Below are 144,179 nucleotides of genomic sequence, written 5' to 3' on the forward strand. Positions count from 1 at the left end.
CTGAAAATAGCTGTGCAGCGACGCTCCCCATCTAACCTGACAGACCTTGAGAGGATATGTAGAGAAGAATGGGAGAAACTCCCCAAACACAGTTGTGCCAAGCTTGTAGAATCCTATCCAAGAAGACGTGAGGCTGTAATCGCTTTCAAAGGTGTTTCAACAAAGTACTGAGTAAAGGGTCTGAATACATATGTATGTCTTAGTGTTTTATTTTTTATAAATTAGCAGAATTTTCTAAAAACCTGTTATGGGGTACTGTTATGGGGTATTAAAACCATTATGGGGTATTGTGTGTAGATGGATGTGGGAAATAAATTATTTAATTTTAAAATAAGGCTGTAACGTAACAAAATGTTGAAAAAGTCAAGGGGATGCAACCCAAAAGAGGTTGTTTTGATCCAGAGTCCTGGGCTTGGTGGTTATTAGGCCGTGACCTTTGTCTCATACTAGGAGGTAGCTTGATAAAAACAAAATAAATACGCACAGGAAAGAGAATCATTGATAATAAAGCCTCCCGAACTACCTGTCGTAATTTCTCCAAATGTGCCAGATAGTATTTTAAAGAGGAGGAAGGTGACAGATATTTCTAAGAATTTGTTTTTCATAATATTTGTTTTTTCATACAGTTGAAGTCGGAAGTTTACATACACTTAGGTTGGCGTCATTAAAACTCGTTTTTCAACCACTCCACAATTTTATTGTTAACAAACTATAGTTTTGGCAAGTCGGTTAGGACATTGATAGAGGAATTCTAAATTCCTTTATATTTTATTGCCAAAACCAATTTCACACTCGTTTCTATTCATTAATGAGGTGTAAGTTCATTAATTATACATGAAGTAGATCGAGAGCAGTCTTAAAAGCCAGGTAAGAGCGTTTAATTCCAGAGAGTACTGAAGCATACACATTTTTCCACAGGTTATAAACTGAACATGACATCATCAGTTTCCCACGATAGCCCCGTTGTTTTTTGTTTAGGTCCGGAGATGCTTTCTACTCCCCTCATAAACCAGACATTACAATCTGTATAAAAGATATACTTTTCTCCCACCAATGGAACATAACCCAAACATTCTAATCTTGTCTGAAAAGCTATATCTTCCTCTCCCCCTTAAACTTCCCAAGGTAGAGAAGTTCGTTTCTGCTTACATTTTCAGTAACAGCTTAACCAAGAACTCATAATAGTTTTAGAATAAATGGTTCTAATCAATAATGTATACATAATTGATCATTTCAAATATAATTTCCTCTATCAGACATCTACTTTGTGCATGACACAAGTAATTTTTCCAACAACTGTTTACAGATAGATTATTTAACTTAGAATTCACTGTATCACAATTCCAGTGGGTCAGAAGATTACATACACTAAGTTGACTGTGCCTTTAAACAGCTTGGACAATTCCAGAAAATTATGGCATGGCTTTAGAAGCTTCTGATAGACTAATTGACATCATTTGAGTCAATTGGAGGTGTACCTGTGGATGTATTTCAAGGCCTACCTTCAAACTCAGTGCCTCTTCGCTTGACATCATGGGAAAATCAAAATAAATCAATCAAGACCTCAGACAAAATAAATGGTCTGTTTCATCCTTGGGAGCAATTTCCAAACGCCTGAAGGTACCACGTTCATCTGTACAAACAATAGTACGCAAGTATAAACACCATGGGACCACGCAGCCGTCATACCGCTCAGGAAGGAGAGGTATGAGCTGAATGGCCGCTCAGCAAGGAAGAAGCCACTGCTCCAAAACCCCCATTAAAAAAGCCAGACTACGGTTTAAAACTGCACATGGGGACAAAGATCGTACTTTTTGGAGAAATGGCCCCTGGTCTGATGAAACAAAAACAGAACTGTTTGGCCATAATGACCATTGTTGTGTTTGGAGGAAAAGGGAGAAGCTTGCAAGCCGAAGAACACCATCCCAACCGTGAAGCACAGGAGTGGCAGCATCCTGTGGGGGTGCTTTGCTGCAGGAGGGACTGGTGCACTTCACAAAATAGATGGCGTCATGAGGATGGAACATTTTGTGGATATATTGAAGGAACATCTGAAGACATCAGTCAGGAAGTTAAAGTTTGGTCACATATGGGTCTTCCAAATGGACAATGACCCCAAGCATACTTCCAAAGTTGTGGCAAAATGGCTTAAGGACAACAAAGTCAAGGTATTGTTGTCACAAAGCCCTGACCTCAATCCTATAGAAAATGTGTGGGCAGAACTGAAAAAGCGTGTGCGAGCAAGGAGGCCTACAATCCTGACTCAGTTAGACCAGCTCTGTCAGGATATGTATGTATGTAAACTTCTGACCCACTTGGAATGTGATGAAAGAAATAAAAGCTGAAATAAATCATTATCTCTACTATTATTCTGACATTTCACATTCTTAAAATAATAATGAACTGATCCTCTCTTATCCTCTGTTTTCATCAAGGCAAAGGGTGGCTATTTGAAGAATCTCAAATATAAAATATATTTTGATTAAATTATTTTTTGGTTACTACATTATTCCATATGTATTATTTCATAGTTTTGTTGTCTTCACTATTATTCTACAATGTAGAAAATAGTAAAAATCAAGAAAAACCCTGGAATAAGTAGGTGTCCAAACCTTTGACTGGTACTGTAAATCATGAGGCTCATTTGAATTTGTCAACAACAACAGAGTGATCAAATTAAGATACTATATCTGTACACACACATCGCACAATTAACAGATCACATTGCACACATCACACTGCACATATCATACTGCACCCTGCACAGATCACATTGCACACTTCAGGTGAAGGATGGTTTTGCTTTTAAGTAAAAATGGACTTCCTCTGCTCTCTATCACACCTGTGTGTGTCAATGTGTCAGTGATGTAGAAACCAAACCAACAGCAATGATATTTAATTATTATTTGCGTTTCATTGAATAAAGGAAATAAAGGCTATTCTAAATACCAATTCAGAGATGAAAGCTACCTCAAATTGACAAGTAAAACATACAAGGCAGGTTTCCCAGACATATATCAAGCTTTGTCCTGTACTAAAAATATATTTAAATGGAGATTCTCCATTGACCTTGCTTTCTAGTCCAGGACTAGGCTTTAATCGGTGTCTGGGAAACTATCCCATGGTGATGGAGGAATAAATGTAATACTTGTAGATAAGGGTAGCTGTCTTTTCAGGTTTCTCTCTTTGAACAAAGCTGCACACTGAGGGGGGGGGGGGGGTATTGTTTTTGTAATGATAGAACTCACAAGTCATCCTTTATTTTCTCACATCCTTTATTTTCTCACATATTTCTCACATATCATATATCAGTAATATGTTTTTGTAATAATAGAACTCACAAGTCATCCTTTATTTTCTCACATATCACTCATATATCAGTTATCCTCTTCTCTTCGAAGATATGACTTTTTTTTTGCACACACAACCATCCAACCTCTGAATGGTTTGTCCTCTGGGTTTCGCCTGCTACATAAGTTCTGTTATGATTCACAGACATGATTCAAACAGTTTTAGAAACTTCAGTGTTTTCTATCCAAATCTACTAATAATATGCATATCTTTTCTTCTGGGGATGAGTAGCAAGCAATGCAGCTGTAGAAGCATGGTGGCTAGGAAAAACTCCCTAGAAAGGCCAGAACCTAGGAAGAAACCTAGAAAGGAACCAGGCTATGAGTGGTGGCCAGTCCTCTTCTGGCTGTGCTGGGTGGAGATTATAACAGAACATGGCCAAGATGTTAAAATGTTCATAGATGACCAGCAAGGTCAAATAATAATAATCACAGTGGTTGTTGAGGGTGCAACAGGTCAGCACCTCGGGAGTAAATGTCAGTTGGCTTTTCATAGCCAATCATTGAGAGTATCTCTACCGCTCCTGCTGTCTCTCGTCAAAAGAGAGATCACGATCCAGAATAACGCCGAGGTCCTTCACAGTTTTATTTGAGACGACTGACGATTGTCAGTTTCTTGGGACCTAGAACAAGCATCTCTGTTTTGTTCGAGTTTAATAATAGAACATTTGCAGCCATCCACTTCCTTATGTCTGAAACACAGGCTTCCAGCGAGGGCAATTTCGGTGTTTCACCATGTTTCATCGAAATGTACAGCTGTGTGTCATCTGCATAGCAGTGAAAGTTAACATTATGTTTCCGAATGACATCACCAAGTGGTAAAATATATAGTGAAAACAATAGTGGTCCTAAAACAGAATCTTGAGGTACACCGAAATTTAGGAGGACAAACCATCCACAGAGACAAACTGATATCTTTCCGACAGATAAGATCTAAACCAGGCCAGAACTTGTCCATGTTGACCAATTTGGGTTTTCAATCTCTCCAAAAGAATGTGGTGATCGATGGTATCAAAAGCAGCACTAATGTCTAGGAGCACGAGGACAGATGCAGAGCCTCGGTCTGACGCAATTAAAAAATAATTTACTACCTTCACAAGTGCAGTCTCAGTGCTATGATGGGGTCTAAAACCAGACAGAAGTGTTTTGTATACATTGTTTGTCTTCAGGAAGGCAGAGAGTTGCTGCGCAACAGCTTTTTCAATTTTTTTTGAGAGGAATGGGAGATTTGATATAGGCCGATAGTTTTTTATATTTTCTGGGTCAAGGTTTGACTTTTTCAAGAGAGGCTTTATTACTGCCACTTTTAGTGAGTTTGGTACACATCCGGTGTATAGATATTCATTTATTATGTTCAACATTTCATTTGATCTGATTGTCTGGTTACCATAATGTCTTAGTTACCCTGGGATACTGAATAGGTGACTTTGAAGAAAATTGCGAAAGGGACTGTATCCTGTATAATTATTGATACCTCAGGTTAGTATATTCAGAATGTTGTGTTTGAGTATTCTAATGACAAACTCACCTCCATGGATCTTAAAAATATATAGCCACAAAGACCCCAAAGACATCCGACTGATCCTCAAACGTACTGGCAGCACAAAGTGATGCTGATAGTCAGACTGACAAGTGCCTGTGATGTGGTATGCTGCGAAATACTTATTAAGACTTATAAATATCATTATGTAATTTCATTGCTTTTCTCTATTGTCATTAGTTGAAAATGCTGGTTCCAGTCATTTATGAGCCTGTATAGTGAATGCAGTATAAATGTGATTGACCCCCATCACCAACCCTTTGTTATTAATAGCCAGTTAGTCACTTAGAATATCATCAGGACTAGAGCATGCGAGACTTGACTCTTTAATAACATTTATTCATGGGAGTTTAAAAAAAATGTTGTAGTGTGAATGAGAGACATTTGTCTTCACAAAATGTAACAAACTCACATTTTTGTGAGACAGGATACAGTCCCTTTCCCGTACTCCCTGTTCACTCATGACTGCATGGCCAGGCATGACTCCAACACCATCATTAAATTTGCCGATGACAACAGTGGTAGGCCTGATCACCGACAACAACGAGACAGCCTATAGGGAGGAGGACAGAGACCTGGCCGTGTGGTGCCAGGACAACATCCTCTCCCTCAACGTGATCAAGACAAAGGAGATGATTGTGGACTACAGGAAAAAGAGGACCGAGCATACCCCCATTCTCATCGACGGGGCTGCAGTGGAGCAGGTTGAGAGCTTCAAGTTCCTTGGTGTCCACAGCACCAACAAACTAACATGGTCCAAGCACACCATGACAGTTGTGAAGCGGGCACGACAAAACCTATTCCCCCTCAGGAGACTGAAAAGATTTGGAATGGGTCCTCAGATTCTCAAAAAGGTTATACAGCTGCACCATTGAGTGCTGGTTGCATCACTGCCTGGTATGGCAACTGCTCGGCCTCCGACCACAAGAGACTACAGAGTGTAGTGCGAATGGCCCAGTACATCACTGGGGCCAAGCTTCCTGCCATCCAGGACTTCTATACCAGGTGGTGTCAGAGGTAGGCCCTTTTAATTGTCAAAGACTCCAGCCACCCTAGTCATAGACTATTCTCTCTGCTACCACACGACAAGTGGTACCGGAGCGCCAAGTCTCGGTCCAAGAGGCTTCTAAACAGCTTCTACCCCCCAAGCCATAAGACTCCTGAACATCTAGTCAAATGGCTACCCAGACTATTCACATTGCCCCTCCCCCCACCACTGCCACTCTATGTTGTCATCTACGCATACTCACTGTAATTAACTCTACCTACATGTACATACTACCTCAACTAACCGGTGCCCCCGCACATTTATTCTGTACTGGCACCCCCTGTATATATTGTTATTTTTTACTGCTCCTCTTTAATTACTTGTTACCTTTATCTCTTATTCTTATCCATATTTTTTGAAACTGCACTGTTAGGGGCTGGTAACTAAGGATTTCCTTGTAAGGTTGTTGTATTCGTTTACCTGTTGTATTCGGCGCATGTGACGAATAAAATTTGATTTGATGTGGTAGTAGATTAGGGGCCTTGGCAGCAGCTAATGGGGATCCATAATAAATAAAAAAATACACTGATGATGAATATTGCTGTAGGGACTTGTTATGCAACCTAGGAAAGATGATTTTTAAGCGCTACATGCTTTAGCACTCGGCGGTCGTGTTCTGTGAGCTTGCGTGTCCTACCACTTCGAGGCTGAGCCATTGTTACTCCTAGACTTTTCCACTTCGCAATGACAGCACTTAAAGTTGACCGGGACATCTCTAGCAGTGCAGAAATTTGAGGTGGCATCGTATGACAGTGCCATGTTGAAAGTCACTGAGCTCTTCAGTATGGCCATTGCCAATGTTTGTCTATGGAGATTGCATGACTGTGTGCTTGGTTTTATACACCTGTTAGCAATGGGCGTGGCTGAAATAGCCTCATTTGAAGGGGTGTCCACACTTTTAATTACAGTGCATTCAGAAAGTATTCAAACCCCTTAACGTTTTCTACATTTTGTGACGTTACAGCCTTATTCTAAAATGGATGAAATAGTTATTTTTCCTTCATCAATCTACACACAATACCCCATAATAACAAAGCAAAAACATGATTTTAGAAATGTTTGCAAATGTATTAAAAATACAAAAATGAAATATTACATTTACATAAGTTTTCAGAACCTTTACTCAGTACTTTGTTGAAGCACCTTTGGCAGTGATTACAGCCTTGAGTCTTCTTGGGTATGATGCTACAAGCTAGGCACACCTGTATTTGGGGAGTTTCTCCCATTCTTCTCTGCAGATCCTCTCAAGCTCTGTCAGGTTGGAATGGGAGTGCCGCTACATAGCTATTTTCAGGTCTCTTCAGAGATTTCCGATCGTGTTTAAGTCCGAGCTCTGGCTGGGCCACTCAAGGACATTCAGAGACTTGTCCCGAAGCCACTCCTGCGTCCTCCTGTGTACTTAGGGTTGTTGTCCTGTTGGAAGGTGAACTCTCACCCCAGTCTGAGGTCCTGAGTGCTCTGGAGCAGGTTTTCATCAAGGATCTCTTTACTTTGCTCCGTTCATCTTTCCCTCGATCCTGACTAGTCTCCCAGTCCCTGCCACTGAAAAACAGCATGATTCTGCCACCACCATGCTTAACCATAGGGATGGTGCCAGGTTTCATCCAGACGTGACGGTTAGCATTCAGGCCAAAAAGTTTAATCTTGGTTTCATCAGACCAGAGAATCATGTTCTATTGGTGCCTTTTGGAAAACTCCAAGAAGGTTGTTATGTGCCCTTTTACTGAGGACTGACTTCTGTCTGGCCACTGTACAATAAAGGCCTGATTTGGTGGAGTGCTGCAGAGATGGTTGTCCTTCTGGAAGGTTCTCCCATCTCCACAGAGGAACTCTGGAGCTCTGTTAGAGTGACCATTGTGTTGTTGGTCACCTCCCTGACCAAGGCCTTGCTCAGTTTGGCCAGACCGACAGCTCTAGGAAGAGTCTTGGTGGTTCCAAACTTCTTTCATTTAAGAATGATGGAGGCCACTATGTTCTTGGGGACCTTCAATGGTGCAGACCTTTATTGGTATCCTTCCTCAAATCTGTGCCTCGACACAATCCTGTCTCGGAGCTCTACGGATAATTATTTAGACCTCATGGCCTGGTTTTTGCTCTGACATGCACTGCCAACTGTGGGCCCTTGTATAGACTGGTGTGTGCTTTTCCAAATCATGTCAAATCAATTGAATTTACCACAGATGGACTCCAATTGTCACACCCTGACCATAGAGAGCCCTTGTTTCTCTATGGTGTAGTAGGTCAGGGCGTGTCTAGGGGGTATTCTAGTTTATAATTTCTGTGTTCTAGTTACATTTTTCTATGTTGGTGTTTTGTATGATTCTCAATTAGAGGCAGCTGATAATCGTTCTGCAGTATAGGAGCTACGGAAAAATACATCATTTTAGAAATGGCCACACTCTCAGTAGTGATGCAGGTCTTTAGATGTTGTACACTTCGGAATAACACAATTTCAACTTTATCCGCAACATTATATTCCATTTGATTCGACTCAAGCCATTCCCCCTACCAGCTCTGCTGAGCGGGCTACAATGAGAAGCAGCATACTGCAGAACGAGCAATGAGGAAGTCTATTGCGGGTGGTCCAAGTTTCTCAAAACCAAGTGAAATCGCTAGCATGTCTGGACCCCTCTACAGCATGCCCTTTACATCAAAACAGATTTGGTAAAGGATTGGTTCAGAAATTCTTTAAGACTGCAGCTCAATTCCAAACCCACCTCCTGCCTCTATCCCCAAGGCACCAGTGTAGGCGTAAAAGGATATGATGTAAGCAATGCGGAAAATGGCACCTAGCCAATCAGAATGCAAGGTGGCGCAAACACCACATTGCTTACCTATCCAATCCAAGTGTAGGGCCTAGGGATCGACTTGGAATTGGGCATATAGCTCTTGAAAATGCACCTCCACCTTACTACAGAACCAATCCAATGATTGTGTCAATGCTATGGTATAAACATTGAAATGTTATTGTAAAATTTGAATAAATATTGCCAGTGGTTAGAATGCCATGCTGTGATTGCTTTCAGTGGAGATAAAACAAGGATGCTGACAACCTTCACTCAAAAACAATTCCTTAAAGCACTGCTGACCTGGGATGTGCTACAATTATCCTTCATAGCACTGGTTCCCAAACATATAAATTACTGGAGGACATGGTGAAATTACATAAGACAACTCTCCCTCAGATCCTCAATATTTAGTTGAGTTACCCAGTGTCCCAAATTTGAATTGAATGCCTGTAAATGAACATCCCCTATCATAGAGACTCAGGGATATGTATCATCTTATACATGGAAACACTGCCACATACTGGAATTCAATACATTAATTGGAGCAAGTGACCCATCACAAGCAGATACATACCATGATTTCATGCCCAATATGCATCATTACCATATAGTGAGACTGATATTCAGATTAAATTATTTACTGTGCACCAGATGGGACAATACAAGAGATAAGAGGAATTAAAGCAAGGAAGAGGGGACTGAAATTCATTTGGGAACCAATATTATATATTGTCCTAATGAACTGAGCTATGCTATCACCTACTGCCCTGATCGTCTGCGATGTCAGGCCTAGTGTTAATACAACAACCATACCTTTACATCGCAGGCCTTTAAAACAGCTTAATTCAATATTCTCTTATCTACCTCCACTTGACAATGAAACAACCCTTTGAAATGGTGTGCAATCAAAGGATGAAGGTGCCTGATGTCTACCATGGTTTGTAATCTCTAAGGGAAAATGGAACAGCAAAATTCAGCCCTATATTTGCACTATGATTGTAAACTCATACATTAAATGACAAACAAAAGGATTAATTCATGTCAGACACGGTAGTATAGCTCACAACAAATGCCAAAATAAGTCATGGAAAACTGCAGCAGGTTAAAACAGAATAAACGTGAATTGTCATTGTCCATAACAAAAACAGTTAGTTAGGTGAATGCACGACATTTGAAGAGTTGGCTATTCTTTGAGCAGAAGTGGGGAACTAATTTAGTTACAGAGTCATGAATTTCAGCTTTCGGCCTTGGAAGAGAGTGTGTGTGGGGGTTGGAGGGGGCTTGATCAGTCGGCAGTCCACTTCTTCCTCTCAAGCCCTCTGTTCTGTGTGTATGCGTGGCAATTTCTGATGATGCATACACGTGAGCATGTGTACTTTCATGCATTCTATAAGTATTTGTATTTTACCAGTGTTCCAGTGAGTAAGTAAGAGTGTGTGTGTGTCCAGTAGATCACTGTGGTGTCGTATCTCCATTGATCTCTATGCCGTGCTGTTGTAGCTGAGCTCGAAGCAATGCATTGTCATTCTTCATCTCCTCAATCTATAACATGACAGAACGTCGCAATTAAACAATCTTAACAACCAAATGCCAACACTACCAAATGTGAGAAGACTCTTCAATGTAGGCCTTTTATAAGACCTTCATACATAGGCATGAAAAATGACCAAACAAATGCAAACAAGCTGAAACAGGGAGGGACTAAAATAAATGTAAGCAATTATCTTTTTGTTGCAACATTTTTCTGTTGTAAAATGTTTTGCTACAATGTGAACCAATGAATACACCCGACGTGTTGACGAAACAGACAGCATAGTGGAATGTGCGAGTTACACATATAAGTGTGTACCTGTTGTTTGAGTAGCTCGTTGTCTGCCTGAACTCTCAACACTTCTTTGAAGCTGTCCTGCAATCTCTGGTTATTCTGTCTCAGCTCCCGGATGTAGTCACACGCTTTCGACAGGATCCCTCCTTTACTCTGGAGAGAAGAGGTTGCACATTACTTCTATTATAAGAAACCGTGATTTTGAACAATCTGCCATTGCGGATCAGATTCTCAGACACAGATCAAGCCTAGTTTTGGACTAAAAACCTATTTCAATGGAGAGTTTCCATTGAGCATGTTTTCTAGTCCAGGACTAGGCTTAATCTGTGTCCTGATAAAGTTGGTTCTATGGGACTTAATCTCTATAGGCAAATTGACCACACTCACTGCTCCAGTCTTGGTACTGTCTATGTTGCAGTCTGGGATGATCTTTGAGAGGGTGACAATCCAGTTGTTGATCTTGTCTCTTCTCCGTCTTTCCACTGCAAACATAATAATCCCATATTTTAGTTGTCAAAGCTACAGCATGAGCCATACTCCTGTGGTGGTAGAATTTGGGGTGAGCTGTTGTAACTTCAAGGGATACAGTGCATTCAGAAAGTATTCAGACCCCTTGACTTTTTCCATATTTTGTCATGTTACAGGCTTATTCTAGACTCTTCCTAGAGCTGACTGCCCGGCCAAACTGAGCAATCGGGGGAGATTGGCCTTGGTCAGGGAGGTGAACAAGAACTCATTCTGACAGAGCTCCAGAGTTCCTCTGTGGAGATGGGAGAACCTTCCGGAAGGACAACCATTTCTGCAGCACTCCACCATTCAGGCATTTATGGTAGTGGACAGATGGAAGCCACTCCTCAGTAAAAGGCACATGACAGCCTGCTCGGAGTTTGACAAAAGGCACCTAAAGGACTCTCAGACCATGAGAAACATTATTCTCTGGTCTGATGAAACCCAGATTTAATTATTTGGCCTGAATGCCAAGCGTCACGTCTGGAAGAAAAATGGCACCATCCCTGCGGTGAAGCATGGTGGTGGCAGCATCATGCTGTGGGGATGTTTTTCAGCGGCTAGGAGACTAGATGAACCTGCTCCAGAGCGCTCAGGACAACAACCCTAAAGCACACAGCCAAGACAATGCAGGAGTGGCTTCGGGACAAGTCTCTGAATGTCCTTGAGTGGCCCAGCCAGAGCCTGGACACGATCAAATATTTCTGGAGAGATTTGAAAATAGCTGTGCAGTGACACTCCCCACCCAACCTGACAGAGCTTGAGAGGATTTGCAGAGAAGAATGTGAGAAACTCCCCAAATACAGGTGTGCCAAGCTTGTACCCAAGAAGACTCGAGGCTGTAATCGCTGTCACTGAGTTAAGTAAGTGCTGAGTAAAGTGAGTAAAGGGTCTGAAAACTTATGTAAAATGTCAATTTCCATTTTTGTGTGGAAGATTGACGAAGGGGAAAAAACAATGTAATCCATTTAAGAATGGCTGTAACATAACAAAATTTTGAAAAAGTCGAGGGGTCTGAATAGTTCCCGAATGCACTGTAAGTGAGAAGGTTGAGGTAATTACAGGAAGTTAACGAATTATTAGATTGGTAATAAGTGAAAAGTTAGTTGTGATACTGTATGTATTAGCAGGAATCAGATAGCCTACATTGAATACACATAATTTAGACTACTTTACAGCAGGAATCTGTTGGACTACATTGAAGGTACGGTTAATGAAGTTGGTAGAATTGTGTCGGTTGAGAGGTGGTTGGATAAAGAGAGATGAAATTGTATGCGTGTATAATTGGTTACTAGAGATTTTATAAAGTAAAAAACGAAACAAAAAAACCCAGGAGAAAACAATACAACAATATACACTTGTGCACCCACACCTAGACGTACGTAGGTGGTGTAAAAAGTATTTGGAGAAATGTTCAGTGGCCCCTTTACGGATCATTTGATAATGATAAGCTTAAAGCACTGTATGACAGTCTAAAGGGTCTGTGAAATAAAGTCATAAACAAAGGTTGGAGCATGTTCTATGCTTTTTAAACAGCTTCCAATGACAATTGGAATTAAAGAAATACCACCCTGGTAATACATTCTGAAACAAAACCCATGCCCTGTTCAATAGGACCATTGAATGTTGAACATGATTTTCTGTATTCACCCACGTAACCTTTTAACTTGATAGGTAGACTTGTTTAACTTATGGCTACAATTTATTGATATCCCCAGCAATGAAGTTCTATACCAATCTGCGAGTAGGCTAAATTGAACCACTCCACAAGACGGAGTGGGAAACTGGCTCGGTCTCTCAGTCGATTCTGTCTCAGGTACCAGAAACCTAATGGACAGAGCACTTCTTTGACAGTGGACTGTTAGGCAGTGCTTGCCCAGTTATAATAAATGTTGATCCCAGATAGAAACTCAAGTCTCAAGAGTTACCTTAAATGATGTCTCTCCATTTCTGAATTGGCCGATGTATTTTATAATTTCGGTCATATTAAATCTCAAAATAATAGACAGTTAATGAGTGTGAGGCAGAAAGTGAATATCCAACAGAAATTGGTAATAAATATATAGAGTAACATTGCTAAGGTAGACTAAAATGTAAAAGGGGGACAATGGCATCATCCCCCATCCATTAAACCTTACAATAGGGGTAAAAGCAAAACATTGTTCGAGAATGATCCGTAGTGATCGACAGGGTTTTTCTATCGGGAAGAGTATAAGGATCCTAGTTGAAGGAAATAGATATGGAGACTACCGAAACTAACAAAGACAGTGATAAAATTGAAAGATTGATGGTACTCGTGGTTTATCAGTTGATGCTAAATGTAATGAGTGTTGACAGTATGTGAATGATGTTATTAGTGGCTTTCAGATAGCACTCTAATAATGCCATATCTTAATCATTTGAAGGCGCTAAGGTTCCAATACAAGATCACATAACGAACAGAGGGATTAAGCCTCGGGTCAACACCATTTACACAATATACTCAACTGAACAAAAATATAAAAAACGCAACATGCAACAATTTCAAAGATTTTACTGAGTTACAGTTCATAAGGAAATCAGTCAATTCAAATACATTCATTAGGCCCTAATCTATAGATTTCACATGACTGGGAAAACAGATATGCATCCGTTGGTCACAGATTATAAAAAAATTAAAAAAGACGGGCATGAAAAAGAGGGGCATGATCAGAAAACCAGTAAGTATCTGGTTTGACCACCATCTTCTTCGCATAGAGTTGGTCCGGCTGTTGATTGTGGCCTGAAAATTTTTGCCCCACTCCTTTTCATTGGCTGTGCGAAGTTGCTGGATATTAGCCGGAACTGGAACACGCCATTGTACACGTCAATCTAGAGCATGCCAAACAGGCTCAATTGGGTGACATGTCTGGTGATTATGCAGGCCATGAAACAACTGGGACAATTTCAGCTTCCAGGAATTGTGTACAGATTCTTGTTACATGGGACTGTGCATTATAATGCTGAAACATGAGGTGATGGCGGCATAAGAATGGCACAATTGTCCTCAGGATCTCGTCATGGCATCTCTCTGTGCATTAAAATTGCAATCGATAAAATGCAATTGTGTTTGTTGTCCGTAGCTTATGCCTGCCCACACCATAACCGCACAGCCACCATGGGGCACTCTGTTCACAACGTTGATATCAGAAAACCGCTCGCCCACACGACGCCATACAGGGGGGTCTGCCATCTGCCCAGTACAGTTGAAACCCGGGATTCATCCGTGAAGAGCACACTTCTCTAGCTTGCCAGTGGCCGTCAAAAGAGAGCATTTGCCCACTGAAGTCTGTTATGATGCTGAACTGCAGTCAGATCAAGACCCTGGTGAGGATGACGAGCACGCAGATGAACTTTCCCCGAGGCGGTTTCTGACAGTTGTGCATAAATTCTTCAGAAACCCACAATTTTACCAGCTGTCGAGGTGGCTGGTCTCAGACAATCCTGCAGGTTAAGAAGCTGGATGTAGAAGTCCTGGGCTGGCGTGGTTACACGTGGTCTGCAGTTGTGAGGCCGGTTGAATGTACTGATAAACTCTCTAAAACGATGTTGGAGGCGGTTTGTGGTAGAAATTAACACTCAATTATCTGGCAACAGCACTGGTGGACATTCCTGCAGTCAGCATGCCAATTGCAAGCGCCCTCAAAACTTGAGCCATCTGTGGTATTTTTTTTGTGTGAGAAAGCTGCACATTTTAGAGTGGCCTTTTATTGTACCCAGCACAAAGCGCACCTGTGTAATGATCATGTTGTTTAATCAGTTTCTTGATCAGCCACACAGGGATGTAAAGGAATTTGTGCACATTTTAGAGAAATACGCTTTTTGTGCGCATGGAACATTTCTAGGGCCTTTTATTTCAGCTCATGAAACATGGGACCAAAACTTTACATGTTGCATTTATAATTTTGTTCAGTGTTATTATACAAAAAAAAAGAATTCTTAATGCTCCTCCTTTTTCTCTCTATGCCCATGGTAAATCTGAACTTTTACTTTCAAGTTTCCATTTGCCAGATAAATACTTTCTGTAATCAGTTTACCTTCATTGTGTTGTGCTCTCCTTCTCTCATCCCTAGGTGCCCGTGGACCATCCATCTTCCTGCAAAGAGACAAAGACAAATAAATGATAACATTATGTCCCCATTAAGCACTGTAAAATACACACTCATAAAAACAAAACAAATTGACTGTATTCATATACATTACGCAAATGTAATAATTTAGTCAATCATTTAGCAGACGCTCTTATCCAGAGCGACTTACAGTAGTGAGTGCATACATTGTCATACTTTTTTTGTACTGGCCCCCTATGGGAATTGAACCAACAACTCTAGCAGTTGCTCTAGCAACTGAGCCAATCGGGACCTGCATGAATCCATCATACTATCAACAAATTATCTATTGATAAGCAACTGCTTGTTAATGTTAGGGCTATGGTTAAAGTAAGGCTTAAGTTTAGGGTTAGGATAAGGGCTAGGGTTAGTAGATTGTGATCTGAAATGTTACTGACTGCAGAGTATCTATGGATGGACTATCCAAATAGAGAGACGTTTCCTCGCCCCATTGAAGAGGACTCCTTCGGTGAACCTATAACCCAAAGCTATATACACACACACACACACACTATACATCACGTTCCCCTGACAGGTACACTAAGAGATATGATTCATCACGACTTGTGGATTCACCACACATCTGCCAAGGATGGGAGGAGAGGGGGTTAGTTTTAGAGGATGCGAGCGAAAGTTGTCCTCACCAGTTTGAACTGCCATGCTGTAGTATCTCATTTTCACCGTGGTCTCTGGGGATGGCAGGCAAGTGGGACAGTTTTTGTTTTCTCACGTTTTGATTTCTTTTGAATGTTTTCTCATGATACACACAATCACAAACCAATCTTGCCAAAATTGGCAGGTAAATACTGAAGGTTTAGCTAGGGAAAGTCCATTCCAATGTGGAGTTGGGAGGGAGAAGTGAGATGAACCACATAGATGGAAGAGCCTTGGGGTGTGATGAATGTGTATGGAACACTAAACTGTGTGGCAAGTGAAGCCGTACTCACGTGGTGTAGGTTTGTGTGCGAGGGGCAATGGTCCTTGGCGTGCCAGCTTGCAACACATCAGGTGGACTCATCATCACATAGAACTGACCTAGTGTCAGAGGTAATACAAATCAGGGATTTATAGGATTCCCAAGAAAGACTATTGTGACTTAATGTCTCTGGCCCTATTGAGATAAAGGCAATAGTCAAAACTATATTCAATCAAATCAATCAACAGTTAGACACGCGAGAGAGTGAAGGGAGGACCACCCTGTGAACTCCGTGTGCTAGCAAGACGGCTATTTCATTGTTTTAGCTATTGCTTTAAAAAGCTGTTGTAATGCGGTAAACCAAAGTGATGAACTCTTAGCTAGTCCCGCATCCCAGACCACCGTGAGGACAGCATTGGATTTGTTTTTGGTTCAACTATCATTGGATGATTTCTGCTTTTTCTCTCCGCTCAGAGGCTCGACAGACAGATGCTGTGAGAGACTGAGCTCTGGGTGATTTTAGTAATGTTATCTACTGGTTGTGGTAAAACAAGAGATGAACTGTAGCTATATAATTAGCTACATTGGGATCAGTCTCCATTATTCGAGGAGTACTGTGTTTTTATCCTTTTCAGAAGAGGGACTTTTTATCTACTGTGTTTGAATGGGACAGCCATTGGCCCGTTCGCTTCTCATCAGTCACGATCTGGATTTAGGGCTGTGAGTATCAGGTCCTTACTAATTAAGTGTACATAGATGTAATTAAAATTATGTTGATCATTTTTGGTTAATAACTTGATTCAAGCTTGAGTTTTGGATTGAAACTGAATTGATACGTCTTGACTTTAATAATAAAGAATGACTACATCTTGTTTGTTGTGATCATTCTTTATCATAGTTCAAGGGGATATATATATTTGTGCTTTTTTCCTCTGTAAATATATATCTTTAGGGTTACATTACTTATTAGGTGGAGGCACTGCACTACATTATTTATGGTTATACACACATTAACCTTCACATTATGACTACAGACCACATACCCCAACACCAAGATACTAGGTTAAAAATGACTGGAACTCAGAAGCTCAGAAGAGAGGGTTACAAATTAATTTGTAATTTTTTAATATGTATACAGTATATCTTTGTTCAATACCATAACATTAAGTGAGCTGCACTAGTGAATGGGTACACTATATGTGGGTTTCATACTAGGATTGGTGGATACTCACCTCCGGCCTGTGTGAGTGTTGGGTCAGCCTGCACCGACACTGCTGTGGCTGCCCCATCACTGACACTGACTGTGGCAGCAGGGAAATAGGCAAAACGCGTTTCCCCACCCACTGTCTCCCCCGCTGGACTACCCCCATTAATGAAGGGGTTCTGAATGACAGCCTAGAGAGAGAGAGCGAGAGAAAAAGCAAATTAGACAGCACTACTCCCCTAAGATGATAGGGTATGCCATGCCAACACACACACCTGTGCCACTGCTTGCTGTACTCCAGTAAATGCAGCAGTGGAAACCACACTGACTGCCCCAGTCCCGTCGCCTGCTGCCTCTAGCTGGTCATCTGTCACTTGGACCACACGATAGGTCACCTGGAGTGAAGAAAGTCAAGGGGAGAGGTCCGGACAGGAGTATGGCAAATATTTCAGATATATGGTTTATTCTGATTCTTCGCCAAGTACATTTGACATGTACCGGGAATTTGACCTGGAGAAATGGTGCTGACAACAATAAACAGAATATACAGACAAAATAATTTACACAATCTACAGATTCTTCTTGTCATTTGTTCATCCAGACAAGGGGGATTTTGTGTTACTGTGGTAGTAAGAACTGTGTGTGTTCAAAATGAGCTAGGTCATTGATTGAGCTCACCTGTCCTCCACTGTTCTCTGTGCGGAACTGGTATTGAACATTATGATCCGCAAAAGCTGCGGCCTGCTGTACACTCTCTATGGTAGCTGCAGTTTGCTCCTCCGTCCCCACACCTTTTGAGAAAAACACACTAGCACGTTAGAACTCACACTTAAGCTCTCACACACACACACACACACACAAATTCCATAATTATCCGTTTGAACTGAGTAAATTTCACACACCCCGATACCTACCTTCCAGTTGGAGAATCTCCTCTGTTTCCTGTTTCTCGTGACTGACGGAAAGAGAAGGGATTTTTTTGTTATAACACTCATATTCAATTGATCAGCTGTGTGCAAAAGGCTAATTAATAATAGTCCAGCAGATAAGAACGTAATATACCAAGATCGTTCCACTTTATGATACAAGTATCAAACTTGGTACACTAATACTAAATACCTTAACGAACATTTTAAAGATTGGAGGCAGTCTGGGAAGCATGTCAGTCAACCAGTGCGGCCATTTTAATAAATGGCTGCCAATCGGATTTCCTGTTAAAAGAGAATAGGGTAAAATCACTCCAAACAATGTTTTTATCTGCCCACTATATAAACCCCACAGATAATAAAGACAATAATTCTGATCATAAAATATCTTTAAGACCTTCATGGGGGTCATATTAAGGTTATTTTGATCATAGTCCAGTGTCTACGGGAAAAATTGTGGACTTTGTGATACAGCCACTAAAATACACACACAGCTGGGAAGTATTTTTGGCTAGAGCCATCATATATTTTGTCCATTACCCCCTGGCGACCAAAGGCCACCAGGACATAATACATTGCCATGGGATTTTACATAAAGAGTAACGTGTACAGGGAAGGTTTGCTGTAGTTTTTCTTAAAATTTACACAAAACATAATATTATATTTTAGTGCCTTCAGAAAGTACTCATACCCCTTGACTTATTACAGATTTTATTGTTGCTTAACTCCATTCGGTTTATTTTTTATCCTGAAAAACTCCAATCCTTAACGTTTCCGAGAATACAAATTATGATTGAAAATATGGAGTGGTAGTCACTAATGTGTTGTATTGGATTTGACACAAACATAACACTTTGAATTGAGGACAGAAAGTGAATTGCTTTGCCACATTTTTTACAGTATTACTACTTTAGTGCCTGCATGTTTTGGAATATTTATTTTATTCTGTAGTCTTCCTTCTTTTCACTCTGTCAAATTAGGTTAGTATTGTGAAGTAACTACACTACCGGTCAAAAGTTTTAGAACACCTACTCATTCAAGGGTTTTCTTTATTTTTACTATTTTTCTACATTGTCGAATAATAATGAAGACATCACAATTATGAAATAACACATATGGATTCATGTAGTAACCAAAAAAGTGTTAAACACGTCAAAATCTATTTTATATTTGAGATTCTTCAAAATAGCCACCCTTTGTCTCAATGGCAGCTTTGCACACACAGCTTTGCATTCTCTCAACCAGCTTCACCTGGAATGCTTTTCCAACAGTCTTAATGGAGTTCCCACATGTGCCGAGCACTTGTTGGCTGCATTTCCTTCACTCTGCGGTCCGACTCATCCCAAACCATCTCAATTCGGTTGAGGTCGGGGGATTGTGGAGGCCAGGTCATCTGATGTAGCACTCCATCACTCTCCTTCTTGGTCAAATAGCCCTTACACAGCATGGAGGTGTGTTAGGTCATTGTCCTGTTAAAAAACAAATGATAGTCTCACTAAGCCCAAACCAGATGGGATGGCGTATCGCTGCAGAACGCTGTGGTAGCCATACTGGTTAAGTGTGCCTTGAATTCTAAATAAATCAGACAGTGTCACCAGCAAAGCACCCCCACACCATAACACCTCCTCCTCCATGCTTCACTGTGGGAAATACACATACGGAGATCATCTGTTCACACACACCGCGTCTCACAACGACACGGCGGTTGGAACCAAAAATCTCACATTTGGACTCATCAGACCAAAGGAGAAATTTCCACCAGTCTAATGTCCATTGCTTGTGTTTCTTGGCCCAAGCAAGTCTCTTCTTATTATTTGTGTCCTTTAGTAGTGGTTTCTTTGCAGCAATTCAACCATGAAGAACTGATTCACACGGTCTCCTTTGAACAGTTCATGTTGAGAGGTGTCGGTTACTTGAACTTTGTGAAGAAATTATTTGGGCTGCAATTTCTGAGGCTGGTAACTCTAATGCACTTATCCTCTGCCGCAGAGGTAACTCTGGGTCTTCCATTCCTGTGGCGATCTTCATGAGAGCCAGTTTCATCATAGTGCTTGATGGGTTTTGCAACTACACTTGAAGAAACTTTCAAAGTTCTTGACATTTTCTGTATTCACTGATAAAGTAATAAAAGTAATGACGGACTGTCGTTTCTCTTTGCTTATTTGAGCTGTTCTTGCCATAATATGGACTATCTTCTGTGTATACCCCCCCCCCAGTTGGAAAGAAGGAAAGAAATTCCACAAATTAACTTAAGAAAACACACATGTTAATTGAAATGCATTCCAGGTGACTACCCCGTGAAGCTGGTTGAGAGAATGCCAGAGTAGCTATTAGAAGAATCTCGAATATAAAATATATTTATACACTTTTTTGGTTACTACATGATTCCATATGTGTTATTTCATAGTTTGATATCTTCACTATTATTCTACAATGAAGAAAACAGTAACAAATAAAGAAAAACCCTTGAATGAGTAGTTGTTAAAAAACTTATGACCGGTAGTGTACAATTTTACTGACCCATCCTGGGTTGTTTTCTCCAATCACAGCCATTACAATCTAACTGTTGGCCTCATGGTGAAATCCCTGAGTGGCTTCCTTCCTCTCCGGCAACTAAATTAGGAAGGACCACTGTATCTTTGCAGAGACTGGGTGCATTCGTACACCATCCAAAGTGTAATTAATACACATCCTCAAAGGGATATTCAATGTCTGCTTCTATTATTTTTACCCATCTACCAATAGGTGCCCTTATTTGCGAGGCATTGGAAACCTCCCTGCTCTTTGAGGTTGAATCTGCGTTTGAAATTAACTGCTCGACTGAGGGACCTTACAGATAATCTTATGTGTGGACTACAGCGATGAGGTAGTCATTCAAAAATCATGTATAGCACTATTATTGCACAGAGTCCATGCAACTTATTATGTGACTGGTTAAGCAAATTTTTACTCCTGAACTTATTTAGGCTTGCCATAACAAAGGGGTTGAATACTTGTTGACTCAAGGCCTTTCAGCTTCACATTTTTTATTAAACATACAAAAAAATCTCAATGTAATCCATTTTAAATTCAGACTGTAACACAGCAAAATGTCAAAGGTTGTAAATACATTCTAAAGGAACTGTATATAGTTGAAGTCGGAAGTTTACATACACTTAGGTTGAAGTCATTAAAACTAATTTTTCAACCACTCCACAAATTTCTTGTTAACAAACTATAGTTTTGGCAAGTCTGATAGGAAATCTACTTTGTGCATGACACAATTGTTTACAGTCCAATTATTTCACTTATAAAACTCACTGTATCACAATTCCAGTGAGTTGACTGTGCCTTTAAACAGCTTGGAAAAATCCAGAAAATTATGTCATGGCTTTAGAAGCTTCTGATAGGCTAATTTACATAATTTGAGGCCATTAGAGGTGTACCTGTGGATGTATTTCAAGGCCTACCTTAAAACTCAGTGCCTCTTCGCTTGACATGGGAAAATCAAAAGAAATCAGCCAAGACCTCAGAAAAAAATGTAGACCTCCACAAGTCTGGTTCATCCTTGGGAACAATTTCCAAACGCCTGAAGGTACCACGTTCATCTGTACAAACAATGGTACGTAACACCATGGGACCACGCAGCCTTCCTACCGCTCAGGAAGGAGACCCGTTCTGTCTCCTAGAGATGAACATAATTTGGTGCCAAAAGTGCAAATTAATCCCAGAACAACAGCAAAGGACCTTGTGAAGACGCTGGAGGAAACAGGTACAAAATTATCTGTATCCACAGTAAGACAAGTCCTATATTGACATAACCTGAAAAGGCCGCTCAGCAAGGAAAAAGCCATTGCTCCAAAACTGCCATAAAGAAGCCAGACTATGGTTTGCAACTGCACAGGGGGACAAAGATCGTACTTTTTGTCCTCTGGTTTGATGAAACAAAAGTAGAACTGTTTGGCCATTAATGACCATCATTATGTTAGGAGTAAAAAGGGGGATGCTTGCAAGCTTAAGACCATCCCAACCGTCAAGCACAGGGGATGCAGCATCATGTTGTGAGGGTGCTTTGCTGCAGGAGGGACTGGTGCACTTCACAAAATAGATGGCATCATGATAGAGGAAAATTATGTGGATATAATGAAGCAACATCTCAAGACAGAAAGTTAAAGCTTGGTCACAAATGGGTCTTCCAAATGGACAATGACCCCAAGCATACTTCCAAAGTTGTGGCAAAATGTCTTAAGGACAACAAAGGTATTGGAGTGGCCATCACAAAGCTCTGACTTCTATCGCATAGAAAATTTGTGAGCAATGAGGGAACAAAACCTGACTCGGTTACACCAGCTCGGTCAGGAGGAATGGGCCAAAATTCACCCAACTTATTGTGGGAGGCTACCCGTAACGTTTGACCCAAGTTAAACAATTTAAAGGCAATGCTACCAAACACTAATTGAGTGTATGTAAACTTCTGATCCACTGGGAATGTGATGAAAGAAATAAAAGCTGAATTATATAATTCTCTCTACTATTATTCTGACATTTCACATTCTTAATTAAAAGTGGTGATCCTAACTGACCTAAGACAGGGAATATTTACTTGATTTAAATGTCAGGAATTGTGGAAAAACTGAGTTTAAATGTATTTGGCTAAGGTATTTGTAAACTTCCGACTTCAACTGTAACATTGCAATCAATAAGTTTCAGCGAACACCCATATTACTTTTTAAAAAGTGTTTACATGTCAACTACTACAACTAGCCAATTTGTTTTGCACACATTTTCACCACTTTTCTACAAAAAAAATGTAAGGATATGTATATATGGCATCTTATTTTGTTTTCCAGACCCCCTCAAACATTTTAAGCCATCATTGGGCTGTATATACCAATTATTTTAGGAGATGTAAATTGTGATTGGAGCAGCTTGAAATGTACTTGATCAGCCAAGTTGATTTCACCTGTTGACTCTCTCTCAATGCCACACACTTGTCACATTATAAGGCCTGCCCTGATAACCCCCCCCCAAAAAAAGTTAGGAGCCCAAGTCATAACATTATGATGTCATAATTTCCTTATTTGAGATACGGTGCATTCGGAAAGTATTCAGACCTCTTGATTTTGTCAGGTTGGATGGGGAGCGTCGCTGCACAACTATTTTCAGGTCTCTCCAGAGATGGTTGATCAGTTAAGTCCGGACTCTGCCTGGGACACTCAAGGACATTCAGAGACTTGTTCCAAAGCCACTCCTACGTTGTCTTGGCTGTGTGCTCAGTGCGTTGTCCTTTTGGAAGGTGAACCTTTTCTCCAGTCGGAGGTCCTGAGCGCTCTGGAGCAGGTTTTCATCAAGGATCTCTCTGTGTGCCTTTCCAAATCATATCCAATCAATTGCATTTGGTCTTCATTATGGGGTATTGCGTATAGATCGATGACGGAATTTAAAAAAATATATTTTAGAATAAGGCTGTAACGTAACAAAATTTGGAAAAAGTCAAGGCATGGTTCCTTTGGTTTAATAGATTCGTCCTTATCACCTTTACATTATGTAATGCAACCTGCTTATAATGTCTCCTTTGTTGCAGAACCACAAACAAATCCAACTTCACCATGTCCAACCAAATGTCCTTAATACATATTGGAACATTGGTGTCTGCTTGCTCCCTGACATTATCAGAGTATCCCTGGTGAAATCTATCCAAAAAGTTCCCCCATCTTGGGTGTCTTTGCCTATTTTTCAGCGGCCACATTGGAAATGACCGCCAGGGGGGGGGGGTAAAGGACAAAATCTGTGATGGCACTTTAGCCCAAAATACTTATTTAGACATGCCCTAGGTGTGTGTGAAATTTGGTGGCTCTATATAACCGCTGGTCTATGGTCAAAACGAACTTGATGTGACCTCCATGAAGGCCTTAAGAGTACTTTATGATGATAATTATTGTCTATATTACCTTACCGGTTTATATAGTAGGTAGATTACATTACAAATAAATTTTTATATTGTTTGGAATGACTACCCTATTTTTCTTTGAACAGGACATCCAAATTAACTGACAAGCTTCCCATACTGCCTCCAATCTTAAAAAATGTTCCTTAATGTATCTAGTAGTAATGTACCAAGTCTGATACTTTTATCATACAATTGAACAATTATTTCACCTATTCGTTGGACTATAAGTGACTCTGTGTACTAGTGGTGCATATGAGTCAGCCATTTGTTCACCTGCCCGCAGTTGCTAATAAGCCATCCGCATATATGAAAAAGTGAAAATCGGCAGCCCACACCCGACCCTAACCCGTTAATATAGAAAATGCACTGTAGGAAAGGCAGAACTATTTTTTTGACGGGGGTGAAGGATTTGTTGTGACTGATTTTGATATGTTTCTGCATATAATTTCAACCAATTTAGTAGGCTATTTGTTACTCTCGTCATTATATAATTTTTTTACACCCCTTTTTCTCCCCAATTTAAATCTTGTCTCATCGCTGCAACTCCCCAACGAGCTCGGAAGGCAAAGGTTTCATCATGCATCCTCCGAAACATGACCCGCAAAACCGCGCTTCTTAACACCCGCCCGCTTAACCCGGAAGCCAGTCGCACCAATGTGTCAGAGGAAACACAGTTCAACTGACGTCAGGCTCCAGGCGCCCAGCCCACCAGAAGAACTCGCTAGAGCGCAATGATCCAAGTAAAGCCCCCCTGGCCAAACCCGGACGACGCTGGGCCAATTGTGCGCCGCCCTATGGGACTCCCGATTACGGACGGTTGTGAAACAGCCCAGGATCGAACCCAGGTCTGTAGTGACACCTCTAGCACTGCGATGCAGTGCCTTAGATTGCTGCGTCACTTGGGAGGCCCCATTTCTGTCATTACGTTGCCCTAGATAACTAAATAAACCCTTGCTCACCAGAATAATGTCATAAATGATTTAAGCATTCAATCTATCTAGTTGACATCGGTAAAGTTACATCATTTCTGGTTCTTTCGTGGAGCAAAGATGCTTTGGGACTGGGATGAAAATTCTTGTAATATGAGGTTACATAATTGGCCAGGCCAATGTACACAGTCACCAACAACTGTTCGGGGATGGGGAAGAGAAAAAAAATAATGTTTGTACACTTGTTTACATAGATATGCTTCTTAATAAAACCTATTTGAAACAAGCCAATACACTTTGAATTATCATGGCGTTTCATTATTCAGGTTATTACTTATTAAAATCAACAAATTAAAGAAGTGCCAGGTTGGAGAGAATCTGCACATTTTCAGATTGATAACATTAACAGAGTCAAAACAAAGACATATCAAATCAAATTTATTTGTCACAAACACATGGTTAGCAGATGTTATTGCGAGTGTAGCGAAATGCTTGTGCTTTTAGTTCCGACCATGCAGTAATATCTAACAAGTAATATAACCTAACAATTTCACAACAACTACCTTATACACACACACAAGTATAAAGGAATGAACACGAATATGTACATAAAAATATATGAATGAGCGATGGCCGAACGGCATAGGCAAGATGCAGTAGATGGTATAGAGTACAGTACAGTGGGGCAAAAAAGTATTTAGTCAGCCACCAATTGTGCAAGTTCTCCCACTTGAAAAGATGAGGACTGTAAATTTTCATCATAGGTTGGCTTTTCTGTATATAAAAAAAATAAATGCAGATCCTATTTCGACGCACAAAACCATTCAAACAAATTCTGATGGGCTTCCTCCCACTTTTCCCGAAATATTCACATAGTCACAAACCCTGTTGCTGTCATTCGATGGCATTGGCAAATGTTCTTCAAAGAGAGGACACCGTAATCAGAGAAATAATGTAGCCTAAGCTCCTAAAAATTGGTATTCAACAATATTAAATCAGGACAGGAGCATTTACTTTTTAATAAAGAGATGGTGTCCAGACAAGATACTTAAGAAAACTTTCTAAATGGACATATAGGCCTATAGAGAGTCAGCAAACTCACACACCCACCCCTGTAAAAGCACACGTCAATCAAAGCCACCAACGCATGTCAGACTCTAGAGCAAATATTTTGCCTTTCCTTAAATGTATTAAAAAACCTAGGTCTACCAAAAGTAGGCTAGAAGATAATGAATTGACAAGGAAAGTATGAAGGGGACAGCTATGCTATAGCATGAAGATGACATTGACAATCATTAAAAGAAACAAATACATGCAACAGCATATTTATCAGCGATACTGATTATCAAAGGGGAGAGTGTTGGAAAGAATGCATGTAAAATATAAATATTATTATAATACTTCTACGGAATTCATTGTCTTACTGTGTGAGGTGAAGAAAATTTTAAAAAATGACAGAAGCCCAACTGGGCACTTTCCTACATTTGACATTTACGTTAAGCAGGCCAGATACTTTTATGTGTGCTCAGGACTTGTGTGCCATCAACACTAACAGGATAGAGAAACCAGACACATGCTCATTGCTCTCACATGGAGCGTGTAAATTATGGTATGAAATAAACCAAAACTTGTTTCTCACAAGTGTTGCAGGTTGTGAGCTCTGCAAACAACATTTCCACTCTGACAATGAGATGGGTATATTACTGTAATTAATACATTGCATTAACAGAAATGTATGTAACCAAATGACAGGGATTAACGGTAATCTACTTTGTGGGGATATGTGGGTGGCATTTTCTTTTGTCTCGTCTAGGGTGGTATATCGGCCAGTCTATCAATTAAGAAAATATTCTGTATCAAATAATACCATGCCAGGTTGGAGAGGATGGCACGTGTCCACTTGACACAAAATTTGAGCATTTTAAGCCAGAACAATTCTGTCGACTGCTGTTGAATAATTAATGAAGTTAAAAGAAAAATATTTAAAAACAAGTTTGTCTAAAGGCCGATTTATTTACTAGCAAGCAATGAAAATGTGCATTGAATAAAAGAAAGTTTTGTTTTTGCCTATAGTGCTCTTACACCCCGCACATCTAGGGATGAGCTGCTCAAGCATCAAAGGAAAGTTGGAAAGAGGAGACATAGTACGTTTAATAGCCAGACTAAGTTAGCAAAACAATTGCTTTTGTCATAAGTCAACACTCCCGCTATTAGGTCATGTTTATCTACATGAAAATGAAGTTGACATAAAATAAATCCTCAAATGCATGTAGACCTATTTAAACAGTTTTGACGGTTATTTTCATGGCGGGCTTCATCCATAACCGTCAGATACACGGTTATTCAATTACTGTCACATCCCTAATGAAAATGCAACAACCCCCCCCCCACAGAGAAATCTGTGCAAATGACCAAAAATGTATGTTTGGCTTGGATGAATAGGCCTATTTTATGTGTTTGGAATACTATCACTTCTTGCAATCTCTGATAAACATAGCACCTTCACAGACGGTATAACTGTGCATTCACATTCTTTCAAGATGCTAAAATAAATATGGTTGAAGTTGGAAGTTTACATACACCTTAGCCAAATACTTTTAAACTCAGTTTTTCACAATGCCTGACATTTAATCCTAGGAAAAATTCCCTATCTTAGGTCAGTTAGGATCACCACTTTATTTTAAGAATGTGAAGTGTCAGAATAATAGAGAGTGATTTATTTCAGCTTTTATTTAATTCATTACATTCCCAGTGGGTCAGAAGTTCACAAATCTCATGTGAGTGCATTCCATCTATTGGCACAATGGACAGTTTTTAACATCTCGTCCCGTGTTTTATGATTCTGATTATCTGGACCAGTCTAGTGACTGCTGTGAAAGGACAGCTGACAACATAGGAAAGTCTGTGTGACAGCTTGGAGAGACAGCTGAGCGGAGGGAATAGACCCCACTGGGGCTGTCATGGGCTAGCTACCCATGTTGGCATTCCCCGATGCTGCTTCAGTATGTTGGAAACACCTGCTAAGTGCTACTGAAAGTCAACAAAGGAACATACCCCTAGAGCCTCGAGAGCTGGGGCGCAAGATGGCTCAATGACTGATCACACAGTTACGGACCCAGGAACGGAAACGACTACGAGTAGGAACACAGACATGAGACAACCATAACAGCAGCAGGACACACACTTCAGGTGTGCAGCTGTGGTTGGGAGAGAGTAACATCGGCAAGGGGGTTAAGGATCCATCAAGGGAGGAAAAGGTGCTTGGGAGAGCAGAGACAGGGACCTCGCATTGACCAGTACTTCTTACAAAGCAGCCAGTCAAATCATTCGAATGAAGCACAGTGACGGGACGCAAACCAAAGTTCGCAGAGCATCAGCACCCTTGTAACGGAGGAGGATAACACAAGCACAGAAATGCCGGTGGATGAACTCACCCAACCACAGAGACCTCTAAAAGAGGAAAAGATCAAAGGGCACAGACCGAGTGTGAAGTGGCCCAAAGCTGTTGAAAAGAGAGAGTGGGAAACAATCAACAACGACCTGACAAAAATCTTGGAACAACAGGTAGGAACAGCAGAGAAAAAGCTTGAAAGGATGGGAGACATCTACCACTACGGAGAAGAGCGCTTTGGAGTAAACGAAAGGAGAAGAGGCAAGACACCACCCGTGCCAGCCAAATCTAGGAGGCAGCAAGAGATTGAGATACTTGTCAGAGAGAGAAGGCAGCTGAGAAAGCAGTGGAAGAAGGCCTCTGATGCAGAGAGAGAAGGTCTCATGCTACTCCAAGCAGACATTAAAATGTCGGTTGGCAACCTTGCAAAGAGCAGAAAACTTAAGGAAACTTCGTAGGAAGAAGGAACACGGTTCTATAAAAAAAACTTTAAGTGTGTCAAAGACCTCTTCGCAAAGGAAAAGTGCGGAATCCTTAAAACTCCAAAGCCAGAACTGGAAAAACATCTGGAAAAGGTCCACCAGGACATGAAAAGGCATGAGCAGATAATCATCCCACATGACATCCCACCAATTAAACCACCAGAATTCAATCTGGACACTGACCCTCCAAAATGGAAGGAAGTAGAGAACGTTGTCCGAAGAGCAAGAGCGGCCTCGGCTCCTGGGCCTAATGGAGTACCATACAAGCTCTACAAGAACGCCCAGGATGTTCTACGCTTTCTTTGGAGGCTCATGAGGATAGTGTGGCAGAAGGAAATAATACCGAAGGCATGGCGAAGGGCTGGTGGTGTGCTAATCCCGAAAGAGAAGGATGCGGCAGACATCAGTCAATTCCGACCAATCTCCCTTCCCAACATCGAAGGGAAGATCTTTTTCAGTATAACAGCACAGAGGCTGTCCACTTATCTGGAAAGGAACAAGTACATTGATACATCTGTACAGAAAGCGGCATTCCTGGTTTCTCTGGTTGCCTGGAACATACTAGTATGATTTGTCACCAGATCCAAACAGCTAAGAAGGACAAGAGAGACCTCTATGTCATCTTCCTCGACCAATGCCTTTGGCTCAGTTCCCCATGAACTCCTCTGGGAATCCTTCAACATTTTCCACGTACCAGAACCCATCACTACACTGGTAAAGGCCTATTTCCAAGACCTGACTTCACAACAACATGGCAGCGCTTGGAAGTAGGCATAATGGCAGGCTGTACAATTTCACCTCTGGCCTTCACTATGGCCATGGAAGTCATCATCAGGGCATCGAGATGGGTGGTCGGCGGTAGAGAACTAAGGAAGGGCTCCGTCTCCCACCTATCCGAGCATACATGGATGACATGACTACACTGACCACCACTGCAGCATGCACCAGGCGGCTACTTGCAAAACTGCAGGATAACATCAAGTGGGCCCAGATGAAAATCAAGCCAAGCAAATCTCGAAGCATCTCCATAGTCAAGGAACAGCTTAAAGATGTGAGTTTCTGCATTGGAGATTACCCGATACCAACGGTGTCTGAGCAACCCATCAAGAGCCTGGGTTTGATGGTACAACGAAAGCCTCCGGGATAAAGATCAAGTGCAGCAAGTAAGGCAGGACATCACCGACGGTCTTGAGAACATCAACAAGACCCAACTGCCTGGAAAGCTCAAGCTTTGGTGCCTACAGTTTGGACTTCTCCCCCGGGTAATATGGCCACTCACCGTCTATGAGGTCCCAATATCAACAGGGAAGAAGATGGAGAGAACAATTACCTCATACGTGAAGAAATGGCTGGGTGTCCCACGATGCTTCAGTAACATCGGCCTCTATGGCAAACGGGTCCTTGAACTACCTCTTACAAGTCTAACGGAGGAGTACAAGTGCTCTAAAGTAAGACTTCAGATGACATTGAAGGACTCCAAAGACCAGACCATTAGCAAGGCTGCACCTCCTCTACAAACTGGACAGAAATGGACATCATCCAAGGCTGTGCAGCAAGCAACATCAACCCTGAGACACCAAGACATTGTGGGGAATATCCAGCATGGAAGAGGAGGCTTTGGCCTGGCAGCAAGCAAACCAACGTTCCATAAGGCAACAACATCTGAACGCAGGAAGCTGGTGGTCGAGGAGGTGCGCAGACAGGAGTAGACTGCAAGAAGTGCAAAGGCTGTCTCTCTTGCTAAACAAGGGCAATGGAGGGAAGGCCTGGAGAGGAGAAAGATCCACTGGAGTGAGCTTTGGCAAATGGAGGCAAGCAACATCAACTTCATCATAAGAGTTGTTTATGATGTGCTTCCATCACCAAAAAACCTACAACAATGGTATGGCGAGGACTCGACCTGCCACCTCTGCCCAGCTCCAGCGACTCTCAGGCATATAATGACAGGTTGCAAGACCAGCCTCTCACAAGGCTGCTACACCTGGAGGCACAATCAGGTCCTCAAGAGCCAGGCTGCAGCACTTGAGACCAAGAGGAGTACAACCAATTCATTACCTCCAAAAACAAGCAATCCCATCAAAACAACAATATTCATCTGGGAGGGACAGAAAAGGCCCAAGCATCCTCCTACAAAGCCAGAAACCTAGCCATGGCCGGGACTGGGAGATGCTTGTCGATATTGGCCAGCAACTCATTTTTCCACCTGAGATTGCTTCTACCAACCTTAGGCCAGACATGGTACTCTGGTCCCCTTCACGAAAGGCTGTGTACATCATAGAGCTCACAGTCCCGTGGGAAAACTCTGTTGAAGAGGCCTAGGAGCATAAGAAACTGCATTACACAGAGTTGGCAGAATACGCAACTCAGCGTAGCTGGAATGCAAAAGTCTGGCCAGTTGAAGTGGGATGCAGAGGATTCGTTGGCTTCTTCCACCATCAGGTTGCTGAAAGAACTTGGAATCCATATACAGGCTCTGCGGCAGACCGTCAGAGCAGTTTCTCAAGCAGCTGAAAGAGGCAGCCAGTGGATCTGGATCAAACGGAAGGACCCTTGCTGGGCTATAACTTCATGACCCCCCACCCCCACATGAGAACCCAATTCAGATCCCTACAACTTGAGGAGGGCATATGAGGTATGCGGTCAGCTGTAGGGCTGGCTCAGGGAAGAGGACGCCCCTGCCTTGCATAGCCCCGTGGGACATCTTAATTGGACATGGGACACAAACTAAGGCTTGATCACCCTTTAGCTGGCCACCTTTGATGAGGGTGTTTAGTGATTAAAGGCCGAAACACCCACTGATTCGAAGGCACACTACTGAGGATGTGTCCCAAAATTAACATCTTAACCCAGTCTAAGAAAAAAACCTCCCATGCCACTCTGTCAACATCACGGCAAATCTCATGTGAGTGCATTCCATCTATTGGCACAATGGACAGTTAACATCTCGTCCCGTGTTTTATGATTCACACACTCAATTAGTATTTGGTAGTATTGCCTTTAAATTGTTTAACTTGGGTCAAACGTTACAGGTAGCCTTCCACAAGCTTCCCACAATAAGTTGGGTGAATTTTGGCCCATTCCTCCTGACAGACCTGATGTAACTGAGTCAGGTGTTTAAGTCTCCTTGTTCGCACACACTTTTTCTGTTCTTCCCACAAATTTTCTATAGGATTGAGCTCAGGGCTTTGTGATGGCCACTCCAATACCTTGACTCCTTAAGCCATTGTCACAACTTTGGAAGTATGCCTGGCCTCATTGTCCATTTGGAAAACCCATTTGCGACCAAGCTTTAACTGATGTCTTGAGATGTTGCCTAAATATATCCATATAATTTTCCTTCCTTGTGAAGCCATCTATTTTGTGAAGTGCACCAGTCACTACCGGAAGCAAAGCACCCCCACAACATGATGCTGCCACCCCCGTGCTTCATGGTTGGGATTGTGTTCTTCGGCTTGCAAGCTTCCCCCTTTTTCCTCCAAACATAACAATGGTCATTATGGCCAAACAGTTCTATTTTTGTTTCATCAGACGAGAGGACATTTCTCAAGAAAGTACGATCTCTGTCCCCATGTGCAGTTGCAAACCGTAGTCTGGCTTTTTTTTTGGCAGTTTTGGAGCAGTGGCTTCTTACTTGCTGAGCAGCCTTTCAGGTTATGTCTATATAGGACTTGTTTAATTGTGGATATAGATACTTTTGCACCTGTTTCCTCCAGCATCTTTACAAGGTCCTTTACTGTTGTTCTGGGATTTATTTGCACTTTCCACACTAAAGTACGTTCATCTCTAGGAGCGGAATGACGGCTGCGTGGTCCCATGTTGTTTATACTTGCGTACCATTGTTTGTACAGATGAACGTGGTACCTTCAAGCATTTGGGATTTGCTCCCAAGGATGAACCAGACTTGTGGAGGTCTACCATTTTTTTCTCCTGAGGTCTTGGCTGATTTCTTTTAATTTCCTCATGACGTCAAGCGAAGAGGCACTGAGTTTGAAGGTAGGCCTTGAAATACATCCACAGATACACATCCAATTGACTCAAATTATGTCAATTAGCCTATCAGAAGCTTCTCAAGCCATGACATAATTTTCTGGAATTTTTTTAACTGTTTAAAGGCAGTCAACTTGGTGTATGTAAACTTCTGACCCACTGAAATTGTGATACAGTGAATTGTAAGTGAAATAATCTGTCTGTAAACAATTGTTGGAAAAATTACTTGTGTCATGCACAAAGTAGATGTCCTAACCGACTTGCCAAAACTATAGTTTGTTAACAAGAAATGTGTGGAGTGGTTGAAAAGTTTTAATGACTTCAACCTAAGTATGCAAACTTCCGACTTCAACTGTACATTAATTATTCATTTTGGTTGCCTATCCTGACGTGAAGTTTGTTCTATAGATAGTATTTGACTCTGATGTGTGCCACAGAAGGTATCTGACTCTAGCCACAAAATTAAGGAAATTATTAGGGGGAGATTTCGGTAGGCAAGAAAATTGCCTTTCTAATTTCCTTAATTTTGTGACTAGAGTCAAATACTTTCTGTTTGACACATCATAGTCAAATATTTTCTATAGAACAAACTTCACGTCAGGATAGGCAAACGAAATGTATAATTTATATATGTGTGTTATATTAAACATAGAGGAGGGAGTAAAATGTAGGCAAGCAATAAACATTTCAGAACAACTACTAGTTGAATAAGACATGGGAGAGATGGCAAATTTTGTCAAAGATATTTATTTATAGACTCATACACTTGAAACAAATAGCCAAACCAAAAACTGCAGACATTACTAGTGCCTCCCCCGCGATCAAACCGACATAAAAAAAATCTAATGAAACGCAGGCTAACGTGATTAGAAATCTCAACTAGCAAAGAAGTCGCAGCAATGAAGTGAGTGCGCAAAGAGGGGGGGGGGTTCTGGCATGGGGGAGACTTGGCACAACACCGGCAATGGTATCATCCTCTTTAACCACTTCAACAAATATTTCCCAAACATTACTTTTCTTGCCCTCCAGTCTCTTATTTTCCACTCTACATTTTGCAGCTTTTTAATATTGAATTAAACTCCGACATTCTGCTTTTTGCCTCCAAAAATCAGCATTACCTTTTTCTGCCCGTTCCCAAAAGTATTTGGGGATTGGCGTGTTGGGTATTTAGCATGCGTAGTTAGGCCCTAAAGTTTAGGCTTACGCACCAATAGCCAAACATAATTAAAGAAAAACCCCAAGGTAGCCTATAGATATAAATAGCATAATATTATACCTTTATGGACTTTTTTTATGTATCGTTTTCTCTTTATTCAACCCGCCTGCCCTTCATCCACACAACATTTAGCCTAACGACCCTAAAACAGTCAGCCCTGCGGATATAACAGGAGACTGCGGGTTAGGAGTCAATCCGTGCATTACTGTGTACTTTTATACCCTGACTATACCGCTCGCGTTGCAAAATAAATGTAGGAATATTTGTTATTCAATTATTGCACCCACACTGCTTGTCTCTGTCTGCTTTGCCAAGGGCTAAAATAGAAGTAATTCCTATTTCTGAAGCAGATTGCCCTGCAAGTCCTGCCTCTCCCATCTCCTCATTGGTTTATAGAAGCAGGTACCGACATGCCATTTCCTCATTGGTTATACCCACGTGGGTGATTGAAAGATGAACTGCTTTGCCGGTTGTCATGGTAATACTATGAAAGTGTAGATGCCAATCACCATATAAGTTCAAAGATGAAAAAGCTTGGAAGGGGGAGAGATGACTAGAAACTATTCGGTTGACCGTTTGATGTGTGGATTAATTGTCGGAGTAGAAGACCTTGTGCATTTCAGGTAAAATAGCAACTCAATGTTTATATCCCAGGACAAATTAGCTAGCAACAGCAACCTACCTAAATAGGACAAATTAGCTCGCAAGTGCAAGCTAACTAGCCATACATGTTTAATGCTTTTCGACCTGTCCCCAAATTAATGTTCAGAGTTTGTTTTGATATTTTAACCTGCGTGTCGTGATCGCGTTTGGTGTAGGGGGGCAAAATAAATGTATACACGTTAGCGCACGCGCGCAGCCGGTTTGTGTTCCGTGTTACTGTGCACTGATATAAGCAGCAAGAGTGCCCCTGGCGTTGTGTTAGCGGAAAAAGGTGACATTCGAAAATTGGACTCATCACCATACTAGACTGCTAAAGTTGAATTAGTCAAATTGACGCATATTGGCTGACAGTTTTTTGTAATCAGATTTGCACGCATCAGAAGGTCAACACTAGACTTTCCCTCCACTTCGAAAACGTTGACAAATTGGTAACTGACACTTTTAATCCTTCGAACTGAAGGCACAGCTCAAGACCGTGCTGTTCAGAAAAGCTTTCTAAGGATGCGCCTTGGGTGTGAGAACGCGCTTTACAAATTAGATAAATTATTATTAAACCAATAGTGGCATATTGCACAATAATATAATGGAATCATTGAAACAAATGCATTATTCAAATATAGCCAGTTTCATGTAACCCATAATGATATTATCATTGCTGTTCATCATGGGTTGCAAACAAACAAATCACAGGAGGATAATGTACATTTGTCTACTGACGTAACACTGAGAAGTATATAAGTTGTGTATATAAATCGTGCATTATTATGAATCTTATTTTGATGCATTTCTCAAAACAAAAAAAGCGACATCATACACTTTCTAATCACATCACTGACATTAAAACGGTTGTAATAATTTGACAGTTACAGCTACACAATTGACCTACACGACTGTCGCTGGTCTCGGTTGACTGAGTCGAGTAAATAAACATAGCAATAATAACTGAATGCAAAGCACGACATATTAGACAAACACGTTAAAAGATATTGGTCTTATGCATTGGATTTACAAAACGAAATATATTGCAGGAAATAAAACATTTGTTCATATAGCTAGCGCTAATGTGTTGCAAAGATGGTGCCTAGGCCTGTGAAGCTATCGTGAGCGGTGAGCGTAGAATGCGTTTTCTTACCCTGTAGAGCTGTCCAAAATCTGTTCATTCATATCCATGAAGTTTACAGTTTAAAATGTGATATTCAGCGACACTGAAAAACTGAGTTGGAAGTACTGATCACGGGGACAAACAAGGGTCATGTGAGAAAGACCGTCCAGAACACGTGAGGTACCGACTGGGCAAACAGTTAAAATGGAGACTGCTGCAAAGCTGGAAGGGTGGTTTCGTTCTGTGTGTTCTTTAGACTCTATCACGTCTCCCTCTTCTTGGAAAATGCGAGATTCGGGTGTCAGAATTGGCTACTATAAAAGCTTCAAACGACATTTACCGTCGGATTTATAGATGGGAATTTGGTAGATATTTCCGTGATTAACTGGTTTATTTCTATAAATGTTTTATTTATTGTTCCCTGGTTGGGCTATTTGCACTCGTAGTGGTGTTAAAAATGTATCCATCCGCAAGGCTGCGTCTAAAGTTGCCTTGTCGTTGTGGATAATAAAGTATGGAGTGGAGTCTATTCTAAACACGGGTTGAATCTTGATTCCGCTGAACTTGTGAAATTAAAGTATTGTATCTGAATAGTTCTAGCTCAGCCTTGAACAAAAGTTTGTGTAGTCAGTGCTGGAATGACTGAAATAGGTTCCGGTATTCATGTTGGGTCTATGTACTGTTTATATTTAGGTGCAGGAGCTCCACAATAATTTTGAGCTAATATTCTATAAGAGAAACAGAAGCTCAAGGAGTATAACATTTGGGGTGCTGGTACTCAGCTCCTGTGAGCTCATGGCAGAGTCAAGCACAGTGTCTAGTGCAATTGAAGTCAGCAGCCTAACTTTACTAATGTGCACATGCACTGGGACCCCTGAGCTCCACAGCCCCACATTACCAAAAAAGTTTCTGTCAAAGAAATATCATACCTCGTCTAAAATACGTTTTTTTTACTGCAGTAATTTTGCTGTGTAACTGCAGTCAGAGTGCAGTATAATTACAGAACGCTGCAGTTATTCCACAATTACTCTGTCCACAATACCACAGTCGACTGTAGTTACTGCACTTTTATTGCAGTTTTAAAACTGCTATATTTTTTTGTAAGAGCCAACAGACATTGTTTTGGGGGGTTGTTGGTCCCCTGGAGGTCGTGGGCCTGTCATGCCAAATAATGGCCCCCAGCCAAAAAGTGTCCCACCGTCACTTTCATTGCCGTATCAATGGTATGATGATCTAATGATTTGAATTTTGGAGATCATTACAGTCTAAATTATGTTATTTTCGTCCCTGCTATGCAAATAAGGCTGATTTCCGCAAAAATGTAGCTGTTTAAACAAGTTGTATTCAGCTAATAAAATGAAAACATTACTTCTAACTACTTTTGGGCATCTTGTTAACATTACAACAACATAACATCCATGTCTTAAACTTTACTACATTTCGGAAATAGCTAAGAAAATGTAATCTGCTTGACACATTAATGTTACTTACCTTACAGATTACAAAGTCAGTATTTGCCCTATTATTACACTGAAATAATATAATTTCTTGCATTGCTCATTAGTACACCCTTGATGTTGAATATATATGTATCTATTGTAGGTCCTAGGATATTTATTTATTTATAAAAAATAAAAATAAAACTTTATTTAACTAGGCAAGTCAGTTAAGAACAAATTCTTATTTTCAATGATTGGCATAGGAACTGCCTTGTTCAGGGGCAGAATGACAGATTGTTAGCTTGGGGATTCGATCTTGCAACCTTTCAGTTACTAGTCCAACACTCTAACCCCTAGGCTGCTGGAACTAATAAATACCCTCAAAGGAAACCTTACAACTTACAAAAATGAACACCTTGTGAAACAGCTGTGAAAACCAACCTGGTAGTATTTAAGATTTTTATATATAAACGTTGATATGTTTTGGGTACAGTTGTGCCATTTTTTTGGCAATCATAGACTAAAATACTCAATTCTGGTGCGTGGGATATAGAGGAGGTTGCTGTGTGGGTGGGAGGTTATGCCTGTCACTTGTTTTCAACAGGCAGCCAGTCTTGGAAGGGGGACTTGAAGAGAGAGGCTGAAAAGTCCAGGGCCTGCTGCTCTCTTTGTTCTAAGTGTTTGCAGTACTAGTGTTATCTCACATAGTGTGCCCAGTATGATAGAGCAAGGCCACTTTCTTGGCATATAATAACATGACAATAAGAGTATCTGTAGATGATGTAATGAAAAGTTGGAGGGTGGTTGGTAATGGAGGACATCAGGTGGATCCAGGCCTGGGTGTTGGGCAGAACCCCTAGGTCCTGGAGAACAGGAGCAGTTTTGTTCTTCTTTTTTTTCACCTTTATTTAACCAGGCTAGTTGAGAACAAGTTCTCATTTGCAACTGAGACCTGGCCAAGATAAAGCATAGCAGTTTGACACATACAACATCACAGAGTTACACATGGAATGAACAAAACATACAGTCAATAATACAGTAGAAAAAAAGAAAACAAAGTCTATATACAGTGAGTGGAAATTAGGTCAAATAAGGGAGTTAAGGCAATAAATAGGCCATGGTGGCGAAGTAATTACAATATGACAATTAAACACTGGAATGGTAAATGTGCAAAAGATGGATGTGCAAGTAGAGATACTGTGGTGCAAAAGGAGCTAAATAAATAAATACAGTATGGGGATGAGGTAGATAGATGGGCTGAATATAGATGGGCTATGAACTGGTGCAATGATCTATGAGCTGTACTGACAGCTGGTTCTTAAAGCTAGTGAGGGAGATGGGAATCTCTAGCTTCAGTAATTTTTGCAGTTCATTCCAGTCAGTGGCAGCAGAGAACTGGAAGGAAAGGCGACCAAAGCAGGAATTGGCTTTGGGGGTGACCAGTGAGATATAACTGCTGGAGCGCGTGCTACGAGTGGGTGCTGCTATGGTGACCAACGAGCTAAGATAGGGCGGGGCTTTACCTAGCAGAGACTTGTAGATAACCTGTAGCCAGTGGGTTTGGTGACGAGTATGAAGCGAGGGCCAACCAACGAGATCGTATAGGTCGCAGTGGTGAGTAGTGTATGGGGCTTTGGTGGCAAAATGGATGGCACTGTGATAGACAACATCCAGTTTGCTGAGTAGAGTGTTGGAGGCTATTTTATAGATGACATAGCCGAAGTCAAGGATCGGTAGGATGGTCAGTTTTACGAGGGTATGTTTGGGAGCATGAGTGAAGGAAGCTTTGTTGAGAAATAGGAAGCCGATTCTAGATTTCATTTTTGATTGGAGATGCTTAATGTGAGTCTGGAAGGAGAGTTTACAATCTAGCCAAGGTATTTGTAGTTATCCACGTATTCTAAGTCGATTTGACACACGGAGCTCTATCAGAGAAGTAGTTGGTGAACCAGGCAAGGCAATCATTTGAGAAACCAAGGCTGTTGAGTCTGCCAATAAGAATGTGGTGATTGACAGAGTCGAAAGCCTTGGCCAGGTCGATCAATAAAGCTGCACAGTAATGTCTCTTATCGATGGCGGTTATGATATCGTTAAGGACCTGGGTCTAGAGACGTAAACAAGCAAACACACAGGTTAAACTTTACTGTGAGACATTTTTATGAATTAGTGCAGGGTTGTAAATTTGATTTGCACTTTTCAACAGTTTTGGAAGGTATAGCCTACCGTAAGCTGGTCCCCAGGTCTTGCCATAATTTCTTCCTTCTTCCAAACCAAGTAATTTGCCCGGATGTCGAAGCACTTGGTCTCATTGATTCTCCTCCGGTAGCTCTCCTTCTGTTTCTCCTTTGCCTTTTCGATGTTCAGTCTCACCCTGATTGATAACAGGAATATATGCAATTATATTTCATATTACAAATACATTTCTTACATATCTCTTGGAGGGCCAGAAAATAAATAAAAAAATTTACCTGGTCAAAAACCTCCACATCCTTCTTAGTCCGTGCTTGAATGTGGTCCTCAAAGGTGTTCTGATCTGGTTCAACAACAGTGATCTGAAAGTACATTATAGTCAATCACAAATTTCAAAGTCTACAGTATATGCAATCATTGTTTATACAATTGCATTGTTTACCTCAGTCAACAGCTGCGGCTCCTGTCCGTACTCGGTGAGGCCGGGATGCTGTTGTTGTGTGCAAAGAGAATTACCTTCAGGTTGTTCTCCCACCGTTCCTGGTATCGTTCGCCGTCAGACACTAGCTGTTGCCATTGCTGGATTTTGTGAATGGTCGGATGAGGTCCACCCCAAACATTTAAAGTGTTAGAGAGAATATTACTTTATTCTTACCCATATCTGTGTCTTACAGTATGCAGATTTTCATATTTGTAAGGATACTGACACACACACACACATTCTATAATATTGAACTCTGCTGTGGTCAACCATTACAAAACAATTTACAGTGGGGCAAAAAAGTATTTAGTCAGCCACCAATTGTGCAAGTTCTCCCACTTAAAAAGATGAGAGGGGCCTGTAATTTTCATCAAAGGTACACTTCAACTATGACAGACAAAATTAGAAAAAAAATCCAGAAAATCACATTGTAGGATTTTTAATGAATTTATTTGCAAATTATGGTGGAAAATAAGTATTTGGTCACCTACAAACAAGCAAGATTTCTGGCTCTCACAGACCTGTATGTCACGCCCTGGCCTTAGTATTTTGTGTTTTCTTTATTATTTTGGTCAGGCCAGAGTGTGACATGGGTGATTTATGTGTCTTGTCTTGTCTAGGGGTTTATTAGATTTATGGGGTTGTGTTTAGTAGAGTTGTCTAGGAAAGTCTATGGTTGCCTAGAGTGGTTCTCAATCAGAGGCAGGTGTTTATCGTTGTCTCTGATTGGGAACCATATTTAGGCAGCCATATTGTTTGGGTATTTCGTGGGTGATTGTTCCTGTCTCTGTGTTTTGCACCAGTTAGGACTGTTTTCGGTTTTCCACGTTTTCTTGTTTTGTATAAGTATATTGTTCACGTTATCATCTTTATTAAAGATGTTTATAAATAACCACGCTGCGTTTTGGTCCGCCTCTCTTTCACCAGAAGAAAACCGTAACACTGTAACTTCTTCTTTAAGAGGCTCCTCTGTCCTCCACTCGTTACCTGTATTAATGGCACCTGTTTGAACCTGTTATCAGTATAAAAAACACCTGTCCACAACCTCAAACAGTCACACTCCAAACTCCACTATGGCCAAGACCAAAGATCTGTCAAAGGACACCAGAAACAAAATTGTAGACCTGCACCAGGCTGGGAAGACTGAATCTGCAATAGTTAAGCAGCTTGGTTTGAAGAAATCAACTGTGGGAGCAATTATTAGGAAATGGAAGACATACAAGACCACTGATAATCTCCCTCGATCTGGGGCTCCACGCAAGATCTCACCCCGTGGGGTCAAAATGATCACAAGAACGGTGAGCAAAAATCCCAGAACCACACGGGGGGACGTAGTGAATGACCTGCAGAGAGCTGGGACCAAAGTAACAAAGCCTACCATCAGTAACACACTACTCCGTCAGGGACTCAAATTCTTCTTCACCACGCCGTCTGTGTGTGTGGACCATTTCAGTTTGTCCGTGATGTGTACGCCGAGGAACTTAACTTTCCACCTTCTTCTCTTCTGTCCCGTCGATGTGGATGGGGGGCTGCTCCCTCTGCTGTTTCATGAAGTCCACGATCATCTCCTTTGTTTTGTTGACATTGAGTGTGAGGTTATTTTCCTGACACCAGACTCCGAGGGCCCTCACCTCCTCCCTGTAGGTCGTCTCGTCGTTGTTGGTTATCAAGCCTAGCACTGTAGTGTCGTCTGCAATCTTGATGATTGAGTTGGAGGCGTGCATGGCCACGCAGCCGTGGGTGAACAGGGAGTACAGGAGAGGGCTGAGAACACATCCTTGTGGGAACCCATTGATGAGGATCAGCTGAATTGAGATGTTGTTACCTACCCTCACCACCTGGGGGCGGCACGTCAGGAAGTCCAGGACCCAGTTGCACAGGGCGGGGTCGAGACCCAGGGTCTCGAGCTTGATGACGAGTTTGGAGGGTACTATGGTGTTAAATGCTGAGCTGTAGTCGATGAACAGCATTCTTACATTGGTATTCCTCTTGTCCAGATGGGTTAGGGCAGTGTGATTGCGATTGCGTCATCTGTGGACCTATTGGGGCGGTAAGCAAATTAGAATGGGTCTAGGGTGTCAGGTAGGGTGGAGGTGACATGGTCCTTGACTAGTCTCAAAGCACTTCATGATGACGGAAGTGAGTGTCATTTAGCTCTGTCACCTTCACTTTCTTGGGAACAGGAACAACGGTGGCCCTCTTGAAGCATGTGGGAACAGCAGACTGGGATAAGGATTGATTGAATATGTCCGTAAACACACCAGCCAGCTGGTCTGTGCATCCTCTAACTTCCGGCATCGACAGAGATGCTCGCTTCGCGTTCCTAGGAAACTATGCAGTATTTGTTTTAAATGTATTATTTCTGACATTCTTACCCCAGGAAATATTAGCTTATATTACATACAGTCGGGAGGAACTATTGGATATAAGAGCAATGTCAACTCACCAACATTACGACCAGGAATACGACTTTCCCGAAGCGGCTCCTCTGTTTGGTCCACCACCCAGGACAATGGATCGGCGACCCAAAACAACGGCGCCGCAGAAGGGGCAGACGGAGCGGTCAGGCTCTGGTCAGGCTCTGTAGACGGGCAAATCACGCACCGCTCCGAGCATACTACTCGCCAATGTCCAGTCTCTTGACAACAAGGTAGACAATCTGAGCAAGGGTTGCCTTCCAGAGAGACATCAGAGATTGTAACGTTCTTTGTTTCACGGAAACATGGCTAACTCGGGATACGTCATCAGAGTAGGTACAGCCACCCGGCTTCTTCATGCATCGCGCTGACAGAAACAAACATCTCTCTGGTAAGAAGAAGGGCGGGGGTGTTTGCCTTATGATTAACGAGACATGGTGTGATCATAACAACATACAGGAACTCAAGTCCTTTTTTTCACCTGACCTAGAATACCAATCAAATGCCGACCGCATTATCTAGAATAATTATCTTCGATCATAATCACAGTCGTGTATATCCCTCCCCAATCAAACACATTGATGGCCCTGAAAGAACTTCATTCGACTCTATGTAAACTGGAAACCACATATCCTGAGGCTGCATTTATTGTAGCTGGGGATTTTAACAAGGCTAATCTGAAAACAAGGCTCCCTAAATTTGATCAGCATATCGAATGTGCGACCCGGGCTGGCAAAACCCTGGATCATTGTTATTCTAATTTCCACTACGCATATAAAGCCATCCTCCATTCGGAAAATCTGACTACGACTCCATTTCGTTGCTTCCAGCCTATAGACAGAAACTAAAACAGGTAGCGCCCATGCTCAGTCTGTTCAACGCTGGTCCGAACAATCGGATTCCATGCTTCAAGATTGCTTAGATCACGTGGACATATTCCGCATAGCGTCGGACAATAACATTGATGAATATGCTGATTTGGTGAGCGAGTTAATTAGCAAGTGCATGGGTGATGTTGTACCCACAGCGTCTATCAAAATATTCCCTAACCAGAAACCATGGATTGATGGCAGCATTCGCCGAAAACTGAAAGCGCAAACCACTGCTTTTAATCAGGGCAAGGTGACCGGAAACATGACCGAATACAAACAGTGTAGCTATTCCCTCCGCAAGGCAATCAAACAAGCTAAGCGTCAGTATAGAGACAAAGTAGAGTCGCAATTCAACGGCTCAGACACGATAGGTATGTGGCAGGGTCTACAGTCAATCACGGATTACAAAAGGAAAACCAGCCCCGTCACGGACCACGATGTCTTGCTCCCAGACAGACTAAACAACTTCTTTGCTTGCTTTGAGGACAACACGGCCTGCTACCAAAACCTGCGGGCTCTCCTTCACTGCAGCCAACGTGAGTAAAACATTTAAACGTGTTAACCCTCACAAGGCTGCCGGCCCAGCCGCGTCCTCAGGAAGGGTCCATTGTAAAATCACAATCTGGGTAAGGTGGGCATCATTTGAAAGATTGTTCTATTACCAACATGACTAGTGAAGTTATAAAATACGATATTGGTGTTAGGCTTTCACAATACATTTCAGGGAAACGGATCACAATTTTGGTGCTACTAGAAGGAGTCATTATGAGTGCATTCAGGTGTGTGTGCCATGGTGAATTTTCTTCACAATAGACAAACACGCTGATTCTGTTCAGAATAACCCAGGGTATGGTGCCATGTCATCTTGTAACTGTACATCAAACATAGTGATCATAAACGTTGAGACTGTATATGACGAGTTTTATGAAATGGAAATGTGCACATTTGGACTCACAGGTGTTTTGCTTTCTTGTATGACATCAGTGGTATTTATAATGTCATCTTTCAAAACATAAATGTTCAGCATATCCCTCACTCAGACAACAAAACATTAGCAAAAGTTGCTGGGTACGATTGTACAGGGCTACATAACAATATCCTGTATTTTATTGCAGCAATGCCTTCAGGAACGTCTGGGATCCGAATGAATGGAGCCAGGCTCAGACGGATTCTGACAACTGGAGTCTTTGTTTGCTCCGGAAGCCATCGCTCTATTTAAATACGCAGCCTGTGCTCCAGGTTCTGAACCAAGGGTCTGAATGAAGATGTTCAACTCAATCATATTGTTGCTTATGTAGATGGCAGAACTCACGGCCTTGTGGTGGAGACACGGGATCTCGATGAGTCAGCATTGTGGCATCTTTGTTGATACCATGCTGCGTCTCTGGCAGAGTATGTGGTGACGACGATGACATATGACAGGTATGTAATTGAAGTCCACCTCGTACTTGATGCATAATTTTGCTATTGGAATACAACATTTGATCAATAAAAAATGACCTTTATTACTTGGAATTTTCCAGAACACTTGCTCTCCACCGCCACTTCGGCGTTGATGCCCTCACTGACAAAGACATTGAGACAATTTTCTTGTCTGAAAAAATTTGTCTTGATGAGTCCCTAAACTACAATTTGCATGACTAACAGTACCCTTTCACTTAACTATTATATTGCATACCGAGAGCTTTCCCTACGGCACAGTCACAAATGACCGGATGAGCAAGTGGCTGGATCCTTCAGGATGAGACAAGAAGGGTCCAAGTTTGCTCATCCTGCAATCTCCCTCATAAGGAAGATATACAGAGTCATCGCATGGCAAGGACTTTGACGCAGGCACCTACTACTTCATCTCAACAGTTATGTTCTGTGAGGTAATGAAATGTGCTATTGGATGTTTCTGTGTGTTATAAGTGTACATTTTGCAGCCAATGCACCATCTCTGTGTGCATTATCTTACAGGTCCCAGTATGGATTCTGCAGAAGGGGTTCAGTTGGGCAAAGCACATATTGCCACCCCATAACCTTTGAACATTTTATTTCACTATTTTGTTGCATCTGCATGTTCATTTGAGAGGCAGAATCTAAGGGGTTAAGTGGGCCATAACGGAGCTAGCCAAAGTTCCCTGCCTCAACAGATGTACATTGTGTTCAACTGTAATCATCCTTAGTGTGGTTAGGTAGGTTTACCCTAAAAAGTATCGTTCCTGTATTGTATCGAAGCCCGATATACCCGATATATGTATCGATGTAACACCAGCACATTGTTCTTACAGTATGTCTCGCTCATGTCAAACCAATCTCGTCAATGTGTTATAGTTGCACATAGGTTTTCCTCACTTTTTTGTTTTTTGAAGATATCCTATATTTATTATTGTCCTATTACTGTTTAGGGGTCTGCTTCTTGTTACTTTGTTAGCACTTATTCTTAGCTCAAAGTCGGCTACTGCTTTTTTAACTCCTGTAATCAGACACGCACTGTACAGTATACTCTAGTCATTTAATGCACTAATTTGATTTGCTTTTAAGTGTCAAACACCTGATATAAGACAGCATATCGCTGAGATGTGATAAAACCTGCATATATTTATGATTATCCGATTATGAATTATCTAATGATTTAGGTCTGATATCTGCCAGGGGGAGGATGATGGTTTTCTTTTGGATAGCCTGTAATGTCTCTTCCCCTTATACCCTGAAATAAGATGTTCACTCAAATATTTCTGTCAATTTCTGTTATCAACTTACGAATTAAGCATTTGGCCATACATGACAAAGGACTTCTCCTTGTTCTCGCAAAACAGTCAAGTCTTCAGTTCCACATTATGACAATAGAGGCCACTCAAGTGACAAAAGACAGCAAAAAGATATTAATTGGAGAAATTAGAGTACCTTGGGTTAGTTATATAAATATTTGGTAGTAGTGTTACTTGATTTACCTTCACCACAAATTAGCATTGCATTTATTTGCAGTGCTGCCATTTACTTTTCACTCAGGGATTGCTCCAGCTGAGCCTACAGTACCACTGTACTGTTGGCTTTGGGTAATGTGAGAGGCAGTGGATAAAGCTTTTTTTTTGTGTTTTGTTGATAAATTTATAAGCTAACTAGTTGTGGACACAAGCTAGTTGTGCTAGTGCAGCCTATTATGTAATGCCCAGAATGGCAGATCGCTAGCTCAATACATTTGTTTATCAAAAGTAACAAGAGGATTTGTGAAACAGTTGTTTATACTTTTGCTCAAATCTAGCTTCGGAAAGTATTGAGACCCCTTGACTTTTTCTAAATGTTAAGTTACAGCCTTATTCTAAAATTGATTAAATATCCCCCCCCTCATCATTATGTTCTGTAATGGTGTAGCAAACAAAACCACATAATAACAAAGAAAACAGGTTTTATAATTTTTTGCAAATTTCCTGTTGGAAGGTGAACCTTCACCCCAGTCTGAGGTCCTGAGCGCTATGGAGCAGGTTTTCATCAAGGATCTCTGTACTTTGCTCCATTCATCGATCCTGACAAGTCTCCCAGTCCCTGCCGCTGAAAAACATCCCCACAGAATGATGCTGCCACCACCATGCTTCACAGTAGGGATGGTGCCAGGTTTCCTCCAGATGTGACGCTTGGAATTTAGGCCAAAGAGTTCAATCTTGGTTTCATCAGACCAGAGAATCTTGTTTCTCATGGTCTGAGAGTCTTTACGTGCCTTTTGGCAAACTCCAAGCAGGCCATAATGTGCCTTTTACTGAGGAGTTGCCCTGTCTGGCCACTCTACCATGAAGGCCTGATTGGTGGAGTGCTGCATGAGATTGCATATGACTCAGTTTCCCTACCAGAAAACATTCGATACTGTAAAGTGTTGTCTATTCGCATACGCAAATTCAGGTGGAAACTGAAGAGCCGATGGCTTGAGTGTCGGCTGACATGATCGAATTTTATGACTGCACTAGGTTTTGGAGAAAACCACACGAGTACATGCATCCATCAAGCCGCATGTCAACATTGCAGGCTGGTTGTGGTGGTGTGATGATGATGTTCTGTAGTCCCGTAATACAGACAGCTCTTGGTGTTCAGTCTGCGTAAACGTTCATCTGGAGACAATCGAGCCCTTCCCAGTAGCTTGGGCTCTGGAGGAGGCGGGTTGACCGCCCTTTGCAATTCTCGTGAGCACTTGGGTGACGTCAGAGTTTCTCAGGAACTGCCTTCTGGGTTTTCTGGGAGTCCGGGAGTCGAGGTGGGAATCGAGTGTGAGTGAAAGCAACGCAAGATTTCCTCTCCCTCCTACGTTCTCGTAGCCGCCCATCGATCCAGATGGCCAAGGCTATGGGGGAGTTGAGGTCCATGGGCAACTCCCAGGCTGTGAGCTCATCTTTGATCACCTCCGATAATCTGTGAAGCACATGTCGAACAATGCTTCCGGGTTCCAGGCACTCTCAGCCGACAACGTGTGACAATCCACCGTCTAGTCTGCCACACTATGGGAGTCTTGTGCTGGAGCAGTTTATGAGCAGCCTCTCTCCCAGACAACGGAGACTTGAACACCTTCCATACTTCTGCCACAAACTCCTACAGACAGAGGCAGACGGCAGACTGTTGCTTCCACACCGCCGTAGCCCAGGCAAGTGCCCTCCCGGACATCAGCGTTATGATGCACGCTATCATCGAGCGGTCCGAGGGGAACAAAGAAGGCTGCAGCTCCCCGTTGCCAGGGAGCACTGGGAGAGAAAGGCCCGGCAGGTTCCAGAATCTCCAGCGTAATGCTCCAGATGATGTAAGCAGGGATCTCGGGACACTGGAGTAGGCTTGTGGCGGGCCTGCTGAAAGTCTGGAGAAATAATGGTGTGGCTTGCTGCCTTGTAGAGAATCCGCTGAATTTCTCCATAAATGTATCGAACACCTGGTCATGGCATTCCGCCAGGGTCAGGAATCCCACTATAAGGCATTGCAGTAACTCCTCGTGTCTTCCATTGGTGGCTCCTTTCTGGGAGACAACATTGTGGAGCGGGTCTACCTGCTGAGTCTTATCATGGCCAGTTCGTACTATCAGAACTCAGGATAAGACCCAGATGCAGATAGTTAGAATCACATATGTTTATTGGCCCAAACAGGGGGCAGGCAAAAGACAGGTCAAGGTCAGGAATAGGTCCGTCAATAATGTACAGAACAACAGGCAGGCTCTGGGTCAGGGCAGGCAGAGGTTCGTAATTGGGTCAGAGTCAGGCAGGTACAGAATGACAGGCAGACTAAAGGTCAGGGCAGGAAGAATGGTCAGAACCGGGGAAACTAGGAAACATAAACTTGAGAAAGCAGGAAGACGTGAAACACACTGTTATTAAGACATGCCTCTTATTAAGACAAGATGAACTGGCAACAGACAAACAGAGAACACAAGTATAAATGCACAGGCGATAATGGGGGAGATGGGCGACACCTGGATGGGGTTGGAGACGAGCACAAAGACCGGTAAAACCGATCAGGGTGTGACAGTTTGGATAATGTGCTATTCATTTTTTTGCTAATCTGCTGCTGCGCATATGTATTTTGTGGAGTTGTATTAGTATGACATTGGGGATGTTTTTGTCATTTCCCGGTTCTTGGCATTAGTTTTTTTCAGGAAATGTTAAGTTTTCCCAGGACAGTCCCAGGATCCTAGTTATCCATGTTAATCCCTAGTGTCCTGCCCAGTCACTAGATCTCATTCCAATTGAGCATCTGTGGGAGGAAATTGAACAAGCTATTTGAAGTAGAGATCCACTACCAGCCAACTTGGAGTCAACATGGGCTAGCATACCTGTGGAACGCATTTGACATCTTGCCCTGACGAATTGAGGCTGTTCTGAGGTTAAAAGGGGGGGGTAACTCAATATTAGGAGGGTGTTAGGTGTGCCTAATGTTTTGTACACTCAGTGTATGTCTATGATTCTGTAAGATCATAGTACACCAAGCCTACGTCCTCCATTTACTAGAACACAAATTAGTCTACAATATAGGCCTAGAATTCTGAAACAATCTGAAACAAAAATGGTTCAAAGATGGCGTAGCAGTCGGATGTGTGTCTTGTCCTGTCCCATGCAAATATCGTTTTCCTCGTTTTTTTTGTATATATTTCGTATATATTTTAATCTCACTTTCCATCTACACACTGAATATACACTCCTGCAACCCTTCTCACCCAATGTGGTACGGATCTGCTATTTTTATACTTTAGAACCGGAACCCCCATCAGAAGCTAGCCAGCTAACTAGCTACTAGCTAGTAGTCAGTTAGCCACTGCTAGCGGTCTTCACCGTTAACTCGGACACCAGCCAGTCTCAGCTCGGTCAATACCTGCCAGTCTGCACAGCGCGATATCAACCCAGAGCATATTGGACTGTTTTTTCTCTACCACATCCCCGGATTCCTACCGCAAGCTCTGAACCTTTACACTGGATCATCGCAGCTAGCTAGCTGCAATCCGAGTGGCTACTCCTGGCTAACATCTCTGTCCCGAAGCAAGCACCAGTTAGCCTTGATCTAGCCTTGAGCTAAGCCCATCTCCTGACTAGCCGAAGAGGTCCACCAGCCAATTCTTGGGCTACAATACCTCTTTTGCCAATTGGCCTGGACCCTTTACTACCGACACGGAGCCCTGCAGATCCATCACGACTGGTCTGCCGACGTAATCGTCCGAGGTGGTCTCAACAGACTCTTCCGTTACGACATCGCCGAAGGCCAATCTGCTAGGCCCGGCCCGCTAGTTGTCTGAATCGCCGTGTCTCCAGCTTGCCTGGTGTAGTAACTACTGAATCGGCTCCCTGACTCACCTATTGCTACTCATTGGATTATGATCACTCTGCTTCACATGCCTCTCCCTAATGTCAATATGCCATGTCTATTGCTGTTTTGATTAGTGATTATTGTCTTATTTCAATGTAGAGCCCCCAGCCCTGCCCAATATGCCTTAGATAGCCCTTTTGTCCCACCCCTCACACATGCGGCAATCTCACCTGGTTTAACTGGTGCCTCTAGAGACAAAACCTCTCATCGTCACTCAATGCCTAGGTTTACCTCCACTGTACTCACATGCTACCATACTCTTGTCTGTACATTATGCCTTGAATCTACTCTTCCACGCCCAGAAATCTGCTCCTTTTACTCTCTGTTCCGAACGCACTAGACGACCAGTTCTTATAGCTTTTAGCCGTACCCTTATCCTACTCATCCTCTGTTCCTCTGGTTGTGTAGAGGTTAACCCAGGTCCTGCAGCCCCCAGCACCACTCCCATTCCCCAGGAGCTCTCATTTGTTGATTTCTGTAACTGTAAAAGCCTTGGTTTCATGCATGTTAACATCAGAAGCCTCCTCCCTAAATGTGTTTTATTCACTGCCTTAGCACACTCCGCCAACCCTGATGTCCTAGCCATGTCTGAATTCTGGCTTAGGAAGGCCACCAAAAATCCTGAAATTTCCATACCCAACTACATCATTTTCCAACAAGATAGAACTGCCAAAGGTGGCAGAGTTGCAATCTACTGCAGAGAGAGCCTGCAGAGTTTCTTCATACTATCCAGGTCTGTGCCCAAACAATTTGAGCTTCTACTTTTAAAAATCCACCTTTCCAGAAACAAGTATGTCACCGTTGCCGCTTGTTATAGACCCCCCTCAGCCCCAGCTGTGCCCTGGACACCATAAGTGAATTGATTGCCCTCCATCTATCTTCAGAGTTCGTACTGTTAGGTGACCTAAACTGGGATATGCTTAACACCCCGGCCATCCTACAATCTAAGATAGATGCCCTCAATCTCACACAAATGATCAAGGAACCTACCAGGTACAACCCCAAATCCATAACCATGGGCACCCTCTTAGAAATCATCCTGACCGACTCGCCCTCTAAATACACCTCTGCTGTCTTCAATCAGGATCTCAGCAATCACTGCCTCATTGCCTGCATCCGTAATGGGTCCGTGGTCAAACGACCACCCCTCATCACTGTCAAATGCACTCTAAAACACTAACAGCGAGCAGGCCTTTCTAATCGACCTGGCCTGGGTATCCTGGAAGGATATTGACCTCATCCGGTCAGTAGAGGATGCCTGGTTGCTCTTTAAAAGTGCATTCCTCACCATCTTAAATAAGCATGCCCCATTCAAAAAATGTAGAACTAAGAACAGATATAGCCCTTGGTTCACCCCAGACTTGACTGCCCTTCACCAGCACAAAAACATCCTGTGGCGTTCTGCATTAGCATCGAATAGCCCCCACGATATGCAACTTTTCAGGCAAGTCAGGAACCAATATACACAGTCAGTGTCACGACTTCCGCCGATGTTGACTAACCCTGCCTGTTCGGGCGGTGCTCGGCAGTCGTCGTCACCGTCCTACTAGCCACTACCGATCCCTTTTTCGTTTGTCTGTTGGTTTTGTCTAATTAGCGTCCTTATATATAGTAGGTTGTCCCGCCCTTGTTTTGTGCGGGATTGTTTTTTGTTACTCTGTTGTATGGTGGTTTTTCGTGTGTTTATTCTCCGGACTATTTTGGTCCTGTGTTTGGGCTGGTCAATTGTATGCGCCCTGTGTGTTGGCGTGACCGTTTTTGTGTGCCGGAGAATAAATTGACAATCTACTGAACCCTACTCTCTGCGCCTGATTCCACCCACCACTCCTAGTAAATCGTGACAGAATCCCGCACCCGGCAAAGGAGCAGCCGCCTCTCCTCTCCCATCGATGGAGGAGAGGGTCCTCCATCACACCAACGTGCTTCACCGGATTGGTTCGGCCATGGACCAAATGATGGAGAGGATGGATCAATGGGAGAGGAGTGGCCTTCCCACCTCATCTCCAGCACCCCCTCTTTCAGCACCTCCTGCAACCACATCTGGCTCCGGGGCTCTTCGGCTGACGCTCCCACGGGAGTATGACGGAACGGCGGTTGGGTGCCAGGGTTTCCTTCTCCAACTGGACCTATACCTGCGTCCTGCTCCCTCCGGAGAGGAGAGCGTGAGCGCCCTCGTCTCCTGCTTGACTGGGCGAGCCCTCGAGTGGGCCAACGCAGTGTGGATCGGTTTTCTAAGTCCTGTCGTCTCATCCCGTTGCCCTGCAGACTGCGGAGGCCTTGTTTACCCATGTCTTCCGGCACTATGGGGTGCCTGAGGACATTGTTTCTGATCGGGGTCCCCAATTCACGTCCAGAGTGTGGAGGGCGTTTATGGAGAGACTGGGGGTCTCGGTCAGCTTAACCTCAGGTTTTCACCCCGAGAGTAATGGGCAGGTGGAGCGCGTAAACCAGGATGTTGGCAGGTTTCTGCGGTCCTATTGCCGGGACCGGCCTGGTGAGTGGGCACGGTATGTTCCTTGGGCTGAACTCGCTCAGAACTCCCTACACCACTCCTCAACTAACTTGTCCCCTTTTGAGTGTGTGTTAGGTTACCAGCCGGTTCTGGCCCCATGGCATCAGAGCCAGACCGAGGCTCCTGCGGTGGAGGAATGGGTACAGCGCTCCAAGGACACCTGGAAAGCCGTTCAGGATTCACTAAGGTTATAGCGGGAGAACGGCAGAAGAGGAGCGCTGACCAGTACCGCAGTGAGGCCCCCGTGTTTGCACCGGGGGACAGGGTCTGGCTCTCGACCCGAAACCTGCCCCTCCGCCTGCCCTGTCGGAAGCTGGGGCCGCAGTATGTGGGGCCGTTCAAAGTCCTGAGGAGAATAAACGAGGTGTGTTACAGGTTACAACTTCCTAGGTATTACCGTATTAACCCCTCGTTTCATGTGTCTCTCCTCAGGCCGGTGGTGGCTGGTCCCCTGCAAGAAGGTGAGGTGCCTGAGGTCCCTCCGCCCCCTCTGGACATCGAGGGGTCCCCGGCGTACACGGTTCGGGGCATTCTGGATTCGAGACACTGGGTGGGGGGCCTACAGTACCTCGTGGACTGGGAGGGGTACGGTCCGGAGGAGAGATGCTGGGTTCCGGTGGGGGACATTTTGGACCCTTCTCTCCTGAGAGATTTCCACCGCCTCCACCCGGATCGCCCGACACCTCGTCCTCCGGGTCGTCCTCGAGGCCGGTGGCGGTGCGCTGCGGGGGCCGCGCGTCAGGTAGGGGGGGGGTACTGTCACGACTTCCGCCGAAGTTGGCTCCCTGTTCGGGCGGTGCTCGGCGGTTGTCGTCACCATCCTACTAGCCACTACCGATCCCTTTTTCATTTGTCTGTTGGTTTTGTCTTATTAGTTTCACCTGTGTGTATTTTAGTTTAATTATAGCGTCCTTATATATAGTAGGTTGTCCCGCCCTTGTTTTGTGCGGGATTGTTTTTTGTTACTCTGTTGTATGGTGGTTTTTCGTGTTTATTCTCCAGACTATTTTGGTCCTGTGTTTGGGCTGGTCAATTGTATGCGCCCTGTGTGTTGGCGTGACCGTTTTTGTGCGCCGGAGAATAAATTGACAATCTACTGAACCCTGCTCTCTGCGCCTGATTCCACCCACCACTCCTAGTAAATCGTGACAGTCAGTTAGGAAAGCTAAGGCTTGCTTTTTCAAACAGAAATTTGCATCCTGTAGCATTCATTCCAAAAAGTTTTGGGACGTTGGAGAATAAGAGCACCTCCTCCCAGCTGCCCACTGCTTCTCCTTCACCCAAATCCAGACAGCTGATGTTCTGAAAAATCTGGATCTCTACAAATCAGCTGGGCTCAAAACAATCTGGACCATCTCTTCCTAAAATTATCCGCCAAAATTGTTGCAACCCCTATTACTAGTCTGTTCAACCTCTCTTTCGTATCGTCTGACATCCCCAAAGATTGGAAAGCTGCCACGGTCATCCCCCTCTTCAAAGGGGGAGACACTCTAGACCCAAACTGTTAGAGACCTATATTCACCCTGCCATGCCCTTCTAAAGTCTTCGAAAGCCAAGTTAACAAACAGATCACCAACCATTTCGAATCCCACCGTACCTTCTCCACTATGCAATCTGGTTTCCGAGCTGGTCATGGGTGCACCTCAGTCACGCTCAAGGTCCTAAACGATATAAAAAACGCCATCGATAAAAGACAGTACTGTGCAGCCATCTTCATCGACCTGGCCAAGGCTTTCAAACTCTGTCAATCATCGCATTCTTATTGGCAGACGCAACAGCCTTGCTTTCTCAAATGACTGCTTCGCCTGGTTCACCAACTACCTCTCAGATAGAGTTCAGTGTGTCAAATCGGAGGGCCTGTTGTCCGGACCTCTGACAGTCTCTATGGGGGTGCCACAAGGTTAAATTCTCGTGCAAATACTTTTCTCTGTATATATATCAATGATGTCGCTCTTGCTGCTGGTTATCCACCTCTACGCAGACGTCACCATTCTGTACACATCTGGCCCTTCTTTGGACACTATGTTTACAAACCCCCAACGATCTTCAATGCCAAACAACACTCCTTCCGTGGCCTCCAACTGATTTTAAATGCTAGTAAAACTAAATGCATGCTCTTCAACCGATTGCTGCCCGCACCCGCCCGCCCGACTAGCATCACTACTCTGGACAGTTCTGACTTGTGGACAACTACAAATACCTAGGTGTCTGGTTAGACTGTAAACTCTCCTTCCAGACTCACATTAAGCATCTCCAATCCAAAAGTAAATCAAGAATCGGCTTCCTATTTCGCAACAAAGCCTCCTTCACTCATGCTGCCAAACATACCCTCGTAAAACTGACTATCCTACCGATCCTTGACTTCGGCGATGTCATTTACAAAATAGCCTCCGACACTTTACTCAGCAAACTGGATGTAGTCTATCACAGTGCCATCCGTTTTGTCACCAAAGCCCTATATACTACCCACCACTGCGACCTGTATGCTCTCGTTGGCTGGCCCTCGCTACATATTCGTCGCCAAACCCACTGGCTCCAGGTCACCTATAAGTCTATGCTAGGTAAAGCCCCGCCTTATCTCAGCTCACTGGACACCATAGCAACACCCACCAGTAGCACTCCAGCAGGAATATTTCACTGGTCATCCCCAAAGCCAACACTTCATTTGGCTGCCTTTCCTTCCAGTTCTCTGCTGCCAATGACTGGAACGAATTGCAAAAATCACTGAAGCTGGAGACTTATATCTCCCTCACTAACTTTAAGCATCAGCTGTCAGAGCAGCTTACCGATCACTGTACCTGTACACAGCCAATCTGTAAATAGCACACCCAACTACCTCAGCCCCATATTGTTATTTATGTTCTTGTGCTTTTGCACCCCAGTATCTCTACTTGCACATCATAATCTGCACATCTATCACCCAGTGTTATTGCTAAATTGTAATTATTTCGCCTATATGGCCTATTTATTGCCTTACCTTCCTACACTTCTACAATTGCACACAATGTACATAAATGTTTCTATTGTGTTATTGACTGTACATTTGTTTATGTGTAACTCTGTGTTGTTTTTGTCACACTGCCTTGCTTTATCTCGGCCAGGTCGCAGTTGTAAATGAGAACTTGCTCTCAACTGCCCTACCTGGTTAAATGAAGGTGAAATAAAATAAACATTCAGTGTGCAATCTTTCTCACGATTTGATTACATACACTAGTTTATTAAAACACATATCTTTATTGGTTTCCAAGTGATTGCTTTGCTTCCCTTGCTTGTTGCACTAGGGAGGACTAGGCTACTTCTTTCCTCTTGTCTATGAGTCATAGCTACAGTTGCTCTCCACCACAGTCTGCAGAATTCCATTGCCTAGTTATTATGGCTTTACTGGAACTAAATATTGTCTTGAAATAATCATCAATGTAAATACCCATTTGTGTTTTTAATCACATTGTTTGTGAGGGATTATTTTGGGTTTATATTGAAGTGTTCAGCTGCCACGAATAGGGATGACTACTGACTGCATAGCCTACCATCAAATATTAAATGTTTTCTATAACCTCATAGTTGATATACTCATGTAGAGGCAAAAGCTGTACACAAATGAAATAAAAGAAGCATGGAATTTAATGCTGACAAATCATGTTTACATTAGCCCTTTTAGTGTTGAGCAATTGTTTTGCAATTTAAATGTAGCATCATGAATTTACTTGGGCAATTCAACATTCATCCCTAAAGTTCACATACACCCAGTGAATGAAGAGAGGGGAAGATAGGCGGAGCATTGAGGAAATCTCTCTCTCTTTCTCTCTCTCTCTCTCTGTGGTCAGCTATATGGGCACTAACAGACTGATTCTCAGACAGTGTTCCTAGGCTGGTAATTCATTTACAGAACATACACTGACAACTGGAGCTATTTTCACAGTCAGAAAGACAAGTTGACCATCAGACAAACGCTGATTTACATTTTCCCCCTCCTACAACACCTTTCAAGGTAAGACTCGTGGAAGATTGTCCTATGAAATAGAGACACAACTTATGTTTTTGTTTGAGTTGATCATCCAATTACATAAAGACTAGCCAACAGATAATATATTAAAAAAAAATACAAATTAAATTATGATTAACCTTTCTATGGACAAAGTTTTGAATGACTAGACTCAGTTGTTTTCAAATTCCAGCAGCAGGACTTTCTTTTGGAATGTTAGATAACATTTTTCCATTTTTGCATGTTAATGTCTAGCCAGCAAATTCCGACCTTACCATTATGCTTGTTAACACTGAGCTGCACTGGGGTCGGAACAATCATGGTTAGATTAAGAGACTGCAGAGCCGGCACGAGATATGGGTTGGAAAAAGTGACTCAATGCAGGGATGGGATGTTCCACTGTACTCCAACTTTTACCTATATCCAAATTGATACATCGAAAACTGCTATTTTTGTCCACACACTAGCTAGCAGTTGCCACAACCGCAGCTCATTGTAAAGAAGAGTAACGGTCGGGTTGGAATCTACTGTCTAGAAAGGCCTATGGCAACAGTGCTGAGATTTATGATTATATGAAGTTCATGATTATTTGAGTGTTTGTGGTATTATGCAAATGACAAGTTATGCAAATGACAAGTTAATTGACTTTGATATAGGCCTTGTTCTGAAATTCTGACAAAGATCTTTATCTCCCTGTACAGACTAGGCTACCTTCACCTATCATGACGACACCTAACCAGAATCGAACCCCCCGCGGCGTGGGCACCCCGCTCTCCCCCAACCGCATCACGCGGCTGCAGGAGAAGGATGACCTGTGCAACCTCAATGACCGCCTGGCCGTCTACATCGACAAGGTGCGCTCGCTGGAATCTGAGAATGCGGGGCTGCGGCTGCGCATTACTGAATCGGAGACCGAGATTAGCCGGGAGATGAAGGGCATGAAGGCTGCTTATGAGGCCGAGCTTGCTGACGCCAGGCAGACTCTTGACTCGGTGGCCAAAGAGCGTGCACGCCTGCAGCTGGAACTAGGCAAGGTGCGGGAGGACTACAAGGAGCTCAAGGCCAGGTACCTACAGCATCGGTGTATATTCCAATATAAAAACCATGTTTTTATCCTATAAGCCCCACCATGCAATTGATAAAGCCCTCAATTAAGAAAGATAATCTGCCATATAGCTATTGCGCACTTCCCTGTGAAGACCGCAACACATTCATACTGTAATGTCCTGGTGTGTGTGTGTTTGTGTGTCTGTGTGTCTGTGTGTCATTAGAGTGCAGGGAGAGCGGTGGAGCATTGATGTGCCATTCAGTTGAACTGAGTTTAGTATTATTAGACTATTAATATTAATTAGAGTAAGAATGTCTGATTACATCATTCTGTGACAGCCAGAAAAGTTAGGCACATTTTGCACAGGTCTACAGAGTCAGTTGAAACTTATGAAAGTGTGTGTGATGGTTAAGCGTTGGATTCAAACTTTCCATGCCTACTGTTTCCATTCTGGAGTAGTTTGGGTTCTCTGATTCACCCAAATAGGTTTAAGATGTAAACGTTATACTGCCACAATGTCTCCAGTGGTTATATAACAACCACTGGGGAACCAACTCAAGACCATGCATTGACCACTTGAACGACTATGTCTGAGGTTTCAACGGAAATTTTGTCTCTCTGATTAAAAATGTATGCAAATTTCCTAAGATCTGAACAGATCCAGATGTTTTGTATTACATCTCCATTCTTGTGGGCACTGGGATGCTTGAATGCCTTTTGAAGACGTTCTGATTCTGATCAAAAGCTTGTTTGCCTTTGACCTCAAATACAATTTAATCAGGCTTTAAGATAATTTGGATTAGCCTAAAATGTATCACTTATCATGCATGAAAGGATTTGAAATGAAGTACGCTGTTTCTGTGCTTATCAGTAGCATATACACTCACTGGGCAGTTTATTAGGTACTAATCTAGTACCGGGTCAGAGCCCCCTTTGCCTCCAGAACAAACTGATTTCTTCAGGGCATTCTACAAGGCGTCGGAAACATTCCACAGGGATGTTGGTCAATGCTGATGCGATGGCATCACGCAGTTGCTTCAGATTGGAAGGCGGTACATTCATGCTGCGAACAGCCCGTTCCATCCCATCCCAAAGATGCTCTATTGCAGTGCTCATCAACTGGCATTCCTAGTCAATGGCAAAACATTTCTGTAAAAAACCCAACGATAAGCCTTGCGATCCTAATTTTTTTTATTAGTCTCACGCTGTTGGCGGTAGCTGCACTCAATTCAGCTTCCCTACACGCCAGGTAGGCGACGTGTTCCCATTTTGAACCATTTCATATATCTGAAGGTACGAACTGCCATCCCTAGTACTGGGTCGGTGCCCCCTTTGCCTCCAGAACAGGCCCAGGAGGAGCAAATCAAGTGCATTGGCCTACCAATGGCCAATCAGATGGCTCAGATTATCGTGTCTGCAGTAATATAGCAGGTGTTGATACTGTGAGATTTCTACACTTGTAAAACCATGACTAGAGACAGACTGTCAATGAATACAGCAAAGAGCTGATATTTTTACGAGTGAGTTCATGTCAAAGTTTTTACTCAGCACTGTCAACACTTTCTATTTAACACTTTTATAAGTCATAAAATGTGCGTTCTCCCTACTTAATACTTTTTAATACCGAGGAATATTTCACTTTCTCTGGTCATAGGAGTAACAACATTAATTTGTGCATAAGGCAGACAAAATATGGTGCGATTCGAGTTTCACCGTCAGCTGGATGATGCTGTCCATTTCAGTCATTGTCAGCGGAGGAAAGGGAGAGTGGAGGGACATTGAGAGGTGGACCGTCTGCTGAGCTCAGACTGACTATCAGATGCAGGCTCCATCAGCCCACTAAAAAAGCAAATTATTCAAATTTATGCTCACTCAGCTGTGCCTCACAAGTAATACAACAACTGATCTATTAGCGTGATCATATAGCCTATCTGAAAAAATTGTCTGAGAACAACAACAATGCATTGGCAGGGGAATTGAAAGCAAAGCCAATAGGCGGTGATAATATTTTGGGCCTATAGCCCACTGCACAAACCTCATTACTACAGTACTGTTTTGTGCATAGGGCGGCCGTTTCTGAGATATTGGAACCATCGTGGCTGGCACTGATGATTGTATCACACTCAAAGTCGCTTAGGTCACAAGTTTTTCCCCATTCTAATGTTCAATCGAACAGTAACTGAATGCCCTCGATGCCTGTCTGCCTTCTTTACATAACAAGCTATGGTCACGTGACTGTTGGAGCGATCCATTTTCGTGAACAGGGTGGTGCACCAAATGAAACTGTCCGGTGACTGTAGTTTGCCTACACACACCCACTTCCTACGCCTTCTGCATGTGTCAAATGATTCCGGTTTTATTTTGTATATTCCTTCATTTTCCTCATTGCTCAATGCAGTTTGACTGCAACCATCATCCAGCCAAACAGCTCCCATCCCATCCTACTATACAGCATCCCAGCCCAGTGACTAACACTTTCCCGTTTGTGCTTTCCAGTCATCATTCTGTGTCCCAAATGGCACCCTATTTCTTACAAAGTACACAACTGTTGACCATGGCCCATAGGGCTCTGGTCAACAGTAGTGCATTGTGAAGGGAATAGAGTACCATTTGGGACACAACTTAAATGTACAATACGTGGCAGTGTTTGGAGTGTTCCACTCCCCGCTTCCATTATTTTTTCATAAATATTGAGATGGTGACAGCCTTGTGTTTGGCAAAGGCAGGCCGGGTTGCCATGGCAGTCTCTCAACCAAACAAAGACGGTTGTGGCTTGTGGCTACCATATGCGTCACAGTGGATGGATATAGATATAACTATGACTCATAGCACAGGGCTGGAAACACCCCCACCCATTCCCAGGCTTTCCCACCTTTCTCCTCCAGGCTTTCATCTCCCTAAAATAGCCACAGGATACAGCTGTATGAATGAAAAAAATGAACTGTTGGAAAAACAGTTCTACATCTACATGATTTATTTGTTGAAGGGATAATCAGTGTAGGTAATCAAGTCAGTGTAGGAACACTCTTGTCACTGACATTCTCTCTTTCTGTAGCAATTGAGATTGGAGACAGATACAATTACATATTTTTAAAATTATATTAATATAAAAATCTACTCAACACTCCAAGAGACTGCTCATCATAATTATGTTCATACAAACCAGTGATTCCAGTGAATGCTGCATGTCTCCTCAGGAACACAAAGAAGGAGTCCGACCTGGCGGGGGCGCTACTCCGGCTGAAGGACCTGGAGGCTTTGTTGAACTCTAAGGATGCATCCCTGACCACTGCCCTGGGAGAGAAACGCAACCTTGAGGCAGAGGTCAGAAACCTAAAGGCCCAGCTAGCCAAGGTGAACGCACTCACAATTTGTCTGGTTCTCCAAGACACTATCAATCCCATTCACACAGCTATTGTTCCACTATTGCTTTTGTGAGTCACTGACTTTTTTCACTCCAGTTCATTCTGATTCAATCTCTTCATCTAGTTGACACTGTTATCTCTTCTCATTGTGTGCATGCTTGTGTGCGCTTGCCTACATGTGTGTGAATGCCATACCCTAACATCTTATTTCTCTTTCTGACTCGATCAGCTGGAGACCAGTCTGAGCGATGCTAAGAAGCAGCTGCAGGATGAGATGCTGAGGAGAGTGGATGGAGAGAACCGCATCCAGACAGTAAAAGAAGAGCTGGAGTTCCAGAAGAACCTCTACACTGAGGTCAGACTGTCGGACATTGTCACTACTGTTACCATGATGATGATTAATCATCATTTTAAGACATTTTAACTAGACCTCCATGACTAGTTTGCAGTAAAACTAGTAGTAATCATTATGGGTCAGTAATGTTTCTCGATTAAGATTAAACAGCAACTGCCCCTAAAAAGCTACTTCTTGTTTTGAAAACAGCCTATGTTGCATCGATATGAGACAGAAACATTTGTTATAGTGTTAAAATTGATTACAAAGTGTAAATAGAATAATTTTTGTCATAAAGTCAGTCTCGTACAAAACTCAGATTTGCGAGACAATAGGAATAAATGGTATGTCACGGAATGAAGGGTTCCATAACAGTTTTCCTTGGGTTGGGTTTATATCAATCCTGCCCTCATGCCCACAGCTGGCAGCAGCAAAGTAATCATCAATTAGGAGCGCAGCTGCACATGACCCCATCATAATGCCCATGGTCAATTTGGTTTCACATTCAATATCCTTATGGGGCTATTTAAGGACCATCAATAAATTACAAAATGTACATGGAATAATATTTGAAAAGGTTAATAGTTTCACATTTAAATGTCTTAACTTCAAACCAACTATAATTTGTAGAAATCCATATTTAAATAATTTATTGAGGCAACTAAAGCTAATTCGCCAGCTAAAGGTAATTGGCTAAATTAAAAGCTTACCATATGCTTCCCAGTCGAAACAATTCGCACATACACTACCGTTAAAAAGTTAGGGGAAAGAAAATCAAAAAAAATTGTCCATTAAAATAACTTAAAATTGATCAGAAATACAGTGTAGACATGGTTAATGTTGTAAATGACTATTGTAGATGGAAACGGCAGATTTTTAATGGAATATCTACATCGGCGTACAGAGGCCCATTATCAGCAACCATCACTCCTGTGTTCCAATGGCACGTTGAGTTAGCTAATCCAAGTTTATCATTTTAAAAGGCTAATTGATCATTAGAAAACCCTTTTGCAATTATGTTAGCACAGCTGAAAACTGTTGTCCTGATTAAAGAAGCAATAAAACTGGCCTTCTTTAGACTAGATGAGTATCTGGAACATCAGCATTTGTGGGTTCGATTACAGGCTCAAAATGGCCAGAAACAAATAACTTTCTTCTGAAACTCGTCAGTCTAATCTTGTTCTGAAAAACGAAGGCTATTCCATGTGATAAATTGCCAAGAAATGGAAGATCTTGTACAACGCGCAAACTGGCTCGAACCAGAATAGAAAGAGGAGTGGGAGGCCCCAGTGCACAACTGAGCAAGAGGACAAGTACATTAGTGTCTAGTTTGAGAAACAGACTCCTCACAAGTCCTCAACTGGCAGCTTCATTAAATACAGTGCCTTGCGAAAGTATTCGGCCCCCTTGAACTTTGCGACCTTTTGCCACATTTCAGGCTTCAAACATAAAGATATAAAACTGTATTTTTTTGTGAAGAATCAACAACAAGTGGGACACAATCATGAAGTGGAACGACATTTATTGGATATTTCAAACTTTTTTAACAAATCAAAAACTGAAAAATTGGGCGTGAAAAATTATTCAGCCCCCTTAAGTTAATACTTTGTAGCGCCACCTTTTGCTGCGATTACAGCTGTAAGTCGCTTGGGGTATGTCTCTATCAGTTTTGCACATCGAGAGACTGAAATTTTTTCCCATTCCTCCTTGCAAAACAGCTCGAGGTTGGATGGAGAGCATTTGTGAACAGCAGTTTTCAGTTCTTTCCACAGATTCTCGATTGGATTCAGGTCTGGACTTTGACTTGGCCATTCTAACACCTGGATATGTTTATTTTTGAACCATTCCATTGTAGATTTTACTTTATGTTTTGGATCATTGTCTTGTTGGAAGACAAATCTCCGTCCCAGGTCTTTTGCAGACTCCATCAGGTTTTCTTACAGAATGGTCCTGTATTTGGCTCCATCCATCTTCCCATCAATTTTAACCATCTTCCCTGTCCCTGCTGAAGAAAAGCAGGCCCAAACCATGATGCTGCCACCACCATGTTTGACAGTGGGGATGGTGTGTTCAGGGTGTTACTTTTACGCCAAACATAACGTTTTGCATTGTTGCCAAAAAGTTCAATTTTGGTTTCATCTGACCAGAGCACCTTCTTCCACATGTTTGGTGTGTCTCCCAGGTGGCCTGTGGCAAACTTTAAACGACACTTTTTATGGATATCTTTAAGAAATGGCTTTCTTCTTGCCACTCTTCCATAAAGGCCAGATTTGTGCAATATACGACTGATTGTTGTCCTATGGACAGAGTCTCCCACCTCAGCTGTAGATCTCTGCAGTTCATCCAGAGTGATCATGGGCCTCTTGGCTGCATCTCTGATCAGTCTTCTCCTTGTATGAGCTGAAAGTTTAGAGGGACGGCCAGGTCTTGGTAGATTTGCAGTGGTCTGATACTCCTTCCATTTCAATATTATCGCTTGCACAGTGCTCCTTGGGATGTTTAAAGCTTGGGAAATCTTTTTGTATCCAAATCCGGCTTTAAACTTCTTCACAACAGTATATCGGACCTGCCTGGTGTGTTCCTTGTTCTTCATGATGCTCTCTGCGCTTTTAACGGACCTCTGAGGCTATCACAGTGCAGGTGCATTTATACGGAGACTTGATTACACACAGGTGGATTGTATTTATCATCATTACTCATTTAGGTCAACATTGGATCATTCAGAGATCCTCACTGAACTTCTGGAGAGTTTGCTGCACTGAAAGTAAAGGGGCTGAATAATTTTGCACGCCCAATTTTTCAGTTTTTGATTTGTTAAAAAAGTTTGCAATATCCAATAAATGTCGTTCCACTTCATGATTGTGTCCCACTTGTTGTTGATTCTTCACAAAAAAATAGTTTTATATCTTTATGTTTGAAGCCTGAAATGTGGCAAAAGGTCGCAAAGTTCAAGGGGGCCGAATATTTTAGCAAGGCACTGTAGTACCCGCAAAACACCAGTCTCAATGTCAACAGTGAAGAGGCGACTCCGGTATGCTGGCCTTCTAGGCAGAGTTCCTCTGTCCAGTGTCTGTGTTCTTTTTGCCCATCTTAATCTTCTCTTTTTAATGGCCAGTCTGAGATATGGCTTTTTCTTTGCAACTCTGCCCAGAAGGACAGCATCCTGGAGTCGCCTCTTCCTCTTCACTCAACGAGATTACTAGTTTTCGTGCACATTTTTCACTTGAGAAATAGTTTACCAAACACCTTAGCTATATGTTCTTTACTATTCTGTCATCAGATTTTTCATCAATGCTCCTTATAGGACACATCACTGCACTCTATACTCCTCTGTAAACTAGTCATCTCCGTATAGCCGTCGCAAGAACCACTGGTTGATGCTATAATGTACAAAGCCCTCTTAGGCCTCACTCCCCCTATCTGAGATACCTACTGCAGCCCGCATTCTCCAAATACAACACCCATTCTGGCAGTCACGTTCTGTTAAAGGTCCCCAAAGCGCACACATCCCTGGGTCGCTCCTCTTATCAGTTTGCTGCAGCTAGCGACTGGAACGAGCTGCAAAAACCACTCAAACTTGACAGTCTTATCTCCATCTCTTCATTCAAAGACTCAATCATGGACACTCTTACTGACACTTGTGGCTGTTCGTGTGATGTTTTGTTGTCTCTACCTTCTTGCCCTTTGTGCTGTTGTCTGTGCCCAATAATGTTTGTACCATGTTTTGTGCTGCTGCCATGTTGTGTTGCTACCGTGTTTTTGTCATGTCTTGCTGCCATGCTGTGTTGTTGTCTTAAGTCTCTCTTCATGTAGTGTTGTGGTGTCTCTCTTGTTGTGTTGTGTGTTTTGTCATATATTTACATTTTTAAGCCCCTGTCCCCACAGGAGGCCTTTTGCCAGGCCATCATTGTAAATAAGAATATGTTCTTAACTGACTTGCCTAGCTAAATAAAAGGTAAAATAAAATAAATAAATAGACTAGACTAGATGCGTGTGTCCTCATGTGACATCGCACGCATGTTGATTTGGTCCATCCACACCGGACATGATCAGGACACGTAGGTTGAAATATCAAAACAAACTCTGAACCAACTATATTGAAATGAAATATTCATTGACATTTAGCTAGCTAGCTTGCTGTTGCTAGCTAATTTGTCCTGGGATATAAACATTGGGTTGTTATTTAACCTGAAATGCAACACTGGCTGTGTGGTCAGCATGTTAGCCCTCAAAATAAATGTATTTATTTCCTGAATGTTTTGTGGAAGTGTTTCTGGCTATGTTGTTTGCTACAGTGGCTCAAGAGGGACAAAAAACTGTAATATTGTCATTTTTTCCTCGTTATTCAAGAGAAGGACTTGAGGGAATGTGGGAGCACAGGTGTTAGTTTCGCCTAGCCGAGTTCTACTCGAAGCAAACCAAACCTATGTATGCGGACGCCTTTACTGTGTACTGTTTTGGCAGAGTGAATGTACAAACACTTGCCATTGAGAATTATTTTGAATCCAGAAACAGGCTTAATCTGAGTCGGGGAAACCAGTCCTTAAGATTTAGTTTTGTTGATAAATCTCTTACAGGAGCTGAGAGAAACGAAGAGACGCCACGAGTCTTGCATGGTGGAGCTGGGTAACGGAAAACAGGAGGACTTTGAGAGCAGGCTGGCCGAGGCCCTGATAGAGATGCGCTCCCAGCACGAGCTACAGATCAAGATGTACAAGGATGACATAGAGAAAACCTATACATCTAAGGTAGCCCATCCATCAGATTTTGAGGTTGAGAAAGAGAGCTTCATGATGTGCAATGTGCCTGCTAGTAGTATATTCAGAAAGCTGCAGGCCAACATGCATGCTACCATTTGAGAGATTTGAGCACAACTTTGATTGAAGTACATTTCATCAGCATAGCTAAGGGATGAATAGCATCAGTTTAGACGACCACTGATTCTGGTCCTCATGCTCCCAAGGACTGATGCCCTTTTGTTGTTCTCTGCCAGTTGGAGAATGCCCGTCAGTCTGCTGACAGGAGCAGTCACCTGGTGGGGGCAGCCCATGAGGAGCTGCAGCAGACCAGAGTACGCATCGAGTCTATGTCCTCCCAACTCAGCCAGCTGCAAAAACAGGTATAGTATTTGTGCAGGTTTGTCAAAATAATAACACGTTATATACACATGCGCAACCAAAAGATTCCACAGTTAATCTCGGTTACCCATAAGTAAAATTATCTCGCGAAAGTTTGTCATTTCATACCATTAACAATTGTGATTACCTTTGTGGAAAGGAAGGAAGCTAAGTCTCCTCCATCGCAAATGGAAACTCTCTGCCAAACCCCTGTTTTTCGCTGATTTCACCTGTGTTTATCATGGCCAAAAAGATTTTTGTTAGTGGAAACCGTTTATCATCCACACACAGATTTAAAAATCACTGCACTAGTTAAACGCCGCCTTCGCACAATCCTGATTTGTCAGAAAAACTCAAACCAGGAACTACTGCTGCTCGTAATCACATAATTGTACGTGAGGCTTGACAGATTCTCACCGTTTCATCGCTCCACAAGAGATTATTCCCCAGTTCACATCCGGTGCTGCAGCGCGCCATAATTGCTAGCTAGATCCAACCAGAAAACGGAACAAATAACTAATATACACACATTGAATTGTTAATACCAGATCCACTAAACAAAATCATCAGACTACATTTATTTCCTGTATATTTTCTGTTTGCTCTGGTGTTGCATTTGGCTAGCACAGCAAATAATATCACTGGAGCTAGCGTGATGTGAAGGTAGAAAAATATCAGTTTACATTGTTAGCCAGCTAGCTAGATAAATGAATATCTCTCACGACAGCCAACAAAGTAACTATGTAGCTAGCATATAAATTCAATGTTTGACTGCCACCACATTGTTTACCTCATAAATTAGCTAGCAGCAGTAATTACCCAACTATCAACCCCTCTCCCCCTAACCAAGGTCACTCAGTTCTTCGTCTGCATCCTCCAAAACACAACTATATTTTACCCAAGTGTATTTGCCCACTTACTTTTTAAAATAAACAAACTAGTTTTAATGAACCGCTAGCTTGTGCCAATCATGTATTATCAGCCTCACTTTCCAAGACCTAGTTAGTGGTGTGTTTACAGTAAAGCTGAACTTTACAGATGCTAGCACTGACACCTTGTGGGGATAATGTTGAACTGCATATCATCACACCAGGATGGTACGTAACATTAGTTTTATTTCAAGCAACATATTTGGTGATGTATTTTCTGCATACCATCATGACAGTGATATTTGATAATAATGGTTCTCTCCTGTGCGTGTCAGGTTAACCCAGGCCCTGTTTGTCCCCAGGCGCTCTCATTTGTTGACTTCTGTAACCGTAAAAGCCTTGGGCTCATGCATGTTAAATTCATGCATGCATGTTCAATTCTCGGGCCGACTCTTTTCTCTGTGTATATCAATGATGTCGTTCTTGCTGCTGGTGATTCTCTGATCCACCTCTACGCAGAAGACACCATTCTGTATACATCGGGCCCTTCTTTGGACACTGTGTTAACAAACCTCCAAACGAGCTTCAATGGCATACAACACTCTTTCCGTGGCCTCCAACTGCTCTTAAATGCTAGCAAAACAAAATGCATGCTCTTCAATTGATCTCTGCCCGCACCCGCCCGCCTGCCCGACTAGCATCACTACTCTGGACGGATCTGACTTAGAATATGTGGACAACTATAAATACCTAGGTGTCTGGCTAGACTGTAAACTCTCCTTCCAGACTCATATTAAATCTAGAATCGGCTTCCTTTTTCACAACAAAGCCTCCACTCTTCACCCTACCGATCCTTGACTTCGGCGATGTCATTTACTAAATAGCCTCCAACACTACTCAGCAAATTGAATGCAGTCTATCACAGTGCCATCCGTTTTGTCACCAAAGCCCCATATACTACCCACCACTGCCACTTGAATGCTCTCGTTGGCTGGTCCTCACTACATATTTGTCGCGAAACCCACAGGCTCCAGGTCATCTATAAGTCTTTGCTAGGCAAAGCTCAGCTGACTGGTCACCATAGCAACACCCACCCATAGCACACACTCCAGCAGGTATATTTCACTGGTCATCCCCAAAGCCAACACCTACTTCGGCATCCTTTTCTTCCAGTTCTCTGCTGCCAATGACTGGAACGTATTGCAAAAATCACTTAAGTTGGAGATTTATATCTCCCTCACTAACTTTAAGCATCAGCTGTCAGAGCAGCTTACCGATCGCTGCAGCTGTACACAGCCCATCTGTAAATAGCCCACCCAACAAACTACCTACCTCATCCTGTATTTGTTTTTGTTTTTCTGCTCTTTTGCACACCAGTATTTCTTCTTGCACAGCCTCATCTGCACATCTATCACTCCAGTGTTAAATGCTAAATTGTAATTACTTCACCACTATGGCCTATTTATTACCTTACCTCCTTACTTCATTTGCACACACTGTATACAGATTCTATTGTGTTATTGACTGTACATTTGTTTATCACATGTGTAACTCTGTGTTGTTTTTGTCGCACTGCTTTGCTTTATCTTGACCAGGTCGCAGTTGTAAATGAGAACTTGTTCCTCAACTGGCCTTCCTGGTTAAATAAAGTGGAAATAAAAAAAATTAAATATAAAAAATCCCTAAGTTCTACCTTCATTACAAGGGTAGGTTTAGCTACAGATTTTTACACCAGATAATGTGATTTACCCCCTAAAGATGTTTACCCATTATACTGGGATTTACAGGTTTGCCAATATAAAACGTTGCCAAAGGTTTTTCAACTAACCTGGTATTTGTGATATGGTCTTGTTCTCGATTTGTGGAAACAGGAGTCTCATAAAATGTCCAGTTCCAGGGGGTCCGTTTGAATTATTAAAATAAATAAATGTTTTGAGCCATGAAGTAATCCAACAATGTGTAAGCTGCCATCTCGTCTATTTCAAATGTTCTCTCATTGATCAAGACAGGTGGATCCACCCCAAAGTGCCAGATGTCATGATGACACTCACCTGTCTCAATCAATGAAAACATATTTGAAATAGACAATATGGCGGCATACACATTGGTGGACTACTTCATGGAGAATAAAATTGATTTATTTTAATAACAGAGCATTTTTTTAATTCAAACGATCCCGCTGCAACTGGACACAGACATTTTATGAGACTCATGTTTCCACGAATTGAGAACGAACATAGTACGAACATAATCAAATGACACTTGAAGTTAGCTTGCCAACCACTGGAGGACAGTGAGTGTAGCAGAATGAAGCAAATTGACGCAAAATCCTCCCGCAGCTGATATGCTTATTGTATTAAGATATAGATAAATTCATGATGGACAGGAGACACTACTTTAAGTCTCAGGGGGGAAGACATCACATTACATTGGCTACTAGAACTCACCTCTGCTCCAGTCACACCCCTTTCACATCCTCCTACTCCGCCTACAGTGATCCTCCGTGATCTGAGTCAATGTAGCAGAATTAAACCGGGGTGCAACTTCGGAAGTGGGGGGGACATTATTATTTATTTTTAATCCAGTTGGATAAACTCTCCAAACAGCCTACCCGACCGCTCTGAAGTGTCCACATGGTCCTAAAGCACACCGTCCCTGGTTTTGTGTCACATTCCAATGGGGGTGCTAGATTGATTCAGTTCACACATTCTGCTCTGCTGACTGCTGAGGTTGATGCGGAGAAGGATGTGTGAGTGTGTCGCACATTAGCTAGTTGACAGGTGCTAAGCTACTTCTCAATTCATCCTTCCTCGATTCCTCTCCTCCTTCTCAAAACCCATTGGAGAAGGTCAGAAGGGTAGGGACCTTGTAGCTTCTCATCCAATACAGTTGCAATACAATACAGATGATGAAATGGGATGTGAGGAATCAAGGAAAGACAAAGTGAGACAAAATCCTAGTAACCATTGTGTGGTGATATCACCCACCCTTAGACCTAAAGTACTGTTATCCTAGCCCAACTAGGATAATGGATGCTGATTTGTGGGTATGAAGTGCTGTTGTAGACAGGGGTTGCATCCCATGTCAGCCATACAGGGATTGTTACACCGATGATCAAGGACATCAGCTGCAAATCTATGCAATATCAGACAAATTGAGAGTGAGTGACAATCAAATGAAACAGACAAACTGGGAATATTAAATCACCATAAAATACACTATACTTAATTCAAAGAATCAACACTTTATTTCATATCATACAAATAACGCCTATGTAAATAGTTAGTGGGTTTAGACATCCATCTTACTCCAAAACAAGAGAGAATTGAATAGTTAAATGAATAGTGTCTAATACAAATAATTAGCAGAATGTCAGGTGTTAGGGATGGGCCTTACATTTATTTGGAAAATTTCTTCTCACAAGCTCTACAAGCAAGAATGTTAAACAAAATTATATTTAAACGTACTTTACCAGTTGTCTGTGCGGTTTGTCCTTTAGATAATTGCATCAACTTTTCAAAGTGCTGGTAGTGCTTTCAGATTATTTCTATCACCTGATGCATTCATACAAGATGAACATACATGCATGAGACGCATGCCTACTTCTAGAGCGCGTGAAACGTGTTTACATGTTTCTGCACCTTTCAGGTGATAGAAATCTGAAGGCTCTGCTCTTTCAGAGCTTTGAAAAGTTGACATACTTTCCTGTAGATATATTTTCTCACATTCCTACCTGGAAAAGGGCCAACCACACAGACAACCATTAAAGTAAGTTAAAATGTGATTTTATTCAAGGTCGGTAGAGGAAACCTTTCCAATTTAGGCTATTCACTGAATTGCTTCTTTGGGAAATCTTATCAAATTTAATTTTGAAAAATAGATTAGTTCCCGGTTGCAAGGAACATCCGACCCTGACCTTGAGAAAACAACTTGACTGAGTTAGCTAGCTAGCTTAGCTGTTAAAAATGTGTATACCCTGTCAATAAGTAAGTTTTACCCATTTCATAAGAACCTTTCCACCCATTCCAGTTGGCAGCCCGTGAGGCGAAGGTGAGGGACCTGGAGGAGGCGTTGTCTCGTGAGAGGGACACCACGCGCCGTCTGCTGGGGGATAAGGAGAGAGAGATGGCTGAGATGAGACAGAGGATGCAGCAGCAGCTGGATGAGTATCAGGAGCTGCTGGATGTCAAACTGGCCCTGGACATGGAGATCTGTGCCTACCGAAAGCTACTGGAGGGAGAGGAGCAGAGGTATACTGAAGACATAGAAATATGCATTTGATAGTCACACATACAATACTTGTAAAATAGGGCAGGGTTAAACCTGTTCTGATAGCTAAGTTAGCTTGCTGGTTTCAATATTGAATCACTACAAGGGCTGCCGGCTAGAGCAGTATGGATGCCGTCTCAATTGGCTTAGTCACCTCACCACCATGAACTACACACTGGTACTTTTTAGGGTTCTTTAATGAACAACTGTAGGATGTGGTTTTACAAGGAATAGAAAAACAAACATATTATAGGATACAATAATGTGATTATTACTATAAGATGCATACAGTATAAAGGTTTAACCAGATAAGCTTACTACAATTTGCTATGTAAATGTAATGAAATAAGGCTTCACACAGATGTGAATACAATACTGACTTAAAATGATATGGTGTATGTAATAGGCTTCCATTACATCTAAAATATAATGCAGTATAGGAGAACATGAATCACAATAGCAGAATACATCTGCAGTCTATACACTGCTACACAATACAGTTCTAGTATGCTAACATAGACGGTAAGCTATAAAGTGGCCCGCAAGGACACGTGACCACTACAAGGTGCAATAACTGTGTACTGACCATGAAAATGGTGGACAGAGCGAGAGCGCTCACTAACACAACTTAAACCTGCTATCTCTAATAAGCTGCCGCAGTAACCAGCAGGCTGTACAATGTAAACAAACTCTGACCACGATAATAAAAGGACATAAATATTCTTAAATCTCAAGCATAAACATAACTGCAATGCACTGTGTGCATGATGCATAGAAAATAGTTAGCCTGGCTAACTAGCTAGTTGCTAGCAATAACGATACATAAGCAATTACAACTTGGAGGCGGTACTTACAACAAGCAGGCTAAAGAGAATGTCTCTGATTGGATAGAAATTTGGTGGTGATTGACTGATGGTATTCTAACTAAAGGGACGAACTAGAAATACTACATCTGAAAGTCTTTTCTACAATACTAATGCATATTGTACATTTTTACATACTGACAAAACACACATACTTTACATGTACTTACTCACAGGGCTACAAACAGTCACATTTTGGCACATACAGTATTAAAAAGTACTGTATACACAGGTCAGAAGCACAAATACATGTCAAACTCAGTCATTCACAAATTACTCTTGCTCTTCTCCCTTCTCGGTTGTTAAAACCCATGGATCAATTCTACATCCAGGTTGCGTCTGTCCCCCAGCCCTCCCACTACGCGAGTGACAGGAAGTGGATCAGGCACCCATACCGTCCACTGCAGTTCCTCTACCAAGAAGCGGCGTCTCAACAACACAGACAGTGAGGCCTCAGGCCTGACAGGAGGCACAGTGGCACGAACACGCATCACCCAGCAGGCTTCTGCCAGTGGACGTGTCACTGTGGATGAAGTGGACCTGGATGGGAAGTATGTGTTGCTCAGCAACAAAGCAGATGAGGTGAGAGGGGCTTTTTTGGCATTTTACACATTAAAGTCAGTTTGTTTTCTTATTAGGTTGATAGGATGAGGCTGAAGGGTGACATTTACATTATCTACTGCCACTGCTTTAGCACTTTAATTAGGGATTTACAGTAAATCCATCCTCTACATCACTCCCACAGGACCAGAACCTGGGAAACTGGCAGCTGAAGCGACAGATGGGCTCCGGCACCCCCGTCACCTTCAAGTTCCCCCCTAAATTCACCCTGAAGGCTGGACAGAGGGTCACGGTAAGTGTGTCTGAAAAGCTCCATTACCATTGTGGTAAACATGGTCATTTTATCTGTGGAAAAAATGAAAATACTTCTGAATGTTCTTTTGGGGAATCAGATCTGGGCATCTGCAGCTGGCGGCAGCCACAACCCCCCTTCTGACCTGGTGTGGAAGACCCAGACCTCTTGGGGCAGTGGAGACCACTTCCAGACCACTCTGATCAGTGCCAACGGAGAGGTGGGCACTCAATTGTTTATTTATTTATTTGACATTTATTTAACTAGGCAAGTAAGTTTAAGAACAAATTCTTATTTTCAATGACGGCCTGCCCCACAAACATGTTCATATTATAGTTTGTGACATTGAAACGGATCTTTCTCTCTATTCAGGAAATGGCCATGAGGAAGGTGACCCGCACCCTATTTGACGAGGATGATGATGACATGGTGAGTGCAATCAAATGCCAATTGAGTATGTAAAGGGTGTGTCTTCGGACTTTGGCACGTCCATAAGGAATGCAGCAAAATTAATGTGTGGTTAATAGATATATCTCTGACGCCCCCTGCAGATGGCCCATAGCACATGTGGAGGAGATGGTGAGTATAACCTTCGGAGCCGGTGTGGCTCCTGTGGCCTGCCCGCTGACAGCAAGTCCAGCGGCGGCTTCTCTGTGTCCTCCACCTCCCGCTCAATCCGAAGTGGGGGCATCGCTGAGGGTCTCCTCCCACACTCCTATGTTGTGAGCAGCAGCACGTCTCGTAGGGTAGGTCCTATAAGTCCCACAGACACACAACATTTTTAGTCCCTATAAGTAGGCCCATTTGAAATCTACACTTCATCTGCTGGAAAGCACACAAACCTGTTTAATGACACAGAACCCTGGTTGTGTAGTCATTGACCTATTCAACATATTAAGATATTTTGCACAAACAACAGCGTATGTTAAAAAATATATCTCATTTTTCAGAGTGGATCTAGAATGGAGAACTGCCCCATCATGTGAAGCTTTGAGTTCTAACTGGTGCACATGGACTCCATTTCATCTCATTTTTTAATATATATATATATATATATATATCTTTTTTATACTCTTTATCCAATAAAGTTTTTCTAACTTTATACATTGTAATACATTCAGACATGCACATGTATTGTATTTGATTTATGTTTAGATCCAGACAGAGCACAAATAAAGGTTAGATTAATTTGTTGGCATGAAAATTTGATTGAACCACTAGTGCCACTGTCAGCTATATATTTTCCCAATGGATCCCTGCATGTTACAGTATGCCTCCAGTCTGATTTGTAACACATATAGCTTCTATTCATGTCACAATTAATAAAATAATGGAATATAATAAATATGCATGGATCAATACAATTGCCTCATGTTGTTTTCATGGTGTATCTTTGTTCTTGTGGTCTCGTTTTGTTATTCAATGCTGCACATTGTATTGGCTGTTTGAACAAGTATGATGGCGCTGACAGATAAGTCCCAAGCAAATTTGCAGTATTTCTTTTTTTGTGTGTTATTTCTTATATTATTAGCCCAGAAAATTATTTGAGTTATTACGTACAGCCGAAAATAAATTTGGATATCAGAGCAGCGGTAACTCACCAGCATTACGAACAGGAATATGAATTGGATTGGATTTTGTTCGTACCCCCCAGGGCAATTCAACTTATTCCAGATGCTGCTCCAAAACACTTTTGGCGGAGAAGAGGTATTCGGAATGGACTTCTAGTCTGCTTCCGAGTATATTACTCGCTAATGTTCAGTCTCTGGACAATAAAGCAGACGAGCTCAGGGCGAGGATCTCCTTCCAGAGAAACATCAGGGATTGTAAACATACTCTCGCAGTACATTGTGCAGACAGGAAAAAATAACCCTCGGAAGAAGAAAGGCAGGGGTGTATGTTTCATGATTAACTACTCATGGTTTGACTGTGATAACCTACAGGAACTCAAGTCCTTTTGTTCACCTGACCCAGAATACCTCACAATCAAATGCCGACCGTATTACCTCCCAAGAGAATTCTCTTCGGTTATAGTCACAACCGTGTATATTCCCCCTCAAGGCCTCGACGGCCTGCAAAGAACTACACTGGACAATATGCAAACTGCAAACCACATATCTTGACGCAACATTTATTGTAGCTGGGGATTTTAACAAAGCAAATTTGAGGAAAACACGAACAAAATTCTACCAACAAGTTCACTGTAGTACTCGGTCTGGAAAAACATTGAACCACTGCTACTCAACTTTTTGAAATGCCTATAAGGCCCTCCCCCACCTTCCCTTCGGCAAATCTGATCACGACTCCATTTTGCTCCTACCTTCCTATAGGCCGAAATTCAAACAGGAAGTACCCGTGCTAAGGGCTACTCAACGCTGGTCTGACCAATCGAAATCCATGCTTCAAGATCACACGGATGGAGATGTGTTCCAGGAAGCGTCTGAGAATAACATTGACAAATACACGGATAAGGTTACTGAGTTCATAGGAAATGTATAGGAGATGTTGTATCCACAGTGACTATTAACACCTACCCAAACTAGAAACCGTAGATAGATGGCAGACTATCGCCCCATAGCACTCACTTCTATCATCATGGAGTGCTTTGAGAGGCCAGATAAGGATCATATAACCTCTACCTTACCTGACACCCTAGACCCAGTTCAATTTGCTTACCACCCCAATAGATCCACAGACGATGCAATCGCCATCACACTGCACACTGCCCTATCCCATTTGGACAAGAGGAATACCTATATAAGAATCAAATCAAATTTATTTATATAGCCGTTCGAACATCAGCTGATATCTCAAAGTGCTGTACAGAAACCCCAAACAGCAAGCAATGCAGGTGTAGAAGCACGGTGGCTAGGAAAAACTCCATAGAAAGGCCAAAACCTAGGAAGAAACCTAGAGAGGAACCAGGCTATGTGGGGTGGCCAGTCCTCTTCTGGCTGTGCCGGGTGGAGATTATAACAGAACATGGCCAAGATGTTCAAATGTTCATAAATGACCAGCATGGTCGAATAATAACAAGGCAGAACAGTTGAAACTGGAGCAGCAGCACGGCCAAGTGGACTGGGGACAGCAAGGAGTCATCATGTCAGGTAGTCCTGGGGCATGGTCCTAGGGCTCAGGTTCTCCGAGAGAGAGAAAGAAAGAGAGAAGGAGAGAATTAGAGAACGCACACTTAGATTCACACAGGACACCGAATAGGACAGGAGAAGTACTCCAGATATAACAAACTGACCCTAGCCCCCCGACACATAAACTACTGCAGCATAAATACTGGAGGCTGAGACAGGAGGGGTCAGGAGACACTGTGGACCCATCCGAGGACACCCCCGGACAGGGCCAAACAGGAAGGATATAACCCCACCCACTTTGCCAAAGCACAGCCCCCACACCACTAGAGGGATATCTTCAACCACCAACTTACCATCCTGAGACAAGGCTGAGTATAGCCCACAAAGATCTCCGCCATGGCACAACCCAAGGGGGAGGCGCCAACCCAGACAGGATGACCACATCAGTGAATCAACCCACTTAGGTGACGCACCCCTTCCAGGGACGGCATGAGAGAGCCCCAGTAAGCCAGTGACTCAGCCCCTGTAATAGGGTTAAAGGCAGAGAATCCCAGTGGAAAGAGGGGAACCGGCCAGGCAGAGACAGCAAGGGCGGTTCGTTGCTCCAGAGCCTTTCCGTTCACCTTCCCACTCCTGTGCCAGACTACACTCAATCATATGACCCACTGAAGAGATGAGTCTTCAGTAAAGACTTAAAGGTTGAGACCGAGTTTGCGTCTCTGACATGGGTAGGCAGACCGTTCCATAAAAATGGAGCTCTATAGGAGAAAGCCCTGCCTCCAGCTGTTTGCTTAGAAATTCTAGGGACAATTAGGAGGCCTGCGTCTTGTGACCGTAGCGTACATGTAGGTATGTACGGCAGGACCAAATCAGAGAGATAGGTAGGAGCAAGCCCATGTAATGCTTTGTAGGTTAGCAGTAACACCTTGAAATCAGCCCTTGCTTTGACAGGAAGCCAGTGTAGGGAGGCTAGCACTGGAGTAATATGATCAAATTTGTTGGTTCTAGTCAGGATTCTAGCAGCCGTATTTAGCACTAACTGAAGTTTATTTAGTGCTTTATCCGGGTAGCCGGAAAGTAGAGCATTGCAGTAGTCTAACCTAGAAGTGACAAAAGCGTGGATAAATTTTTCTGCATCATTTTTGGACGAAAGTTTCTGATTTTTGCAATGTTATGTAGATGGAAAAAAGCTGTCCTTGAAATGGTCTTGATAAGTTCTTCAAAAGAGAGATCAGGGTCCAGAGTAACGCAATTGTCAGATTCAACAGAAGATCTCTTTGTTTCTTGGGACCTAGAACAAGCATCTCTGTTTTGTCCGAATTTAAAAGTAGAAAGTTTGCAGCCATCCACTTCCTTATGTCTGAAACACATGCTTCTAGCAAGGGCAATTTTGGGGCTTCACCATGTTTCATTGAAATGTACAGCTGTGTGTCATCCGCATAGCAGTGAAAGTTAACATTATGTTTTCGAATAACATCCCCAAGAGGTAAAACATATAGTGAAAACAATAGTGGTCCTAAAACGGAACCTTGAGGAACACCGAAATTTACAGTTGATTTGTCAGAGGACAAACCATTCACAGAGACAAACTGATATCTTTCCGACAGATAAGATCTAAACCAGGCCAGAACTTGTCCGTGTAGACCAATTTGGGTTTCCAATCTCTCCAAAAGAATGTGGTGATCGATGGTTTCAAAAGCAGCACTAAGGTCTGGGAGCACGAGGACAGGAGGAGGTGAGGGTCCTGGGAGAGTGGTGCCAGGAAAATAACTTCTCCCGCAACATCAACAAAACAAAGGAGCTGATTGTGCACTTCAGGAAACAGCAGTGGGCGCACTCTCCTATCCACATCGATGGGAAAGCAGTGGAGTAGGTGGAAAGCTTCAAGTTCCTGAAATGGTCCACCCACACAAACAGTGTGGTGAAGAAGGCGCAACGGCCCCTCTTCAACCTCAGGAGGCTGAAGAAATTTGCCTTGGCCCCTAAAACCCTCAAACTTTTACAGATGCACAATTGAGAGCATCCTGTCGGGCTGTATCACCGCCTGGTATCACCGGCAATGACAGGGCTCTCCAGAGGATGGTGTAGTGTGCCCAACGCATCAGCGGGGGTAAACTACCTGCCCTCCAGGACACCTCCAGCACCCGATGTCACAGGAAGGCCAAAAAGATCATCAAAGACATCAACCACCCAAGCCACGGCCTGTTCACCCCACTATCATCCAAAAGGTGAGGTCAGTACAGTTGCATCAAAGCTAGGATTGAGAGACAGAAGCTGTTTTTCAATCTCAAGACCATCAGACTGTTAAATAACCATCACGAGCCAACATCCATGGAGGCTGCTGCCCTATATACGTACATAGACTTGCAATCACTGGCCACTTTAGTAGTCACTTTAATAATGTGTACATACTGTTTTCTATTTGACTGTATTTTCAACATTGCCCTATCTACCTATTTATACAGTACCCGTCAAAAGTTTGGACACACATACTTATTCAAAGGTATTCCTTTATTTGTACTATTTTCTACAATATAGATTAATAGTGAAGACATCAAAACTATAAAATAACACATATGGAATCTTGTAATAACCAAAAACAAATCAAACAACCAAAAACAAATCTAAATGTATTTGAGATTCTTTAAAGTTGCCACCCTTTGCCTTGATGACAGATTTGCACACTCTTGGCATTCTCTCAACCAGCTTCATGAAGTAGTCATCTGGAATGCTTTTAAATTAACAGGTGTGCCTTGTTAAAAGTTAATTTGTGGAATTTCTTTCCTACTTAATGTGTTTAGGCCAATCAGTTGTTGTGACAAGATAGGAGTGGTATACAGAAGATAGCCCTATTTGGTAAAAGACCAAGTCCATAATATTATTTTGGCAAGAACAGCTCAAATAAGAAAAGAGAAATGACAGTCCATCATTACTTTAAGACATGAATCAATCTGGAAAATGTCAAGAACTTTGAAAGTTTCTTCAAGTGCAGTCACAAAAACCAAGTGCTATGATGAAACTGGCTCTCATGAGGACCACCACAGGAAAGGAAGACCCAGAGTTACCTCTGCTGCAGAGGATAAGTTCGTTAGAGTTGCCAGCCTCAGAAACTGCTGCCCAATTAAACGCTTCACAGAGTTCACGTAATAGACACATCTCAACATCAACTGTTCAGAGGAGACTGCGTAAATCAGGTCTTCATGGTTGAATTTCTATAAAGAAACCACTACTAAAGGACACCGATTAGAAGAAGAGACTTGCTTCGGCCAAGAAACGCGAGCAATGGACATTAGACCGTTGGAAATCTGTCCTTTGAGATTTTTGGTTCCAACTGCCGTGTCTTTGTGAGACGAAGAGGAGGTGAACGGATGATCTCCGCATGTGTGGTTCCTACTGTGAAAAATGGAGGTGGAGGTGTGATGGTGTGGGGGTGCTTTGCTAGTGACACTATCTGTGCTTTATTTAGAATTGAAGGCACACTTAACCAGCATGGCTACCACAGCATTCTGCAGCAATACGCCATCCCATCTGGTTTGCTCTTGGGACTATAATTTGTTTTTCAACAGGACAATGACCTAACACACCACCATGCTGTGTAAGGGCTATTTGATCAAGAAGGAGAGTGATGGAATGCTGCAATCAGATGAACTGTCCTCCACAATCACCTGACCTCAACCCAATTGAGATGGTTTGGGATAAGATGGACCGCAGAGTGAAGGAAAAGCAGCGAACAAATGCTCAGCATATTTGGGAACTCCTTCAAGACTGTAAAACGTTCCTCGTGAAGCTGGTTGAGAGAATGCCAAGAGTGTGCAAAGCTGTCATCAAGTTTGTCCAAACTTTTGACTTGTACTGTATATTTCTTAATTACGTTATTTTACTTTAGATTTTTGGGTATTGTTGGGAATTGTTAGATTGGAGCTAGGACTGTTGGAGCTAGGATCACAAGCATTTCTCTACACCCGTAATAACATCTGCTAAATATTTGTATGTGACGAATAAAGTTTGTTTTGTACCTGTATTACTGGATACACTGTGATGTATATGTGCTTCTGCCTCCACAGAGTCATATGGTTTGTCTCAGTTGAAATATTATCTGTTCTTTTCATTCATAGGAAAAAAATAAATCAAATAATCAAAATGAATATGGAAAATGGCTACAAGGACATAAGGTGGTCATATAAAAAGAAAATACTGACACATGGTTTCTTCTATTATGTGTTTTTATTTTTAATAATTGTATAATGTAGAATTACATGTACATTAATTGCTACAAAAAATGAGGGTTTATGCCTTTCCACTTGCATCTGAAAATACATATTCACATAATTATTTGCTTTTACATAAATGTCCTTGGTAATTAGTTGATTATTTGAATCAGCTGTGTAGTGCTAGGGCAAAAACCAAAAGTTGTTGCCCATGGGGTCCCGAGGACCGAGTTTGGGAAACCCTGCTTAAGGTGTTTCAGATGCCAAGCTTATGATCATGTTGCATCGCAGTGTAGGGGGGAGATTCCAAGATGTGAGCAGTGTGCAGGTGAGCATGGGGCAAAGGAATGTGTGATATCAGTGGGAAAAAACTGTGCGTATCAATTGTGGATGTGCCCATGTTTTTGGGGATCAGAAGTGCCCGGTGCAAGAGAGACAGGTTGAGGTTGGAAGGGTCAGAGTAGAACAGAAGGTGTTATATGCTGAGATAGTGAAGAGATTAGAGGATAATGGGTCAAGGGTGCTATTAGGCGTAGGCTTCCTAGTTATCAACTGTACCGCAGAAATGGAATGTAAATCCAGGGAAATAGATGTTGTGGTAACAGCTGCTGAGAGGCACTTGGGTGTAAAGGGTTTTACTGCAGAAGATTACAAGGTCTGTTGAACGAAAGAGTCTTGTCCTCTCAGGCCATCAGCATGGTGTCGAATCAGTTAAAGTAGTTGAAATGGGGGGGGGGGGGGGGTGATGAAATAGTGGTAAGGTTAGTGGTGCCATTTTTTCCTTTCCTCCTTCCTTTTTTATTTTTGTATCACAAAATATAACGTGATTGAGAACACATTACCGCACAGTAGGTGGCGGCATGCACAAACAAATGTGCGAACGCGATGATACCAAAAGAAGAAGAAGAAACGGTTTCCGTTTATACAGGAAGTAAATGCTAAGCAATTCGCGTGACAAACTGCACCAGACACACGGTTTTAAAGGCGATTTAAATTGTGTCATTTGATTCGTAAATTGTGCAATTTAATATTTGAAGATTAACAACCTTTTAATCTAGAAGATTGTGCATTTGGTGAGTCTTACTAATCATCTCTCAAATCACTTTGTTATGGATGTGAGCAAGTCAAACTAGTAGGCAAGTTGGAGGTTTTCAGTGTTGTGCTTGCTTGGTATTAGGCATATTTCTGTTTAAAATTTTATTTAAGATGTTTTACTCCAGAACTCTTTCTTGATAACTTAAGTTATTTATATATTTTGAGTTATGAAAACCATATCTTAAAGCACATACATGCACAATAACATAAGCCAGGCCCCAGACCTGTTTGTACTCCTGTCAACTCCATTGCTCATTGTCAAATCAAACATTTTTTTGGATGACAATTCCATAAGGAGTTGGCAAGGGCCCAGAAACAGACTGTCACCCAGGCAATAACAATAGTTTACTCATCTGTCATCTTCAGTGTCCATTACATTCAAACATGGGTCTCTCATTGAATGTGAATGTGTTCCTCCTCTTCCAGGTGTTTGAACCAACTGGATGTTGAGTGTGCGGGCTCTGTTTAGGATTGGGTTCCTTGTGACATTACGGGCAACCACAGTCCTCTCCCGCAGGAGGGCATGTCCATTGGTCAGTGTGACAAATAGTCTATATAAGGAGTGCTTCAGTGGACAAGTGTCCAACATGGCCCAGTCCATAAAATACCTTGGGTAAGGTGTGTGTGTGTGTGTGTGTGTGTGTGTGTGTGTGTGTGTGTGTGTGTGTGTGTGTGTGTGTGTGTGTGTGTGTGAGAGAGTGAGATAAATATTTATATCTGTATCCTCAGGCAGGAGGAGGCTCAACAAATTGACGAGGAGTTGTTCTCAGAGTATGGCTTCAGTGTGGACCAGCTGATGGAGCTGGCTGGGCTCAGCTGTGCTACAGCAATCACCAGGGTGAGACTCAGCATTTCCCCTAGGAGTGTCTCCTACAATGACTGGTACTACCCAAGGTGCTGTGAGATGGTGAATGCCACAGCTGTGTGCTGTTCAGCATTGGAAAATCTCAGAAGCACAATTTTATCTCAATTTAGACTCTGCATAGTGTAGATTAGACATTTCACAATTGGAAATCATGAGGGCTCTATTAGGCTGGTTGAAATGGTTTTAAGCTTGACATGTGCTTTAAGTGTTGCTTTTAGGCTACCTTTTTATTCACCTGTTGCCTTTATTCTGTTCCAGGCCTACCCCACCAGCTCTCTGGTCAAAGCCAGACCCTCTTTGCTTGTGATTTGTGGCCCAGGTAACAATGGAGGAGATGGCCTGGTCTGTGCCAGACATCTCAAACTCTTTGTGAGTGTTTCATCCTTCTCATCTGCTATGTTTCCAAATATCAAGGCATGCAGCAGATATTAGAGAATTGGTTCTTGTTATAATTAACCCATTTTTCTTAAAGGCATCTATTGCTTTTGGAATCAATGCTGTGTTGTGCTTTTTCTGTAACAGTGACTTTAAATTGGCATCATATAGGCTTAAATAACCTATTAGTATGCATTGCTAAATAACATGCCTATAGTCTGATTCTTTGTGCTTGATGCTTTGTGTGACTACAGGGTTATGCACCCACCATACTGTACCCAAAGAGGCCAAACAAACTGTTGTTCCAGGGTCTGACCACCCAGTGTGAGAAGATGGACATCCCTTTCCTAACTGAAATGCCTGAGGTACTAATGAGCTCTGGCTCCTGTGTTAACCTCAGAACAAAGTCTATTTGATTGTTAGGTGTGTGTCCTGACTCCTCGGCTACCTCACATAAGTTTATCTGTGAGTGTCAGTAGTGTTGTATAAAAGGTTGTTGGTGTATTTATCTTGGAGTGTGTATGTGATGCTGTGTAGTTGTTAATTCTGACAGTGACGGAGATGATCCTCTTAGGCAATGGTGGTCGACGAGGCTTACAACCTGGTGATAGACGCCATCTTTGGCTTCAGCTTCAAGGGTGCAGTGCGGGAGCCTTTTGGCTCCATCCTGGACGTGCTGAAGAAGACAACTGTACCCATAGTTAGTATTGACATCCCCTCAGGTGGGTGGGCCCTTAACTCACTTCAATAGAATCTAGAGGGCAGATATAGATGTTTTTCACTGATAAGCTAGTTGAGTAAAAATATCCAGTCTCTACTATATCTCAATCACAAGGTAATAATTGATTTTATATAGTAGAATCTCAAAGTTGGTTTAAAAACAATTTTAGTTAAATCTGGCAGTATTTGGGTGATGGTCTTCGACATCTTTAGATGATAGGCAGTACAGAAAGGTAGTATCTTGAGAAGAGGGAGCATAGATGGTACAGAGACCTTCAGACAGACAGGCCACGGAGCTCCTCAATGGGCACTTAGTCGTCTTTGATAGTCGCAGCTCCTCCTCCATAGGTAGGCTGGATCATCCACTACTGAAATGTAGCACCCACCTGGATGATGCTTCGGCAACTGTAAAAGTGGTAGTAAGACCACCCCACCCTCAGCAGTGGTCCAGAAAAGCAACAGACGGAGTGAGCCTCTGCATCCCCTCACACCGCAGTCCACTTACCTCTAGGAACTGGGGCAGGGGGCTAAATAGCTAATACTGTTGATCTGGTGTTGCTGCAGTATTCAAATCATATTAGCAAGCTAGCTAGCCAAGCCAAATATAAACTGACTTGCCATAGTCAGTCCTGCATTTCTGTGGGTCACCACCAGATATTTCAATTGATCTATTAACAAGTTTTCAAAACAAAAAAAAAGCTTATAAGAAAATGCCTTGATTAAAAACCACATTTTTTGGCAGTATTTTGTTCAGAAAACGTCAGGAACGTTATTTGTTGAATCCAGAGGTTCAATACAGTGTGCCTTAAGTCTATTAGCTCGGCCAGAATGTTTCCATTGGGATGGAGATATTCTCCCCTACTGTATATGTCCTCTTCAGGTTGGGATGTGGAGCAGGGCAGCACAGATGGACTCCAGCCAGACATGCTAATCTCCCTGCCTGCCCCTAAGAAGTCAGCAAAACACTTCTGTGGACGCTACCACTATCTGGGGGGACGTTTTGTGCCTCCTGCCATGGAGAAGAAGTACCAGCTCAACCTTCCTCCGTACCCCAATACTGACTGTGTGTACCAGCTGCAGTAGTGCCAACCAGGGATATGTGTGTATATATATATATATATATATATATATATGTGTATGTATATGTAAAAAATTAAGATTGGTGGGTAAATGTTGTTCGCAGTAAGTAAAGTAATGCTCCCATGTATTTGCGTTTACCCTCCGCTACTCCACTGGTGTCAGCTGTATAGGCGAAAGGCTGTGTAAGTACACTTGGGGTTTGAGAGGTTATCAACGTCAGTGGATCCATTAGGAATTGGATGAGATTTTTATGTACTGTTTGCACTAAAGGTTATATCTAAATGAATGGGTCTTTTGCTGTTTCAGTTTGATTGAAATGTTTTGGCATTCTTATAAGAGTTTGGATGGACAGCTATAATTGCAGTCTGTTATTTAAATATAAAAATGTTGAGTTTGATATTATAAATGGTCAATCTTAAATTAATTGTATTTGTCATTATTATCACTTAACATTGTAAATTGTAAGTATGTGTCTTAATAAAATGTATATCTAGCAAGACCAATCGAGCTGAGAAGACAGTTTATCATAGTCGATCACATTCTATTATATATACACCATTTGAAGTTTAGTATATTTCATGATGATTGTGCATAATTTATAAGACATACAACAGGGGGAGTGGATGGATGGATTGATTACAGTTTTTTTTTCAATCGCATTGGTGCAATTTTCAGTTATGGGGTGAATTTAAAAACTCTTAAACTGATAACACTTGTAATACCCTCTCTTATGTTCAAAACATTTTATTCTGCATTAATTGGGGTTTCACACATTTCACCCATGAGTCATTCATGCAAAATCTATGTTTTCTGTGAATTACTATGACAACATTTAGTTTTAGTCACCAATACATCAGATAATGCTAACAATTTGTTTATGCTATTTTAACAACTAAAAAATACAAGATACAAATGTCAAGACTGTTCTTTTTGAAGTGCTGAATATAACAAATAGTAGATGGTTTCATTATTCTTATACAATGCATACAGTACCAGTCATCTTGAATTCCAGGTGAAGCTGGTTGAGAGAATGCTAAGAGAGTGCAAAGCTGTCATCAAGGCAAACACTTTTTTGGTAACTACATGATTATAGTTTTGATGTCTTCACTATTATTCTACAATGTAGATAATAAAGATAAAGGAAAAACTCTGGAATGAGTAGGTGTGTCCAAACCTTTGACTGGTACTGTATAGTATGTAGGGCAAATCATCAGAAATGGGGGTATTGTAAAGCAGTTGGCTGTTGTAAAATGTATCACGATGTTGTATACCATTTCTGTCCCTTGCAAGATTGTACAAGATCACCTTTTCTATGTGACTTGTCAACTGATACAGTATCGCCTCTCTCTGCTTGAAATTCATCAGCTTACAGTGTATCAATGAAATGTGGGCTATTCTTAACATGACGCAACGCGAAGTGCCTGGATACAGCCCTTAGCCGTGGTATATTGGAAATATACCACAAACCCCCAAGGTGCCTTTTTGCTATTATAAACTGGTTACCAATGCATCTAGAGCAGTATACGGTCTGACAAACCACAACTTATAAATAGTTTTATACCATGGCATTGTTGAATACTCAAATCAAATTTTATTTGTCACATGACCCGAATACAACGGGTGTAGACCTTACCGTGAAATGCTTCCTTACAAGACCTTAACCAACAATGCAGTTCAAGAAAGAGTTAAGAAAATATTTACTAAATAAACTAAAGTAAAACATGTAATAAAAAGTAACACAATAAAATAATGACGAGGCTATATACAGGGGATATCGGTACCGAGTCAATGTGCGGGGGGGGACTGGTTAGTCGAGGTAATTTGTACATGTAGGTAGCGGTAAAGTGACTATGCGTAGATAATAAACAGAGATTAGCAGCAGTGTAATAACAAAGGGTGGGGGTGTTAATGTAAATAGTCCGGGTGGCCATTTGATTAATTGTTCAGCAGTCTTATGGCTTGGGAATAGACGCTGTTAGGGAGCCTTTTGGACCTCTTGATTTGGGTGACTGGAGGTTTTGACAATTTTTTGGGGCCTTCCTCTGACAATGTCTAGTATATATATGTCCTGGATGTCAGGAAGTCCTGGATGTCAGTGATGTACTGGGCCATAATAGTTTTTTGGTGATGTTCGGCCCTCCTTTTCCTGTAGTCCACAATCAACTCCTTTGTCTTGCTCACGCTGAGGGAAAGGTTGTTGTATTGGCACCACACAGGTCACTGACCTCCCTATAGGCTGTCTCATCATTGTCGGTGATCAGGCCTATCACCGTTGTGTTGGAGTCGTGCTTGGCCACACAGTCGTGGGTGAACAGGAAGTACAGGAAGGGACTAAGTACATACCCCTGAGGGGCCCCCGTGTTGAGGATCAGCGTGGCAGATGTGTTGTTGCCTACCCTTACCAACTGGAGGCGGTCCATCAGGAAGTCCAAGATCCAGTTGCAGATGGAGGTGTTTAGTCCCATGGTCCTTAGCTTAGTGATGAGCTTTGTGGGCACTATGGTGTTGAACGCTGAGCTGTAGTCAATGAACAGCATTCTCACATAGGTGTTCCTTTTGTCCAGGTGGGAAAGGGCATTGTGGAGTGCGATTGAGATTGCGTCATCTGTGGATCTGTTGGGGCGGTATGCGAATTGGAGAGGGTCTAGGATTTCCGGCATGATGGTGTTGATGTGAGCCATGACCAGCCTTACAAAGCACTTCATGGCTACCGACGTGAGTGCTATGGGGCGGTAGTCATTTAGGAAGGTTACCTTCACTTTCTTGGACATAGGGATTATGGTGGTCTACTTGAAACATGTAGGAATTACAGACTCGGTAAGGGAGATGTTGAAAATGTCAGTGAAGACACTTTCCCGTTGATACGTGCATGCTCTGAGTACATGTCCTGGTAATCCGTCTGGCCTAGCGGCTTTGTGAATGGTGACGTGTTTAAAGGTCTTTCTCATATCGGCTACGGAGAGTGTGATCACACAGTCGTCTGGAACAGCTGGTGCTCTCATGCATGCTTCTGTGTTGCTTGCCTCGAAGTGAGATTAAAAGGCGTTTAGCCCGTCTGGTAGGCTCGCGTCACTGGACAGCTCGTGGCTAGGTTTCCCTTTGTAGTCCGTAATATTTTGCAAGCCCTACCACATCCGACGAGCGTCAGAGTCAGTGTAGGTAGGATTCAATCTTAGTCCTTTGTTGACGCTTTGCCTGTTTGATGGTTCTTCTGAGGGCATAGCAGGATTTCTTATAAGCATCCGGATTAGTCTCCCGCTCCTTGAAAGCGGCAACTCTAGCATTTAACTCGGTGCGAATGTTGCCTGTTATTTATTTCTTCTTGTTGGGATATGTACGTACGATCACTGTAGGGACTATGTCGTCGTCGATGCACTTATTGATGAAGCTGGTGACTGAGGTGGTATACTCCTCAATGCCATTGGATGAATCCCAGAACATATTCAAGTCTGTGCTAGCAAAACAGTCCTGTAGAATACTCCTTTTTAATGAAGGGCATTCTAGAGCATCTATTATTTCTCTACAACGCACGGTAAATTTGCATGGTAGAATTCAAATTTTTACATGTTTTGTTTGAGGTGCTTTTGAAAGCAAAAGCTGAATTGAAGTATTGGTATTGTTGAATTCAGGGGCGCGTGTAGGCTGTTTGGAGTATTTATTAGATTCGATTGTGCCCCTGGCTGAATTTGATTTTCATAATAGCAAGCTAGGACTGATGGCTTGGTTAGCTAAACTAGCAAGTCTGTATGGTTAACACGGCAACTACTGTAGCCATCAACTAGAAATCTAGTAAACTTGCTAGTGACTTCAGTGGATGTTGACACATTTCTACAGGCAGTATGGCCATGTTCGCGGTTTTCCTGCCAAATTGGGCTACTTTGAAAACAATGTCGCGGGTGAAACTGTTTTGGCTGCGGGTTTTTGGGCTATTTCTAAGTTGCACAGCGGCCCACATTGCATTTCTTTAAAAAGATATACTGTATTTCACTGTGACCTGCTGCTGACTGTCAGGCAGTGAGGTAGGTTGTTGTTGAGTGAGTGAGTGGTGGGGAGGGGTGCGTGTGTGTTGAGAGAGCACTACAGTTATTGACTGAGTCACATGAGCGAGAGGAGAGAGAGCAGCACGTGTAGACGTTGTGACACATTTTTACCAGTTGTAGTTAGGCTCTTTAGATTGTCATTAGGGAAACACCTACTGTAATTAAATCCCACCTGTTTTCGATAATTTCTAGTGAGATTGATCAGGCCTCCAGAAAGTCAGTATACAGGGCATTCGGCACCATTAAAATACTTCCTCTCCCTTTCCTTTCCCTGTCCTTCAGAACCCATTTCACAACCTTGGTATCTCATATTTCCATCCTTCTGCATACCCAATTTAAAACTGAATTGAAAAGACCCTATCCAAAATAAATCCCACAATATCAACACCACTATGGCATATTTCATAACCGGTAAATTGTGTGCGTGTGCTGGTGACGGTGTGTGGTAAACCATATGGCAAAAACATTCGTTATTTAGCATGTACTACTCTTAGACACAATTCACTCCCATATGGTATTATATGATTGGTCTCTCTCCCATAACCATGTACAATTATCCTGGTACCGTTAATAGACCAATGTCCAATCAACATATGTAATAGCTGTTTCACCTTAAGAGTGTTCCTGTTAACCTTTCTAAATGTAATACTGACTTCTATCAGTCCTGAAAGCAATAATTCTATTCAAGATACATCAGATAATACAGTATTCCATTAAGTGAAATCGACCCCATCTAAAATATACAATCCCAGAGTCCCTTTCCAGTAATCCTATCAGTTTAACCTGTTGCATTAGTTTAGTAAAATACAGAATGGTTGTTTAACAAATGTAGAACCTTCAAAAAGTTGGTGCTGCCTTGTCAGCTTGATAGCCAATACTTAATTCATTCTACTTTTATTACTGGACACTGTTCCACGTAATGGAAACAGATTATAATTTCTAGAATACATTAACTTCCTGCTCAAATTCACTGGTGTCACCTATCTATAAAACCAAGCAACAGTAATGTTTCTCATACCTCTACTTCAAATATTCCACTACCTGCTTGCTTTCAACCGCAGCTAATCTTTTTTACAATCTCAAGGCTCAATCCCTTTTACTCATCATATGACCTCGTATTGAAACCTCCGCTTTTCAAATGACTAAAATATTGCATCATTAGAGTGCAATAAAAATACACTAATAACATATTACCATTCACATACTGTCAACACTCATTACGTTTACATCAATTCTCTTTATCGATATGACTATATTTTTTATCACTAACCACTGCTTCACACTCATTAAACATTTATTATTTTAAGATTAACCTGTAATGCGCCAATTGTAGAAAATATATCAGCCAATTCTTAAAGGAGTAACTCTCCTTTATTACCTTCCCTAGTCTACATTTCTTCCCGTAAACTCAGAAAGCTCTCTACAATCTCAACCATACTCCACCTCTCTTTCCGCTAACGTTTATGTTACCAGGTGAATTTTTTATTTAAATTATAGCAATTTGAATTACTCTTATATTTTCCTCCCTTACGTCAATTCAATAAATCTATTTTAGAATAAAACGAAATAAAGACTCAAGGTTTTCTTGAGTTGCATCATTCTCGAAATCCCCCATTTTTTAAAAATCTTGTTTCACCAGTAGTACTTTACCATAGCTAAAATTCCCTGTGTCCCTGCTCTACCACATAGTTTACATATAGTATCAACACAGAACCCCCAAATGAACACCCTTTAACGATTTTTTGATTGCGGCGTGATACAAAGTTTGTCTATTTTTACACATCATTCGTGCTCTCGCCCATATATACTGCCCATTTTAATATGTTACCTAATATCCACTGTCTTTGATTCTCACAAGGGTATTCAACCCAAAAATCATCTACTGAACAGGGTTGATCCAAACATCAACTTCAATACGCTAGTATATTGAGCTTTTGATTCTGGTTTTATGTGATTGTGCCAATTCACAATTGCCTCCCTGAATTCTTTATTTGATTTGAATTCTCCGTTAGCAGGGAAATGTTGCCCAATATTATCCAGTTTGCTCAATTCTTTCCATATTCGAGCCGAATTGGTATATATTTTTTGCGCTTCTTTCAGCGACTCCATGGTTTTATTAAAATAACTATTTTCCAAGCCTCCCTATTTTTCTGTGATATTCGTATTTGTTCTTGGTCTCCTAGTTTTGTTTTATTGTGCTATTCACTTTATTTAACCACTCTCTTTCTCTTGTTCTTAGATTTCTCCCTACAGGTCCAGGGCTAAACATCTTTAACGGTCTGTTTAAGCCCTGAATGACTTGACCATACCCTATTCCCTCCTATTTATATCCACATAATTTTTCATTCTCTGATTATTGTACTCGGTCTATTGGTTATTGCCCCTGTCTCTAAGTTTTTATAATTGTTCTCTTTTTGAGTATATTCTTACTTCAAATGTTTCAATTTCTATATACTCTTCTATCTTGCAACACAGTATGCAATTTTTAATGGCCTCACTGGGCAATCGCTGATGTCGTCTTGACATTTATTACTACCTTACTATAATGTTCATATATATATTTTTTTTTATCCGGACTGTTCAAACTACTAGTATTTATATTACTTCAACAGTCTCTCTCATACCATTTACATTCACCTCCCCTAGTGCAGATCCAGATGCGTCCTCCCTACCAGGTTACACTTTATTAAGCAACGGTTCGGGAGAGGTGCTCAATCCCTTCCCCACCAACAGCAGAGAACTTTCACACTCACTTTTATTCCCCTCTTACACTTTCCTACGTGACCTGATTTACAAGGGTTTTACTTGTAACAATACATTTACTCTAGGGCGGTAACCACAGATGTATTTACCTGTCTGAGCAGTCCCCTATCAAACAATTTACAAGGCGGTAACCACAGATATATATATATACCTGTCTGTGCAGTCCCTTATCAATGAAATTACAAATCATGTTATTCAACCATGCAGATAGACAGTTGCCACTTTGAACTAGATTGAACAGAACAGTCAATAGGGCAGACACACGCCGTGGCATCCCTTAAAGGAAAATACAAACAGAAACTTAGAAATGTAAATGAGAGCAGCAAACAGCTCAAGGAAATTCAGGAAAACATAGCTAAAATGCTTTCAATGCTCACCAAAACAAAGAAACTGTTACAATCTGTTGTTAAAAAAGTTGATTTGTTTGAAAAGAAAGTAGAGTCTATTGAGTCATATACAGTATGCATATACAGGGCCGGTGTGTGGATGAACAAGACAACAAAATTGGCCTTCTGGAAACAAAAGTGCAAACTTCAGAAGATGAACTGGATCAGCTAGAAAACATGAACATACTGTCTTTGCCGTAGGATGAGGAAAAAGGGGACCTTTCCAGCTATGTGATCAAGCTGATATCGGAGGAGCTTGGCGTGGATGTGTCGCCGGAGGATCTGGAGAAATGCGATTGGATTGGCGTGAAACAGAATAACGCTAAATACACTTGCATGGTAATCTTTAAGATGTGGAACTTTCAGACCAAAGTCAACATTCTGAGGGCACAGGGGGGGAAAGGAGATTAAGGTCCAGGACCAGTCCATTCAAATTTGTCTAGAACCTATCTGCTAGACTGAGGAAAAAACTCCAGCAATTAATTCCAATCAGACACTCACTGGAGGAAAAATGGATCAAGTCTCAACTCCGATTCCCAGCAGTCCTATGGGTATGGGGGAACACAGAGAATGGAGTTCACAAGCACATTGATTTCATTGTATATCCCACCAGGGGCAAACCTGGTGTTTTTAGATAGCTTGAATTCTATATTAGTTCAAATCAAGGCAGGAACTATTATTTTACCTAAATCACATGTTTGATAAGATTAACAGACGTAGTAATAAAAAATTATATTTAGAGAGCCTCCAAAGACGCTGAAAAATGTAATCTCTATTCCCAACTACAAAATACTAGACATTTTTTTCTCAAAGTAAGAAAAGCTATGCAAGAATTGACAAAAAAAATGTATTAACTGGATTAAAAAATGTTTGATATAGAAATATCGGATCATTCATATCTGATGAATTTGCTTTATAGAAGGGCACAAGACAGGGATGTCTTAAGCAGGGATGGGATGTGTAACGGTTTTCTTTAGGTGAAGTAGAGGCGGACCAAAATGCAGCGTGGTTGTTATTCATTGTACTTTAATAAAGAAACTGTACACGAATAAACTAACAAAACAATAACCGTGGAAAACCAAAAACAGCCCTCTCTGGTGCAAAACACAGAGACAGGAACAATCACCCACCAACACACAGTGAAACCCAGGCTACCTAAATATGGTTCCCAATCAGAGACAATGACTAACACCTGCCTCTGATTGAGAACCATATCAGGCCAGACATAGAAATAGACAAACAAGACATCCAACATAGAATGCCCACTCAGATCACACCCTGACCAACCAAAACATAGAAACATACAAAGCAAACTATGGTCAGGGTGTGACAGGATGTCTTAGCATTAAACATTTATGGAAATGTAGCTAATTTAGATGACAGGGATGTCTTAGAAGATCCTCTACTCCAACAGTTAATCCACACATAAAACGGTCAACCGAATTGTTTCTAGTTATCTCTCCTCCTTCCAGGCTTTTTCATCTTTGAACTTACATGGTGATTGGCATCTAAACTTTCATAGTATTACTACGCCTACTGGCAAAACAGTTTGTCTTTCAATTACCCACATGGGTATAACCAATGAGGGGATGGCACGTGGGTACCTGCTTCAATAAACCAATGAGGAGATGGGAGAGGCAGGACTTGCTGCGCGATCTGCGTCAGAAATAGAAAGGACTTCTATTTTAGCCCTTGGCAACGCAGGCACTCCTTGACGTGCGCGAGCAGTGTAGGTGCAATAATTGAATAACAAAGATTCCTAAATTTATTTTGCAACGCTCGCACACACGACGCGAGTGGTGTGGTCAGCCTGTTAGGCATGCTGCAAGGAGACATGAGGACTGCAGATGTGGCCAGGGCAATATATTGCAATGTCCGTACTGTGAGACGCCTAAGATAGCGCTACAGGCAGACCATGTGTATCAACCCCTGCACAGGATCGGTACATCCAATTATCACACCTGCGGGACAGGTACAGGATGGCAACAACTGCCCGAGTTACACCAGGAACGCACAACCGCTCAATCAGTGCTCAGACTGTCCGCAATAGGCTGAGAGAGGCTGGACTGAGGGCTTGTATGCCTGTCCTCACCAGACATCACCAGCAACAATGTCACCTATGGGCACAATACCACCTATGCTGGATCAGACAGGACTGGCAAAAAGTGCTCTTCACTAACGAGTCACGGTTTTGTCTCACCAGGGGCGATGGGCAGATTTGTGTTTATCGTTGAAGGAATGAGCATTACACTGAGGACTGTACTTTGGAGCGGGATTGATTTGGAGGTGGAGGGTCCGTCATGGTCTGGGGGGGTGTCACAGCATCATCGGACTGAACTTGTTGTCATTACAGGTAACCTCAACGCTGTGCATTACAGGGAAGACATCCTCCTCCCTCATGTGGTACCATTCCTGCAGGCTCATCCTGACATGACCCTCCAGCATGACAATGCAACCAGCCATACTGCTCGTTCTGTGCACGATTTCCTGCAAGACAGGAATGTCAGTGTTCTGCCATGGCCAGCGAAGAGCCCGGCTCTCAATCTCATTGAGCACGTCTGGGACCTGTTGGATCGGAGGGTGAGGGCTAGGGCCACCCCCCCAGAAACTTGCAGGTGCCTTGGTGGAAGAGTGGGGTAACATCTCACAGCAAGAACTGGCAAATCTGGTGCAGTCCATCAGGATGAGATGCACTGCAGTACTTAATGCAGCTGGTGGCCACACCAGATACTGACTGTTACTTTTGAGCCCCCTCCCCCTTTGTTCAGGGACACATTATTCAATTTCTGTTAGTCACATGTCTGTGGAACTTGTTCAGTTTATGTCTCAGTAATTGAATCTTGTTATGTTCATACAAATATTTACACATGTTAAGATGAAAATAAACGCAGTTGACAGTGAGAGGACGTTTCTTTTTTTGCTGAGTTTATATGGTTGTGGTGGGAACATGTGGGTCTGAGCAGGTGTGATGTCATTGATATTAGTTGAATTTGTGTGTCTGTTGATTGTCTTTTGTTTGAGAATGTAAAACATTTCTTAAAAGACCCACTTTATCATTCAAGGAGGAATCACGTAGGAACCAAAAAAGTGTTAAACAAATCTAAATGTATTTTATATTTTTCAAAGTAGCCACCCTTTACCTTGATGACAGCTTTGCACACTCTTGGCATTCTCTCAACCAGCTTCATGAGGTATTCACCTGGAATGCATTTCAATTAACAGGTTAAAAAAAAGTTAATATTTGTGGAATTTCTTTCCATCTTAATGCGTTTGAGCCAAACAGTGACAAGGTAGGGGTGGTATACAGAAGATAGCCATATTTGGTAAAATACCAAGTCCATATTATGGCAAGAACAGCTCAAATAAGCAAAGGGAAATTACAGTCAATTATTGCTTTAAGACATGAAAAATGTCAAGAACTTTTAAAGTTTCTTCAAGTGTAGTCGCAAAAACCATCAAGCGCTATGATGAAATTGTCTCTCATGAAGACTGCCACAGAAACAGAAGACCCAGAAAAGGAAGACCCTTGCAGCTTACCTATAAAATGGGCTGATGGTGAAGTAGACATACTCGGTATTCATATCACAAAATATTGAAATAAGCTCTCCACAATGAATTTCAATAGAAAACTTGTAAAAATAGTCAAGGTCCTGCAACCATGGAGAGGTAAATACCTGTCTATTTATGGAAAAATTGCCCTGATTAACTCCTTAGTCATATCTCAGTTTACTCACTTACTTATGGCGCTGCCTACTCCTGATGATTCGTTTTTCAAATCATATGAGCAAAAAATATTTAGCTTTATCTGGGACGCTAAACCAGACAAAATAAAATGAGCCTATCTATACAATGAATATGAATTGGGTGGGTTGAGATGATTAAATATAAAAGTACTAAACCTCTCTCTAAAAGCTTCACTCATTCAAAAGTGTTTTATTTGAACCCTAAATTGTTCTCAAGTAGATTAATAAGAAAAGCTCATCCATTGTTTAAAAATGGCCTTTTTGCCTTTGTGCAGATTGCCATGTCTCATTTCGATTAATTGAAAATTATACTTTTTTCAAAGTATCTGTCTTTTTCAAACAAGCATTGCAGAGCTGGCTACAATTTCAATTTCATCCCCCTGAAAAGATAGAACAAATATTATGGCTGAACTCAAATGTGCTGGTTGATAAAATACCTGTATTTATAGGAAAGATGTTTGAAAATGGTATTTCGTTCTTAAATGATATTGTAAATTGTAATGGTAGAGTTATGTCCTTCATGGAGTTATCAGAATTGTATGGGAAGGTCTGCTCAATCCAAGAGTACAACCAATTGATTACAGCATTACCCCAAAAATGGAGGAGGCAGGTGGCAGCGGGAGGAGGTAGGGAACTGGTCTGTCTGCCCAATATAAAGGATCAAAACTGTCAGATGAATAAAAAAATAACATAAATAGGAAAGTATACCAGTTTCATTTGAGGACCAGGATGTTGACAACTGTGAGATTTTTTATGTAAAATGCCATGTATGAGTTGATATATAAAACAACGCAAGATTCAAGACTGTGCTTTTCAGCTAAAATTATTATATAGAATTCTTGCCACCAACAAAACGTTGAATATTTGGGGCATAAATCATCGAAGCTCTGCAGATTTTGTTGTGAGGATACAGAATCAATATACCATTTATTTTGGTATTGCCCTCAGGTAGCCTGTTTTTGGTCTCAGATTCAGGAATGGCTGAAAATGCATAGCATTGATCTAAAATTGACCCTAGAAATAGTACTGTTAGGAGATCTGGAGAGACCGGGTCAGTCAATTACTAATATACTAATATTCTTAGTAAAAGTATTTATCTTCAACACGCAATCTGTAGATTCTATTCGATTAGATAGATTGCAATTGTACGTTAAACATCATAGCATAGTTGAAAGATATGTGTTGCGTAGAAACATGAAGTGGGTGGCCAGCAGAGATAGATGGGATGGGCTGAGGGAAGCTGAGGGTTGGTATGTGGAATTGGAGACAAGTGGGAGTGGAGTTGCTGTGTGAGAGAGAGAATGATGGTCAAAAGATAAAGGAGAAAAAAAAGTCAAAATAAAACATAATAAAAGTACATTTTAATGACACTAAGTGGCAGTGTTTTTACAACACCGGTTTGCCTGAGGCTGATGCCGTGCAGGTGTTTGTACACATGCATATACACACACTCTCATTAAAATAAACACATACAAGAACACGCACATACATGTAATAGTGCCAGACATGCACACAAACATATAAAGTAGGCATTGCTGTTATGATTTCAGTTGTCCTTGGTGTCCTTTGTTTTAAATGTATTAGTTTGTTTAAAAAAGTGCATTGTTGTTTGCTATTTTCTTCTGTCTTTTCCTTTTTTCTCTTTAGTTGGTTGTTGGTGCATTGGGTTCTTGGGGGCGGGGAATGGAATTAATTGGATTTTAACATTTTTTTCTTCTGGGGGGGGCTGTCGGAGGGGCAAAAAGACAGCTATTGGGGAACTGTGGGGGGATCTTGGAGGAATCGGTTTTCACAAGACGGTGATCGTGAAAAAGGAAACTATGACATTTTATGTCACTATCATGCACACGCACTCTCACACATAAGGATGGCTCTGTTGCGGAAAGACTGATACATGTTTGATATTGTCTTGATGTTGTATTGTTTGTCCTTCATGTTCTAATACCTTAATGTTACCTCTTCTTCGTGTCTTTTGTAATAAATAATTATAAAAAATCTAATTAAAAAAAGACCCAGTGTTACCTCTGCTAAGTTCATGAGAGTTAACTGCATTTCATAAATTGCATCCCAAATAAATGCTTTACAGATTTCAAGTAACAGACATAACTGTTTAGAGGATACTGCGTGAATCAGGCCTTCATGGTAGAATTTCAGCAAAGAAACCACCACTAAAGGACACCAATAAGAAGAAGACTTGCTTGGGCCAAGAAACACGAGCAATGGACATTAGACTGGTGGAAATCTGTCCTTTGGTCTGATGAGTCCAAATTTGAGATTTTTGGTTCCAACTGTCAGTGAGACGCCGAGTAGGTGAACGGATGATCTCCGCATGTGTGGTTCCCACCGTAGAGCACGGTGGTGTGATGGTGCTTTGCGGTTGACACTGTCAGTGATCTATTTAGAATTTAAAACACACTTAACCAGCATGGCTGCCACGGCATTCTGCAGCGATACGCCTTCTCATCTGGTTTGCGCTTAGTGGGACTATCATTTGTTTTTCAACAGGACAATGACCCAACACACCTCCAGGCTGTGTAAGGGCAAATTGATCAAGGAGAGTGATGGAGTGCTGCATCAGATGACCTGGCCTCCACAATCACCCGACCTCTACCCAATTGAGATGGTTTGGGATGAGTTGGACCTTAGAGTGAAGGAAAAGCAGCTGTATATTTAAGTTATGATGGGCAAGTTTGTGATTTATTTCAGCAGTTTTTGTGACAAAACCATCATAGTGTTGAAAATGCAATCAAAACCCATTTAACTTTTTCTTAAAATGTGCACTACGTCATCAGGCACAGCCTTTTATCTGCAACAAGTCTGTTTGATGGAAACACTTTTTGTGGGAAAATGTGCATATTGTTTAAAAAAAGTATTTGAATTAAAAACTTTATTTTGGTTAATTTATTCACATTATTTCATCCTTCCACAAGATATGGTCCCGACATAAATCTAGGGTTGCTACCCAAGCCGGCTGGTCGTTCATTCTGTTCGTTCGTTTGCCAGCGACGTGACCCAGTCATTCAGTCTTATTGTTCTGTATTTATGGACGCGACCCAGTCGTTCAGTCTTTATGTTCTGTATTTATGGGCGCGACCCAGTCATTCGTTCTAAATGTTCCATTGCCATACTGTCTGGCAACATTCTTATCACTTGCTTGCTAACTAGCCAACTACGGCTAACTTACAGTCACGTCAAACATTAAACAGAATAACAGGAGCTGCATTTGCATTTGTTTAATCTGTTTTCTAGTGACAATTATTTGGATACATGCATAACAATGAGCTAATGAGGAGCGATTTCACCTGGCATTAAAAAATCTGCACTGAGTCTGTAAAGACTGCAAACTTGGTGCACTTCGTTTTGTTTGACCTTTTTTCAATTTACATTTCTTTGCATATATCCATAAAAATGATGCCAGTTGATTCATGATTTCGACTGGCTGAGAAACGCTGCCTGCCTTTCACGTCCCCTACACATTCATTACTATGGGACAGCTCGAAATTGAATTTGACTATTGAAACAACGTTGCAATTTTCAGAAAGACAGACAGCAAGGTTTAAATAAATCTCGGCTGTTGAAATCTCCAATTCGCATACCGCTCCAACAGATCTACAGATGACGCAATCTCAATCGCACTCCACACTGCCCTTTCCCACCTGGACAAAAGGAACACCTATGTGAGAATGCTGTTCATTGACTACAGCTCAGCGTTCAACACCATAGTGCCCACAAAGCTCATCACTAAGCTAAGGACGCTGGAACCAAACACCTTCTTCTGCAACTGGATCTTTGACTTCCTGACAGACCGCCCCCAGGTGTTAAGGGTAGGCAACAACACATCTGCCAACACTGGGGCCCCTCATGGGTGCTTAGTCCCCTCCTGTACTCCCTGTTCAACCACAACTGTGTGGCCAAGCAAAACTCCAACACCATCATTAAGTTTTCTGATGACACAACAGTGTCTGCTGACAGTGCCTGATCACCGACAATGATGAGAGCCTATAGGGAGGTCAGACACCTGGCAGTGTGGTGCCAGACAACAACCTCTCCCTCAACGTGAGCAAGACAAAGGAGATGATCGTGGACTACAGGAAAAGTGGAGACGGTCGAGAGTTTCAAGTTCCTTGGTGTCCACATCACCAACAAACAATCATGGTCCAAACACACCAAGACAGTTGTGAAAGAGGGCACGACAACACCTTTTCCCCCTCAGGAGACTGAAAAGATTAGGCATGGGTCCCCAGATTCTCAAAAGTTCTACAGCTGCACCATTGAGGGTGTCCTGACCAGTTGCATCACCAGCTGGCATGGCAACTGCTCGGCATCTGACCGTAAGGCGCTACAGAGTGTAGTGCGTACGGCCCAGTACATCACTGGGGCCAAGCTTCCTGACATCCAAGACATTTACATTTAAAGTCATTTAGCAGACGCTCTTATCCAGAGCGACTTACAAATTGGTGCATTCACCTTATGACATCCAGTGGAACAGCCACTTTACAATAGTGCATCTAAATCTTTTAAGGGGGGGGGGTGAGAAGGATTACTTTATCCTATCCTAGGTATTCCTTAAAGAGGTGGGGTTTCAGGTGTCTCCGGAGACCTATATACTAGGAGTCAGAGGAAGGCCAAGAAATTGTCAAAGACTCCAGTCACCCAAGTCATAGACTGTTCTCTCTTCTCCTGCACAGCAAGCGCTACCAGAGCACCAAGTCTAGGACTAAAAGGCTCCTTAACAGCTTCTATCCCCAAGCCATAAGACTGCTAAACAACTAAACTAATCAAATGGCCACCCAGACTATTTACATTGACCCCCCTTGTTTTTACACTGCTGCTACTCACTGTTTACCATCTATGCATAGTCACTTTACAAATTCTCTCAACTAACCTGTACCCCTGCACATTGACTCTGTACCATAGCCTGTACCCCCTGTATATAGCCTCGTTATTGTTAAGTACATTTGTCTTACTTTTTGACTGATTCAATTTATTTTTTACTTTCGTTTTTTAGTAAATATTTTATTACCTCCATTTCTTGAACTGAATTTTTGGTTAAGGGCTTGTAAGTAAGCATTTCACGGTAAGGTCCACACCGGTTGTATTTGCTGCATGTGACAATTTAAATAAAATGTTATTCTAAAATAAATGTGAGATAATGTCTAGATGGCTGGGTTGATGAAAGTGGATTGCAGTGTCCTTGTTCAGGTTGATCTACTCTGTGTGTACTATGGGTCCCAAATGGCATTCTTTCCCCACTATACATTTGACCTTATAGTGCACTACATAATGCATATGGTGCCATTTGGGACAGACCTAGCTGCAAACTATGAAAATAAGACATGACACCTTTTTTCTCTTGCATTTAGCAGGAGAGACCGCTTGTGTTCCCTGTATTTGCCCTGCATACACTTTCAATTAATATTCAGTAATTTCTTCCAATATTCCTGGAAAGCAAACCACCACAGTTATGGCATTATGTTAGTTATCCAATATGACCCTGATAACTTCTTGTTCAAACCATATCTGTGCAAACAGAGTTTATTGTGACTCAAATACATTCACAAGACAGCCCATTAGATAAATTGGCTAATTTAAATATACAAAATGTACACAGACTCACATCACATGTTTGTGCCCTCTTTTGCAATATCAATAGCATGATGGGATAGTCATTTAAATAAATAATAAACAAATGTCCCTCGTAGAATAATTGTTCACAAACAGGTGCATTAACATGGATCGGAGTGTTAATGGATTACACATGGACCATTATGAGCATAATCAACCAATCTATTACTCTATTAATTCAAGTGCTGTGGGCCCTATATTCCACCTGTTTACCTCATTTCGCTTCAACTAAATCTGTCGCTGGCTTCCTCCTTAAAGTTGTGACTAACCAGAGTCCTTGACTGAGAGCCTAACTCAGCCCCAGCCCCTAACAGCCCACTCATCCCAGACTCTGCCTCCCCCTGAAAGTCTGCCTGCTCCACTTTCACCTGCCCACCTTGTGAGAGAAACCCCTCCCCGAACCCATAAGCATAACCATCATCCATATCGGCAGCCGCTCTGGTGTTACTACTGGCAGCAGCGCCATCACAACTGGCGGCCAGTCTCTCACAGCGGGCCTGGTGGCGCAGGAAACTGTCCCTCCAGATTACCTTCTTCCCACACAGGCCACACTCATAAGGCCGCAGCCCACCATGGGTCTTCAGGTGCTTGGTCAGGTGGTGCTTCATCTTGAAGCTCTTGGTGCACACAGGGCAGGCGAAGGGCCGCAGGTTGAGGTGCTGCATCTTGACGTGGCGGTCACGCATGCTCTTCAGGGTGTAGGCCTTCCCACAGTGGCAGAAGTGCACTTTGCCCGTGTAAGGGGCCCCAGCAAGGGAGAGGGAGGAGGAAGAGGGGATGGGGGGTGAGGAGGAAGGGGGAATGGAGCAGGGGATGGGGACAGGTGGCAGCTGGAGGTTGGGGTACCACCACCATGGGTCATGTCTGCCCCAGAGGGCCAGTTCAACTCTTGGGCTCCCAGGATAAAGTCATTGTCATCAGGAGAGTCAGGTACTAAGGGTCTCTGAGAAACTTGCCCGGTGCCATCCTCAATCTCATCATAGGTGCCCCTTCCAAAAGCACCATCTGCAAATCGGCCAAAGTCCACTTCCTCCTCATCTTCTTCATCGTCTTCTCTTCTGTAGTATTCCTCTCCAGCTTGCGGCCTAGCTACTTGCTGAGACCAGGGACCGGCCTGCCACTGCATCCGGGATGAGGGTGTAGGAGCTGGGCAGGATGGGCCAGGAATCACATCATCTGGATCCACAACATGGGGAGAAGTCAGGGCTAAGCTTCTCCCCAGCGGTCTCTCCTCTTTCTTCTGCAGTTCCCCTGAGCTCTTTTTCCCCTCTGGCTGTCCTCCCTCTTCAACTTGGTGTACACTAGTGTGGAAGTCTCCTGGAGAAATACAAAACAGAGAGATGTACAATGTACAAAAGACATACACATAGATAATTATATAATGGTACAGGGATGTGTGCTTATCACATATTGGTGCTTATCATCTCATAAATAGGAGACAGTTGTTTAAAATTATCAGCAGTTGAAACAATAAAGCATATTCCCTGCCCTGGTTTGGGTAAAAAGCTGATGGATGGGGCTAGATAAATGTAACCACTCTCAAAAAACAACATAGCTATGGGTGCATCCATGATTTAAAATTATAGCCTCAACATGGTCCTCCCTTTTTTTGTAGTAGTTTTAACCAAGGTACTCTTCATATAATTAATTAAAATGCCTTTATTTGTATGGCATGTTCAATAGAAACAAAGTTTTAAAAATCCAGCGTGTTTCGGCTGCATGGCCTTCGGGGAGTACAAAGAAATAATACAATGTCCTCTTTCGAACAGCTTTTCCAATTAGCCCTAGTTAGAAGAGCGAGTGGTTACAAGATTGATTGGACACACCTAGTAAGCAATACTATACACATTAAAAAGTGAAATACCGTAGCTATGTTACCATACAAATACAACTCCAAGCTAGAAGTATCAGAACAGTCTAACCTTAAATATGACTGGGAGAAGTGTCAAGAATAAGAAAGAAATATATTCCATAGTACACTAGAACACAGCAAAACATGAACAACAGTCTAAACACAGCTGAGGGCAAAGGAGCGAAATGTCCACTAGATGACAGCAAATGGACCCATCACGACCCTACAGGAAAGGTGAGAAATCCATATCTTAATTTAAACCAGGGTACTTAGTGGCCTGTAGTTTGTAAATCCAAAAACGTTCCCTTTGGTTTAACTGTTTAAGACGGTCACCTTTTCTAAGAGGCCGGAACATGATCAATACCCATAGCTTGTAGGGAGGCAGGGTTGCCATGGTGTAAGGACTTGTAGTGCCTTGCCATGGGGTAGTCTTCATTGCCTACAGTGCAAGGCGTTCTACATACTCTTTCTAATGGTTAAAACTACAGTTGAAGTCATAAGTTTACATACACTTAGGTTTGAGTCATTAAAACTCCTTTTTCAACCACTCCACAAATTTCTTGTTAAACTATAATTTTGGCCAGTCGGTTAGGACATCTACTTTGTGCTTGACACAAGTAATTTTTCCAACAATTGTTCACAGAGATTGTTTCACTTAGAATTCACTGTACAACAATTCCAGTGGGTCAGAAGTTTACATACACTAAGTTGACTGTGCCTTCAAACAGCTTGGAAAAATCCAGAAAATGATGTCATGGCTTTAGAAGCATCTGATATGCTAATTGACATAATTTGAGTCACCTGTGGATGTATTTCAAGGCCTACCTTCAAACTCAGTGCCTCTTTGCTTGACATCATGGGAAAATCAAAAGAAATCAGCCAATACCTCAGAAAAATAATTGTAGACCTCCACAAGTCTGGTTCATCCTTGGGAGCAATTTCCAAATGCCAGAAGGTACCACGTTCATCTGTACAAACAATAGTACGCAAGTATAAACACCATGGGACCACGCAGCCATCATACCGCTCAGGAAGGAGACACGTTCTGTCTCCTAGAGATAAATGTACTTTGGTGCAAAAGTGCAAATCAATCCCAGAACAGCAGCAAAGGACCTTGTGAAGATGCTGGAGGAAACAGGTACAAAAGTATCTATAACCACAGTAAAACGAGACCTATATCCTATAAGTGAGTGCTATAAACTGAAAGGCCGCTCAGCAAGGAAGAAGCCACTGCTCCAAAACCACCATAAAAAGCCAGACTACGGTTTGCAACTGCACATGGGGACAAAGATTGTACTTTTTGGAGAAATGTCCTCTGGTCTGATGAAACAAAAATAGAACTGTGTGGCCATAACGATCATTGTTATGTTTGGAGGAAAAAGTGGGAGGCTAGCAAGCCGAAGAACACCATCCCAACCGTGAAGCACGGGGTGGCAGCATCATGTTTTGGGGGTGCTTTTAGTTCAACTGTTACCACAGTTGAACTAAGCTCATGTGGCATTTATAAGGTATATTCTTCAAGAATCAAATGCGTACATATCATTAATTTATAAGTCCAAAAATTGATGTAGCAACTGCAGAATGCCCCATTGAAAGAGACTTTTATAAACACAACCAACCCAGGCATATCAATCGCCAAGTCCGGTTTACATTTCACATTCTAGGAGTACATACCAGAGTTTCCTCTCCGCTCAGGCACCTCCCTCTTCTCCTCTTCCCCCATTTCTTCATTTGCTTCAATCCCTCTTTCAGTCCCTCTCTTCTCCTGAGGCTCTTCCCCAAAGCCCCCCCCACTTCCTCTATCCCTGCCATGGAGTTTCTCAGCACTTGGTGGCACTGCCCTCTGTCTCAGTCTAGCTCTCAGTCTCAACGCCTCACCAGGAATCCCCCCATGCCTGGTGTGGCTATGGTCCAGTCCTCTCCCATCATGATGGCTTAGGGGGCTGGCTTTGCTGTGGCTGGACATCCATACCTCCTCACAGCTGGAGTAGTCACTCTCCCCAGCAGGGTGGTAGTCCAGGTGTAAGTCAGCTAGGTGCTGGGCAGGCATGGATATGACTTGCTGGGGTGAGGACCTGGGGCGGCTCCACCTGGGGAACTGCTGGGGCCTCCTCCACGTGGCCAATGGAGGCAGCGAATTCTGCTCCTGGCCATAGGGCCTCCTCTCCTTACCTTTCCCCTCTCTCTCCATGTATAGGCAGTCAGTGCTGCTTGGGGACTGCTGCCTTGAGGAGGCACCATGGTGTGTGGCAGCTGCAACATCCCCAGGGTTGCATTCTGCTGGGGGTCGAGGTCTCTTCAGGATCTCTGTACACTTGTCAACAATATGCCACATCTGGAGGAAGCTGGCTACAGTCACGTAGTTGACAATGTCATCACGCACGATGCTCAGTTGGCCAGTGTAGGCTGAACTCAGGACACTCTCAAAGGCCACAGGGTCCATGACAGAGGGCAGAGATACTGTCGTCACATTCTTCAGCAACACCTGGTGAAAGTGATAACAAAAAATAGGATTTCACAATATAGATCTACAAGGCTCCACCTGTAGCTGAATACCTGAGACGGGATCTGAGCGGGTCCGGATCCAAGATAATGTCACGGGTCTGATAGGATTGTCACAGGTACAGTGGGGAGAACAAATATTTGAACCTGCAAAATCGGCAGTGTATTTCCTACTTACAAAGCATGTAGAGGTCTGTATTTTTTTATCATAGGTACACTTCAACTGTGAGAGACGGAATCTAAAACAAAAATCCAGAAAATCACATTGTATGATTTTTAAGCAATTAATTTGCATTTTATTGCATGACATAAGTATTTGATCACCTACCAACCAGCAAGAATTCCGGCTCTCACAGACCTGTTAGTTTTTCTTTAAGAAGCCCTCCTGTTCTCCACTCATTACCTGTATTAACTGCACCTGTTTGAACTAAAAAAGACACCTGTCCACACACTCAATCAAACAGACTCCAACCTCTCCACAATGGCCAAGACCAGAGAGCTGTGTAAGGACATCAGGGATAAAATTGTAGACCTGTACACGGCTGGGATGGGCTATAGGACAATAGGCAAGCAGCTTGGTGAGAAGGCAACAACTGTTGGTGCAATTATTAGAAAATGGAAGAAGTTTAAGATGATGGTCAATCACCCTCGGTCTGGGGCTCCATGCAAGATCTCACCTCGTGGGGATCAGCCCAGAACTACACGGCAGGACCTGGTCAATGACCTGAAGAGAGCTGGGACCACAGTCTCAAAGAAAACCATTAGTAACACACTATGCCAACATGGATTAAAATCCTGCAGCGCACGCAAGGTCCCCCTGCTCAAGCCAGCGCATGTCCAGGCCTGTCTGAAGTTTGCCAATGACCATCTGGATGATCCAGAGGAGGAATGGGAGAAGGTCATGTGGTCTGATGAGACAAAAATAGAGCTTTTTGGTCTAAACTCCACTCGCCGTGTTTGAAGGAAGAAGAAGGATGAGTACAACCCCAAGAACACCATCCCAACCGTGAAGCATGGAGGTGGAAACATCATTCTTTGGGGATGCTTTTCTGCAAAGGGGACAGGACGACTGCACCGTATTGAGGGGAGGATGGATGGGGCCATGTATCGAGAGATCTTGGCCAACAACCTCCTTCCCGCAGTAAGAGCATTGAAGATGGGTCGTTGCTGGGTCTTCCAGCATGACAACGACCCGAAACACACAGCCAGGGCAACTAAGGAATGGCTCCGTAAGAAGCATAATCAAGGTCCTGGAGTGGCCTAGCCAGTCTCCAGACCTGAACCCAATAGAAAATCTTTGGAGGGAGCTGAAAGTCCGTATTGCCCAGCGACAGCCCCGAAACCTGAAGGATCTGGAGAAGGTCTGTATGGAGGAATGGGCCAAAATCCCTGCTGCAGTGTGTGCAAACCTGGTCAAGAACTACAGGAAACGTATCTCTGTAATTGCAAACAAAGGTTTCTGTACCAAATATTAAATTCTGCTTTTCTGATGTATCAAACACTTATGTCATGTAATAAAATGCAAATTAATTACTTAAAAATCATACAAATGTGATTTTCTGGATTTCTGTTTTAGATTCCATCTCACAGTTTAAGTGTACCTATGATAAAAAATTACAGACCTCTACATGCTTTGTAAGTAGGAAACACTGCCGATTTTGCAGGTTATCAAATACTTGTTCTCCCCACTGTATGTGTAATTTTAACTGACTTGTCCGGAAGAAACGATATAGATGGAACACGACTGCTGCAGTAGAGAGCGAAATATTATTTATGCTGTTGCTCTTTGCTTTTCACAAGAGTGGCGAGTGGAACGTGTTGTTGGCCAATCATAAGTCATCAAAGCAACAACAGGCTACAGTCAGAGCCTTCCTGTGGGGCAAAAGGAGAGAGGCTACAACGACCAAGAGCCAACAGGTAGGCTACTACTTTATATTCTGAATGGAGTTGTTTGTAACTGTGTAGGATGATAAAGCACATGCAGCCGCCATTAGCCTAGCTAGCTTCTCCCGGTTTGCAGTCAAGACAGGTATTATGTAATCATATTCGATGATAAATAACCTAGCTAGGGCAACTAATAGTCTATTATAGCATGAGTCGCCTTGGTTAGTTGCGAGCTCTCGCCTCTCCCTCCCCCTTTGTCACTCGCTCACACTCAGTAGCGTGCGCACACACACACATACATACACAGCATGGCCCCTGCTAGAGCTTCACCTCTATCTACCTCACTTTATTAGCTCTGGTTAATAAAGTACCTTAAAAATGGACTTTTCTGCTGCTTCCCTCACTTGGATCTGTCCAGTTCTATATGGAATGGGTCTAGTTGTCCTCAGGTCCATTTGGAACGGGTCTCTATATTGTAGAAAAGTATTTATGTATATCGGGTCCGGATGGGAAATACCAGATCGATTTCGGGAAACTGGTCCAACTTCATATAGACAACTCTCACAACAAATCACATGTTTGTGTAGGCTTAAAATGTGGGCGGGAATTGTGCTAGGCCAACAAACGGATAAGGCAGTGACGTAAGAAAGCCAGATCTCCCCATCACTGCCTTTTCCTCCATACCAAACTAACCTGGTTAACAAACAGAGGTGTAAAGCCAGAACATTGGTACATTGTGTCAACCCAAGAGAGACTACTAGTACACACACTCATTAAACCCAAACAGACAAACCTGATCGTGAAAGTATGGCGAAGAGGCAGCCAGCACACAGCGGTGGGCCCTGAACACCTGTCCCTGCACCTGGATGGAGAGGTCACAGAGCCGTCCTTCCTCCCGCTGTCGATTTAGGCTGTCCAAAACTGCCGCACGCACACCAGGGAAGCATACTTGAACCATCGGGCCAGCAGGGGCACCAGAGACTATGCTAATGCAGCCCTGATCCATTGAGCCTAAAACCAGTGAAGAAGAAAATTGTTAGCTAGCTAGCAGTAAAGGTTAGTGCTATGTGGGAATCCTTGGGACATCCCTACCCAAAACCCTAACCTTAATTTGTGATGGGGGGGAAGAGAAGATACATCGATACAGTTACATATCAGAATATAATTTTTCTGCTAGTTGGCAAATCAACTCCAGTATTTCTCCTCCATAGCTTGTTCTCCATCTTCGTTTTAAATTAGGTAGCCAATTTGTTTTCAGCACTTTTTTTCCCCATGACTCAAAACTTTGTCATAGCTCTTTCTTGTCCCTCTATAGCCCGATATTGGACTAAAGGAGCCTAACGTTACTCCTTAGCCCAAGGACCCTGCACGTTCCGTTTGTCTTTGGAAGCCAAAACAGCCAAACACTCAATTTAAAATGTGAATCGATTATCAATTACTGTATGGTTCTCTAATTTCATATCACACCAAAATAATTTCAACAAATGCAAAACACACACATTACACTTATCTCAGATGCGACCAACAGTATTTTTCAGTGACAAGTTTGTGCCATCGGTCTTCCGTTTAATAACTACAGGTAGTCCACATGGTCTTTACTCTGCTTTCCATAAACAAGCGCTATAACATGGAAATATGGCCGCGTGGGAACCCTAAGCCTACTTTTTCTTCTTCGATGAGGTTTAACGACGGTTGGCATCCAATAAATGTTGGATTACTGCCACCTTCTAGATTATCCCTTTATACTTTGCTTGAAAATAAATGTTAATCAACAAAATACCCTACCATCTAATCCACCACCCTACTCCACTATTTAAATATATCTAGTTCTACCTTAGGCCAACAGTCTGAGAGGACGCGACACCACCACTTAACACACCCTGCACAACACACCCCACACCCTATCGGATGATTCTGAAGTCATGACATAATTTTCTGGTATTATTCAAGCTGTTTAAAGGCACAGCCAACTTATTGTATGTAAACTTCTGACCCACTGGAATTGTGATACAGTGAAATAATCTGTCTGTAAACAATTGTTTACATTGGTTATATCATTGTCCATTTGGAAGACCCATTTGTGACCAAGCTTTAACTTCCTGACTGATGTCTTCAGATGTTGCTTCAATATATCCACATAATTTTCCACCCTCATGATGCAATCTATTTTGTGAAGTGCACCAGTCCTTCCTGCAGCAAAGCACCCCCACAACATGATGCTGCCACCCCTGTGCTTCACGGTTGGGATGGTGTTCTTCAGCTTGCAAGCATCCCCCTTTTCCCTCCAAACCTAATGATGGTCATTACGACCAAACAGTTCTATTTTTGTTTCATCAGACCAGAGGACATTTCTCCAAAAAGTATGATCTTTGTCCCCATGTGCTGTTGCAAACCGTAGCCTGGCCTTTTTATGGCGGTTTTGGAGCAGTGGCTTCTTCCTTGCTGAGAGGCCTTTCAGGTTATGCCGATATAGGACTCGTTTTACTGTGGATAGATACTTTTGTATCTGTTTCCTCCAGCATCTTCACAGGGTCCTTTGCTGTTGTTCTGGGATTGATTTGCACTTTTGGTTCCAAAGTATGTTCATCTCTAGGAGACAGAACGCGTCTCCTTCCTGAGCAGTATGACTGCTGTGTGGTCCCATGGTGCTTATACTTGCGTACTATTGTTTGTACAGATGAACGTGGTACCTTCAGGCATTTGGAAATTGCTCCCAAGGATGAACCAGACTTGTGGAGGTCTACAATTATTTTTCTGAGGTCTTGGCTGATTTCTTTTGATTTTCCCATGATGTCAAGCAAAGAGGCACTGTTTAAAGGCATAGCCAACTTAGTGTATGTACATTTCTGACCCACTGGAATTGTGATACAGTGAAATAATCTGTCTGTAAACAATTGTTTACATTGGTTATACCCACGTGGGTATCTTCTTCTACAAACCAATGAGATGGGAGAGGCAGGACTTGCACAGCGTTCTGTGTCACAATTCGAACTATTTTAGCTCTTGGCAACGCAGATACTCGTTGGCGCCTGCAAGCAGTGTGGGTGCAATAATTGAATAACAAGTATGTTTAAATTTATTTTGCAACGTACGCGATGCGAGCGGTGTCGTCAGCGTGTAAATTAAAAAACAGAATGGGTTTATAGGTCTCTTGCTTCTCCCTGTGGCTGTCGGTGGGCACTTACATACACGACACCATCCTCCACGACACTATCCTCAATCTGAGGTAGCAACTGCGTCAGCTCTACAAATCAATGAGCTAGACCTATCCATTTGGTTTGCAACTCAGTGAACCTGTGCAGCATTCACTCAATTCGATGCCTACAAATGAACAGATTGCATGCATATCTAATGACCCAGCAGCCATTTAGAAACAACTCATCTTTAAAATGGTTATTTAATCAAATAATGTATTCTGGCTGTTTAACATCGCCCACATCTTGAAAAAGAGGACATGGATATGCGTTTAGGTTTTACACATTTTTCTGAAAAAAATGATACGTTAACTATGACCAGAAAACGTTTGAAGGCTACGCGCCAGCCAGCCATCTCTGGCACTGTAGGTCACCACAACGTGTACACAGGCGAACTGTTAGAGCGCTCACCAAGTAGCCGTAACGTTGTTAATCATGAGTTACCCGAGGTAAGCCTACAAGGTTAAGCAGAACAATGGGAAGGGAATATATCGTTCGGAAGGCGAGATGGATCCACGGTGCTCTATAGAACTAATAGGGATTGGCAGGGTGAAAAATTAACCTAAAATAAGGCGTTTTTTCGCGATTACTTAAACACTACGGCAAATAGCTGGAACAAATGGTACGAAACTGGGATGCAATGAACTAGTTTCTATTAGAAAAATGAACTAGTTTATATTAGAAAAAAAAACTTTTTAGAAATGTCATGTGCCCAGCCTATATGCAGCTGATATAGTGAGCAATGTTTGGTACATCGAAACGCATATCGAAATCGTGAGAATCACAATACATATCGCATCGGAACCTAATTAAGTATAGTGATAATATCGAGGTCCCTGGCAATTCCCAGCCCAAACATTGACCTTTTTAAATGACAACTGCAATGGGGGGTATGGACGTCCCAAGGATCCCTGATAGCAAGGACCTAGCAGTTAGCTACCTTTGCTCTTTAGCTAGTCCGCTAACTTCTAGCTAGGTCTGCTGTGAATATGTAGCTGTGAATATATAGTTAGCTAGCAGTCGGACTATGGTGGTGGAGGATAAATTACCCAAATATGGTATTGACCTAGTGCCTTCAATATTCCTAGGCTTACGATAATCTTAAATGTACTGGCGATTTCTCTAACTATATTAGCTAGCGACAACCAGAAAGGGTTGAAGGGCCTATATAGACGCAGCCCTAACTGTACCGACTTTCTTTGCCAGTCTGATATTATAGCTAGGAATAGTTAACATTAGAAATACCGAAAATCGTCTAGCTAGTTAGTTTGCTTGTCCATTCATTTCAGTGCACTCAACTCGTAGTCAGTAGCTAATCAGGCTAACAGTAGCTAAATTTAGTATGAAACAAAATGTGCAATTCCACAATAGCTTTAGCTAGATAATTACCTATGTTTTAAGGTTCTCAAAGCGAAACGAGTCTTCAAAATATGCCAGCAATTTCAGCTAAAGCACACTCTATGCAGTATTGTTCTATCACCCCGTCCTCGTTTGGTAACGCACACTCGACTCGACAGTTCCATCATGGGTGTTGGGTGTGAGAGCTTGTCTGTGACTGTGCCCATATAGCTACCAACCATGGCTAACTCATGGAACTACTAAAATCATCTAGGCATCTACCCCTCGTTATTTATTGTCTCCTAGATCCTTGAATGAGTAGGTGTGTACAGACGTTTGTCTGGTACTGTACGTGTGAATGTACAATACCAGTCACATATTTGGACACACCTACTCGTTCAAGGGGTTTTCTTTATTTGTACATCATAACTATGAAATAACACATGGAATCATGTAGTAACCAAAAAGGTGTTAAATCAATCAAAATATATTTTAGATACTTCAAAGTAGTCACCATTCGCCTTGATGACAGCTTTGCACACTCTTGGCATTTTCTCAACCAGCTTCACCTGGAATGCTTTTCCAACAGTCTTGAAGGAGTTCCCAAATATGCTGAGCACTTGTTGGATGTTTTTCCTTCACTCTGCGGTCCAACTCATCCCAACTCATCCCAAACCACCTCAATTGGGTTGAGGTCAGGTGATTGTGGAGGCCAGGTCATCTGATGCAGCGCTCCATCACTCTCATTGGTCAGATATCCCTTACACAGCCTGGAGGTGTGTTGGGTCATTGTCCTGTTGAAAAACAAATGATAGTCCCATTAAGCACAAACCAGATGGGATGGCGTATCGCTGCAAAATGCTGTGGTAGCCATGCTGGTTAAGTGTGCCTTGAATTCTAAATAAATCACAGACAGTGTCACCAGCAAAGCACAATCACACTTCCTCCTCCATGCTTCACATTGGGAACCACACAGATCATCCATTCACCTACTCTGCATCTCACAAATACACAAAGGTTGGAACCAAAAATCTCACATTTGGCCCAAAGGACAGATTAATGTCCATTGCTTGTGTTTCTTGGCCCAAGCAAGTCTATTCTTATTGGTGTCCTTTAGTAGTGGTTTCATCATAGTGCTTGATGGTTTTTGCGATTGCACTTGAAGAAACTTCCAAAGTTCTTGTAAGTTTCCGGATTGACTGACCGTCATGTCTTAAAGTAATGATGGACTGTCGTTTCTCTTTAGTTATTTGAGCTGTTCTTGCCATAATCTGGACTTGGTCTTTTACCAAATAGTGCTATCCTCTGTTTACCAGCCCTACTTTGTCACAACACAACTGATTGGCTCAAATGCATTAAGAAGGAAAGAAATTCCACAAATTAACATTTAACAAGGCACACCTGTTATTTGAAATGCATTCCAGGTGACTACCTCATGAAGCTGGCTGAGAGAATGCCAAGAGTGTGCAAACCTGTCATCAAGGCAAAGGGTGGCTACTTTGACGAATCTCAAATATAAAATATATTTGGATTAGTTGAACACTTTTTGGTTACTACATGATTCCATATGTGCTATTTCATAGTTTATGTCTTCACTATTATTCTACAATGTAGAAAATAGTACAAATAAAGACAAACCCTTGAATGAGTAGGTGTGTCCAAACTTTTGACTGGTACCGTATATATTTTATTTATATATTAAAAAAAAAAAATGTGAACGCCATACTCAAGTTCTGTTCACAAAATGATCACGACATAGCTAGCTACCTAGCTTTGTTAGCTAACGTTAGCTAGCTATCTAAGTTTAGCGAGCTACAAATAGTTCGATGGGTAATGGCGCATTTGTAAGGTGTTAAACGGGGGAAAGAGTCTTAGAAGTGGTTTTATATTATATATACAGCGGCTTGTGAAAGTATACATCCCCCTTGGCATTTTTCCAATTTTGTTGCCTTACAACTTGAAATTAAAATGGATTTTGGTGGGTTTGTATCATATGATTTCCACAACATGCCTACCACATTTTATTGTGAAACAAACAAGAAATAGGACAAAAAAAAACTGAGAACTTGAGCGTGCATAACTATTCACCACCCAAAAGTCAATACGTTGTAGAGCCACCTTTAGCAGCAATTACAGCTGCAAGTCTCTTGGGGTATGTCTCTGGGATTTTTGCCCATTCTTCAAGGCAAAACTGCTCCAGCTCCTTCAAGTAGGTTGGGTTCCGCTGGTGTACAGCAATATTTAAGTCATACCACAGATTCTCAATTGGATTGATATCTGGGCTTTGACTAGGCCATTCCAAGACATTTAAATGTTTCCCCTTAAACCACTCAAGTGTTGCTTTAGCAGTATGTCATTGTCCTGCTGGAAGGTGAACCTCCATCCCAGTCTCAAATCTCTGGAAGACTGAAACAGGTTTCCCTCAAGAATTTCTCTGTATTTAGCGCCATCCATCATTCAATTCTGACCAGTTTCCCAGTCCCTGCCGATGAAAAACATCCCCACAGCATGATGCTGGGGATGGTATTCTCGGAGTGATGAGGGGTGTTGGGTTTGCGCAACACATAGCGTTTTCCTTGATGGCCAAAAAGCTCAATTTTAGTCTCATTTGACCAGAGTACCTTCTTCCATATGTTTGGGGAGTCTCCCATATGCCTTTTGGCTAACACCAAACGCGTTTGCTTATTTTTTTCTTTAAGCAATGGCTTTTTTTCTGGCCACTCTTCTGTAAAGCCCAGCTCCTTGGAGTGTACAGCTTAAAGTGCTCCTATGGACAGATACTCCAGTCTCCGCTGTGGAGCTTTGCAGCACCTTCAGGGTTATCTATGGTCTCTTTGTTACCTCTCTGATTAATGCCCTCCTTGCCTGGTCTGTGAGTTTTGGTGGGCGGCCCTCTCTTGACAGGTTTGTTGTGGTGCCATATTCTTTCCATTTTTTTAATAATGGATTTAATGGTACTCTGTGGGATGTTCAAAGTTTCGGATGTTTTAATATAACCCAACTCTGATCTGTACTTCTCCACAACTTCGTCCCTGACCGGTTTTGAGAGCTCATTTGTCTTCATAGTGCCGCTTACTTGGTAGTGCCGCTTACTTGGTGGTGCCGCTTACTTGGTGGTGCCGCTTACTTGGTGGTGCCGCTTACTTGGTGGTGCCGCTTACTTGGTGGTGCCCCTTGCTTGGTGGTGTTGCAGACTCTCTGAACTTTCAGAACAGGTGTATATATATACTGAGATCATGTGACAGATCATGTGACACTTAGATTGCACACAGGTGGACTTTATTTAACTAATTATGTGACTTCTGAAGGTAATTGGTTGCACCAGATCTTATTTAGGGGCTTCATAGCAAAGGGGTGAATACATTTGCACGCATAATTTTTCAGTTTTTTTGGGGGAACTGAAGTTATTTTTTACATTTCATTTCACCAATATAGACTATTTTGTGTATGTCCATTACATGAAATTCAAATGAAAATCCACTTAAATTACAGGCTGAAATGTAACAAAATAGGAAAAATGCCAAGGGGGGTGAGTACTTTTGCAAGGCACTGTACCTCCTCCATTGTCCATACATTCACACAAACACACACACCAAAGGATTGGGATAGCCTGGTTTGGTTATCTTGTTCTATCTAGGTGTAGTCGCTCACCTCTCTCTCTGCCATTGTAAAGTGTGTGTGCCCAGGCTGTGTTCAATAGATAACATTGTCGAAAGTTCAGATATAAATTCATTGTCTAGATATTATATTATGTGTGTTTCTGCCAGGCAGGTCTAGCAAGTATTCACATCATCTCTATTCATTAAATTAGACCTACTACTATCTTCAACGTGTGCATTGTCATCCATCTGAACTCAAACCTGTTGATGCAGTTCTTTATTTATGCTCTTTATTGAAGCTGGGTTGTATTCATTAGAGCACACAACATAATAAAACCTGTTTCCAAAAAACAAAACAAAAAAAGCATTTGATATTGCACAAGTTCAGATTATATTATTACGTGTTGTGCCTTCTAAACATTACCCTGTCCTTTACTGACTTCTTCTCTGTCCGTCTCTGCAGTGGCCTGTTGTTATTGTTGTATTGACGATGTTGTCTTCTGTTCTTATTTCCCCAGTGGCCTGGCTGCTTTGGGCTGGCCTGTGAGGTGGTCTCTGGGTGCTGATCTAGGCAGAGAGGCAGAGGCAGGAGGAGCCTGCAGTGGAGGAGTGGCTGTGGGTGTTGAGGTGCCTGTCCATGCCCGGGGTCCGGAGTAGATAGCAGCTAAAACGCTTTGCTCTGCCCTCCCAACAGACGCTGGTTGGAGGCAGCCTCAGCAACAGACTCAGGAACAGGTGAGTAATGGATGAAGGGGGAATAACAGAGAGAGAGAGAGAGACACACACACGAACGTGGCACAGTACTATAACAAGCAGGCTTAACATCCCCTCCCCAAACACACATACAGTGCATTCAGAAAGTATTCAGACCCCTTGACTTTTTTCCACATTTTGTTATGTTACAACCATATTCTAAAGGGATTAAATTGTTTTTTTCCCTCGTCAAGTTACACACAATTCCCCATAATGACAAAGCAAAAACAGTTTTATTTTTTTTGCTAATTTATTAAATATGAAATATTTAAATGTCACATTTACATAAGTATTCAGACCCTTTACTCAATACTTTGCTCTGTCTGGTTGGAAGGGGAGCGTCGCTACACAGCTATTTTCAGGTCTCTCCAGAGATGTTTGATCAGGTTCATGCTCTGGCTGGGCCATTCAAGGACAATCAGAGACTTGTCCCGAAGCCACTCCTGTGTTGTCTTGGCTGTGTGCTTATGGTCTTGTCCAGTTGGAAGGTGAACCTTCACCCCAGTCTGAGATCTTGAACGCTCTGGAGCAGGTTTTCATCAAGGATCGCTCTGTACTTTGCTCCATTCATCTTTCCCTCGATCCTGAACAGTCCCTGCCGCTGAAAAACATCCCTACAGCCAAAGATAAAATCACAAAAGCAGGATTAGAAATAAAATCAATCACTAACCTCTTGAAAATCTTCATCAGATGACAGTCATATGACATGTTACACAGTACATTTATGTTTTGTTCGATAATATGCATTTTTATATCCACAAATCCCGGTTTACATTGACGCTGTTACGGTTTTCTTCTGGTGAAAGAGAGGTGGACCAAAACGCAGCGTGGTTTTTTAATTTTATTTTTTTAATTTCACCTTTATTTAACCAGGTAGGCTAGTTGAGAACAGGTTCTCATTTGCAACTGCGACCTGGCCAAGATAAAGCATAGCAGTGTGAACAGACAACACAGAGTTACACATGGAGTAAACAATTAACAAGTCAATAACACAGTAGAAAAAAAGGGGAGTCTATATACATTGTGTGCAAAAGGCATGAGGAGGTAGGCGAATAATTACAATTTTGCAGATTAACACTGGAGTGATAAATGATCAGATGGTCATGTACAGGTAGAGATATTGGTGTGCAAAAGAAAAATGGGTGGGCTATTTACCAATAGACTATGTACAGCTGCAGCGATCAGTTAGCTGCTCAGATAGCAGATGTTTGAAGTTGGTGAGGGAGATAAAAGTCTACAACTTCAGCGATTTTTGCAATTCGTTCCAGTCACAGGCAGCAGAGTACTGGAACGAAAAGCGGCCAAATGAGGTGTTGGCTTTAGGGATGATCAGTGAGATACACCTGCTGGAGCGCGTGCTACGGATGGGTGTTGCCATCGTGACCAGTGAACTGAGATAAGGCGGAGCTTTACCTAGCATGGACTTGTAGATGACCTGGAGGCAGTGGGTCTGGTGACGAATATGTAGCGAGGGCCAGCCGACTAGATCATACAAGTCGCAGTGGTGGGTGGTATAAGGTGCTTTAGTGACAAAACGGATGGCACTGTGATAAACTGCATCCAGTTTGCTGAGTAGAGTGTTGGAAGCTATTTTGTAGAGGACATCGCCAAAGTCGAGGATCGGTAGGATAGTCAGTTTTACTAGGGTAAGTTTGGCGGCGTGAGTGAAGGAGGCTTTGTTGCGGAATAGAAAGCCGACTCTTGATTTGATTTTCGATTAGAGATGTTTGATATGAGTCTGGAAGGAGAGTTTACAGTCTAGCCAGACACCTAGGTACTTATAGATGTCCACATATTCAAGGTCGGAACCATCCAGGGTGTTGATGCTGGTCAGGCGTGCGGGTGCAGGCAGCGAACGGTTGAAAAGCATGCATTTGGTTTTACTAGCGTTTAAGAGCAGTTGGAGGCCACGGAAGGAGTGTTGTATGGCATTGAAGGTTATTTATAAACATCTTTAATAAAGATGATAACGTGAACAATATACTTATACAAAACAAGAAAACGTGGAAAACCGAAAACAGTCCTAACTGGTGCAAAACACAGAGACAGGAACAATCACCCACGAAATACCCAAAGAATATGGCTGCCTAAATATGGTTCCCAATCAGAGACAATGATAAACACCTGCCTCTGATTGAGAACCACTCTAGGCAACCATAGACTTTCCTAGACTACTTAACTAAACACAATCCCATAAACTACAAAACCCCTAGACAAAACAAACCACATAAATCACCCATGTCACACCCTGGCCTAACCAAAATAATAAAAAGAGAACACAGAATACTAAGACCAGGGCGTGACAGACGCCATGTTCAGAAATTCCTCCAACATATCCGGAGGAATTATAGAAATCTCCGCCAGATAACAGAAATACTCATCATAAACTTTGACTAAAGATACATGTTCTACATATAATTAAAGATACACTGGTTCTTAATGCAACCGATGTGTCAGATTTTTTAAAAACATTAAAGCCTCACATTGCAATAATCTGAGACGGCGCTCAGGCGTAACAATATTTCTCCGCCATGTTGGAGTCAACAGAAATACAAAATTACAACATAAATATTCCCTTACCTTTGATGATCTTTCATCAGAATGTAGTGCAAGGAGTCCTAGTTCCACAATAAATCATTGTTTTGTTCCATAATGTCCAATACTAGTGTCCAAGTAGCTGCATTTGCTATCACTTTCAGCTCACGTGCCCAAAAACTGACTGCTGGTCCAAGATAACTTGCATGAAAACTTCCAAAAGATATATTCCAGGTCGAATAAACTGGTCAAAATAAGTACAAAATCAATCTCAGGATGTTATAATCATATATATCCAATAACGTTCCAACCGGATCATTCGTTTTCATCTGGGGCTGATTGGAACAGCCGTAGCACTCACAGAGAAATGCGCCACAGCCTAATGGCATTCTGTTGCGACACAGACTATTTTCCCTCCCATTAGGTCAAAGTTCACAGCAAATGCTCCATTACACTTTCTACTGAACGAGGACATCTAGTGGAAGGCTGAGGAAGTGTTTCCAGATCCATAACTTGTTGGGAAGGAAGGGGGCGATGACGTCAAAGTTGCCCCAACTTTCAGAATTTCAAAACTTGTTTGGAAGATTGCCTGCCCTATGAGTTCTGTTATACTCACAGACATAATTCAAACAGTTTTAGAAACTTCAGAGTGTTTTCTATCCAATAGTAATAATAATATCCATATATTAGCAATCTAGGACAGAGTTTGATGCAGTTCACTATGGGCACGCAATTCATCCAAAGTGAAAATACTGCCCCCTATCCACAACAAGTTTTAATCATGGTCTGGGAGTCCTTTGGGTGCCTTTTGGCAAGCGGGGTGTTATGTGCCTTTTACTGAGGAGTGACTTCATTTGACCACTACCATAAATGCCTGATTGGTGGAGTGCTGCAGAGATGGGTCTCCTTCTAGAAGGTGCTCCCATCTCCACAGAGGCACTCTGGAGCTCTTTCAGCGTGACCGTTGGGTTCTTTGTCACCTCCCTGACCAAGGCCCTTCTACCTCGAATACTCAGTTTAGCCAGATGGCCAGCTCTAGGAAGAATCTTGGTGGGCCCAAACTTCTTCAATTTAAGAATTATGGGGGACACTGTGTTCTTGGGGACCTTTAATGCTGCAGACATTTTTTGGTATCTTTCCCCAGATCTGTGCCTTGACACAATCCTGTCTCAGCGCTCTACGGACAATTCCTTCGACCTCATGGCTTGGTTTTTGCTCTGATATGCACTGTCAACTGTGGGACCTTGTATAGAAAGGTATGTGCCTTTCCAAATCATGTCCAATCAATTGAATTTACCACAGGTGGACATTTCAAGGATGATCTATGGAAACAGGATGCACTTGAGCTCAATTTCGAGTCTCATGACAAAGTGTCTGAATACTTATGTAAATTAGGTATTTCTGTATTTTATTTTTAATGCATTTTTGCTTTGTCATTTTGTAATAAAATGTGCAAAAAGTTGTTCTAATTTTTCAGAGTAAATAACTCACGGACACTAGAGAAGCTTAACCAAGTGTCGACATAGCTGTATTCAGACGAAGGCATGTTCCCATCATTACAAGTATATATACTCCACTTTAGACACTCCTCCTTCTCTCCAATCCTTACATCTTATGGTTCGACAGGAAGAGGATAATAGGATAATAAACCATAATTTCTCCCTTCTGGGGATCTGACCTGACCTCAACCCCTCCTTCGCTTAATCCACAGATGTCCATCCACTTCCCATATAGCAATCCTGTGACTTCCTCCCATCCACCTAACAGATTCCAAAGTCATCTGTCTTTCTACAGAGAACCATTAACTTCTGATGTAAAAACCAGTCTCTTACACTCCTTTATATGTTCAAAGTTTACCCCGAATCCAAGTCAAGTGGTCTGAATACGTTCCGAATGCACTGTACACACACATACTTTATTTATTTACGCAAGGCTCATTCCATGGTAAATGAAATGTGTAGGCCTATTTGATGAAGTTGTTGTGGTAGTTGAATGTTACTACCACAAGACGGTCAAATCTTCTTCCTTCCCATCCTGACTGACTTACATTTATATCTTTTTACATTTACACTTACATTTACACTCTCTAGGTCAGGGCGTGACACATCTATTCCCTGCTCTTAACCAACCTCATTTACTGCCTTTAAAAAAACATAGCTGACATGGCTGACTTGCTTAAACAATTGTGGTTTCTACTGACAATTGAGATGCACAAACTATGGCATAAGGGGACGATAAGAGGCAATCCGTAATTTTTATTAAGACATGAATGAGCGAGCTAGGATGGACGTAGTCAATATAACTATTTGTTCAGCACTTTTGAAATGTACAGCGACAGAATTCAGAACATGGGCCGTTCTTACAGTCAGAACCGTAGGATAAATGGGGGCATATAAGCAGACAATGAAAGCTCTTACAATATTCAATGATTACATTTCTCAAAAACAGGTTATAGGCTACATGTGCACCACCAAGTCAGAACAGTAGGTAAAATTAAGAGGTGAAAATAGACCAAATTATTAGGGTGAGGCACATGGACTACTAACAGCTTACTACACAAAATACACTTAGTATTACTTTCTTAGCTACAGTATACATATCTCCCTGGCATATTACATAATTTATTCAGCAGCATACAAGACATTTTAGGACTTACCTTGTTGTGCTGTGTTCACTTGAACAGTTCCTTTGTGACCAAATATTGTCATCAGACTTTGTCATCATTCTCTGCTTTCAAGACAACTGGGAACTCAACAAAAAAAAGGTGATGATCTTAAGGTCATAGCTCTAGAAAGAGGCCCGAGTTCCCAATTTATAATTCCGAGTTGGATGAATGTTCAAAATGTATTTTCCCGAGTTCCCAGTTGTCTTGAACTCACTAAAGTCAGATTTTGCAGTTCCGAGTTAACAGTTGTTTTGAGCGCGGCACAAATCATGCTTAATTGACAGCATGGCCAATGTTAAATGTTTATCATTTTAAACTAGAAAAAGAGATCCTTAATCTTATGCTTGGAACCACACAGCTACAGCAACAGCCACTCCACTGAATAGCAGGCTAATGATTGCTTTGCAATGCTTGTAGTTAGCCACTGATTCCTTCCAAAACACTCATTGTTGAATTAGCTATTTCCAACTTGTAATGTTTATGTCTAATGACCGATGAACACCGATACGTTTTATCTATAATTTCTCTTTATATGAAAAGGATTAAAAAGGATTTGACAGTAGACTGTCGACCTGATTCATGATGATGACTGCTAGCTAAGATTTTGAAAGTATGATGTTGACATGATCAAAGCTACTGTAGATATAATGTGATTTGACGTAATTTTATCTGTGGCCAATGACCTTGAGCCTTCTTGGATGGGCACTTCGAATATAACTCTATGGCAGCACCAAAGGGGCTAGAATTTTCGATGTAGTGTCCCCATGAGTGACAGAACACTGAGCCAATCACAGCGCAACGCTCAGTATTTCCTCTTGGCATGCCCCACCACCACCACAGATAGCACTGAGCTAGGCTGAAACAATTACATTTTGGAGCTGCCTTACTCAAGAAAACAAAAAAGAGACCATATTCGTATGCGGCTTTATTAACTCAATTATATACACTATCGTTCAAAAGTTTGGGGTCACTTAGAAATGTCCTTTTTTTAAATAAAGCACATTTTTGTTCATTAAATTATGATCAGAAATACAGTGTAGACATTGTTAATGTTGTAAATGACTATTGTAGCTGGGAACGGCTGATTTTAATGGAATATCTACATAGACGTACAGAGGCCCATCATCAGCAACCATCACTCCTGTGTTCCAATAGCACGTTGTGTTAGCTAATCAAAGTTGATCATTTTAAAAGGCTAATTGATCATTAGAAAACCCTTTTGCAATTATGTTAGCTAATTAAAGAAGCAATAAAACTGGCGGCCTTCTTTAGACTAGTTGAGTATCTGGAGCACCAGCATTTGTTGGTTCAATTAAAAGCTCAAAATGTCCAGAAACAAAAAACCTTCTTCTGAAACTCGTCAGTCTATTCTTGTTCTGAGAAATGAAGGCTATTTCATGCGAGAAATTGCCAAGAAACTGAAGATCTCATACAACACGGTGTACTAATTCCCTTCACAGAACAGCGCAAAATGGCCAGAAAGAGGATTGGGAGACCCCGGTGCACAACTGAGCAAGAGGACCTCAACTGGCAGCTTTATTAAATAGTGCCCAACAATCTCAACGTCAACAGTGAAGAGGCGACACCGGGAGGCTGGCCTGTCTGTGTTCTTTTGCGCATCTTTAAACTTTTATTTTTTATTGGCCAGTCTGAGATATGGCTTTTTCTTTGCAACTCTGCCTAGAAGGTCAGCATCCCAGAGTCGCCCATTCTCTTTTAACGTTGAGACTGGTGTCATTTCTAAACTTTATGAGGGTAATATCAAAATTACATTAAGCCATTGTTTTTATGGAAAATACAAGCATGATGTTATGTCGCAGCAAACACAACATTACATTTGGAACTTAATTTGGCCAAAGAAAGTGACAAAGAAAATGCTAGTGCCTACCATACCCACCAAATTATATCAATAGGCTAATAATATTTACTTTACAAAAGTCCTACTTATGACCTATCTTAAATTAAATACGATTGAACTTAATTTAGCCAACAAAAATGTCTCAACAGAATGAAACAAAACACATTTTGCATACTTTAATAACTGGATAAGATAATAAATAGGGCTACAATAATAACAATGATATACGATAATAATAATAACAAAACTGTCACTTTCTGACCATCGTTCGTGTGTGTTTTCCTTGTTTTAGTGTTGGTCAGGACGTGAGCTGGGTGGGCATTCTATGTTATGTGTCTGGTTTGTCTATTTCTATGTTTGGCCTGATATGGTTCTCAATCAGAGGCAGGTGTTAGTCATTGTCTCTGATTGGGAACCATTTAAAAAAAAAAAAATTCACCTTTATTTAACCAGGTAGGCTAGTTGAGAACAAGTTCTCGTTTGCAACTGCGACCTGGCCAAGATAAAGCATAGCAGTGTGAACAGACAACACAGAGTTACACATGGAGTAAACAATTAACAAGTCAATAACACAGTAGGAAAAAAAAGGGGAGTCTATATACATTGTCTATATACATTGTGTGCAAAAGGCATGAGGTAGGCGAATAATTACAATTTTGCAGATTAACACTGGAGTGATAAATGATCAGATGGTCATGTACAGGTAGAGATATTGGTGTGCAAAAGAGCAGAAAAGTAAATAAATAAAAATAGTATGGGGATGAGGTAGGTAAAAATGGGTGGGCTATTTACCGATAGACTATGTACAGCTGCAGCGATCAGTTAGCTGCTCAGATAGCAGATGTTTGAAGTTGGTGAGGGAAATAAAAGTCTCCAACTTCAGCAATTTTTGCAATTCGTTCCAGTCACAGGCAGCAGAGAACTGGAACGTAAGGCGGCCAAATGAGGTGTTGGCTTTAGGGATGATCAGTGAGATACACCTGCTGGAGCGCGAACACCTGTGATTACTGTATGCCTCGCTGTATGTCTCTCTCAAATGTCAATATGCCTTGTATACTGTTGTTCAGGTTAGTTATCACTGTTTTAGTTTACAATGGAGCCCCTAGTTCCACTCTTCATACCCCTGATACCTCCTTTGTCCCACCTCCCACACATGCGGTGACCTCACCCATTACAACCAGCATGTCCAGAGATACAACCTCTCTTATCATCACCCAGTGCCTGGGCTTACCTCCGCTGTACCCGCACCCCACCATACCCCTGTCTGTGCATTATGCCCTGAATATATTCTACCATGCCCAGAAATCTGCTCCTTTTATTCTTTGTCCCAAACGCTCTTGGCGACCAGTTTTGATAGCCTTTAGCCGCACCCTCATACTACTCCTCCTCTGTTCCGCGGGTGATGTGGAGGTAAACCCAGGCCCTGCATGTCCCCAGGCACCCTCATTTGTTGACTTCTGTGATCGAAAAAGTCTTGGTTTCATGCATGTCAACATCAGAAGCCTCCTCCCTAAATGTGTTTTATCAACTGCTTTAGCACACTCTACTAACCCTGAAGTCCTTGCCATGTCTGAATCCTGGCTCAGGAAGGCCACCAAAAATTCTGAGATTTCCATATCCAACTATAACATTTTGCGTCAAGATAGAACTGCCAAAGGGGGAGGAGTTGCAGTCTACTGCAGAGATTGACCCTACTTTGCAGGCTTACTTTCCAGGTCCATACCCAAACAGTTCGAACTACTAATTTAAAAAATGACTCTCTCCAGAAATAAGTCTCTCACTGTTGCCGCCTGCTACCGACCCCCCTCAGCTCCCAGCTGTGCCCTGGACACCATTTGTGAATTGATCGCCCCCCATCTAGCTTCAGAGTTTGTTCTGTTAGGTGACCTAAACTGGGATATGCTTAACACCCCGGCAGTCCTACAATCTAAGCTAGATGCCCTCAATCTCACACAAATCATCAAGGAACCCACCAGGTACCACCCTAAATCTGTAAACAAGGGCATCCTCATAGACGTCATCCTGACCAACTGGCCCTCCAAATACACCTCTGCTATCTTCAACCAGGATCTCAGCGATCACTGCCTCATTGCCTGTATCCGCTACGGATCCGCAGTCAAACGACCACCCCTCATCACTGTCAAACGCTCCCTAAAACACTTCTGTGAGCAGGCCTTTCTAATCGACGTGGCCCGGGTATCCTGGAAGGACATTGACCTCATCCCGTCAGTTGAGGATGCCTGGTCATTCTTTAAAAGTAACTTCCTCACCATTTTAGATAAGCATGCTCCGTTCAGAAAATGCAGAACTAAGAACAGATATAGCCCTTGGTTCACTCCAGACCTGACTGCCCTCGACCAGCACAAAAACATCCTGTGGCGGACTGCAATAGCATCGAATAGTCCCCGCGATATGCAACTGTTCAGCGAAGTCAGGAACCAATACACGCAGGCAGTCAGTCAGGAAAGCTAAGGCCAGCCTCTTCAGGCAGAAATTTGCATCCTGTAGCTCCAACTCCAAAAAGTTCTGGGACACTGTGAAGTCCATGGAGAACAAGAGTACCTCCTCCCAGCTGCCCACTGCACTGAGGCTAGGTAACACGGTCACCACCGATAAATCCATGATTATCGAAAACTTCAACAAGCATTTCTCAACGGCTGGCCATGCCTTCCGCCTGGCTACTCCAACCTCGGCCAATAGCTCCACCCCCCCCCCCCCCGCAGCTACTCGCCCAATTCTCTCCAGGTTCTCCTTTACCCAAATCCAGATAGCAGATGTTCTGAAAGAGCTGCAAAACCTGGACCTGTACAAATCAGCTGGGCTTGACAATCTGGACCCTCTATTTCTGAAACTATCCGCCGCCATTGTCGCAACCCCTATTACCAGCCTGTTCAACCTCTCTTTCATATTGTCTGAAATCCCCAAGGATTGGAAAGCTGCCGCAGTCATCCCCCTCTTCAAAGGGGAGACACCCTGGACCCAAACTGTTACAGACCTATATCCATCCTGCCCTGCCTATCTAAGGTCTTCGAAAGCCAAGTCAACAAACAGGTCACTGACCATCTCGAATCCCACCGTACCTTCTCCGCTGTGCAATCTGGTTTCCGAGCCGGTCACGGGTGCACCTCAGCCACGCTCAAGGTACTAAACGATATCATAACCGCCATCGATAAAAGACAGTACTGTGCAGCCGTCTTCATCGACCTTGCCAAGGCTTTCGACTCTGTCAATCACCATATTCTTATCGGCAGACTCAGTAGCCTCGGTTTTTCTGATGACTGCCTTGCCTGGTTCACCAACTACTTTGCAGACAGAGTTGAGTGTGTCAAATCGGAGGGCATGCTGTCCGGTCCTCTGGCAGTCTCTATGGGGGTGCCACAGGGTTCAATTCTTGGGCCAACTCTTTTCTCTGTATATATCAATTATGTTGCTCTTGCTGCGGGCAATTCCCTGATCCACCTCTACGCAGACGACACCATTCTGTATACTTCCGGCCCGTCCTTGGACACTGTGCTATCTAACCTCCAAACGAGCTTCAATGCCATACAACACTCCTTCCGTGGCCTCCAACTGCTCTTAAACGCTAGTAAAACCAAATGCATGCTTTTCAACCGTTTGCTGCCTGCACCCGCACGCCCGACTAGCATCACCACCCTGGATGGTTCCGACCTTGAATATGTGGACATCTATAAGTACCTAGGTGTCTGGCTAGACTGTAAACTCTCCTTCCAGACTCATATCAAACATCTCCAATCGAAAATCAAATCTAGAGTCAGCTTTCTATTCTGCAACAAAGCCTCCTTCACTCAACACCCTAGTAAAACGGACTATCCTACCGATCCTCGACTTCGGCGATGTCATCTACAAAATAGCTTCCAACACTCTACTCAGCAAACTGGATGCAGTTTATCATAGTGCCATCCGTTTTGTCACTAAAGCACCTTATACCACCCACCACTGCGACCTGTATGCTCTAGTCGGCTGGCCCTCGCTACATATTTGTCGCCAGACCCACTGGCTCCAGGTCATCTACAAGTCCATGCTAGGTAAAGCTCCGCCTTATCTCAGTTCACTGGTCACGATGGCAACACACACCCGTAGCACGCGCTCCAGCAGGTGTATCTCACTGATCATCCCTAAAGCCAACACCTCATTTGGCCGCCTTTTGTTCCAGTTCTCTGCTGCCTGTGACTGGAACGAATTGCAAAAATCGCTGAAGTTGGAGACTTTTATCTCCCTCACCAACTTCAAACATCTGCTATCTGAGCAGCTAACTGATCGCTGCAGCTGTACATAGTCTATCGGTAAATAGCCCACCCAATCTTACCTACCTCATCCCCATACTGTTTTTATTTGTTTACTTTTCTGCTCTTTTGCACACCAATATCTCTACCTGCACATGACCATCTGATCATTTATCACTCCAGTGTTAATCTGCAAAATTGTAATTAATCGCCTACCTCCTCATTCCTTTTGCACACAATATATATAGACTCTCTTTTTTTCTACTGTGTTATTGACTTGTTAATTGTTTACTCCATGTGTAACTCTGTGTTGTCTGTTGACACTGCTATGCTTTATCTTGGCCATGTCGCAGTTGCAAATGAGAACTTGTTCTCAACTAGCCTACCTGGTTAAATAAAGGTGAAATAAATAAAAAATATTTAAAAAATATATAAAATGACCCCAGGAATTGATAGAACATCGCTCAGAGATGCACAAAAACAATATAACAATCAAAATGGATGAACCTTTCATTTAACCTCTATTTAGGAAGAATAGATGAGGATCTTCTTCATCATTATTTATCGAGTCATTCATTAGCTATTATTACCATCAGAATATCCCAATTATTAAAAAGGCCAGCTTCTACATTATTGTACCTTTTTTCATTACCATTGTAAGCATCTTATTGTGTCTGTAGGTTTGAGTAAATTTAGTGGAGGGTAAACGCAAGTGAACACAAAATTTACCCAAAATAGTTTTTGCCATGTAGTAAAGGTGCTTTGCAGTCCACCCATAGACTTAGATAGACATCGCTCCATTGTATCTGTCTGTCCCATTATGGGGTCAGCATGCTCTTGTGGGGTCAGCATGCTCATGCTCTCTATTACGGGCAGCATGCTCTTGAGGCATCTTAATTTTGAAGTAGTCAATTTTCTTCTTCTACTACTACTATGAGATGGAAAGCAAACCTGCAGTGTGTTGTTTTAAAGGTATAAATCAAAATGTTGCAGATTTACTGCCACCTGCAGTTATGGAATGTTTACTCATGAGTATAAAGACTCCTACAATGTTCCCGTGGTGCCCCAACTTCCTAGTTAATTAAAGTTTACATGATTAGTTTAATCACGTAAGGGATAATTACACATAGAGAATTGATTTGAAAATATAATAGCCTTCACATTTAATGATAGTCACGCTTCGACACATAGCTTGGGCACCATAAGCCACTTTGTTCTAGTCCTTCAGGCTACTATCTCTATCTTGAGTCACACACTCACATCTTATCTATGAATGCAGGCTCAGTCAGACCGGAGACATATGTCTCACATGCACCACTAATCATAGAATGGAATGTGGCTATAAAATATTTTATCACCAAGCCATCACTTAATCAGTTGCCAACTCAAACTTCAAAAGACTCCTCTCAGTTCACTCAGAATGAAAAGAAAGAGTTCTAAGAACCCTACTTTATGTCACATGGAATGACGCTGGAGAGACGAAGCAGGTACGGGGAGTCAAACATTTAATAAAGAACGGACATGGAATTAGACAGGAACAGCGTCAGCAAACAGGTAACACAAACAAAAGACAATCAATACAGTAGCGGGGAACAGAGCAAGAGAACTGACAAATATAGGGGAGGAAATAAACAGATGAGTGAGTCCAGGTGAGTCCAATATCGCTGATGCACGTGATGAGGGAAGGCAGGCGTGCATAATGGATGGAAGGAGTGTGTGATGCAGGGCAGCCTGGTGCCCTCAAGCACCGGGGGGGTAGCAGGAGCAGACGTGACAGCACCCCCCCTCTTTGGGTGCCACCCGGCGTTCCACCTGGGTGAACCAGCCGAGACATGGGTGCTGGGCAAGCCGGTTGGGGCGTGGGAGCCCAACGAACCGGCAGGAGTGTGAGAGCCTGGCGAGCCGGCTGAGGCATGGAAGCCAGACAATCCAACTGAGTCAAGACGCCTGTCGATCCTACTGCAGCGAGGGAGCCCGATGATCCGGTGGAGAGTGACGTGGGATGGGAAGCCGCCGAGCCAACTGAGGCAAGGAAACCTCTTAAGCCAGCCAGGGCGTGAAAGCCCGACGGGCTTGGCTTAGGCACCCCCGGTTCCATCGGCGGCGACCCAGAGCCGATGCCACCATACCAACCGGAACACCAGTACTCCCCGATGCTTTGTGTGATGGTCTTCTGTATTCTGTCACATGGAATGACGCTGGAGAGACGAAGCAGGTACGGGGAGTCAAGCATTTAATAAAGAACAGACATGGAATGAGACAAGAACAGCGTCAGCAAACTAATAATACAAATAAATAATTAAGCCAATTTGTATATTGCTGATTGATGATTTATGTAAGGGTTTGCGACATTCAGGAATGAGACTGATGGGGTAATAATGCATTAATAGAAGACTGTAATCGACAAGATATGAAAATATCTGAAGAGTTCATTCGGGAAATAGTCTTTAAATATTTTCCTGTGGTGCCCTGACTTCCTAGTTAATTAAAGTTTACATGATTAGTATAGTCACGTAAGGAATAATTACAGATAGAGAATTGATTTGATAATATAACAGTCTTCACATTTAATGATAGTCACGCAACGAGACAAGGCTGGGGCACCATAAGCCACTTTGGGTTCATCCTGTGGTCATCTGCCTCTGGTGTTATTTCCCAGAAGCAAGGATGAGAATAAACAATGAAATGTTTGTCCTATTCATTCAGGCTACTATCTCTATCTCGAGTCACACACACACCACATCTTATCTATGAATGCAGGCTCAGTCAGACCGGAGACATATGTCTCACAAGCACCCCTAATCATAGAATGGAAATTGGCTGTAAAGTTTTTTAGCACCAAGCCATCACTTAATCAGTTGCCAACCCAAGCTTCAAAAGAATCCCCTCAGTTCACTCAGAATGAAGAGAGAGTCCTAAGAACCCTACTCTATCGCATGAAAACAACCTTTCGGTAAAAAAACAGCATCATAACATAATCTTGTAATTTTCAAGTCAGTTTGTCAAATTTCTGCCCATCTAGAGCTGCCCCGGTCAACTGTAAGTGCTGTTATTGTGAAGTGGAAACGTCTAGCAAACAACAATAGGCCACACAAGCTTACAGAATGTAACTGCTGAGTGCTGAAGCCAGTAAAAATCATCTGTCCTCGGTTACCCCCGTGCACAAAGTGAGGTCCATAGAGAAATGATTTGTTGAGATCCGTGTGGAAGAACTTTACTGGCCCGTGCAGAGCCCTAACCCTAACCCCATCGAAAACCTTTGGGTTAATTGGAACGCCGACTGCGAGACAGGCCTAATCGCCCAACATCAGTGCCCATCCTCACTAATGTTCTTGTGGCTGAATGGAAGCAAGTCCATACAGCAATTTTCCAACATCTAGTGGAAAGCACTGTCCACAGGCATGTGCTGAAATCACATCAAATCTTGAATCGTGCCATAGATTTGCTTTCCAAGGTTGTGAATGTCTTTGCTGCGGTCCCAGACACAACAAAGATATCATGCAGGCCACTTTAGACGTCCTTATTTAGAAAAACATTTTTTTATTTTTACAAATAATTAGGTCTGTAGGTCTGCATTAGGCTCATGGTCATATCCCTATATATGCCATAAAGTGCTGGCACATCGATAGGCAGTGCATATGAAATTATTTTACTTTTCAACCACGTTTTAGTTTTCTCCTTTCATCCAGCGTCTGGTCAGAATAACACTGGCCTAGACTGAGGCTATGTTCCTATGACCATTATGGTATCCAGTAGTAGGCTACCCCCCCCAACTAACACACAAACATCCCCACACACCCGCCCCTTCATTCTTTACATCCGTCACACCCACCCCCGCCCACTAACAGGCACCACTCTCTGCCTTACTGAACAGGCCTAAAAACATCACGTCAAAGTTAACTTTTTTTATCATTAAATATAAAAAATACACATTAAAACATTATGAAAATGTAATACATCATTGCATTGTAGGTGCCAATAGTACACCATGCATCACTCCCTGTCTATTTTTACTCCAGTGCATCTGACTGCAGCAACCAAGCTCAGTCTTTCCTGTTTCATACATCTTTAAGGGTTTGTTTGAACCATCATTAAATGTGAAGACTGTTATATTATCGAACCAATTCTCTATGTGTAATTATTCCTTACGTGATTAAACTAATCATGTAAACTTGAATTAACTAGGAAGTCAGGGGCACCATGGGAAACTGTTTAAAGAGTCTCTATTTCCCGAATGAACTCTTCAGATATTTTCATATCTTATCGATTACAGTCATCTATTAATGTATTATTACCTCATCAGTCTCATTCCTGAATGTCGCAAACCCTTGGATATATGCACGAACCCTAAATTAAATCATGAATCAGCGATATACAAATTGGCTTATTTATTTATTAACTAACTAATCAATCACAGAATTACATAAACACACACATGATAGTTATACATTGGTTACTCACATGATACACTGAAAAGTCCCTAGTGGGCTAAACCGAAAAGACTGCTTGGTAGACAAAGGAAAGGGGTGGGGACAGTTCAAGAGCGGGAAACTCAGAGTAGACCCACGTACATATAGTTCACTACACTCATGGAAATGCTAATACTTTGAACATGCACAGCCGCTCATTTGAAAATAAATTGCAATTTATATATTTACGAGTGTATGCCTTTGTTGTCTCTCTCTGTGATAGCTGGATCCGTCTGCTGGAAAGTCAGTCGACAGAAAGTCTCTGGTTTGTCCACCAGAGATCAAAGTCTTTCGTAGTTGTAGCTTGTTCTAATGGATACGTCAGGCATATCATTCGGTTGTTCGATCAGTTGCGTTTACCAGACTAAAGTACTTAAACAGCTGCAGACTGAATAATTGGTCTTTAGTTTGTAGATTTCTTAACCATTTCAGCGTGGGGATGATCCCCACGTTCTCTGGTCTTGTCCTTCGGTAGAGTTGTTTGCAACATCTGGCTCACGCCGTAGTCTGCTTGGTCTATATAATCAAATCAAATCAAATTTGATTTGTCACATGTGCCGAATACAACAATGCAGTTTTAAGAAAATAAACAAACAAAAAAAAGAGATAAGAATAGCAAATAATTAAAGAGCAGCAATAAATAACAATAGCGGGGCAATATACAGGGGGGGGTAACGGTACAGAGTCAACATGCGGGGGCACAGGTGTCAAGGTAATTGAGGTAATATGTACATGTATGTACAGTTATTAAAGTGACTATGCATAGATAGTAACAGAGAGTAGCAGTAGCATAGAAGGGGGAGGCAATCCAAATAGTCTGGGTAGCCATTTGATTAGGTGTTCAGGAGTCTTATGGCTTGGGGGTAGAAGCTGTTCAGATGCCTCTTGGACCTAGACATGGCACTCCGGTACCGCTTGCCGTGCGGTAGCAGAGAAAACAGTCTATGATTAGGGTGGCTGGAGTCTTTGACAATTTTTAGGGCCTTCCTCTGACACCGAATGGTATAGAGGTCCTGGATGGCCGGAAGCTTGGCCCCGATGATGTACTGGGCCGTACGCACTACCCTCTATAGTGCCTTGTGGTCGGAGGCTGAGCAGTTGCCATACCAGGCAGTGATGCAACACGTCAGGATGTGCTTGATGGTGCAGATGTAAAAAGGATGTAAAACAGATGTAAAACGGGGGGGCTGAGCATGCACCCCTGATGGGCCCCCGTGTTGAGGATCAGTGTGGCCGATGTGTTGTTACCTACCCTCACCACCTGGTGGCGGCCTGTCAGGAAGTCCAGGATCCAGTTGCAGAAGGGGGTGTTTAGTCCCAGGGTCCATAGCTTAGTGATGAGCTTTGAGGGCATAAAGGTGTTGAAATCTGAGCTCTAGTCAATGAATAGCAATCTCTCATAGGTGTTCCTTTTGTCCAGGTGTGAAAGAGCAGTGTGGAATGCAATAGAGATTGCATCATCTGTGGATCTGTTGGTGCAGTATGTAAATTAGAGTGGATCTAGCGTTTCTGGGATAATGGTGTTGATGTGAGCCATGACCACCTTTTCAAAGCATTTCATGGCTACAGATGTGAGAGTCCGGGTTGGTAGTCATTTAGACAGGTTACCTTAGTGTACTTGGGCACAGGGACTGTGGTCTGCTGTGAAGGGAGTAGTACACAGCGTTGTACGAGATCTTCAGTTTCTTGGCAATTTCTTGCATGGAATAGCCTTAATTTCTCAGAACAAGAATAGACTGAAGAGTTTCAGAAAAAAGTATTTGTTTCTGGCCATTTTGAGCCTGTAATCGAACCCACAAATGCTGATGCTCCAGATACTAGTCTAAAGAAGGTCAGTTCTATTGCTTCTTTAAGCAGCATAATAGTTTTCAGCTGTGATAACATAATTGCAAAAGAGTTTTCTAATGTTCAATTAACCTTTAAAAAGTATAAACTTGGATTAGCTAACACAACGTGCCATTGGAACACAGGAGTGATGGTTGCTGATAATGGGCCTCTCTACTCATGTAGATATTACATAAAAAATCTTCCGTTTCCATCTAAATAGTCATTTACAACATTAACAATGTCTACACTTTATTTCTGATCAATTTGATGTTATTTTAATTTACAATTTTTTAAATTTCTTTCAAAAACTAGGACATTTCTAAGTGACCCCAAACTTTTGAAAGGTAGTATATATATATATATATATATATATAATAAAATAAAACCTTGGCACACTATTTTGGGGGAGTTTCTCCCATTCTTCTCTATAGATCCTCTCAAGCTCTGTCAGGTTGGATGGTGTGTGTTGCTGAACAGCTATTTTTAGGTCTCCCCAGAGATGTTTGATGGGGTTCAAGTCTGAGCTCTGGCTGGGCCCCTCAAAGACATTCAGAGACTTGTCCTGAAGCCACTCCTATGTTGTCTTGGCTGTGTGCTTAGGATCATTGTACTGTTGGAAGGTGAACCGTCGCCCCAGTCTGAGGTACTAAATTGTAGAACAATAGACATCAAAACTATGAAATAACACTTATATTTGATGGCAGCTTTGCACACTCTTGGCAATCTCTCAACCAGCTTCATGAGGTAGTCACCTGGAATGCATTTCAATTAACAGGTGTGCCTTCTAAAAAGTTAATTTGTTGAATTTCTTTCCCTCTTAATGTGTTTGAGCCAATCAGTTGTGTTGTGACAAGGTATACAGAAGATAGCCCTATTTGGTAAAAGATCAAGTCCATATTATGGCAAGAACAGCTCAAATAAGTAAAGAGAAATTACAGTCCATCATTACCTTAAGACATGAATGTTAGTCAATATGGAACATTTCAAAACCTTTGAAAGTTTCTTCAAGTGCAGTCGCAAAAACCATCATGATGAAACTGGCTCTCATGAGATACGGCCACAGGAATGGAAGACCCAGAGTTACCTCTGCTGTGAAGGAGAAGTTACCAGCCTCAGAAATTGCAGCTGAAATAAATGCTTCACAGAGCTCAAGTAACAGACAAATGTGAGATTTTGGTTCCAACCGCTGTGTCTTTGGAGACGCAGAGTAGGTGAACGGATGATCTCTGCATGTGTGGTTCCCACCATGAAGCAGGAGGTGTTATGGTGTGGGGGTGCTTTGCTGGTGACACTGTCAATATGTATTTAGAATTCAAGGCACACTTAACCAGAATGGCTACCACAGCATTCTGCAGCGATTAGCCATCCCATCTGGTTTTTGCTTACTGGGACTATCATTTGTTTTTCAACAGGACAAGGACCCAAACCAACCCCAGGCTGTGTAAGGGCTATTTGACCAAGAAGGAGAGTGATGGAGTGCTGCATCAGATGACTTGGCCTCTACAATCACCCGACCTCAAACCAATTGAGATCGTTTGGGATGAGTTGGACTCCAGAGTGAAGGAAAAGCAGCCAACAAGTGCTCATCATATGTGGGAACTCCTTCAAGACTTTTGGAAAAGCATTCCAGGTTAGCTTTTGTAGGGAAGCTAATTATCCATCATGTATGACATTCCTGGGAGTGTGTAAACTTGAATTTTTTATTACCATGGCATTTTTGTTTGTTCTCTAGTCATGTCCTTGAAAATGTATAAATTGACCAATTAGGCACATTTGGCAAACTCCTGTCATTCTGAAACGTTGCACATACACTGCTGCTTGCTTGTGGACAACATCTCAATTTACACCTAGACTCCTATCTCAATGTATGGCCTTTCTCTTCCATTTCATGATGATGAAATGATGATGAAAAAAAAGAAATATGTATTTTTGTTTGTATTATCTTTTACCAGATCTAATGTGTTATATTCTCCTGCATTCATTTCACATTTCCACCAACTTCAAAGTGTTTCCTTCAAATGGTATCAAGAATATGCATATCCTTGTTTCAAGTCCTGAGCTACAGGCAGTTAGATTTGGGTATGTTATTTTAGGCGGAAATACAAAAAATGGGTCCGATCCTTGTAACCATAATATTTGTTGTAATATTTGTTCGGTCTTTTCTGGTGGATTAAACTGAAATTGCAACCAACATTCTATGGCTTGTTTTAGAAATAGCAATATTTTGTGGATGATTTCATTTTCAAATAACAGAAAGTGAGAGGCTGTAATCTGAATAAAGGGGAAAAGGCCATTCTTGAACATGGGGTGAGACCTTCTTGCTAATCTGCTAGAGAACCAGTTCCGATTTAAGTATACGTTTTGAATGACTGAAGCCTTTAGTGAGAGGTCTAATGCTTCAATATTTAATCATTTCTGTTCTCTGAATTCATATTCATTATATAAATTGGCAGTTAATTTTGTCTGGCTTGCTGTTCCAAATAAAATGACATTTTTGTATATATATTTTGCATATATTTTAAAAACAAGTCGCTAAGTGTAGGCAAGGTCATAAGCAAATAGGTAAATTGGGATATGACTAAAGTGTAAGGAGCATAACAATGTTGACAGGTGTTCATAAGCAGGGGTGACAGTACCCACCCCCCTAGGGGTGCCACCCGGTGTCAAACCTTGGCGAGCTTGACGGGCCCGGATGAGACATGGGAGTTGGATGAGCCGGCTGAGGCGCGGGAGCCCGACAAGCTGGCTGAGGCTCGGGAGCCCGACGAGCCAGCTGAGGCGCGGTAGCCTGACGAGCCAGCTGAGACGTGACGTGGGAGCCTGCCGAGCCAACCGAGGAAAGGAAACCTCTCGAGCCAGCTAAGGAGTGGAAGCCCGACGAGCCAGCTGTGGCACCCCCAGTTCCTTCGGCAAACTGAGGAACAGACTTATATATATATATGTTCAAAATGGCACCGAAGAACATGGCTGGCGTTTTACATTCTCCCAAACAATTGTGATATTTTGTTAATTTTATGCATTTTGTGTAACTTATTTTTTTACTTATTGTGTACATAAGGCTGCTGCTCCCATCTCTTGTGACCGAAAATATCTTTGGACGATTACTCACCACGGACTGGAAGAAACTTTTTCCTTTAACGAGTCCGATGATATCCTGCTTTCACTGGAACAGGCCCAGATCCATGCCTTTTGCGTGAAGAAAAGACGCAGGAAAAGGGGCCGCAGATCGTGCAGCCTTCTGAGAATCTGAGCGAGTAAACTCCCACTGCCATCTGTTCTTCGGGCTAACGTGCAATCATTGGAAAATAAAATTGATGACCAACAATTAAGATTATCCTACCAACGGGACATCAAAAACTGTAACATCTTATGTTTCACCGAGACGTGGCTGAGTGACGTTATGGACAATATAGAGTTAGCGGGATTTTCCATGCACCGGCAGAACAGAGATGCTACCTCTGATAAGACGAGGGGTATTGCTATTTGTCAATAACAGCTGGTGCACAATGTCTAATTTTAAAGAAGTCTCGAGGTATTGCTCTCCTGAGGTAGAGTACCTTATGATAAGCTGTAGACCACACAATCTACCAAGAGAGTCTCATCTACATTATTCGTAACCGTCTATTTACCACCACAGAATGAAGCTGGCACTAACAGCTCTCAACCAACTCTATAAGGCCATAAGCAAAGAAGAAAATGCTCACCCAGAAGCGGCGCTCCTTGTGACCTGGGACTTTAATGCAGGCAAATTTAAATCAGTTTTACCAAATTTTTACCAGAGAAAAAAAAATCCTAGACCACCTTTACTCCACAGACAGAGATGCATACAAAGCTCTCCACCGCCCTACATTTGACAAATCTGACCGTATTTCTAATCTCATGATTCCCGCTTACAAGCAAAAACCTAAGCAGGAAGTACCAGTGACTAACTCAACATGGAAGTGGTCAGATGACACGGATGCTACACTACAGGACTGTTTTGATAGCACAGACTGGAACATGTTCCGGGTTTCATCCAATGGCATTGAGGAGTATGCCACCTCAGTCATCGGCTTCATCAATAAGTGCATCGATGACGTCGTCCCAACAGTGACTGTACTTACATATCCAACCAGAAGCCATGGATTACAGGCAACATCCGCATCGGGCTAAAGGCTAGAGCTGCCGCTTTCAAGGAGCGGGAGACTAACCGGATGCATATAACAAATCCCGCTATGCCGTCAGATGAACCATCAAACAAGCAAAACGTCAATACAGGACTAAGATTGTATTCTAATCTCTGATGCTCGTCGGATGTGGCAGGGCTTGAAAACTATTACGGGCTACAAAGGAAACCAGGACGCGAGCTGCCCAGTGCCTACCAGACGAGCTAAATGCCTTTCATGCTCGCTTCGAGGCAAGCAACACTGAAGCATGCACGAGAACACTGTCTGTTCTGGATGACTGTGTGATAACACTCTCGGTAGGCGACATGAACAAAACTTTAAACAGGTCAACATTCAAAGACTGATTGCCAGGACTTGTACTCAAAGCATGCGCGGACCAACTGTCAAGTGTCTTCACTGACATTTTCAACCTCTTCCTGGCCGAGTCTGTAATAGCTACATGTTTCAAGCAAACCACCATAGTCCCTGTGCCCAAGGAAGCGAAGGTAAGCTGCCTAAACAATTACCGCCCGTGGCACTCACATCGGTAGCCATGAAGTGCTTTGAAAGGCTGGTCATGGCTCACATCAACAGCATCCTCCCGGACACCCTAGACCCACTCCAATTCGCATACCGTCCCAACAGATCCACAGATGACGCAATCTCAATCGCACACTGCCCTTTCTCACCTGGACAAAAGGAACACCTATGTGAGAATGCTGTTCATTGACTACAGCTCAGCGTTCAACAACATCTTGCCCACGAAGCTCATCACTAAGCTAAGGACTCTGGGACTAAACAACAACTTCTGCAACTGGATCCTGGACTTCCTGTGGGCCACCCCCAGGTGGTAAGAGTAGGCAACAACACGTCTGCCACGCTGATCCTTAACCTCTTAAGTCGACCCTCTACTTTTTTGAACATTCTGTTAAAAATCGCGCAACATTTCAGCGCCCTGCTACTCATGCCAGGAATATAGTATATGCATTTGCTTAGTCTGTGTGGATAGAAAACACTCAGACGTTTAAAAAACTGGTTAAATCACTGCTGTGGCTTTACCAGAACGGCATTTACATCGAAAAGCACAGGAAAAACTGATCACTGAAAATGGGAAAATATATCCATGCGCCACTTGAACCCATTGATAAAGGTGAACCACAATTAATTGACTGAGGTTGCAGTACCTACAGCTTCCACACGGTGTCTAGAGTCTTGTCATTTCCCGTCGAGTTTTTTCTTGGTCAAACACATGCAGGACACCGTATCTCCTCCGGTCTAGGACCGGATATTTTCGTTGAGTTTCTAGCCGGACATTTTTCCAGACGGACAGCTAATGATCTTTACATCGCCTCCTGATGAATTTTATTTTTTTCGTTTATCACACAGTCTACATATAACGATATCTAGGCTTTATATGGACCGATTTAATCGAAATAAAGACCCAAATAGTGTTTATGGGACATCTAGGAGTGCCAACAAAGAAGATGGTGAAAGGTAATGAATGTTTTCTATTTTATTGTGCGGTTTGTGTAACGCCGAAATGCTAATTATTTTGTTTACGTCCCCTGTGGGTCTTTTGGGGTGTTGCATGCTATCAGATAATAGCTTCTCATGCTTTCGCCGAAAAGCATTTTAAAAATCTGACTTGTTGCCTGGATTCACAACGAGTGTAGCTTTAATTCGATACCCTGCATGTGTATTTTAATGAACTTTTGAGTTTTAACTAATACTATTAGCATTTAGCGTAGCGCATTTGCATTTCCAGAGCTCTAGTTGGGACGCAAGCGTCCCGAGTAGAAGCAACAGGTTAACACTTGGGTCCCTCAGGGGTGTGCACTTAGTCCCCTCCTGTATTCCCTGTTCACCCATGACTGCGTAGCCAAACACGACTCCAACACCATCATTAAGGTTGCTGACAACACAACAGTGGTAGGTCTGATCACCGACCATGATGAGACGGCCTATAGGGAGGTCAGAGAACTCGCAGTGTGGTGCCAGGAAAACAACCTCTCCCTCAATGTGAGCAAGACAAAGGAGCTGATCGTGGACTACAGGAAAAGGAGGGCCGAACAGACCCCCATTAACATCGACGGGGTTGTAGTGGAGCGGGTCGAGAGTTTCAAGTTCCTTGGTGTCCACATCACCAACGAACTGTCATGGTCCAAACATACCAAGACAGTTGTGAAAAGGGCATGACAAAACTTTTTCCCCCTCAGGAGACTGAAAAGATTTGCATGGGTCCCCAGATCCTCAAAAGGTTCTACAGCCGCACCATTGAGAGCATTGGCACTGGTTGCATCACCGCCTGGTATGGCAACTGCTCGGCATCTGACCGTAAGGCACCACAGAGGGTAGTGCGAATGGCCCAGTACATCACTGGGGCCAAGCTTCCTGCCATCCAGGTCCTATACAATAGTCGGTGTCAGAGGAATGCCCATAAAATTGTCAGAGAATCCAGTCACCTAAGTTATAGACTGTTTTCTCTGCTACCGCACGGCAAGCGGTAACAGAGCGCCAAGTCTAGGACCAAAATGATCCTCAACAGCTTCTACCCCCAAGCCATAAGACTGCTGAACAATTAATAAAATCATAGCTGGACAATTTATATTGACTCCCCCTCCCTTTTTTACACTGCTGCTACTCGCTGTTTATTATCTATGCATAGTCACTTCACCCCTACCTACATGTACAAATTAAGTCAATTAACCTGTAGCCCAGCACACTGATTCGGTACCGGTGCCCCGTGTATATAGCCTTGTTATTTGTTATTTTCACAACTCTTCTTGAACTGCACTGTTGGTTAAGGCCTTGTAAGTAAGCATTTCACGGTAAAGTCCACACTTCTTGTATTCGGCGTATGTGACAAATAAAGTTGGATTTGATTTAGGAGCTGCAATCAACAAAGTAATGGAGTCCAGGTGAGTCCAAAGATGCGCTAGTGCGCGTAACAATGGTGACAGGTGTGCGTAATGATGGGCAGCCTGGCGCCCTCGGGTGCCAGGGATGGGGAGCAGGAGCAGGCATGACATAAAGAGTTAATCAGAGTATTTTTTCCATAGACAGGTATTTTCCTTTCCACGGTAGCAAGATCTTATCTATTTTTGCCAACTTTCTATTAAAATGTATTGTAGTGCGATCACTTCTTTCTTTCCAGATACGAATACAGAGTATGTCTTCTTCACAACTTTCTATTAAAATGTTTTGTAGTGAGAATATGAATACCGAGTATGTCCACTTCACCGTCAGATCATTTTATTACTACACGGTATTGTAAAAGTTATATTTTAGTGATCCAAGAAGTAGAGTTTGCTGATGTGGCAACGATCCTGATTGAAGATGATAGTTTCGAATACCAGCTGCCGAAGCACCAGCGCTGTGCTTGCCTCCTACTCAACATAGTATCTACAGTCGATGCCCTGAAAGCAACATCCAGTGAGGCTTACAAAAAAGTGTCCCACTCAACATTTGTCAAGTACCAAGCACTTTGGAACAAAGGCGGAAGATCCACACTTGCAGCCAAAACAGTTGAAGATGCTTGCGACCTCCAGCTGTTGCGCCCGAATGCTACAAGGTGAAACTCTAGCGTCATGGCTGTAGAAAGACTCCTAATCATCCAGCCGTTGATTACTGTAGTTAAATCAGGTGAACTGGTTAGTGGGCCCCATTTGTATAGGGTTATGAAACACAGTGTTATTGTTTTGTTTTTGTCATAGGTTCAATCTCGCTGAACTTGCCTTCCTCACAGAGTATGCTGCCACCATGAGCCCAGTCGCAAAGGCCATCAACATCCTTCAGACTGAAGCCAAAGTCCAGATGGGGTGGCTACTTCAAACTCTCAACCTGCTGATCACAAAACTTAACCAAATCATGTTGTCCTTGAAGTACTGGTGGATGCGCTACAGCTGGGACTGAAGCAACGCTTCAGCCACATGTTTCAAGGCCCTAAACTGATCGCAGCTACAATCCTTCTCCTCAAATTCACAACAACGTGGACAAAGGATGAAGCCACCATCAGAATGAGTAAGACAACGTGGTTAATGAACAATATTTCATTATTCATAAACAACTGTGTGCAGTATACATGTTGACACTTCATAGATTTGAGAACCACCCATTTAAACTACAATCCTGACTTTGTGGTTCACTGTGAGTCACCTGGACTCAAATCCAACTTTACTTAGCCCTGTTGCTTGTTTATATAGATGGGGGATGGGGATGGATTAATGTAGGCATACAAAAAACATAACTGCAAGATTTCTATTGTCATCTCCCTATTTCAGGAATGGACTACATCAAGGACCACATAACCCTTGTTGCATCTAGGTGATGGCACCAGTTCATCAGACGAGGAGGACTTCTTCTCTGCCATGAAGACGTCTCAAGCACAAGAAATCTCCTAACAGCTGGACGGATATCTGGCCTGTTCAGCTGATCATATGGAGTTGCTCAAGTACCTTCCCAGCAGTCTGTAAGCTGTCTCTGCGGCTAAACACACCCTTACTTGCCACAGCTGCCTGTGAAAGGCTGTTCAGCACTGCAGGACTTGTTTTCATCCCCAGGAGAACAAAGCTAGATTCTATCAACTTTGTAAAACAGCTTTTACTGAAGATGAAGAGCAAATGCGTCAACTTCAAGTAATGACAGCTTAAAACCTCTTGAAACTAGGGGGCACTATTTTCATTTTTGGAAAAAATAACATTCCCAAAGTAAACGGGCTATTTTGTCAGGACAAGATGCTAGAATATGCATATCATTGACAGCTTAGGATAGAAAACACTCTAAAGTTTCCAAAACTGTAAAAATAGTGTCTGTGAGTAATAACAGAACTGATATTCCGGGTTGGAGCGAGCGGTCGCATCTGCACTCGGTCCGCAGGTAGTTTCATTTCATTACATTTCATTATAGTACAACGGTTTGATTTGTCTAATCTTAGCAATTTCTTCTTAGCTAGCTACATAGCCGTCTTTGTATCATAGATAATTGCGTAATTATCGTATTTCGTCGTCCTAACGCAGTCTACACTGCCCTGCAGCTAGCCAGCTAGCTAACGTCCACCGTTAGCTAGTCCACCGTCTACCGATTAGCAGCACAACTATTACACTCAACTGAACAACTTGATTAGTGTAGTGTTAGCTAGCTACATAGTTGTCTTTGCTGTCTTCGTATCCAAGATAATTGTGTAGTTTAGAGTGTGTAGTTTTATGTCGTCCTTAACGTAGGAGACTCTGCTAGCTAGCCAACGTCTACCGAACAGAACTTCTGCACTCAACAATCCGGTCGCATTTCGCTTCGCTCCACAGGTAGAATCACATTTTTCATTTCATTTCATTACAGTACAACGGCTTGATTTGTTTGATCGTAGCTAGCTACATAGCTAGCTACATAGCCGTCTTTGTATCAAAGATAATTGTGTAGTCTAGAGCGATTTCCTAGGTTAGCTAGCCAGCTATTGTCGTTCTTTTAACGCGTCGTAACGTAATCAACACTGCTAGCTAGCCAGCTAGCCCCGAATAGCAGCACAGTAGAAACTATTACACTCAACGGAACGACTTGATTAGTGTAGTGTCAACAACGCAGCCAATGCCAGCTAGCCTACATAGTCAACAACGCAGCCTCTGCCAGCTAGCCTACTTCAGCAGTACTGTATCATTTTAATCATTTTAGTCAATAAGATTCTTGCTACGTAAGCTTAACTTTCTGAACACTCGAGACGTGTAGTCCACTTGTCATTCCAATCTCCTTTGCATTAGCGTAGCCTCTTGTGTAGCCTGTCAACTATGTGTCTGTCTATCCCTGTTCTCTCCTCTCTGCACAGACCATACAAACGCTCCACACCGCGTGGCCGCGGCCACCCTAATCTGGTGGTCCCAGCGCGCACGACCCACGTGGAGTTCCAGGTCTCCGGTAGCCTCTGGAACTGCCGATCTGCGGCCAACAAGGCAGAGTTCATCTCAGCCTATGCCTCCTCCAGTCCTC

General features: G+C 42.4%; 3 protein-coding genes, 1 long non-coding RNA gene and 1 pseudogene across 5 annotated transcripts; 3 read left to right on the plus strand and 2 right to left on the minus strand.

Annotated features, from left to right (window-relative positions):
* Positions 1-9,349: 9,349 nt before the first annotated feature.
* Positions 9,350-36,376, minus strand: LOC115131813 (upstream stimulatory factor 2-like). 2 transcript variants are annotated; one of them, XM_065020559.1, is made up of 12 exons: positions 35,962-36,376; positions 18,436-18,517; positions 18,209-18,261; positions 17,985-18,097; positions 17,582-17,701; positions 17,335-17,497; positions 16,134-16,221; positions 15,831-15,875; positions 15,115-15,173; positions 10,940-11,034; positions 10,577-10,705; positions 9,350-10,269 (listed from the first exon to the last, which is right to left on the minus strand). In XM_065020559.1, the coding sequence occupies exons 1-12, from the start codon at positions 35,987-35,989 to the stop codon at positions 10,180-10,182; spliced, it is 1,065 nt and encodes a 354-aa protein (XP_064876631.1). In that variant the 5' UTR covers positions 35,990-36,376; the 3' UTR covers positions 9,350-10,179. The 2 variants fall into 2 exon arrangements, with proteins under 2 accessions (XP_064876631.1, XP_029519682.2); XM_029663822.2 differs by having other exon boundaries at positions 18,221-18,261; positions 35,962-36,375.
* A 20,091-nt stretch (positions 36,377-56,467) lies between these two features.
* On the plus strand, positions 56,468-74,454 carry LOC115131814 (lamin-A-like). Its single transcript, XM_029663823.2, has 13 exons — positions 56,468-56,640; positions 57,336-57,700; positions 60,880-61,036; positions 61,277-61,402; positions 65,959-66,129; positions 66,375-66,500; positions 71,397-71,617; positions 72,832-73,081; positions 73,245-73,352; positions 73,453-73,572; positions 73,725-73,781; positions 73,904-74,098; positions 74,303-74,454. Exons 2-13 carry the CDS (start codon positions 57,357-57,359, stop codon positions 74,336-74,338), a joined length of 1,911 nt encoding a protein of 636 aa, XP_029519683.1. The 5' UTR covers positions 56,468-56,640; positions 57,336-57,356; the 3' UTR covers positions 74,339-74,454.
* Positions 74,455-81,561: 7,107 nt separating this feature from the next.
* On the plus strand, positions 81,562-85,284 carry naxe (NAD(P)HX epimerase). The gene is made up of 7 exons (XM_029663825.2): positions 81,562-81,719; positions 82,168-82,354; positions 82,471-82,579; positions 82,865-82,975; positions 83,236-83,346; positions 83,556-83,703; positions 84,582-85,284. Exons 2-7 carry the CDS (start codon positions 82,185-82,187, stop codon positions 84,782-84,784), a joined length of 852 nt encoding a protein of 283 aa, XP_029519685.2. The 5' UTR covers positions 81,562-81,719; positions 82,168-82,184; the 3' UTR covers positions 84,785-85,284.
* A 15,948-nt stretch (positions 85,285-101,232) lies between these two features.
* LOC115131817 (hypermethylated in cancer 2 protein-like) lies at positions 101,233-112,852 on the minus strand (annotated as a pseudogene).
* Positions 111,135-136,251, plus strand: LOC115131818 (uncharacterized). Its single transcript, XR_003864008.2, has 3 exons — positions 111,135-111,219; positions 116,226-116,442; positions 135,471-136,251. It is a non-coding gene; the product is annotated as an uncharacterized LOC115131818 (long non-coding RNA).
* The last annotated feature ends 7,928 nt before the right edge of the window (positions 136,252-144,179 follow it).

Source organism: Oncorhynchus nerka, linkage group LG7, assembly GCF_034236695.1.
Source record: "Oncorhynchus nerka isolate Pitt River linkage group LG7, Oner_Uvic_2.0, whole genome shotgun sequence".
Taxonomy (NCBI): Eukaryota; Metazoa; Chordata; class Actinopteri; order Salmoniformes; family Salmonidae; genus Oncorhynchus; species Oncorhynchus nerka.

Excerpts from the sequence above, each read along its gene's own strand:
- LOC115131814 (XM_029663823.2), top strand. The coding sequence starts at position 57,357 with ATGACGACACCTAACCAGAATCGAACCCCCCGCGGCGTGGGCACCCCG. Across the intron at positions 61,037-61,276 it reads TAAAGGCCCAGCTAGCCAAG|CTGGAGACCAGTCTGAGCGA; the intron begins GTGAACGCACTC and ends TGACTCGATCAG. Across the intron at positions 71,618-72,831 it reads CTGGAGGGAGAGGAGCAGAG|GTTGCGTCTGTCCCCCAGCC; the intron begins GTATACTGAAGA and ends TTCTACATCCAG.
- LOC115131813 (XM_065020559.1), bottom strand. The coding sequence starts at position 35,989 with ATGAACAGATTTTGGACAGCTCTACAGG. Across the intron at positions 15,174-15,830 it reads CAGCATGGCAGTTCAAACTG|GAAGATGGATGGTCCACGGG; the intron begins GTGAGGACAACT and ends GTCTCTTTGCAG. Across the intron at positions 11,035-15,114 it reads GAGAGCACAACACAATGAAG|TGGAAAGACGGAGAAGAGAC; the intron begins GTAAACTGATTA and ends TTATGTTTGCAG.
- naxe (XM_029663825.2), top strand. The coding sequence starts at position 82,185 with ATGTTGAGTGTGCGGGCTCTGTTTAGGATTGGGTTCCTTGTGACATTA. Across the intron at positions 82,580-82,864 it reads GTGCTACAGCAATCACCAGG|GCCTACCCCACCAGCTCTCT; the intron begins GTGAGACTCAGC and ends ATTCTGTTCCAG. Across the intron at positions 83,704-84,581 it reads TAGTATTGACATCCCCTCAG|GTTGGGATGTGGAGCAGGGC; the intron begins GTGGGTGGGCCC and ends TGTCCTCTTCAG.